The sequence below is a fragment of the Homo sapiens genome, chromosome 2 (assembly GCF_000001405.40).
Source record: "Homo sapiens chromosome 2, GRCh38.p14 Primary Assembly".
NCBI classification, from domain to species: domain Eukaryota; kingdom Metazoa; phylum Chordata; class Mammalia; order Primates; family Hominidae; genus Homo; species Homo sapiens.
The window spans coordinates 185,974,080-186,118,258 of record NC_000002.12 but is presented as its reverse complement, the minus strand read 5'-3'; the positions used below and the strand labels follow the sequence as shown (position 1 = coordinate 186,118,258).

The following is a 144,179-nucleotide window of genomic DNA, read 5'->3' as shown; positions in this document are numbered from 1 at the left end:
TTTAACACAGTTGCCTCTTTTAAAATCCTGTCCCCAAATACAGTCATATTCCGAAGAGCTGGGTGTTAGAAATTCAATTTCTGAATTTTGGAGGGGCTAAATTCAGCTCTTCTAATATCTCTTTTAATGTCTGTCTTCCCTTACTTCCTTCTTTCCCTCTCTTCCTTCCTTTCTTTCTTTTTTTCCTTTCCTTTCTTTGAATATAAGACCACAAAATATTTCTATCCCAAATACATGAGAAAGGGGAAGGCAGGCAAAGCCTACAATATTGCATATTTTATAATTATTAAAGTGATATAGCATCACTGTATTAAAGTTAGCAGACAACACTAATGAATGCTGCAGCCACATGATGTTGATATTACAGCAGGAGTCCCCCACCACCATGGTCATGTACAGGTACCCGTCTATGGCCTATTAGGAACTGGGCAGCACAGCAGGAGGTGAGTGACAGGCAAACAAGCATAACCGCCTGAGCGCTGCCTCCTGTCAGATCAGCAGCGACCTTAGATTCTCATAGGAACATGAACTTTATTGTGAACTGCGCATGTGAGGGATCTAGGTTGCACAGTCCTTATGAGAATCTAACTAATGCCTGATGATCTGAGGTGGAACAGTCTCATCCTGAAACCATCCCCCCTCTCCCACCTCCGGTCTGTGGAAAAATTGCCTTCCATGGCAATTAGGGACTGCTGTGTTACGGGACTGCCAGTTTTCTATGCCTGCTGCACAGCAACAGACCAATACACTACATGGGGTTGCAGCAGAGAAAGAGTTTATTAATAGCAAAATGCTGAGTGAAGAAATGGGAGGAATTCTCAAGCCTCAAATCTGTTTATTTGAAGGACTCTGGGCAAGGATTTTTAAGGGGATTTGTGGAGGGTGAGGGGCTAAAAAATTTGAGATTGTCAATTGGCCAGTGTTTCTCCATGAGTCAGTTTCTTACTGGGCCCTCCAGACTAGCTGTCATCTGTCTGTAATTTTGTTAGTATGCAGAACTTTAATAAGAAGTTGAAACAGAAAGCTTACCATCTCATGATGTCTTAGATTTTATCTATATAACAGAAAAAGAACAAAGGATCTTGTTGAGAGGTGAAGCCAGCTGGACTTCTGAGGTGAGTGGGGACTTGGAGAACTTTTCTGTCTAGCTAAAGGTTTGTAAATGCAACAATCAGTGCTCTGTGTCTAGCTAAAGGTTTGTAAACACACCAGTCAGCGCTCTGTGTCTAGCTAAAGGTTTGTAAATGCACCAATCAGCACTCTGTAAAAACACACCAATCAGCACTCTGTGTCTAGCTAAAGGTTTGTAAACGCATCAATCAGCACTCTGTAAAATGGACCAATCAGCAGGACGTGGGTGGGGCCAAATAAGGGAATAAAAGCTGGCCACCCATGCCAGCAGTGGCAACTGGTTCGGGTCCTCTTCCATGCTGTGGAAGCTTTGTTCTTTCGCTCTTCATAATAAATCTTGATGGTGCACACTCTTTGGGTCTGCACTACCTTTATGAACTGTAAGACTCACCGCGAGGGTCTGCGGCTTCATTCCCGAAGTCAGCAAGAACACGAACCCACCGGGAGGAACAAACAACTCCGGACACACCACCTTTAAGAGCTGTAACACTCACTGCGAAGGTCTGCGGCTTCACTTCTGAAGTCAGCAAGTCCACAAACCCACCGGAAGGAAGAAACTCCGGACACATCTGAACATCTGAGGGAACAAACTCTGGACACACCATCTTTAAGAGCTGTAACACTCATCGTGAGGGTCCACGGCTTCATTCTTGAAGTCAGCAAGACCAAGAACCCACTGGAAGGAACCAATTCTGGACACATTGTGACAAGGGCTCTGCTATCATGGGGTAGTAAGTAGCAACTAACTAGAAGAAAGTGGGCCAAAGGGCAAGCTGGCTTAATGGGTAAGCCTAGTTAGATTTTATCTTATTTTCTTAACCAATTTTATAAAATTTCGTTGGGGGTGGTTTCATTGATATGCTTCTTTTGATGAGCATAGAGACCCTTTTATGCCAAAGCAGCCCTAAGGCATAAAGACTCCCAAACAAAATGCAAATTATCAGGCTAGCATATAGCACAGTTCTAACTGGTGAGTGATAATACTAGAAAACAATCCAAGTCACAATGTGAGAATAATACTACTTAACTATAGGTAACTGAAAAAGTTGAAATAGGCTCCAGTTAAAAACAGAAAAGCACCACTCTTAACTCTGAATGGGTCACATCTGCGGAGGAATTAGATACTTAGAATCTGGGATTTAAAGGTGCTCTGATGTCATTAACTGATCCCTTCTTCCACTCAATAAATAAATGCTGCTCACATGCTGTTCATACGTCCTATTTTGTTGTGCAAATGGTATGGTCATCTGCTTTAAGCTTTAAAAAACATCAAACATTGGTCCTACATGGCTCTTTGAATTTGGTCAAGGTCCATTTGGCATAATTTGAAAATTGATAGGTTTCCACATATTGGCTATAATACTTGTGAAAGCCAACCTGCAGATGACTTTGCAATCTGCAGATGGAAAATCTAATTATTACCACCTGTTCTTGTCTATGGTACAAGTCTTATAAAATATTTCCCTGAAAACATGAGACTTAAAAATATTATTGAATTATTATTTGCTTACTGTGCTATTGTTTTTATTCCAAAAGAAATAGTTTATTAATAACATGCCAAGAATTCTCCCATTTATATTATTAATTAGATACAAATTAAATATTTCTTTTAAAAATAATTTCCAGAGTGATGTCAGCAAGATGGCAGAATAGGAGTTCTCCAGTTTCACTTCCCTTCACTGAAATCCAACTAGCTGCTATCCACAAGCAAAAATAACATCCTGAATATTCCAGAACTTGGGAGTGAGGCTGAGACAGCTTTCTTGGACTGCAGAACTGACAAAAGCTGCAATGCAATGATAAGAGGAATGCCATACCCACAGAATTCCCCTGGACTCACAGTTTCTACAAAGGGAAAAGTGAGTTGGAGGCAAATATTCAGCTTCCGCACCATTCTGGAACACTTTGCAAGAGGTTCACTCTTGTTTTATCCCATGGAAAACATTGGAAATGCCTGCACAGCTGGATTACCTGGGGTCAGTTAGAAACAAAGAATGGGGTGGGACTCACAGCAACTAGTGTGCAGATACTGGTGGTTGCTTTACCTTCTGACCAATGCAGGTGATACTCCAAAGGGGGTAGCCAACAGTATCACACTGTAGGAAACATAGATCATGCCACTTCCAGACCTGAATATCTAGCCAGCATTCTCATGTGGGCTGGGTGCTCTCCTTAAATTGTCCCCTTGCCGACAGTCAATGGAAGGTGAGTGATTAACTGCAGAGGGAGCATCTGACCTCTCCACCCCTAGTGGCAAAGAGGTAATCCAACTAAGTTATAGTCTTTGCATTAAGTCTTCCAGACACAAAAAGGCAACTGCAAGTCAATTACCTACAGAGAAAGTATCTGGCCTAACTCAACCTTAGCTGCTGATCAATTACTCCAACAAACCTTGGTTCTCTACTTAAGCCTACCCAAGGTGTGAGGTGACAAGCTTAAGTCCAAGCATGTCACCTGGAACATAGCCTCTTGCTCAGCTCACTATTATGGCTGAGCAACAACCCTAGAGATCTCCGTCAGCCTCAGAGCCCAGCACATGGCCCTGCCCAACTAGACTCTAAACAACAGTAGCACTCAGCCAGGAAAAACAACCTGCAACCCTACCTCATTAGAGACTAATCATAGAGCCCATCCAGTAGTAGCACCACCTGACAGTTTACTCTGGCTAGTGGTCTCACCATACCATAGAGCACAGCAAGCAGTACCAATCTACTTCAAAGCATGGGAAGTAACCAAGCCAAACTAGAGAACCTGATACCAAGGTCTGCCTGTCTGGTGGTGTTACCAGAACGTTCATCCAGAACCCCAGGCTAAATTAGATAGTAAAGATCTATTAGCACCACAGAACACCTACAAAGGCTGTAACAGGTGTTTGTTTGCCTTTTCAAATTTGAAGCCAGCAGTGTAAGAACACAAAGATTATGAAGAATCAAGGAAATGTGATACCACCAAAAGAAACTAATAAAGCTCCAAAAATGGACCCAGAGAAAATGCAGACCTATGACATGACTGATAGGGAACTCGAAATAATCTCCTTAAAGAAGTTCAGGGAACTCCAAGAAAATACAGATTAAAAAATAATTAAAATTTGGAGAACATTTTATAAACAAAAGTAGAAGTTTAACAAATAAATAGAAACAATAACAATAAAAATCCTAGAGATAAAGAATGCAATACCCGAACTGAAAATTTCAATAGCAAGCTTTAACTACATACTTGGTCAAGCAGAAGAAAGACTCGGTGAGCATAGAAATAGGACATTTAAAATTATTCACCCAGAAGAGAAAAAAAAGAAGAAAGGAAAAGAATAAAAAAGGCCTATGGGAATTATCAGGCACCATCAAGCAAACTAATTTTCACCAAACAGGTTTTCTGAAGGATAAGAGAGAGTAAAAGGCCTAGAAAACATACTTGAGAAACTAATGGCTGGAAGTTAAAGTTTTCTAAGTCTTAGAAAAAAATGACAATAGCCAAGTACAGGAAGCTCAAAAGTCACCAATTTCAATCCAACGATGAGTTCAACAAGAAACATTATAATCAAAGTATCAAAAACCAAAAATAGAGAAAGAATACTGAAAGTAAAACCAGAGATAAGAAATATATCACATTCAACAAAGCCCCAATATAGCTTTCGGTGATTTTCTCAGCAGAAACCCTGCAGGACAGAAGAGAGTGGGATGATATATTCAAAGTGCTGAAGGACAAAAAAAACCCTGCCAACTGTGCCCAACAAAGCTGTTCTTTAGAAATGGGCATAAAAACCTTCCCAAGCAAACAAAAGCTAAAGGAGTTTATCACCACTAGGCCTGTCTTATAGGAGTTGCTAAAAGAAGTTATTTAAGCTGAAAAGAAGCTGCTAATTAACAACGAAACACATATGAAAGTAAAAATACAAACAAACTGTAAATATCGTAAGTAATACCTAGTCATACTCAGTGCTTTTTAGTACTGTAAAGATGGTGTGTAAAGCAATTTTATTCCTACTATGAGAATTTAAAAAAAAACATTAAAAACAACTGTAGCTACAATAAATTGTTATAGAATTACAAATTACAAAAACAAATGTAAATTTTCACATCAAAATCTTAAAAAGGCTAGAAAGTGAAAGTCATGCAATTAAAGGCAAGCTCTTATCAGCTTAAAGAATTCTGTTACAAGGATATTTTATGTAAGCCTCATTGTAACCACAAAGCAAAAATGTATAGTAGTTGTACCAAATATAAAAAGGATTCAAAGCATACCACCACAGAAAATCATCAAGCCACATAAGAAGATAGCAAGAGAGCAAGAAACAAAGGACCTACAAAACAATCAGAAAAATAGTTACAAAATGGAAGTTGCAAGTTCTCACCTATCAATAATTACTTTGAGGGTAAATGGATTAAATTCTAGAATAAAAAGATATAGAGTGGCTGAATAAAAAAATACCACAAAATCTAACCATGTTCTGTGTACAAGAGATTGACTTTACTGGTAAGAACATACATAGACTGAAAGTGAATGATGGAAAAAGATATTCTGTGAAATAACCTGAAAAGGGCAGTTGATGCTATATATGTTGGACAAAATAGACATTAAGCCAAGTAGAGAAAAAAAAAGCCATTACATAATGATACAGGGATTAATTCACCAAGAAAACAAAATAATTGTAAATATATATGCACCCATTATCAGAGCACTTAAATACACAAAGCAATTATTCAGTGATCTCAAGAAAGAGATAGACTGCAATACTGTAATAGTAGGGAACCTCAAGGTACCACTGTCAACAATGGACAGACCATCTTGACCGAAAATTAATAAGGAAACACTGGAGTTAAGTTACACTTTAGACCAAATGGACCTAACAGATACATAGATCCTTCCATCCAATAGCAGTAGAATACACTTTCTTTTCAAGTGCAGAGGGATCATTCTCTAGGATAGATCATGTTAGGCCACAAAACAAATCTTAACAAATTTAAAAGACCTAAAATAATATGAAACCGAGTTTTGAGATAATTTCAGCATGAAACTAGAAATCAATACCAAGAGATATTGAGAAAAATAAACAGATATGTGGGAATTAACATGCTCCTAAACAACTAATGGGTCACAGAATCAATGAAAAAATACCTTGAGACAAACAAAAAGGAAAATGTAACATATCAAAACTTATTAGATGTAGCAAAAGCAGCCCTAAGAGGAAAATTTATAGTGACAAATGCCTATAACCAAAAATATGCTATAATACAAATAGGCAATTTAATGGTACACCTTAAGGAACTAGAAAAAGAAGAATAAGCTAGGCCCCAAGTTATCAGAAGAAAGAAAATAGCAAAGATCAGAGCAAATATAAATGAAACAGACCCTAATAAAGTGAGAAAAAAACTCAACAAAACCAAGAGTCAGATCTTTGAAAAGATCAACAAAATTGATGAACCCTTAGCTGCACTAACAAGGAAAAAAATAAAATACTCAAATAAGATTAGTAATGAATCAAGAGAAATTACAACTGATACCACAGGAATACAAAAGATTATAAGAAGCCACTATGAACAATTATACACCAAAATATTTGATAATGTAGAAGTGGCTAAATTTCTAGTCACATACACCTACCAAGACTGAATAATAAAGAAACAGAAAATCTGAAGACCAGTAATTAGTAAGGAGGATGAATCAGTAATAAAAAGTCTCCCATCAAAAAGCACCCAGGAGTGGATTATGTCAGTGATGAATTCCACCAAACATTTAAAGAACTAATATCAATTCTTCCCAAACTCTTCTAAGAAACTGAAGTGGATTGGGAGGCCGAGGCAGGCAGATCACGAGGTCAGGAGATCGAGACCATCATGGCTAACACGGTGAAACCCCGTCTCTACTAAAAATACAAAAAAATTAGCCGGGCGTGGTGGCGGGCGCCTGTAGTCCCAGCTAATCGGGAGGCTGAGGCAGGAGAATGGCGTGAACCCAGGAGGCGGAGCTTGCAGTGAGCCGAGATCACGCCTCTGCACTCCAGCCTGGGAGAGAGAGCAAGACTCTGTCTCAAAAAAAAAAAAAAGGAAAAATTGAAATGGAGAGAGTACTAACAAACTCATCCAAGGAGACCGCATTACTCTAATGTCAAAACCAGACAGGGACACTATGAGAAAAGAAAATTACAGGCCAATATCCATAATTAATATAGATGCAAAAATTCCCAACAAATATTAGCAAATAAAATTAAAGAACACATTAATTATTAATCATGATCAACTATTTACCCCTGAGATACAAGGATGACTCCATATATGCAAATCAACAAATGTGATACACCACATTAAAAAAAGATGAATAAATATTGTATGATAATCTCAATCGGTATAGAAAAAGCATTTGACAAAATTCAACACCCTTTTGTGATTAAAAAAAATATTAGCAGCAGATTAGGTATACAGGGACTATATCTCAACATGATACAGGCCATATATGAAAAATCTGTAGCTAACTTATCCTCAATGGTGAAAGTTGAAAATGTTTCCACTATAATCAGGGACAAGATAAGTCTACTGACTCTTACCACTTATCTTCAGCATAGTACTGGAAATTCTAGCCAGAGTAATTAGGCGAGAAAGAGAATTAAAAGGCATTTTAATAAGAAAGGAAGAAGTGAAATTGTCTCTGTTTTCTGATGACATGATCTTATATAGACAACCCTACAGACTCCATCTAAAAACTGTTAGAACTAATAAACAAGTTCAGTAAAGTTACAGGATACAAAGTTAACATACAGAAGTTAGTGTTTTTATATGCTAATAACAAACTATCTGAAAAGAAAATTCAGAAATCTCATTATGTTAGGAGTAAATACTCAGGTATAAACTTAACAAGGAGGTAAAAGACTTGTATATTAAAACTATGAAACATTGAAGAAAAAATTGAATAAAATACAAATAAATGGAACATTATTTTGTAATCATGAATTGGAAGAATTCATATTGTAAAACCAAAGTGATTCACAAACTCAATACAAGCGCTATCAAAATTCCGATGTCATTTTTCACAGAAATAGGAAAAATGATCTTTAAATTCATATGGAACCATAAAAGACCCCAATAGTCAAAACAGTCTTAGGCAAAAAGAACAAAGCTGGAGGCATCACACTCCCTTATTTCAAAACATATTATAAAGCAACTGTAAATAAAACTGCTTCATGTTACCGGCATAAAACTAGATATATTAACCAATGAAACAGAATACAAGACCCAGAGGTAAACCCATACATTAACGGTCAATTGATTTTTGACAAAGTTGCCAAGAACACACAATGAGAAAAGGACAATTTCTTTAATAAATGTTATTGGGAAATTGGATATTTACATGCAGAAAAATTAAATTAGACTCTTATCTTACACCATATACAAATATCACTCAAAATGAAATAAAATTTTGAATGTAAGACGTGAAACTGTAAAACAACTAGAATTTAGGGTAAATACTCTGTGACTCCACTGGTCTGGGCAATGATTTTTTTGGATATGACTGTAAAAACATAGCCAACAAAATCAAAAATAGACAAATTGGATGATAAACTACAAAACTTCTGTGCAGTGAAGAAAGCAATTAACAAAGTGAAGAGACCAACCGTGGAGTGGGAGAAAATATTTGCAAAGCATACATCTGATAAGGGGTTAAGTGAGTAATAAAAAAATGCCAACAATTAAATAGCAAGAAAACAAATAACCTGATTTAAAAATGAGCAAAGGACCTGACTAGACACTTCTCAGAGAAGACATACAAATGACCAATAGGTACATGAGAAAATGCTGAGCATCAGTAATCATTAGGGAAATGAAAATCAAAACTATAATGAGATATCACCTTATACCTGTTAGAATGGCTTTTATCAAAACAACAAAAGATAGCAAGTGTTGGAGAGGACGCACAGAAAAGGGAACTTTTATATATTGTTTGAGAGAATGTAAATTTATACAGCCATTATGGAAAATGGTATGGAGGTTCTTCAAAAATTAAAAATAGAACACATGATCCAGTAATTCCACTTCTGGGTATATATGAAGAGGAACTGAAATTGCTATGTCAAAGAGATACCCGTACTTCCATAATTGCAGTAGTCAGGATATGGAACCAATCTAAATGTCCACCAGTGGAGGAATGGATAAATAAAATGTGGTAGATATACACAATGCAATACTATTCAGCCTTATAAAATGGGGAAATCTCATCATTTTTCAACAGCATAGATGAATCTAGAGGACATTATGCCAAATGAAACAGGCCAGGCATTGAAAGACAAATATGACATGATCTCATATGTAGAATCTAATAAAGTTTAACTCACAGAAGCAGAGAATACAATAGTGGTAGGCTGGGGGTGGGAGGTGGGGACAAAGGGAATAGAGAGTTATTGATCAAAAGGCACAAATGACCCCTGGAATCTAAAATATAATTTCAGAAAAAAAAGGTACAAAGTTTCATGTACACAGGAGGAATAGGTTTGACATCTATTGCACAACAGGGCAACTGCAGTCAATAATTCTGTATTGCGTATTTCAACATAAAGTAAATTTCAAATGCCTCCCCATAAAAAAAGATAGAAGGAGATGATAGGTATGTTAATTAACTTGATTCCACATTGTATACATATACCAAAATATCACATGGAACCCATAAATTTATATAATTATAATTTTCAACCAAAAAAATTGATAATTAAAATGTATTTAAAAATTACAGCAGCATATCATCAGTTTATTTAAAACTTAGATAAAAACCTTATCAGAATATAAATTATATCTTCTACTTATAGAATTCTCTTTGTTAATGTGAGCTACGTTAAAAAAATTACTAGAACAACATAATTTATTCTGGATAGCTATAAAGTAGATATTGTAATGACATTTGGATAGTGAATGTGCAATGTATTACCATTAAGTATTATATCAATATAATTCATTTAACATTTTTTTCTTTATATGAGGGGACTTCAGAAAGTTCACGGAAGAATGGAATTACAAGATGAAAATAAAAAAATTAGCTTTGTTTTTCAACATAAGCACTTACAAAAATTGTCTTTGTTTGATGAGAGGAAGGAAGAGGAGCATTGTGGTGGTGAAGAACTCTTTGTTGAAGGTTTCCTGCATGTTTTTCTGCTAAAGTGTTGGCTTTCTCAAAACACTTTCATTATAAGCAGATGTTATTGTTCTTTGGCCCTCCACAAAGTCAACAAGCAAATGCTTCGAGCATCCCAAAACCCTCTGCCAGGACCTTTGCTTTTGACTGGTACTTTTGCTTTGACTGAAACACTTCCACCTCTTCGTAGCCATTGCTTTGATTGTGCTTTGTCTTAAGGATCATACTGGTAAAACCATGTTTTATCTCCTCTTGCAGTTCTTCAAAGAAATGCCTCAGGATCTTTATTCCACTTGTTTAAAACTTGCATTGAAAGCTCTGCTCTTAACTGCAGCTGATCTGGGTGCAATGGTTTTTGGCACTCATCAGGTAGAAAGTTTGCTAAACTTTAATTTTTCAGTCATAATTGTGCTACCTGAACCAATTGAGATGTTGATGATGTTCGCAGTTTCTGCTGTTAATCATAGGTCCTCTTCCATTAGGGCACAGACAAAATTAATTTTTTCTAAGAAATTGGTATAGATGCAATGCTACTGTGGGCTTCATCTTCAACATTATCTGGTCCCTTCTTGAAATGAGTAATCCGTTTGTAAACTGCTTATTTTGGAGAGTGCATTGTCTCCATAAACTTTTTGTAAAGTATCAATGATTTCATTGTTCTTCCTCCCAAGCTTCACGATAAATTTGATGTTTGTTTTTGCTTTGACTTTAGCAGAATTCATGTCGCTCTGAACTCAGGGAGTCTTTTCAAGCTGATGTCTTATCTTTCTTAGTGCCTCAAACTAGATCCTGTTCATATATGTCATAATAAGTTAGTATGAGTTTATTTTGGTGCAAAAATAATTTAAAATTCATGTATTTTGTCAAAATATGCATTTTCACAAGCTTTTTGAAGACATTCATATACTAGAATGGTTTTGCAACTGTTTTTTTAAATGTAGAACACCATATTGAAAATAATACTCAAAAGCTTAGTAGATGAAATAGATAAGAGTGAAAAAGCTTTTTTTTGTTTTGGATCCTCCCCAATCGCATTACCCATTTCATCTCTTATCTCCTTGGTTAACACCACCAAGTTATCCTTAATGTTTGGTCGAGTTGAGTTTACAATCATGGGACAAGCTTAGGGTCAGAAATGGAGATTATTCCACCACTTCATTTAGTGTAAATTAAGTGTAGTATTTTAGAGTATGATATTCTGAAGTTTCCTTTTCAGTATCCTCCTTTTGTATTTGGAATGTTCTGAGATATATAGAGTCCCTAGCAAAGTACATTAGGGATTGGGCTCTATATAGAAACCTACGGTGGTGGAATATGGATGCAATATTACAACCCTATTGGCTATATTCCTCAGTGGGGAAAGCAGGCAGCAAGGTTGAAATCTGAGGGAAATCCTGCCCAAGCTGCTCAATGTTGAATAGAGTGAGCTACTCCAGATATTAAGGTACTTTGTAGAGAGTTGAAATATTTAAACAGACAATACTTAAATCTTTGCTTATCTGGCATGTGAAGAATCAAGCTGCTTTCAACTCAATCTGATTAAATAAAAGAGATGTAATAATCATGCATGTAGTTTATGGAGCAGTTTATACTTAATTGCAACAGAAACTTTCTAAATGTCCTGTAGCAGCAGATGATCTGAAGATTGCTTTAGAATTCCTAAAGATTTAGGAAAATTTTTTCCCTGATAATTCACAGTAACAGAAAAATACCTCAGTTTGTGAGACCACAGATTTAAAGGCTTCAATTTTGCAACATTTACCATTATAGTAGCAAAATAATCAAAAAACCAAAAGCCTTTAGATCAGGGTACAAGTAATTTACTATAAATTTTCCACTATTCAACTCATAGATTTATTTTCTTGAATTCTCTATTAGGATTGTGGCCAGAATTATATCTTTACTCCATGTTTTGCTATTAAATTGTTATTTAGGATAAAGAAACAAGCAAATGTAAACATGCCATTGCCATTTTGATGTAGTTTGCATATTTTAAATTTCTTAGTAAGTTGTTTTGGCGATTTTTTTTTTTTTTTTTTTTTGGAGACGGAGTCTTGATCTGTTGCCTAGGCTGGAGTGCAGTGGCAGGATCTCAGCTCACTGCAACCTCCGCCCTCCGAGTTCAAGTGATTCTCCTGCCTCAGCCTCCCAAGTAGCTGGGATTACAAGTGCCTGCCACCACACCAGCTAATTTTTTTGTATTTTTAGTAGAGATGGGGTTTCACCATCTTGGCCAGGCTGGTCTTGAACTCCTGACCTTATGATCCACTCGCCTCAGCCTCCCAAAGTGCTAGGATTGCAGGCATGAGCCACTGCGCCTGGCCTGTTTTGGAGCTCTTTTAGGTACATAAGGATTCCTTTCCTGCTGTACAGAATGCCTGCTTCCCTTCTTTCTCTGCTGCTGGAGAGAGAGAGAAGAATAGACAAACTCTGAGAACACTAACAGTGGCTTCAATTTCCTACCACTCTTTCCCTCCTATCATTCTTGCCCTGGGAGCCATGGTAACTGTGCCATACAGCCTAGAGGAACAAGGCAGAATTAGAAAGATCTTTATTTTTGTCTAGGTGATATGCAAGCAGCCTCAGACCATTTGGCATCCAACACATTCTTTATATCAGTTATATTACTGCATTGTGAATGTTTAGGCAGCTGAAAACAATGCTTTTGGTGGACTTTAAGAAAACATCATGCTAAGTCACCTGCAGTTCTAGTCAATTAAGTTTCCTGAAATCTTTCTGTATTGTGTCCTACATTGTGAATCATATATTACACTGACACAAAGTTATGTAGTGCAATTTCAGATCTCTGAATAATCACTAGATGAAACTGCAGGGTTACTTGTTATGAATCACAAAAATGATTTCTTTTCCTCCTTATTAAGTGAGACATTGTTACATAATATTGAAAATGTAAGGTGATTAATAATGAGGAAACTATTTGATGTTTTCATGCAGAATTTCTTTTTGTTCATATGTGAAGATTATAGGTTTAATATTGTTCTAGATTTGAATATTTTCATATAATGAAAAATGTAAAAGATTATTTATATGGAAACCATAACACTTAAGAATGGTACATCATCAAAAATTTAGATCATAGTTGTATTTATAAAAATCTTCCATGTCTGTAGCCATTTAAAAATATGCAAGGTACATACTTACTAAGAATATCAGATATTTATATTGGAATATATCACTACAGAAAGATATGCCATGTGAGAAAACAATTACAAAATTTCTCATTCATTTATTCTTTAATTCAGTCATTCACATTAATTCAGTAAATATTTACAATCTATAATGATAGCAGTGCTAAAATTTGAGACAAAGCATCAGTTAAAGTCACAGCAGTAAATCTTGAAGGAAAGAAACACAGTTGATGATATGGCAGTCAATTATATTTTTCCTTAACTAAAGAAAAATTGTGTTTTCAGGAATATAGAAGTAGCTTATTGACTACAACCTCACTACATTCTTAAGATGTGAGCTACATATTTATATGAATTTAAATTGCTTATATCTGATCATTCTAATGATTCTGAAATAGTAAGATAGAAGAAAAAAAGTGGTGCCAATGCTGGTAGCAAAACTTTGACTTTCATCTTGAAAGGATGTTGAAGTGTTATAGAATGCTAGAGTAGTTTTAGAAAACTGTTAGGTCAGTGGAGGAGATTAGTCTGCTGAATGAGTACTAGTAAATGCATGAAGACAAATAACTTATAATTCTGCTAAATTTGAAACCACATTAGATTTTTTTATATCCCATAAAATAGGTATTACTTTCTTTGCATTCAACTCAAGCAAAAGGCCCTTTTTCTAGAAACATAAAGTTCCAAAGTTGGAAAAAGTCTATTTGAGACTATCTAGGCTACCCTATGAAAGCAAAAACTTCACTGAACAATGTCAAACAGGCAAGGAAAATTTTATTTAAAGCTACTGCAATAGAGGAGAGTGCCCAGAAGGTAGTATGAACTCAATTCCATTGATACAAAAGACAGAAGAGTTTTTAGTGTTTGCTAATTGACTTTACCCAAAGGAAGAGTAAACTTTCTCATATCTTTGTGACAGGCAAGAGTTTTAAAACTTGGAGCAAGTCCTCCACCTAAGTTAGGCTCTTATTTTCTATATTCGTGATGATTACATTTCAAAGGGATGGCTTCCAGGTACTTGAGAAAGATATTCTTGGGTTGCAAAACTGGCAAGAAGCCTTTAAGAAGATTTACATTTCAAGGGAGCAGAGAAAGTATTAACAATTACAAGTTTTCTAAAGTACGTGTTCTAAGACAAGGAAATGGTCAGGACCCGTGTGGTCAGGACACCTGGATTTCCTAAGAGCTAGGGTGAGAGTGTCCTCATAAGTGAATGGAACATACTATATATTCAGCACAGAATTAGTGAAAAATTGTATAAATAAATTGATAAGTAAAATAATATGTGTATGAAAAAGTAGGCTCAAACTAAAACCCCTAGTTTGGTACTGCTGGGGACAAAGTTGACTTTAAAATATAGTACTCCAAAGTTCAAGAAAGAAATCAAATTATTTGCTAGAGTTATGAAATCAGATTGGAAAAGTACCTTTAATAGTCCCCGAACTTTAGCAAGATCATATGTAAACAATTCTAGAACAGGAGTTTCCGCTCTTTCAAAAATAATTCAAGAAAAGGATTTTCAAAATATCCTTCATAATCTACTTCTCAATTCATAGATACTATTTCCTAGTAAATTTAACTTTAATTTTTTCATGCCAGAGATTAAAACCCTTTCCTTTATGCTCCTAACATACATTGACCTAACAATAGCTAATAATCTATAGTTAGAAAAATTTAGATTTGAAACAAATCTTTTTATCCCCAAGGTAACTGAAAAGATAGAATAGGTGAGTTTTCTCTAAGATTGCACAGCAAATTATGAAGAGATATGGTTGAATGCAGGTGTACTAGTCCACTAACATAATTTTTTACTCTCTCCCAGAGCCTTTCCCAGAGTTCAGTCAGACAATATGAAGCAGATGAAATGCAAGGTCAAAGACTAATAATTCTGACTGTTCCCTATCCTGGGAGTCAACTAGAAGAACTAAAAGAAACAAAATCCATTATTATTTGAAACAAAACTACCCAGCATGTATAACATATCAGCTCCCTTAGCTACCATAATCCTTTAATCAGCAGAGAAGCTTATGTTAAGTTGTCCCTGGGTACTTTAGTAGGTATTTAAATATTAGGTGACTCCTAATTTTATTTTAGCTGAAAATTAATATAAGTAATATTAATATATTAAAATTTATATTTTCAAAGTATGATTATGAAACCATACAATGATTAAAATCATATTCTCAAGTATTGTCTAATACCTGCATATAATATTAGATACATTACATTATATATATTTTAAATCTTGAAAACTTCTAATAATTATATATTAATGGTTTCATAGTCATACTTTTAGAAATGCCTTTGAAAATTATTTACATGGCAATGCCACTGTTCCATATGTAGTGTGGATTCCGTAGGATGAAGGTCCTATGACTCTACTTTGGTAGAAATAAAAAATAACTAACCTGAAATAATTCCATAGTTCTTGAATAGGACTAAGCTTGTGATAAAAATGAACAAATAATATTTACAAGTATAAATAAAAATGATTTAGGCAGGCATTGAGGTGCACATCCATTCTTAAGCTGTGATTCTTTTGTGTGTTTCTATGGAGGAATAATTTGAAGAACTGGAAAATTCCTTAGGTAATTTCGTCAAAAAGCCCATCTCATAGCATTTTTTGACAACTAATAAGCATTACTCTTTCATCATGTGGCCATTTTTTTTGAAAGGGGTTAGGTAAACCCTAAAGGCAAAAATAAGCTTTTTTATACAACTATCTTATTCCTAAGGAGATAAATGGAGAACCATTAGACATGAAAAGCCTGTAAATTCATGAATTACTCATAATTGAAGCCAAAGTATCACAGTTGTAGTAGGGGCTTGAGACAGTATTAAAAAGATTCTACGGCATTTTGAAAAGTTCTTTGAATTATTCAGAATAGGCTTGTCTATGCTGCAGAAAGAAAAAGAAGACCAAGCCCTAATGCTTTCATAAAACAAAGATTTTTTATCCTCACTCCTGTAAAATCAAATGAACTTTGGCTAGCCCTTCTTTATCTTGCAGCCAGGCCATCTGGAGCACATGGACTCCAAGGTCACTGTAGTAGAATAAGAGGAAGTCATAAGACTGCAGAGAATGTTTTTAGTTGCCAGGTCTGGAAGTGGCACTCTTCACTTCTCCTATAATCTCAATGGCTGGAACTCAGTCCCTGGCTCGACCTTCCTGGAAAAGAAGTTAGGAAATATAATCTTTCTATGTGCCCAGGAAGAGATAACAATGTTATCAAACCTATCATCGAATCTACCACAATCTCCCAGTCATATGCTTTCCTAATTTCACCACCCAAATTGTGTTACAAAATCAGTATTCACTAAGTATTTATTGCGTTTATGTAAAGGTGTTCAGTACCTTGACATGAAATATAAGTATTTCCAGTAGTTATAATATTTGAATGTATTCTATTGATTGATTGATTGATTGAGACGGAGTCTCACTCTGTTGCCCAGGCTGGAGGGCAGTGCAGTGGCGTGATCTCTGCTCATTGCAACCTCCGCCTTTGGAGCTTAAGCGATTCTTCTGTCTCAGCTTCCAGAGTAGCTGGGATCACAGGCGTGCGCCACCATGCCTGGCTAATTTTCGTATTTTTAGTAGAGACGGGGTTTCACCATGTTGGCCAGGCTGATCTAGAACTCCTGGCCTCAGGCGATCCACCCACCTTGGCCTCCCAACACACTGGGATTACAGGCATGAGCCACCATGCCCTGTCTATTCTATCTATTTATAGAGTATTAGTTTTTCCAGCACTACTACCAAAGTGTCTTAAATCACACTCTTTCTCATAAATATCAGGTTCTCCAATAAGGTATTGAAAATATTGAGTTGTGTTCAATTCATAGCTAAATTCAAGGATGAATACTGTAAGAATCAATACCCTGGGTTATTATTTAAAGATAAATTAATGTATATCTACCAAATATGCAACTAATAAGAATGGCATGCTCTTATGAGGGTTGTACTAACTCTAACAGCAGCCCATCACATTCTGTCATGCTTCCATTTTCCATATAGGAATCATTTCTAGTTATAAGTTCTAGTGAGTAGCTTCCAAGAATACAATTTCTGGACATATGAAGTACAATCTGTTTAAAAAATAGAATTATTGCCCTCTGGAATAAAAGTATTACTCTTACATTTAAAAGGCATTCTTTAGGGACAAATAACTCATGTAGATAAACTTGTAAATACTTTATTTTCTTCCTTTGTACCTACTTCCAGAAATAACTTACAATAAGGCCTGCATAGGTAGTTCAAGTCCAGAATCTCTTACTAAATACCATTGGGGACAGATGTAATTGGCAATTCCTAATTTTTACTATTTTTTGTTGTTGGGGGGTAGAGAATTTCCAATTCTGTATGTCTATTCTATGAATCTGTCACATACTCTGTTTTGTTTTGCCTTTTACTCACATGTCAAACCCTGAATGTTTGCAGGTATTATTAAGCATAAGTACTTTTATTATATGATAAATAGGCAAAGAGAAATCTTGTGCTGCTTTAGGAGTAAGTTCAAAGATAGCAGGGACCATCGTGTTGCAGACTCTTAGTAAAACAGCCTTCTCTTTTAGTAAAAGTTACATTTTCCATGTTATTTCCATTGTGTCTCATAATGCAGTACAAATACGGCAAGAGGGTCTATTCAATTTTTCTCTTACTTCAAGCTGCATGAAATGCACAGTGACGTTAGAATATTAAAAACTCTCAATGGCATTCTTCTCTTAGAATCTGGATTCAGTAGGTGGATCTAAAATACACCACATGGGCTTAATTATTAGTTTGACTGATGTCCAGTGTGGATGCTGTGGTTTCCTAGATGCCAGATCCAATTGCTCTGAGAATATCTCCCTTTTTATTCTCTGCTTCTTCATGCATGCATGCATGCTTTGACAGGCATCATGGGAATCACCAAGGCAGCAGATGGTCTATGCACAATTCCCTCAAGCATAAAACAACATTTCTGTACTTGTCGTTGGGACCTTAAATTGCACACTGTTCTATCTGATTATTTTCAAATTCTGGATTTGCTGCAGGTACTCAGATGAAAACTACTTGCATGAAAGAATTGAGACAACAAGATGAATTAGAGGAGCAGGTATTTAGGTTGAAACTAATTCTTATGTAAAAGTCACTAACACTGTTTTTTGTTGTTGTTGTTTATCACTGATGTTATTTTTTCATGACCTCTGAAAATATTAGGCAATGCTTGGGGTGTGCATTTTTATTCAACCAAATAAATAAATACTAGAGTTTTTTCCTGAAATAGAATAATATGCCAAAGTGCAAATATTTACTTTCTAATCTTTAATTGCATGTAATTCATAGAGATAACAACAAAGGTAATTAAAATAGATACAAAACCATAATATACTAAATTGATACTTAATATACTTATCACAGCAATTTGTTATGAGTTTTTTAAGACACAAATTTTTTATGAGAGTTATTTCTAACAGATATTGAGATAGTGGAAGGTAAGATTTGTGGATGTTTGAAGAGCTTTATATTCAAAGAAAATAGTCCAGAAAGATTTGAAAGAAAGATATATAAATCTACTGGGCTTAAACAGATTGTTTAATTTGGATTTTCTACTTTGCTCTCAATTTCTAGGCTTTAACATCTCACTCTCTCAAGGTACTTTAAAATGGGGTAATGTGTTAAACGTTTAAATAAATTAGACATTTGGCTCCAACAAAGAAATTGTTTCCAGTGGAAAAGAATGTTGTAAAGAAAATGCTTTAGAAAGGAGGGTAACAGTATGTAATGAGAATGGGAGAAGTGAACACTGAAGTTCTCATTACCACATGAATTTTAATCCTGACCTGAATTGTTCTTATCTAAGCATAAGTTCATACTCCATCAAAGGACTTGGTTTTCTGAGTCATCACCCCCTCACTGTTGCATGTGGGTATCACACAGTAAAACACATGATTTTTTGAGTCTTTATAGAGTTCTTCACAATACTGAGACTAGTTTCAAACTTTACATTTCACAGGGAATGTGATGGAAGCAAAGATTTTCAGTTGAAATGATTATTTAGGTTTCAGTTTGACTACTAATCGGGATAGTTCACATAAAAGTTGGTGAATGGACATTAGGTCAGAGTACAATAAGATTTAGGGGAGTATGAAAATCGTAATTCTTCAAGTCCTGATTATATCTAGTGTTTAACTCTTACCAACTAGTTTTTACATATTCCTCTGTCTTTGTTTATTTTTGACTATATTGTGGATTAGGGTGGTGGTTGCTAAATCTATTGACTCTTCCTCTCAAAATATTTCTCTGTAGCATGCAATGCTGTTTGACAGCATTTTACCTACAGTAGAACTTTCAAAATTGGAGTCAATCCTCTCAAATCCTGCCACTGCTTTATCAACTAAGTTTATGTAATATTCTAAATCTTTTGTAGTTATTTCAATAACGTTCAAAGCATCTTCACCAGGAATAGATTCCATCTCAATAAACAACTTTATGCATCCATAAGAAGCAACTCATCTGTCAAGTTTTATACTTTCTCCTCCGAAGTTTTAAACCACTCTATGTCATCTGTGAGGGTTGGAGTCAACTTCTTCCAAACTCCTTTTAGTGTTGATATTTTGACCTCCTCCCATGAATCAGAAATTTTCTTAATGTCATCTAGAATGGTGAACCATTTTTAGAAGGCTTTCAATTTACTTTCCCCAGATCTATCAGAAAAAATCACTATCTGTGGCAACTATAGCCTTATGAGGGATAGTTCTTACATAATAAGACTTCAGAGTTAAAATTACTTGATCCATAGGCTTAGAATGGATGCTGTGTTAGCAGGCATGAAAACTAGATTTATCTCCTTTCTACATCTCCATCAGAGCTCTTGGGTGACCAGGTGCATTGCCAATGGAAGTAATATTTTGAAAGGATTTTTTTTTTTTTATCTGAGAAGTAGGACTCTATGGCTGGATTAACATATGCAGTAAACTGTGTTGTAAACATATGTTCTGTCATTTAGGATTTGTTGTTCCATTTATAGAGAACAGACAATAGATTCAGCATAAACCTTCAAGGTACTAGGATTTCTAGGATGGTAAATGAGTATTAGTTTAATCTTAAATTCATCAGCTACATTAGCCTCTAACAAGAGAGTCAGCCTGTCTTTTGAAGCTTTAAAGCCACGCATTGTTTTCTCCTCTAGCTATGAAAGTCCTAGATGACATCTTCGTTCCATATAAGGCTGCTTTGTCTACATGGAAAATCTCTTTAGTGTAGCCACCTTCATCAATAATCTTAGTTAGCTCTTCTGGTTAACTTGCTGCAGCTTCTGTATGAGCATTTGCTGCTTCACCTTGCATTTTTATGTAATGGAGAAGGCTTCTTTCCTTCAACACTATGAACCAACTTCTCCTAATTTCAAACATTTCTTCTGCAGCTTCCTCACTTCTCTTAGCATTTATAGAATTGAAGATTTAGGTCCTTGCTTTGGATTGGGCTTTGGCTTAAAGAAATGTGGCTGGTCTGATCTATCTAGGCCACTGAAACTCTCTCCATATTAGAAATAAGGCTATTTCTTTTTCTTATCATTCATGTATTCACTTGAGTAGAACTTTTGATTTCCTTCAGGAATTTTTTTTTGAATTCACAATTTGACTAACTGATGCAAGAGGCTTAGCTTTCAGCCTATCTAGATGTTTGATATGCTTTTCTCACTAAACTTGATTATTTTCTAGCCTTTTATTGAAAGTGAGAAACCTGACACTTTTCACTTGAATGAGTAGAGGCCACTGTAAGGTTATTTATTGGCCTAAATTTAATATTGTTGTGTCTCAGGGAATAGGGTGGCCCAAGGACCGGGAGACAGATGGGGGAATGACTGGTCAGTGTAGGTGTCAGAAGACACACAACATTTACTGATTAAGTTCTCCATCTTATGCGGGTATGCTTCATGGCACCCCAAAGCAGTTACAATATTAACATCAAAGATCACCGATCACAGATCACCATAACAGATATAATAATATAAAAAAGTTTGAAATATTGCCTGAATTACCAAAATGTTACACAGAGACATGAAGTGAGCACATGCTAGTAAAAAGATGATGACATGACAATAGCCTTTCTAGAGGGTTTTCCCAAACCTCAAATTTATAAAAATTGAAATATCTACAAAGCACAATAAAGCAAAGTGCAATAAAATGAGGTATGCCTATATTTAAATTTTAATTATTTTAAATAAAATTTAAAAATATATTTTTTCACTTATACTAGCCACATTTCATGTGCATAATAGCACAAGTGACTAATGGCTACCATATTGGACAGTTTAGAGTGAACATTTTCTCCATCACATAGATTCCTATTAAATGGCCCTAGTCTAGCTGCCAAATACCAAGGATGATTAGCTCTCTTCCTTCACAGAGTAACATCTAAATAAGCATGTATTTCATAGTACTATTCATTATGTAACTCCTTGAGTATAATCTTAGAAGACATGCAATTAAAAAATTTGTTAGATTGCATTGGTTCTTAGGATTTTAAAAATATTCTAATAATGTTCCAAGTTAGTTTAAATGGATAAACTATTTTGCTTAATATTTAATTTTTAACTTTTGCTATAATATTATTTATTTAGAAATAGAACCCTTGCCTTATTTGGAATAAAGCTAACACTTGTGGATGGCAAAATAACAATAACAAATCTTCTAAAGTAACTCACTGGAAGGATAACTTAAAGGCAGAAAAACTAGGAAAACTTTGATCTGTTTCTTTTTCCTTTCATCTTTCGTCCCCCGAATTAATTCCCTGCATAACTAGGAAACACACAGAGATCTCATTGTACATGTTGATTTAAAAATAAATTCATTTTTATCCTTTTATTTCTCCTCCTTTACCTTCAATAAAAAAGTTTCAGTTAGAAGATTAATACAATATAAAAACATCTATCATTTCATCAGTTAACTACTACTTTATTTTCTCATTCTTTTCACAACCGTATGACATATTTCTACAGTTGATATATTTTATAATGATTGTAATAACCTCAGCTTTGCTGTTTAATTATATTATGCTTATATACAATGAACTTAATTTACTAAAATAAAGTATACAAGTCTAAAAATCCTCAAGCTGGAATTCAGAGATCTCCATCCAATGACCCTATCTTACTCCTTTAGCTATTTTCTTCACAGTGCCCACAAATCAAACTCTATTCTAATCTCACTATTTAAGTTACAATTTTTCTATGACTATACTCAAGTCTGACCCATGCTGGAAACTAAAGGACTGCTACCTGAAACCACACGGGAGCATGGGGGTGCTCAGGCTCCTTGCTTGCTCGTTTTATCATTCTTCATTCTCTGATGTCTTGTGGGCTGCAACCTTAATATGCTGTCAATCTTTGGAAACCACTATACAAACTCAAAGTTTGAGAACCCACATTTCTGTCATAAACACATTCTAACATTATGGAGAGTGAGCTAGGGTTGGGATTGGTGGAGGGTTGAGTGAGATGTGTGCTGTTTGATGGGGGAATTAGAGCATAAAAACATTTACCACCTTCTCTACAAATATCATCTATTGACCACTAATATTTCAATAATGTGTGAATAACAACAACTTTTACTTTTATACTTCTTTTTCTACTGTCATTTTTTGTTAGGTTAAGATATTTTTAAAAGTATACAATAAAGTAAACAGAATAATATAACCAACCACCATGTTTTTACCATTCAGTTCTATCAGAGTCTAGTAATGTTTTCATTATTGACCTCTGATTTTGATTTTTAAGGGTTTTTTGTTTGTTTTCTTGTTTTTTTCCTTTGCTTTAAAGAAATAGAACATTATAGACACAGTTGTAGTATCATATAAACCTTTTCTGGTATCTTTCCTCTTCATCTTCAGAAAAAAAATCTAGTCTTAATTTGGTGTTTGGCAGGTTATGTCTCATTTGAGTAGGTGACATTAAGCAAATACCTTAAGGGGGTTTTTGTAGTTATTGGATATGAAAACTTCAATACATTTTCCGAGGTCTCTTGTCTTACAGCAGAATCACATGTTTAAACATTCTTTTATGAAAGTTTGCATCATTATTTTGCTCTTGCTTTAAAATGATATGTTATTTGTGAATAAAATGTTACACTGACTGGTTTTTCCTTTATGAAGAAATATGGAGATATTACTTTATAGATTTATGGGTTCTAATAGCAGGTGAAAAGCTTTCTATCATACTTATTCTTATATTTTTTAGAATAATCTGTCTTTTCTCTCTGGTAGTTTATAACATTTGTTCCAGCTGCAGTTTAGCTAGAATGTGACTAGCTGTAAACTTGTATTTATTTATTCTGATTGATAAAGGAAGTTTATTTTTGATCTTATCACATACACATTTGTGCAAATTTCTCAACCATTCATAATTTCTTCATTATTTTTGGTAACGCTTATTTGATCTACTTCTTTCTTAATTACTTTATGACATTTATATCTGTGTCTCTCTATGCTGTGTTTTAAGTGATTTATTCAGCTCTATTTTTGCTACACATTCTTTATTATCCTGTCCATATTTTATGTTTAAATTGGGCTATTTCAGTGATTATATTTTTCAACTTGAACAATTCTTCCTAGAAACAATGTTTTTTGTTTCATTTCTTCCTATCTTATTTCATAATTTCCTGTTTCTTGTGACTTTTACAGTTTATAAGGTTTTATTATAAACCTTTGCTATAGTTTGGATATGGTTTCTTTTGTCTCCTCCAAACCTCATGTTGAAATTTGAACTCCAGTGTTGAAGATGGGGCTGAATGGGAGGTGTTTGGTCATGAGGCAGATCTCTCATGAATAGATTAATGCCCTTCTATGGTGGTGAGTGGGTTCTCGCTCTGTTAGTTCCCGGAGAGTTGGTTGTTAAAAAGAGCCTGGCACCTCTCCCCTCTGCTCGTGCTTCTTCTCTCACCATGTGATATCTACACATGCCCTCTTGATGAGTGGAAGCAGCCTGAGGCCCTTACCAGAGGCAGATGCCCAATCTTGAACTTTCCAGACACCACATTGTGGACCAAATAAATCTTTTTTCCTTTATAAATTACCCACCCTCAGGTATTTCTTTATAGGATCACAGAACAGACTAAGACAGTATCCAATATAAGTCTTTGATAGATTGTTCTATGAAGTTAAATATCTTCTGGACTGCACTCCTATTTTGATGTTAATGTTTAATTGCTGCCTTTCTTAGCATTGAATTTTTCGTATTTTCTTTTTTTGAATTAGTGAGTTTTGTGGGTTTTTTCGCTCCAACTCTTTAGAGCCAGATCTCCTAGTCTGGGTCTTGGGAGCAAGGTGTGTTCTTAGCTGTTCTGATCATGCAGTTTAGTTTTGTCCTTCTGCCTTTTTGCCTATATTGTTATAACTGTCATAGTTACATTCAGCAGATTGGAAACAGTTTGGATTCATCTTCCTTAAATACTATGCTGGTTCTGTCATGAGTCTTCCCACCTCTTGACATCAGGCCATGTGCCTGTTTCCAGTTAATGTTTCTTTTGGAGCAATACTGATGTCCATTACCTCACCAGAGCCAAACTTGAGATGTTGCCTGTCTCTGGATCCACAGTGCAGCACACGTGCTGATTCAGTCCCATTAGGCAGGAAAGTTGTATTTCTGGACCACAGTAATTTGTCTTATATTTGAGTCCAATCATAGCACTTTAGTTTTATATTTTTATATTTTACCTATTATTACTTTGTTTATATAGTGTAGAAGTAGGTGCCTTAAAGCATAAACATAACACTGTTTTGACTGGAATTTGCCTATTTGACATGGTTTCTTCTCAAAGTATTACATTTAAAATACTGATCTCAAGGTATTGCATTTAAAAGTGCTACACAGTGTGTTACTTAGTGAGAATATGCTCAGGGAGATGAACTCCTCCCTCTTTTTACAGCCAAATTAAGCTACCAACTAAAGCATAATTAAAAAAAGTGATATCCCTTTCGTTCTGTCTTCTGGTTATTTGGGGAGCAATAATAATGAAATTCTCAACTCACATCAATAAATATTATTTCATTCATTATTAATAGAGCCTATTTTAGCAACTTCACAGTTTTGTCATTGGAACATTCTTTTACAAAATAAATAAAAGCCTTTGAATTACAGTTAGTTTTAAACATCTTGAGGGTAAGTCATGGAGTCATTTTTTTTCTGACACCCTCTTATCTAACATATAGGTAAACACACAGATAAACCTTTAAAGTACTGTTTTATTGAGCCTAACTTTTCTGATGTAAGAAAACATTTAAATATCATCTATTTCTACTTTTTATTTATTTGCACTTGGATAAATTAAGTAATTGGCATAGATTCATACAGCTAATGTATAGCAGACAGAAATTATCTTGTTTCCATGACTAGATTTGAAGTTCTTGAATCAGAAAACTCAGACCTACACATCTTTACATGCCATATCACACATAGCAAAATGTCTTAAAAATGTTTGCTGATAAAAGTTACTAAAAATTACTGTTAAGAGGTTACGAGCTTAGAAAATTTTAAAAATAATAAATGACTTTCTTCACAGAATTGGAAAAAACTACTTTAAAGTTCATATGCAACCAAAAAAGAGCCCGCATTGCCAAGTCAATCCTAAGCCAAAAGAACAAAGCTGGAGGCATCACAGTACCTGACTTCAAACTATACTGCAAGCCTACAGTAACCAAAACAGCATGGTACTGGTACCAAAACAGAGATATAGATCAATGGAACAGAACAGAGCCCTCAGAAATAACACTGTATATCTACAACTATCTGATCTTTGACAAACCTGAGAAAAACAAGCAATGGGGAAAGGATTCCCTATTTAATACATGGTGCTGGGAAAACTGGCTAGCCATATGTAGAAAGCTGAAACTGGATCCCTTCCTTACACCTTATACAAAAATCAATTCAAGATGGATTAAAGACTTAAACATAAGACCTAAAACCATAAAAACCCTAGAAGAAAACCTAGACATTACCATTCAGGACATAGGCATGGGCAAGGACTTCATGTCTAAAACACCAAAAGCAATGGCAACAAAAGCCAAAATTGACAAATGGGATCTAATTAAACTCAAGAGCTTCTGCACAGCAAAAGAAACTACCATCAGAGTGAACAGGCAACCCACAAAATGGGAGAAAATTTTTGCAACCTACTCATCTGACAAAGGGCTAATATCCAGAATCTACAATGAACTGAAACAAATTTACAAGAAAAAAACAAACAACCCCATCAAAAAGTGGGCGAAGGACGTGAACAAACACTTCTTACAAAAAGACATTTATGCAGCCAAAAAAAAACATGAAAAAATGCTCACCATCACTGGCCATCAGAGAAATGCAAATCAAAACCACAATGAGATACCATCTCACCCCAGTTAGAATGGCAATCATTAAAAAGTCAGGAAACAACAGGTGCTGGAGAGGATGTGGAGAAATAGGAACACTTTTACACTGTTGGTGGGACTGTAAACTAGTTCAACCATTGTGGAAGTCAGTGTGGCAATTCCTCAGGGATCTAGAACTAGAAATACCATTTGACCCAGCCATCCCATTACTGGGTATCTACCCAAAGGACTATAAATCATGCTGCTATAAAGACACATGCACACGTATGTTTATTGAGGCACTATTCACAATAGCAAAGACTTGGAACCAACCCAAATGTCCAACAATGATAGACTGGATTAAGAAAATGTGGCACATAAAAAAAAAAAAAAAAAAAAAAAGAAAATGTGGCACATATACACCATGGAATACTATGCAGCCATAAAAAATGATGAGTTCATGTCCTTTGTAGGGACATGGATGAAATTGGAAATCATCATTCTCAGTAAACTATCGCAAGAACAAAAAACCAAACACCACATATTCTCACTCATAGGTGGGAATCGAACAATGAGAACACGTGGACACAGGAAGGGGAACATCACACTCTGGGGACTGTTGTGGGGTGGCGGGGGGAGAGATAGCATTGGGAGATATACCTAATGCTAGATGATGAGTTAGTGGGTGCAGCCCACCAGCATGGCACATGTATACATATGTAACTAACCTGCACATTGTGCACATGTACCCTAAAACTTAAAGTATAATAATAAAAAAAATAAAAAAATAAAAAAATAATAATAATAATAGAAGAATGTTACTTTGTTATGATTACTTGTATTATTTACACTGTTGTGATCACTGAGTCTATTTATCCACAAAGCACCTACCATTTTAATGGCAATTAAAAATTAGAAAAAAACCCACATAGAATTGTGTTTTTTTCCTTATCCTGTCTTCCATTCTTTATTTTTTGGAAATAATTCAATTTTCTATATCTAAAGCTATTTCTATAGTAACAAAATTGTTTTTTAAACTCTAAAAATGCAAGTATACTTCCACTGTTGGTAATGATAGTGTAATGGAGACTCAATTTACTCTTCTGCTGTATATAACTAAAAAACTGAGCAAAATATACAAAACAATGGATTTTAAACATTGGACAACCAGAAGCACAGGGATCATAATCCCTGACAGAAAAGAAACAAAAGAAATGAGCCTTGTTATTCTCCCCATTTTGTATTGCCTGGAAGAAGTTTGTGGGTCACAGAGTGAGGAGGGGAGCCTAAACATAGGCTGGTGGTCTCTCTGAGTTGAAGAAACAGAACACTCAGGTGGTATCCCTGAGTGAAAACGACTAGAATTCATGGGTAAGGGACTAGAAAGATGGTAGCTGCCCAGAGAGATTCTGGAGATATGTAGAGGAATCCTTTTTAGTCTTTTCCTGAGTACTAATATTCACATACTTCAGCGGAAACCACTGAACTCAAGTGAAAAATTTAATAGTAAGAGGTAGATTACACAACTTCCAGAGCTCACACAGGGCTAGACATAAAGTTGCCATCAACCAGAGAAGAGTTTGTAATCTGTATTCTATAGAGTCTTCTGAAGGGCATCACCTTGATGGATGTACAAATACAACACATTCCAAGAAATTTAACTGGAAAACTTCACAAACAAAAATTATTTAAAGGAAATACTTTAATATAGCACTGAACAATGTATTACTTAATTTAGGATTTAATACAAAATTACCAGGCATTAAAGAAAGACTATAATCTGCCTATGTCAAAAAAATGATTTTCAGATTTTACCCTGCTTTCAAACTAATGAATTAGCGTTTTACAGTTTCATAGATGCTAGTAGAAGACATGACATTCCTGGGTTAAAGACAAAGAACTTTATTACTTATGTAACAGTGGCCTGCAAAGAGCTTTATGTTCACTGCACTTCCTTTGCTTCCTCTCCTGACAAGTCCCATAGGGGGCAATGCAGAAGTGAACTCAAGTGGACACACAATAGATTTGTGGGACAGCTGTGGAATCCAGGGCTTAGGAAACTCAAAATCATGTAAGGTACTGCTAGAAAATCTGTCCTATCTTTGTTCCAGAGGAAGACATTATCTTTACTATCATAGGCAGGAAACAAATGTGCCCTCGTATTGTAAGGAGAACACTCTAAAATTATGACAAAAAGTACAGTATAGTAAATACATTTTTAAAAAGTTAACTGTAAAACAGTCTCAGGCAGGTCTTTCAGGAGGTAATCCTGAAGAAAGTATTATTATCCTAGGAGATGACAACTTCATGAGTGTTATTGCCCCTAAAGACCTTCCAGTGGAACAAGAGGTGGAGGTGGAAGAGAGTGATATCGATGATCCTGACTCTGTGCAAGCCTAGGCTAGTGTGTGTGTCTTAGTTTAAAATAAGGTTTAAAAATTAAAAATATTTTTTAAATAGAAAAGAGCTTATAGAATAAAAATATAAAGAAAATTTTTTGTACAGCTGTACAATGTGTTTGTCTTCTAAGTGTTATGAAAAACAGTAGAAAAGCTAAGAAAGTTAAAAAGTTTGTAAAGTAAAGAAAATTACTGAAAGCTAAGGTTAATTTATTTTTGTGAAGACATTTAAAAAATTAATTTAGTGTAGCCTAAGTGTACAATGTTTATAAAGTCTACGATAGTGTGCAGTAATGTCCTAGGCCTTCACATTTACTCACTCACAGACCCACCCAGAGCAACTTCTAGTCCTGCAAATTCCATTCATAGTAAACCCTCTATACAGTTGTATCATTTTAAAACCTTTTATACTGTATTTTTTCTGTATCTTTTCTATGTTTAGAAACATAAATACTTACCTTTTTATTATAATTACCTACAGTTTTGGTATAGTAACATGCTGTATAGGTTTGTAGCCTAGGAGCAACAGGCTATACATACAGTAGTAGCCTCTCCCATCTAGGTTTGTGTGAGTACACTCTATGATGTTCTCACAATAACAAAATTGCCTAATGATGCATTTCTCAGAATATATCCTCATTGTTAAGCAATGCATGAATGTGTATAGATTTTCCTGTTGTGATGTCTGTCTTTTATGCATGCATACAATTACTTTGAGTTGTTGTTGTTTATCTGAAAAAAATTCAGCGAATGTAAGTTACATATGTTTATGTAAAACATAATGTAAGCAACTTTTATTAATGTTCTCATTTTGCTTAGCTGTTAAGATACAGGCTAAATAGATTTTATTAATGATTGCTTCTATTACTGTTCTTATTTTTAAATTTTTTTATTACACGTTAAGTTCTGGGATACATATGTAGAACTTGCAGGTTTGTTACATAGTGCCGTGGTGGTTTGCTGCACCTATCAACCTGTCATCTGCATTAGACATTTCTCCTAATGCAATCCCTCCCCTAACCCCCCACTCCCCAACAGACCCCAGTGTGTGATGTTCCACTCCTTCTGCCCATATGTTCTCGTTGTTCAACTCCCAGTTATGAGTGAGAACATGCAGTGTTTGGTTTTCTGTTCCTGTGTTACTTTGTTGAGAATTATGGTTTCCAACTTCATTCATGTCCCTGCAAAGGACATGAACTCATTCTTTTTTATGGCCGCATAGTATTCCATGGTGTATATGTGCCACATTTTCTTTATCCAGTCTATCATTGATAGGCATTTGGGTTGGTTCCAAGTCTTTGCTATTGTGAATAGTGCTGCAATAAACATATGTGTGCATATGCCTTTATAGTAGAATGATTTATAATCCTTTGTATATATACCCAGTAATGGGATTGCTGGGTCAAATGGTATTTCTGGTTGTAGATCCTTGAGGAATTGCCACACTGTGATCCACAATGGTTGAATTAATTTACACTCCCACCAACAGTGTAAAAGCATTCCTATTTCTCCACATCCTCTCCAGCATCTGTTGTTTCCTGACTTTTAAATGATCGCCATTCTGTCTGGCGTGAGATGGTATCTCACTGTGATTTTGATTTGCATTTCTCTAAAAACCAATGATGATGAACTTTTTTTCATGTTTGTTGGCCGCATAAATGTATTCTTTTGAAAAGTGTCTGTTCATATTCTTTGCCCACTTTTTGATGGTGTTTTTTTTTCCTTGTAAATTTGTTTAAGTTCCTTGTAGATTCTGGATATTAGCCCTTTGTCAGATAAATAGATTGCAAAAATTTTCTCCCATTCTATAGGTTGCCTGTTCCCTCTGATGATAGTTTCTTTTGCTGTACAGAAGCTCTTGAGTTTAATTAGATCCCATTTGTCAATTTTGGCTTTTGTTGCAATTGCTTTTGATGTTTTAGTCATGAAGTCTTTGCCCATGCCAATGTCCTAAATGGTATTGTCTAGGTTTTCTTCTAGGGTTTTTATGGTTTTAAGTTTTACATTTAAATCTTTAATCCATCTTGAGTTAAATTTTGTATAAGGTGTAAGGAAGGCGTCCAGTTTCAGCTTTCGGTATATGGCTAGACAGTTTTCCCTACACCATTTATTAAATAGAGAATCCTTTCCCCATTGCTTGTTTTTGTCAGGTTTGTCAAAGATCAGATGGCTGTAGATGTGTGGTGTTATTTCTGGGGCCTCCGTTCTCTTCCAGTGGTCTATATATCTGCTTTGTTACTAGTACTGTGCTGTTTTGGTTACTGTAGCCTTGTAGTATAGTTTGAAGTCAGGCAGTGTGATGCCTCCAGCTTTGTTCTTTTTGCTTAGGATTGTCTTGGCTATATGGGCTCATTTTTGGTTCCCTATAAAATTTAAAGTAGGAAATTTGAAAAAGTTAACATGATAAAACTGTGATAAAACCGTGACATTAGTATGTAGTCAGAATAACCAAATGCACGTTTGAAGACTGTTACAAATATTGTAAACCAAACTAATTTTGTAAATAATTTAAATATGTTCACTATGAAGATTATCTCAATGACTAATTATATTATTGAAATCTAGCAAAATTATATTGGATGTCAACTATATTACTAATTAAGATGGGGTTTCAAGATTAAAATGATAATAACCTGTGAGTCTAGATTTGAAGAATAAAAAGTATAATAGATTTTTAAATGAAACTTTTTTGTCATGCCCAAGTTACAGATTGACAATTACTGCTCAAATAGTTAACTAAAATCATGTGTTTCTTGCATTTCACTTACTAGCACAGTTTTTAAAGTATCTAGTGTATATAAGGACAAGCCATTCTCAGTCAAGCATGAAACTGAATCTGAGGTAAGTTTCATAGAATTTGAAATAATGGTTATTATTCACATAAATAGCAATGTTATTTTTATGTCCATTGTTGTAAAAATTTCTGTTAAAACTTTTTATAAACATTTTTTCTCATCTAATATTCATAGAACGTGTGTGGGATGGGAGATACAATTTCCTTTAACAGATGACAAAGAAGATTTAAATAGGTCTTATCATTTATCCCAAATTATATAAATTGCTGGAGCCGGGATATGAATACATGTTGGCTTGACTTCAATAACCGTGTTTTTTCATTTATGCCAGTATGCTCCCTACATGTTAATAGTTAGTTTTGAAGAGGGGTCAGGAAACTATGGCCTATGGGTCAAACCTGGCACACCATTTGTTTTGTAAATGGAGTTTATTGTTACACAGTCACACTCATCCTTTTATGAATTGTTTATGGCTGTTCTTGAGCTACAGTGGTAGAGTTGAATAGTTGTGAAAGGGATCATATGGCTCACAATGCCAACAATGTTTACTATTTGGCTCTTTATGGAAAAAGTTTGCTAACTCCTGGTTTAGAATAATTAGTTACTTAAGTTTATGAATTCATTACAAAGTTAATATATGTCATTAAGTGGAAATGGAACTGAATCACATTTTCTTCATTATTCCCTGGGGCATGAAATTCTCAAGAAGTTATTTTGGGGAGAGAAAAATCCATGTGTACCTTACTAGAGATTTATGCATAGAGAGCTGTGCCCTAGATAATTGGGCAGCAGTTCCCCTTTTAAAAGGGGAGGTGTTCTGGAATAATCCAGAGGAGGGGAAGGACTAAAGAAACTTGCAACTGTGCTGGCCTGAAGAATTAAACTTGGAGAATTTGTGTGCCAAATGATGTCAAACAAAGTCACTGTGCACTTGGCCAGCTGAGGAGGAAGTGTTGACAAACAGCAGGCAGATATAAGTTTAGCCACTTGATAATCTTGGATATAAACAGTAATGATTTTGAGTTTGATATTGAGTCAGAGTGCATCTGCTTGTTTTGAATAGAGAAATGTTTCAGTAAAAAATACGTACTGATGGTTTTTAAAATATTCTCATCATGAAGCTAACTTAAAAAATAGTCTTTCAGTGGTTTCCTAGAAACTGTATTATTTTGTCAGAGAAAAAAAAAACTCTGAGACAGTTCTAAAAATATATTTGATCGCCTAAATATTCCTCAGATAGTGTGTGTCTTACTTGAACCACACAAAATCTGTGCTAACCTTGAATTTTTATCAGCTTAGAAACTTTAATATGAAAAGCTTAAGTACTCTCCCTTCTCCTCCCCAGAGTAATGGGAAAATTAAAGAGATAACATGAACCCCACCATTTTATCCTATAGTATGGGAACTTAACCCCAAATTAATTAAAATGGCACATCAAATCAGGAAGTAATTATATGACATGTCTCAATTATGTTCTTCCTAGATCTCTACCATATAAAAATTAAATAAAGATATTGGGATCTAATGACTTAGACCTCTAAAAGAAAGGGCAGAGTTTCAAAACCTTAAAATAACACAAATATTTAATTCTAACAGTTTTCATTCTTCTTTCTTGGCATATTGTCAGTGAATCACGATGTCATTACCAATTTCTTTTTCAAATATTTATTCACTCATTCACTCCCTCAATTATAGGTAAGAGATCTAAGAAAGATAGGGACTAAGTAAGTAGTAAGGTTATAAATTAAACATTACTGAAGAGTTTATAACCCTTTCCCATTTATAGAAGGATACAAGGTCTCTATCCTTCTTAGAAGACATTTTTTTAATGCTGCTGAAAAAGACTAGATTTCTATATATAGTAAAGAGGTAGCGAGATAATTGAGTAAGAAATGAAGAGGATAGTTGATTAGGTGGAGGTACAATTCAGATTGTTTTAGGCAGAGAAAAGTGAAAAAGGGATTAGAGCCATCACACTGTTGAATGAATCTTTAGGGGAGGAGTTGCAATAAGCAGATTTCTTTTGATAAGTTTTGCTATGTATTGATAGTGTTACTCTCAGTACTCAGTAATGCTTCTTGGTCAGAATTTTTATTTAATTGTACCACCATAGAGTGATGTGCCTTTGAGCAACAACAAGTATTGAATTATAATCTATGTAGATATATGCTAAGAAGAATAAATACAGAGTACTATGACAGCATAATTTAATTAATTATTAAGGTATCATTGAGGAAACAAAATATGAGACTTGAATAGGAATTATCCAATTATTCAAGAAAGGTTGGGGTGGGCAGAACATATTTTTGGTGTCTTTGGTAGGAGCAGTTTTGATATAATGGCAAAGGTAGAAGCCAGATGGAGAGTCAGTTCAGATTCAACATGGGCTTAGGAGATAAAGTAGCATATATAAAGATTCTTCCCAATAAATTTGACTTGAAATGAAAAAGAAAATATTATAGCATATGGAAAGTAATTTGGGATTCAAGGAGAGATTTATTTTTCTTTAATATGGGAGATGCCAGAGAATGTTTGAATACTCACGTACAACAATGTGTAGAAAGGGAAGATATAGTCAATGGATGTGACTAAAAAATGAGTAAGATAGGATCCCAAATACAATAAGAGTGCTAGGATTATAGAAGAAGGGAAACCAAACTCTGACATCCATTATAACAAGAGTGAATAAAGAGAGTATTGGTGACTGTTCAGGTTAAGTTTACAGTTTGGTGATGAGATGAGTTGAGTTCTTATCTGATGGCTTCAAGATTTTACAAAATAGTAATTGAGGTCATCAGCTAAAAAGTGTGATGAAAAGATGAAGGGAGTGAGAGGTTTGATTAGTGTGGAAAATGCATTAAAAAGTCATTGATATAAATATTTTAGCACCATATGAAAATAGAGTAAGATTGATGGACATTGTTGACTACTCAATTAATACTGTTAGGAATATATAATGCCAATCTATGTGATTTTATCTAACAACCCTCAATTGGCAGGATGTAAGCTCAAAGGAAATTAGTAGGGTCTTGACCAACATGCGAGAAGGGATGGAGAGAGGGACATAGAAATTAAAGACATTGATAACAAAATGATTTTAATGATTGTCTCTGGAACTTAAGCAGGAAAAGAAGAAAGCTGAAAACACACTGAGGATTATGGGAGAGGGGCAAGTGCATGAAGCTTCTCAATGGTAAGTGTTATAATTGAGAAGTTTGATTAAGTGTGCTGGAAAAATAGAAAAGAGTGAGTCAGAGAAGGGGATGTGGAATCGATGATTTGTTAATGATGGTGCAGTTTTTGGTCACATTGTGAAAAATGGAGAAAGAAATAAACATCATTAAAGCTGAGGTTCTGAGCACTAAAAACATTTTATAATAAAAGCTGAAGAGGAGCATAGGTAACTGACTTTCTGCTGTGAAGACATCTAGGCTCTTTTATTTTTAATTTCCCCCACTGATTCGTTCTCTGTAACAGTCTCATAAAATACACATCTCACTTTGTAATTATTCATAACAATGACTGTGACATTACAGTGCATTGCAAACATGTAATGATACAAATCTTAAGAAAGGCAATGTGGAATGAAAGAAGCTTTGCTCACAGTGACCATTTCTTCACTAGAAAATAGACCAGTCTTCTCTTCTACTCATAAAGTAGATATTAAATGCATTTGTTTATTATTTTGTCTTTTTCTTTAAAACATATAATTTCCTTCCATATTTTAACCCCTCTAGTCTTTAAGTTTTGTTGTTGTTGTTGTTGTTTGTTTTTTGTTTTTTTGAGATGGAGTCTCGCTCTGTTGCCCAGGCTAGAGTGCAGTGGCATGATCGCGACTCACTGCAACCTACACCTCTTGGGTTCAAGCGATTCTCCTGCCTCAGCCTCCTGAGTAGCTGGGATTATAGGCACACCCCACCACACCTGGCTAATTTTTGTATTTTTAGTAGCGATGGGGTTTTGCCATGTTGATCAGGCTGGTCTCGAACTCCTGACCTCATGATCTGCCCTCCTTGGCTTCCCAAAGTGCTGGGATTACAGGTGTGAACCATCACGCCCAGCCATCTTTAAGTTGTTGAATATGACATGCCATATCTGAAATATGATGCCAGCCCAAGAAAGGTAAGCCTCATCTTTGATGAACGTAGAAAACTGAAAATGCTTCCTGCATTATTTGAAACATAAGTATTTTGAAACTAGTTTATATTTTAAATTATTTATTAGGAAATTAATAGAATTAGAAGATTATAAAACCACAGAATTTTAGACCTTGAGCATATGTAGATGTCCTCTTTTCTGTTTTACAGATAAAAACAGAATAAATGGTTTGCATTTACAATTTATCACTGTAATGACTGAAACAGAATTCAACTATTTCTATGCCTCAACTTAGTAATGGTTTTCTATTAGGTAATATTATGGTTATATGAAACATGACTTTCATTTTAGGGCCAACTTTTAACTTCGGATTTTTAAATATTGAAGTAGAAAGTAGATTGATATAGATATTATGTGTTGATATAGATTGCATGTATTATGAATCAAGTGACAGAACTGAAATTAGAATTTATGGCAGATCTCACACCTCCAAGTATTCATAGCCATTTAAATATGAGAAAGGTCTTTTTTGCTGGCCATAGTTTTTTATCTAGTATGTCTGGTATTCTTGATGAATGTGAAGTATTTATTATGTTTCAGAATTAAAATGGGTAAAATATAGTGGCAGACTCAAATGATTGCAATTATGCTAAAGACAAAAATGTCAAAGTATCATTATTCTTTAGTTACCTGCTAATATTACAAGAATTATTCTAAACATCTTTATTTCCATTATATAATTATATATGTAATTATACAATATATTATATTTAACATATGCATATACTTGGCATGTCTTATATATAATTCTCATGATATCTTTCTTTTGCAGACATACAGACACTCTAAAAGCTCAAGAGATCAATTATTCAACTTCAAGAACTGAAATTTGAACACAGATTTTGAGCTTCCAAATCAGGTGCATTTTCTACTATTTTACAAGGATCTCTCTGTCTCTGTCTCTGTCTCTCTCTCTCTCTCTCTCTCTATATATATATATGTGTGTGTGTGTGTGTGTGTGTGTGTGTGTATAAAATGTTGTGTTTATTTTGGTAAAATGGGCAGGACAATGTATTTATTAGGTATAGCCCCATATATATATATCTCCACACATATATATATTTACAAAATATATCTTCATATTTTTTACTAAATATACATACCAAATATTATATCCAAATATATGTTCACATAGTTGGATATGTATAATATTATATATTTTTATATATTTTAACCAAATTATTGTGAGGATAAAGCATATATAAAAACCACAAAAATGAATTTTTTATAGAGAGGCAATAGTAAGTTAAATGTAAAATTTTGATTACAACTTGGAAAGTTACATTTGTGGACATCTGCATCTCACATTTAAAGTCAATTTGGTGGTTATATCTCTAATAATGAAGTTCAAGAATGCAGTCTCTCCATTAGGTATCAGTATGGTTTCTCTCTGTCTCTCTTTTTTTTAAAGCAGCTACACAGGGATATTCATCCAAGCAGAAAGATAATACCAGAGTTCCGAACTGGAGGCTGAATAGCAAAAGGAAGAAAAGCACTTCACATAAAATAGACAGGCATGCTTTCAGGACTAACTAAGCATGGTGAGGAAACAAGAATGATAATAGTATCTGAAAATGTGTTGCCTGTTATCATAATTAGTTTTGAGGTATTACGAAGTAAAAAGATACACAGATTCCAAGATGACTATATGAAAAACCCCATGTCTAAATTAATGGTCACAGTGATACAGTAGGTATTACAAAGAATGTAGACAAAACTACATAATTTTGTATAGCGTTTGTTAAAGCCTGGCTTAAATAAGACAAACTTCTAAATTAACTTTTTTATACTCCTCCATTGTCTATCAAATTAAGCACACTGTTTTGTTAAGGCCTTTCATAACATGTTTCAAACCTATCTCTCTGAATTTTCTCTTTAAACTTTATGAAATCTATCTTGTTAAACTTGTAATTCCTCAAACATATTTAGTGCTTTGTGATTTGTCATTTCCTTTTACCCAAACCACCGTTTCAGCTTTTTGCTTGCTTTGCTCATCATTCAAGGTCCATTTTAAAGTCCAAATCTATCTTATGTATTGAATCTTTCTTGAAGAAAGAAATATTTGGTTTTTAAAAGGAAGAGTATACTCAGCATCTCTAACTGAATATGCTCTCCCTTTTCTTAACCTCTCCAGGACCTGTCTTTTTCATCAGATTGTCAGTGAATATGTAGATTTACAGCAGGAAACTTCACTAAGAAATATAAGTAAATTAGTCCTTTGAGAGTTCATCTTTAAAATCAATGCTAATGGAGCAGTGCAGAGATAGAAGGGCATCCAAAGGAGGAGAAAGAGTTCTCAGTTCTAAAAGATTGGATCATAGTCCTATTGTGTATACTAACATATTGAAACAATAAATGAGACACTCATGCTAAATTAGACTTGAGTACAATAATGAAGAGAAGTTTCAGGCAAACTTCAGCAGTGGCATCCAAAGGGGCTTTAAAGGAAAGGAAGCCTTAGGCTCATCATTTGGGTATTTTAGCAAGCAAGCATATCTTTAGGGTGTTTAGGCATTCTGTGAAGCTAAAGGACATTAGGTAGTATAAAGATTCTAGTGGAAAGTCATCTCAATAGTGAAAATCTTGCTACCAAATGCATACATATGCTTGCATTTTCATCCATTCTCTCTTTCTTCCTCCTGCTGTCCTGCTTTAAGGGAGGAAGTATCCCTTCTCTTATATAAACCTAATCTTAGCACCGTGTTCTGGATCCCATCCTCTTTCCAGGTTCTCATATTGTATTCTACCCACTATTCATTCAATCTCTATATCTCTAAGTGTTTAATTGCAGAAGTCAAAAGATTAAAGGTTATTTTTGAGATCTCAGGTTAGCATCATTCAAATGCCAATTCTGAGATAAGGATTCAGGAGCAAGGAGTTTATTTGAGGGTTTCAAAGTACATTAATAGAAGAGTACAGAAGTGATGCTGGGTAGGGAAAGCAGCTAACAGAAGGTGGCAGTTAAAGTGTACTAACCCTGTGGTCAGTTGGACCTGTATCAGAAATTGGTATGGAACACATGCCTCAGAAGTATACCACTTGGAGGGTGTACTTCCAGTATGACAATGTGAGTTTTGTGGACCCGTTCCCAAGTGAAACTGGTAAAAATTATTTATTAAAAACCCACTCTTTTAAGTCTTTGGGAAATGATCCCAAAGGTATAGAGAAAATAAATATTTACTAATTAAAATCTACTAAAAATTGGTAAGAATGGTGAGAATCTGGTATTTGCATAGAGACTCACTCTCTTCCTCCCTTCTCCCAAATCATCAAGAAAGAAACTACTCCAGACTATTTCAGCCAAAAACACAGGTCTCCTTCTCCTCTCAGCTCCCAGTAAGAGGGCTTTCTTTCTTTTTATATATATATATATATATATATATTTTTTTTTTTTTTTAATTATACTTTAAGTTCTAGGGTACCTGTGCACCACGTGCAGGTTTGTTACATATGTATACATGTGCCATGTTGCTGTCCTGCACCCATTAACTCGTCATTTACATTAGGTATATCTCCTAATGCTATCCCTCCCCACTCCCCCCACCCACAACAGGCCCTGGTGTGTGATGTTCCTCTTCCTTTGTCCAAGTGTTCTCATTGTTCAATTCCCACCTATGAGTGAGAACATGCAGTGTTTGGTTTTTTCTCCTTGCGATAGTTTGCTGAGGATGATGGTTTCCAACTTTATCCATGTCCCTACAAAGGACATGAACTCATCCTTTTTTATGGCTGCATAGTGTTCCATGGCGTATATGTGCCACATTTTCTTAATCCAGTCTATCATTGTTGGACATTTGGGTTGGTTCCAAGTCTTTGCTATTGTGAATAGTGCCACAGTAAACATATGTGTGCATGTGTCTTTATAGCATCATGACTTATAATCCTTTGGGTATATACCCAGTAATGGGATTGCTGGGTCAAGTGGTATTTCTAGTTCTAGAGCCCTGAGGAATCACCACACTGTCTTCCACAATGGTTGAACTAGTGTTGGTGGGACTGTAAGAGGGCTTTCATCTCTGGGGAAGCAGGATGGTTCATCCTTCCCCCAGTTACCTACCCTTGAGCCTAAGTTCTTGATGAGAGTTCCTGAGAGGCAGGAAATCCCTTCTCCTGCCCACCTCCACTCATGGTATAAAGGTTATGCTTTAGGCAGGGAGCTACTGAAAATACTGAAGACTCAGTCTCCATGACTCAGATTCATAAAGTGGTGGCCCCACCATGGAAGAGGCAATCTGACAAGATATGAGGCTGCTGCTGAGTGCCTTCTCAACCCTAATGAAGCACTTAGCTCCTAAAGTGGCGGCTGTCACTCATAGAGAAGTGCACCATTGTCCCTACTCCCAGATCCAGAGACATAGCTCAGATATTTTGCCTGGAGAGAAGCAAAGCATAAAACTAATAACTACTAATCTCTTCCCCAAGGAACTCATTTTATGTGTAACCCAGGCTGAAGAAATTCAAGCCTAAAAGTGCTCTCAGAAACAGTGGAGGTAATTGTGAAAGGCAATTGGAAGGAGTTGGTAGATTCATCAGACATATGTGTTAGACTGCAGGCCAGTTAGTTTGCCTGACAGAACCTAGGAAATAGCAGCTGGAATCCACCTGAGTCACAAAAAATCTTAACCACTGGCCTCCGGAACTACCTCTCAAAGGAGCCCAGATTTGAATATCTTTATCTGTGGAACAGTTTATGTTCCAGGATACTTCACAAAAATAATCTAGACAGTCATTAAACAAATTAATAAGCAAATAGCAGTAATAAGTTCTGAAGAGGGATGGCCAGTACCTAGTGTTGTTATAATTTATTTAAAATGCCCAGTTTTCAACAAAAAAATTTGAGACATAAAAAGAGACAGAAAAGTATGACTCAAACACCAAAAAAAGCAGGCATTTAAAACTACCTGCGAGAGTAACCAGATATCAGATTTTAACACACAAAGATTTCAAAATAATCATTATGAATATGTTCAAAGAAATTTAAAAAATGATAAATAGAAGAAGCTATGAAGACAATGTGGTATAAAATAGAGAATAAAAATAAAGAGATAAAAATGATTTATAGAAAGAACCAAATGGAAATAAAATGCTGGAGCTGAGAGTACAATAACTGAAATGAAAAATTAACTAGTGGTGCTTAATATTTATAACATTGTATCATTGAATTTGGTGACGTAAATTGACAGAAGAAAGAATTGAGCTTGAAGATAGATTGATAGAGATTATGCAAGTTCAAAACACAGAGGAAAGAAATGAAGAAAAATAAACAGATCCTCAGAGAAGGGTTGAATACTATTAAACATACCAATATATGCATATTAAGAATATCAGGAGACAAGGAAAAAATATTCAAAAAAATAATAGCTTAAAACTTCCAAAATTTACTGAACAACAAGAATCCACACATCTAGGAAGTTCAGTGAACTCTGAGCAGGATAAACACAGAGAGCTACAAACAGATATATGACAGTAAAAATGCTAGAAGCCAAAGGCAAGGAGGAAATCTTGAAGGCAGCAAGAGAAAAACAATTTGTCGCTTACAAAGATAGACCATTAAAATTAATAGCTAACTTCTCATCAGAAAAAAATGAAGACCAGCCGAAAGTGGGATAACATATTCAAAGCACTTGGATGAAAAAGACTATCAACCAGGAAGCCTATACTTAGCACAGCTATCTTCCAAAAATTAAGAAAAAATAGACATTTGGAGATAAACCAAAATGGAGAGAATTTGTTGTTATCAGACTCATCTTACAAGAAGTACTAAAGGAAGTTCTTTAGCTTGAAAGTAAGTGACCTCAGATGGTCACTTGAAAAAACAAAAGCATTAGTGAAGATAATTATGCACTTACAAAAGACAGTATAAATGCATATTTTTCTTTTTCATTACTTAGAAAGCAATTGTATAAAACAATATGTATGTATCTATTATTGCGCCTATAATGTACGGAAATGCAATACATTTGATAAAAACAGCAGAAAAATGGTGAATGGGAACGGATTCATTTTGGAGTAATAAATGCTAACAGATGGTAACTGGAATCTACCAGAACAAATGGAGAAATGATAAATAGAAAGGTTGATATAACAAAAGCTATAAATATATACTTGGTCTCCTTTTAGTTTCTTTTAAAGACATAAAGTTATGTAAATTAATATTTATAACATTCTATCATTGGGTTTGTAATATTTATAGATGTAAGATATACAACAAATAATACTATAAGACAGGAGAAGGGAATAGAGCTATGTAGGTGTAACATTTGTATATCTCACTGGAATTAAGTTAGTACACATCTGAAGCTGGTTCAGACACATTAACATGTACTGCTGACCCTTGAACAATGTAGGGGTTAGGGGTGCTGACTCCACATGCAGTAAAAAAATCCCCTATAATTTTTACTCCCTGAAAACTTAACTAATAGCCTACTGTTGACTGGAAGCCTTATTAATAACATAAACAGTACTATATTTTTACAATTAAGTAAACTAGATAAAAGAAAATGTTATTAAGAAAATTATAAGGAAGAAAAATATTACTATTCATTAAGTTGAAGTGGATCATCATAAATGTCTTCATCTTTGACATTTTGACATTGAGTAGGCTAAGGAGAAGGAGGAAGAGGAGGGGTTGTTCTTGCTGTCTCAGGGATGGTAGAGAAGGAAGAGGTGAAAGGGGAGGTAGAAGAGGCAGTCATAAATACTTGTATAAGTGGACTTGTGTAGTTCAAACCCATGTTCAAAATTCAACTGTATATAATAAGCTGTAGAACAATCACTAAAGAAATAAGTCAAAAGTTGTCCTAAAGATGTTATTAAAGAAATTTAATGATCGCACTAGAAAATATTAACAATCAAAATAAAACAATGAAAGCAGCATCGAACAAAAAGACGTGAGATAAATAGAAACAAAAAGTAAAATGAAAGACAAATATTATCCAACCATAATAAGGAATGAAGTGCTGATACATGCTACAACATGGACGAATCTTGAGACATTAATGCTAAGTGAAAGAAGTAAATCACAAAAATGACATATTATATGATTCAATTTATAGGAAATGTCCAGAATAGGCAAATATATAGAGACAGAAAGTAAATTAGTGATTTCTTAGAGCTGGCATGTAGATTGGGAGATTGGAGAATGGCAGCTAACTAGTAGAGAGTTTATTTTTGAGTTGATGAAAATGTCCTAAAATTGACTATAGCGATGGTAACACATCTGTGATTATAACAAAAAATTTCAAATTATAAACTTTAAACTGCATACTTTAAATAGATGATTTATATCTTTCTATATAAAATAGTTGTGTAAATTACACCTCAGTAAAGCTTATAAAAAATAAAAGAATATCTCACCTGAGTGGTGAGGATAATTAGACATTTATAACCACCTCCCAAGAATCATTTATTGAGTTTGCTTCTGGTGGTGGTGATTCCTTTGCATTTCCAGAAAGTGGCCTTCCCCAGTTTCAGAAACATGCCTTAATCACAGAGATGCAGACATTTTAAACTAGAATTTGTCCAGATCACACTGATTGTGGTAAGGTTTGAGATAAGTGGACCCCTGAGAATATCGACTATAGTCTAGCCTTTCTACTGCTCAGATCTATTTACATCTTTTGTTTTTTTCAAATTTTACTTTAAGTTCTGGGATACATGTGCAGAACGTGCAGGTTTGTTACATAGGTATACATGTGCCATGGTGGTTTGCTGCACCTATCAACCCGTCATCTAGGTTTTAAGCCCCACATGCATTATGTATTTGTCCTAATGCTCTCCCTCTCCTTGACCCCCACCCACTGACAGGCCCTGGTGTGTGATGTTCCCCTCCCTGTGTCCATATGTTCTCATTGTTCAGCTCCCACTTATGAGTGAGAACATGCAGTGTTTGGTTTTCTGTTCCTGTGTTAGTTTGCTGAAAATGATGGCTTCCAGCTTCATCCACATCCCTGCAAAGGACATGAACTCATCCTTTTTTATGGATGCATAGTATTCCATGGTGTATATGTGCCACATATTTTTTTATCCAGTCTATCATTGATGGGCATTTGAGTTGGTTCCAAGTCTTTGCTATTGTAAATAGTGCTGCAGTAAACATACGTGTGCATGTGTCTTTATAGTAGAATGATTTATAATCCTTTGGGTATATACCCAGTAATGAGATTGCTGGGTCAAATGGTATTTCTGGTTCTAGATCCTTGAGGAATCACCACACTGTTTTCCACAATGGTTGAACTAATTTACACTCCCACCAACAGTGTAAAAGCATTCTTATTTCTCCATACCCTCGCCAGCATCTATCGTTCCCTGATTTTTTAATGATCACCATTCTAACTGGTGTGAGATGGTATCTCATTATGGTTTTGACTTGCAGTTCTCTAATGATCAGTGATGATGAGCTTTTATTCATATGTTTGTCAGCCACATCAGTATCTTCTTTTGAGAAGTGTCTATTCATATCCTTTTCCCACTTTTTGATGGTTTTTTTTTCTTGTAAATTTGTTTAAGTTCCTTGTAGACTCTAGATATTAGACCTTTGTCGGATGGGTAGCTTGTGAAAATTTTCTACCATGCTGTAGGTTGCCTGTTCAACTCTGATGATAGTTTATTTTGCTATGCAGAAGCTCTTTAGTTTGATTAAATCCCATTTGTCAATTTTGGCTTTTGTTGCAATTGCTTTTGGTGTTTTAGTCATGAAGTTTTTGCCCATGCCTATGTCCTGAATGGTATTACCTAGGTTTTCTTCTAGGGTTATTATGGTTTTAAGTTTTACATTTAAATCTTTAATCCATCTTGAATTAATTTTTGTGTAAGGTGTAAGGAAGGGGTCCAGTTTCTGTTTTCTGCATATTTACATCTTATATTAACTACATCTAATTACTGTTTCTTAAAAGTGGTACCTGGTTACTTTTTTTAAAAAAACAAACATTTAAAATCACAGGGTTGGTGAGAAAAACTACAGTCACCCTGCTGTAATTGGTACTAAGGCTGCAATGGAAATTCATCTTCTTTCTCTAGCACCTGATCTAGAATCCTCTCATGCTTAGATGGCTCGGCTGCTCTAGATTCCCTTCTTTGGTTGGATAACAGAATCCTCATCAGTGAATGTCTAAGCTTGTCATTACCATACTTCTCAGATTGGAGTGTCTGCAAGTAATTGTTTAGAGTTAATACTGGATAAAGAAACAATTTTTTAAAAACCCAAGTCTTATCCACTCTTTTATTAAGCCAGTCTATCACTCCTAAGCTCTAATCCTTAGCTGTTTTCACTGGGGCTTTTTGGCAAATAATTTATTTTTTCTCAAAGCTGGGGCAGCCCTTTCTTTCTCAGCTGGAAAAGACCTAGTTAGATGCTTAGAAGCCATGAAGGATACTTCTTAAGCAGGACAAATATATTCTTGCAAAATGTATTCTAACTAACGCTTCTATATTATTTCCAGGCGAGGGAGGGTGCTATCTTCTAGCAAGAGTATAGTTGGCTAGAACCCCTGGATCAGAGGGTTCCAGGGAATCAGAGAATCAAAGCTCTTAAGTGCATCAACCAGATGTTATAGTAGTTCTTATTAGTGCTTTGATGTCAGCAGAGGAAAGTTGATAGGGTTATTAATTTAAAATTTCTCTGCAATTCTGCTATAGTTACAACCAAATCTTGGCCTAGTTTTCAGACTAATCTACTGTTTCCTTGCTGAAGATGAAGCTTTTTTAAAAAAACACCACCATAGAGGACTTTTGGCTTCCAAACCTGACCCTAGATGGTGGTTGGCTAATTTCAGGCTGTCTGTTTCTTTGTTCAGTGAATCAATTGCACTTAACAGTTACACATTTCTGATAGTATCATTGCCACTATATCCGTCACACAATACGGATATTGGATAAGCTATCACATTTCCACCTGTGTGCCATCCCAATTCATCAAAAACAAGAATCTTATTTACTCTAAAGCTACTATATTCCAGGAATGATTGCAACTCCACTTAAAACAAAACAAAACAAAAAATGGTTCCTTATTGCTATATGGCAGGTGTGATGCTTTTTATGTGTCAATTTTACCAAGCCATGAGGTGCCCAAATATTTGGTTAAACATTATTCTAAGTGTTTCTGTGGAGGTGTTTTTAGATGGTATATAAACATTTAAATTTGTAAACTGAGTAGAATAGATTATCCTCTGTAGTGTGCTTAGGCCTTTTCCAATTAGTTGAGGGCCCGGATAGAACAAAAAGGATAATACTTTCCCAATTAAGACAGAATTCTTCCTGCCTGACTGCCCTTAGAACTGGAATTTTTTTTTTTCTGCCTTTGGACTCTAACTAAAATATCAACTCTCCTTGGGTCTCAAGCCTGCCAGCCTTCAGATGGAAACTACAAAATTGGCTCTCCGGTTTTCAGGTCTTCAGATTCAGACTAGAACTAAATCATTGGCTATCCTGGTTCTCTAACTTACTGACTTATTCTGCATATCCTTGGAACTAGCCTGTTTCCATAATCACATGAACCAATTCCTTATAATAAATCTGTCTCTCTGCCCCATATGTAAAACTTAGGTTGGTCTCTCTCTCTCTGTCTCTCTCTCTCTCTCTCTTCTTTAATTTATATATATATGTGGTTCTGTTTTTCTGGAAACTAATACAGTGGGTGAGTAATCCAATCTCAGAATCTTACCCAGAGGATAAGCTTTCTATGGTCACCTCTGGTATGTTGGATTCCTCCAAAAGTATCTGTAAAATAAAGAGGTCATTTCAGATGATGTCCAACTTATTTTATTGTTTTCATTTTACCATTTATGACTTTTTAGGATATCTAGAATATACCATTCCATCTGGAACAAGTCTGGTTTGACATAATAGGATTGCTCTGTTAATAAAGGAAGAAGCAGTTAATCCACGAAAGAAAATCTAAGGTTTATTGGTAACTGACAATTTGAACCAAGCTGGTTTAAGGTCCAAAGTTGAGCTAAGCTTGAGGAGAGATTCAGGGTCTGAGGAATGTTACCTAGAAATTAGGGAACAGCAACAGGAGATAATTTCTAATAATGTAATTTTGTTTGTATTCCCAAGAGACATTTCTTTAATATGAGCACATGCTTTGTTCATATGTTTTAAAGTTATTGTTTATTTTGCCAGTACATTTGATTACCCATATTACATATGGGTTGATGTAAAAGTAGTATTCTTTGTTAAATTCAGAAAACATAAAACAAAAGTAACTCCACTTTAAAAAAATGCCTGCAATATTTTCTTGTTATTAAAAATATACTTATAGTTCTATACCCTAAACTCCTGCTCAGTGTAGCAATCTTGTCTACAAATAATCTTTCCACTTTTTAAAAAATTCTCAGTGATGGAAGATTGACTACCATATAAGCAGCTTGCTTTATTAGTAACTCTTTTGAGTTGAAGTTTTTATTTTATACAGCTTCAAAATCTTCCTATTTTTAACTTTTACTTGGTGGTTAGAGTTATATCCTTTGGAGCTACTGCCCCTATCTCTAGTTGTCTATTAAAATGTTTCCAACTCATAAGATAAGTGGATTGTTGAGCATCACCTTCACTATCTACATCACTCCTCTCTTTGCACTTTAGCACTCTACCCTATGTGATCTGATAAAAACAGAACAAGGGTAATGTTATTTTTCTTTCTCTAGATTCCATGTTTATATTGTTGTGGTTGTGTAAACTTTAGAATAGATTCTAAAGGTTATTTGTATCCTTATTTCCACATACCTAAATTTGGGGTAATGTTTTGTACTTAGGATTAACTTTCAATTATCTCTGTAGCAAATTTTAGATGGAAGTTGCTAGCCTCCTGCCAAGGAAGAGGTGGTGCCTGTACTACTTTCCCCTCCGTCAGTTGTTATGTGCTTTGAAACAGAAAATTATGCTTATAGTAGCCTTCACAGTGGATATGAATGTTCACTTAATACATGTGGCTATTTGATAGATATATTTCATGAAATTCAAAGTAAAATATGATTGATATTGAAATGTTTTGCTAATTTAAGACATCAGTGAATGTGTTCTTTTATTTCTCCATTGGAACATGTAAATCAACTATTAAATTTACAATGCAGGTCTCTTTTTTCAGTGCTTAAATTGTAATTTGTAAGATATGTGCAGAAGAAATAATAACATCCTCCAGCATCATATGTTTTAAAAGAAATGCTGTAACTGGCAACAAATCTCTCCGGACACATGATGTATAGCATATCCATCCGTATGTGTCCTTAGTTTGTCTTGGTCAACTGGTTCCTCACATGTGGCTAACTTGTAGATCAGCAGGCAATGTGCAATGTCAGGCTATTGTGCTGAGGTTCCTTTCTGTTTAGAAAGAAGTAACCTGCTTGTGTTCCTTCAAAGTCCTGAACAGTCTGATTTCAGCATTTTGGCTTTCTTTTTATGTGAGGTGAAATAGCAAGCTGTGTTTAAGTCACAGATGTGAATGCTGAATAGTTAAGGGCACTGTTGTTAGGAAAAAAACAACTCAAAAAAATAAAAAAGAAACAATTTCTTCTTCAGTTGAATGGGAGTATCGATTTTAGAGGACTTAAAAGCTATATTTTATGGTCTGTTACCAAAATAGCATTTGCTAAACTTAGGGATAAAACCACCCTTTTGTGTTTTTTAGGGATAAAACATTAAAAGAGTAATACAAATTTAAGTTGTAGAAACCCATTCAGACTTCTAAAGTGAGATCTCTTAAGAGAAATTATTTATAATGAAGAATGGGATCATTCTTTAAAATCTATATATAACTATCAAATCTCTAGTAATTTAACATATGATGCTGAAAAGCCAGTTGTTAGTTTTCTCACATTAAATGAAAAATGAAAACTTAAAAGTACCAATATAGTTTCAAAGAAATATCTATGTTATTCCAGGTTAAAAGCACAAAAAAAGGCAAAATGAAAACAATTCTTTATAGCTTAAAGATTTAAATACTTAACTTGACCATCTTATTCATTACATAAAAATAAAGTTAAAATAGGGTATCAAGTTGCAGATAAAAATATGAAATTTCAACTATAGATGTGCTGACATTTATGATGAAGTTCAGATATTTCTGCAAATGCATGAGGATTTTAAAAGAGCTGAATGTTCTGGTTAATTAGCTTAGTGATCTGTTCAAATTTGCGGTGGTCTTGACTGGTGTTAAATAAACTTCCCATAAAATGAAATATGATGCATGTGAAAAATCAAAGATTTACTCAGATTTACCCATTTACCCACTTTCATCTTTACCCTTCATCTTACCGACTAGCACAATAAAGCAGAAAAGGGAATGACTTTATAAAAAACTGTCTTTTAATCAACTGTCTTTTAAAAGGTTAATAGATCCAATTCACACATGAATTCCTGTGTCTTTGTTCTGCTATATTACCCCTTAATATGGGACTCTGAGCTTGACCACATGACTTACTTTGGCAAATGGGACACCAGTAAATGTGATACAAGCACAGGCTTTACAAATGCTTACACATTGAAGCTTAATCTCTTGAAAAGCTGCCACTTTGTGAGAAAGTCCAGGCCAGTCTGCCAGAGACACATGGCCCACCTGACAGCCAGCTGCAGCCTCCAGACATGAGGGTATCTCAGGCCATCCATGTGCAGTTGATCCACCATATCATTGCAGTTACATAAGTGACCCTGACACAGACAGCAGAAAACCACACAGTTGACCACAAAATAAATTGCTAACCCAGAGTTATATATTACTAAAATGTAGTTGTTTACACCGCTACATTTTTGGGATAGCAATAGAAAACTGACAAAAACAGCTGCCTAAACTCACCTTTTGGGCCAAATTAGTAAAAGGGCGAACCACAGAATTTGTGCCTACATTGCACAGAGTGGATACCAGAGGTAGATGAGTTAACCTCAGGAAGCAAAGACAGTCTCAAACATCAATTATCCAGGGGTGAGCAGAGAAAACAAGCCAGGCATAAAACCAAACACGTAAATTCACTCAAGGAAAAAGGAGAAAAAGAGTTTGTGCAGAAAAAGGTTAATGATGCCCCTGAGGTGAGGAATAAAGTAAGAGAGGAGTCTTTTCTGGAACACCAGGGTTTTAACTATGGCTTGTTGCTTTTTTTTTTTTTTTTTTGCCTTGGTAATCCGATTACAGGGTTAAAACCTAGAAACATGTATTAATTTTTGATAGGTAATATGTAATTCTCATTTATTTTTAAATCTTTTTAACTAAATGGATTTCAAATGTACAAAAACATAATAAATGTGAACCTACCATGTTAATATTTTGACATTATCTTTATAACAATCTCTATTGTTTTTTGACATAATAAAATATCATACATGCAGTTACCTTTAGTATCTCCTCTCTCTATTAGTCACATGAGTGACTGATAAATATATTTATTCACAATATTCAAAATAGCTAACACTATTTTGCTAAGGGTGATTTGGTGTCCTCTGCTGCATCGTGGGGAAGTCAGGGAGCTCCTGAAAGGGATGGGAAGACTAGGAAGAAAAATTTTAAGGGGGGTTAAGAGTCATTATTATTAATTATAACTGGTACTGAATTATTTTTAAATATGACTATGACTTTCCTAGTATATACTAATTTGGGATCATATAAATATCTTTTCCCAGTTTGTGGATGCCTTTTTACTGTGTTAGTGATGTATTTGATACATTTATTTTGATGTTGGTGTATAGAAGCTTTTGTATTTAATGCCATCACATGAATCCATCTTTTTCTTAATGATCAGTGCCTTTTGTATCTTGGTAAAGAAATCTTTTGTGAACAAAATATTTTCTTTTTTTTAAATTTTGTTAAATTTTTTTATTTTATTATTATTATACTTTAAGTTTTAGGGTACATGTGCACAATGTGCAAGTTTGTTACATATGTATACATGTGCCATGTTGGTGTACTGCACCCATTAACTCGTCATTTAGCATTAGGTATATCTCATAATGCTATCCCTCCCCCCTCCCCCCACCCCACAACAGTCCCCGGAGTGTGATATTCCCCTTCCTGTGTCCATGTGTTCTCATTGTTCAATTCCCACCTATGAGTGAGAACATGCGGTGTTTGGTTTTTTTGTCCTTGAGTTCATGTCCTATGTAGGGACATGGATGAAACAAAATATTTTCTTAAAAATTGTTCACAGCTGGGTGCGGTGGCTCACGCCTGTAATCCCAGCACTTTGGGAGGCCGAGGCGGGCAGATCACGAGGTCAGGAGATCGAGACCATCCTGGTTAACACAGTGAAACCCCGTCTCTACTAGAAATATAAAATATTAGCCGGGCATGGTGGTGGGCGCCTGAAGTCTCAGCTACTCGGGAGGCTGAGGCAGGAGAATGGTGTGAACCCGGGAGGCGGAGCTTGCAGTGAGCTGAGATCACGCCACTGCACTCCAGCCTGGGCAACAGAGTGAGACTCTATCTCTAAAAAAAAAAAAAAAAAAAAAATCACCAAAATATTTTCTAATATTTTCTTCTAAAATGGGCTTTTCATTTTTGCATCTTTAATTGACATAAAATTTATTTTTCTTTATGGCATTAGGTAGAGATTTAATTTTATCCTGTATCATAGAGATATGCTGATTCTGCCACTTATTAGCAGTGTGTCCTTGTCCAAGTTACCTACCTTCTGTGTACAATAGTTTCTTCATCGATGAGATGGGATTAATAATAGTCTTTACCTCGTATATCATTTAGAAGATTAAATAAAATAATAGTGTAAACTACAATGCCTGCTACATAATGATCACCCTATACTTATTCGTTAATAGACCTAACGACTTATTCAGCACCATTTATTGAATAGCCCCTACTTCACCTGTTGAGTGCCTCATGTACACATATATGGATTAATTTCTAGGTTCTCTATTCTGTTTCTTGATATATTAATTCTTTGCAACAATACTCAAATTTCAATTATTGTAATTTAACAGCAATTCTTATCTGATGGAGTGAGTCCCTCCTAAGGGTTACTTAAAAACGTTTGGGCTTTTTACTCATATGTATGAAATTTATGTGAAAGTTAATTTCTGTTAAATCAGTGTTGGAATTTTGATCAGAGTTGCATTGAATTTATAAGTTATTTGGGCTAAAACTGTCGTCTTGATGATATTGATTATTCTGCTCAATAAAATAGTATATCACTTCATTGATTTAGGTTGTATTTTATTTATTATTATAAAACCTATCTATATTAATTACAAGGAGGACATGGTTTCTTTGAATCCTGGTGTAGGCTGCTCATTTCCCACACTCCAGAAACCAAGGAGCTTGGAGACAAAATTGCTACAGTTAAGAGTTGTTGGCATATCTCCTCCCTGACTGAAATTCTTGCATAGTGTACCCATTACCCACAAGATAAAATTTTCAAACTCTTGAATGTGATACAACACCTTCCATGACTTCCTAGTTTATTTCTCTAGTCCAGGTGTCTTCACTAAATGTCCAGACTTGTATATCCATCTAATTGTTTACCATTTCCACTGAATGTCTAACAGATATTGAAAGCTGACTCATTTCTTGACACATAGTCTCCCCACTGACCCTGGAATCTCATTAAATGGCATCATCATTCACTCAGTAGTTCAAGCTTGAAAACTTCAAGTTATTCTAGACTCCTATCTTCCTCTTGCTTTCACATTTCAGATCAGTTCATCAGCCTGATATTACTTTCTTCAAAATATATCTGAATTCTAACCTTTTCTGCCTACCCCTATACCCCCAACTGGCTACCATGTTAAACCAAGCCATCATTGTTTTTTGCCTGGGTTAATGAAGAAACTTTGAAACATATGTTCATTCTCCTCATTTTTTTTCTCCCTTCTGATCAACTATCCACATAACAGGCTAGGCACTCTTAAAATACAAATCAGATCATGCCATTTACACGCTCAGAACCCTCCCATATCTTCCTATCGTACTTGGGTGAAAAAAACTCTGGTCATGTCGAAGGAAGCCTTCAAGTTCTGGCCTGTCCTCCTCTCAGGTTTCATCTCCTATCACTCTCTCTTTAACAGTCTTCCCTGGATATGCTTGTCCCCTTGCTGTTTCCTAATCAGACAAACAGATTCCTCCCTCAGGACCTTTGCACTGCCTATTCTCTCTGCCTAGAATGCTTTCAGAAACAGTTATTAGACAATGTGGACAAAGTAATAAATATTAGCAACCTTTGGAAAATGCTATGTAACAACTATGAGATCATTGACAGGGAAAGGACAATCTAACTTTAACAATTAAGATAAAATCTTTAAATGAAAGATTATTAGGTGTGAATTTATGAAATATATTTATGTTTCAAACATTTTAAAAACTATAAATTTTGAAGAACTGGGAAATTTATTTCTCACTGTATTAGTCAATTCTCACATTGCTAGTGGTTTAATTGGCTCACCATTCTATAGACTGTATAGGAAACATAGCTAGGGAGGCCTCAGGAAACTTACAATCATGGCAGGAGGTGAAAGTGAAGCCAGTACATCCTACATGGCTGGAGCAGGAGGAAGTGAGAGTGATGGGGGAAGTGCTACACACTTCCAAACAACAAGGTCTCGTGAGAACTGTATCACGAGACAGCACTAGGGGCATGGTGCTAAACCATTAGAAACCACCCCCATGATCCAATCACCTCCCACCAGGCCCGACCTCCAACACTGGGGATCACAGTTCAACATGAGATTTGGGTGGGGATGTGGAGCCAAACCATATCAGTAACACTTTGGTCACATCACATCAATGAGTAAATAGGTCCTGGGCTAATCTCAATTGGCCTTTTAAAATTCATCTCATCTATATTTGTGAAACAATCAGATAAAATATTTAAAAACCTTAAAAAGAAAAAATATCTTTGGAAGTACAGTTATTTCATAAAATGTGAAAACACAGAAGTATAAAAGATCATCTAATTGTTATTTTCTTCCTCCACAGAAGTATAAAAGATCATCTAATTCTTATTTTCTTCCTCATTGTTTAAATATTGTTTTTCCTGGGAACCTTACTGCCTATGATAGTGTTAATTGGTTGTCCTGGACTGTGTCTTAGCTTCCCATCTTCCCAATTTTCATATACTTAGTAGAATGTGGATCGTTCTCAAAGCGTTATCCATTTGAGTAATGAATATAAAACAACTTCCGTAGAAAGAGGCTGTATTTAGGCTTAAGATATTTTATAACATGACACCCTACCCCCAGCCCACCTCCATAGCACTTTGTTACTAGAGCATGATTAGGACTTCCCTGCTTCTTTCTTCACTGTCAATGTTTGGGGTGTGTGTGTATGTGCATGTGTGTGAATAGTGTGAGTGTATGCATGCACATGTGTGTCTCTATTGAGGAATACAGGGATGCTGGTAGCAGGGGAAGAGGATCTAATTTTCTTTGGTTTATTATTTTTTTCTTAACAGCCAGTTAGAGCAGTGGAGTAGTAATTACAGTTGCCACAACTTTTAACAAATTTTTAGGAAGTGATATTTAATAAATAAGAATCTTCTGGCTGGTTAATGTTTACGCGTACAAAGATATCTTTGCTTCATGATATGTTTTGGGTCTAAAAACACAGTTATTTTATGACACCTATGTATTTGTATTGCGTTTGCTTCTCTTTTCTGATGGAAGAAATCAATAATAATCAATAGAGAGAAAGGGCTCTCTAGACCAAAAGTCTGCCAAAATTGAAAACTGAAGTGTTGTCAGTTGACCTGGGGAAGGACTGAATCCTCTTTGTAGAAAAATACCAGAAACACAAGTGAATGTGCATTGTTCTTAGTCCAACCTAAGAATGCATTCATCTGGGTTGGTTGTATTAACTAACACAACTTTATTATTAGTTGTTAATGTTAGTTAATACAACTAACCCAGATGAATGCATTCTTAGGTTGGTTTTACGACATTCACATAAGAAAAGGTACATGAAAAACTATAATCTTCAAAATGCATTGAGGTCACTGAGCTTTGTAGCTCCCGCTTCTTGGTCATTCCAGTTAAAAATGTTATGTTTGAGATGTAAACTTTAACAGGATGATCTATGCTAACTCCATTCCCCTCCTCCTATGTACTTACTTGCCATGGGTAGCATTTCGTCTCAGAATGGATGCAGAAAACGTAGAAAAAAGTAATTATAGAGGAAGTAGGTAACCCATTCCCAAGTTGCTTGAAAGAAATAAGAGATGGCCAGTTTTAATGTTTACAGATTTTTCATTTATCTGTCCAGGAAAAGCTGGAGTACTCAATAAAATATATTTCTAATGTTAATTTTGGCTAACAATTTTACTCATTTTCTGGCAAAAATAATGATTAATTCTCTGTCCGATTTATCATATTATGGTGTAAATTTCTCTCAAATGATTGTCAGAAGTTGACCATCAGTCCTAGTTTTTGAGGTTGCAGGAGTGTTTTTTGAGGTTGTGGGAGTTTTTGTTTATTTGTTTGTTTTCTTTTTTAAGGTCCAGTGTATTTTCAATTGGAATGTTCAAAGATTCTACATTAGGAATTACTTCTGGGGAGCTCATATTTTAAAACCAAACTAGTTCTTGTTACTTTCAGCAATACTTTTTTTTTTTTTTGAAAACAGGCTTTCCTTTCTACTGCCTCAACTTTATACTTATTTCTTGTGTTTCCCCCAAGGGCTTAATTATGAATCCCTTCTAGGCCTTTTCTGAGCACTAATAATGTTTAGAGGTTGGTGAGCTCTTTGTTAATGCTTTTCCCACTGTCAGGAAAGAAGCTATTTATTTCCTCATTTGTGTCTTCCTACTTTACCTGTGTGGAATAAACCATATTTGTTTTTTACTTTCTCCAATAAGATATACAAAATTTGGGCTTGTACTGAAACTATTTATGTGGCTAATTTTAAAATGTTTTTAGATTTAACATACTCTTTATTTTTGTCCATATTCCCCATGTAAAATTTATAAATATTAATATAGAACTAGAGATATATTTTTGATAGATACCTACCTGCTAGAAGCTAAGGCACACATTGTAATGACAGAAAATTTCGATAGCAATACATAGAATTCTTATTCTTTTTTCTATTTTTTTTTGTGGTCAGCCTCATTGTACTCTACACAGGAAAGATGATACTTTGAAACAAAAGTGTTAAAACATCTGGAAAATTCCAATGTTATTTGGTACTCCATAAATAAGAGAAGTGTTGGAAATTGAAAAGTTTCTAAATATAAGAGTTCTGTATTGTTGGTGTGCATATACTGTTTTCTTCTTGGGAATGTGCACTGGAAGGAGAAAGAACTAATTCTATACAATGGCTGGCTGTGCTGAGCATGGACATCATACTGAGGGAAGACTAAGAATAGCAACAACTAGTCTAGAAAGCTTCCACTGTCCCAAACAGTTCTTAGTTGCCGAGAACCACTTTTGTCTGCTACTTTCTCACAAAGACCCACACTTTGGCTGCTACACTGCACATCTTGCTCAGAAGTGTAGTAAGTTTATTATCCCATTGTACTTTTTCATATACTTGACTTGCCTGTCAAACTGCTTTGGAAATGAGAAATAGCTTGTGCACATTCAACCCCTCATCACACTGCCCAACAGTGAGGGGGCCTCCTTCTCTGTAGTCGTGGCTAATATGCTCTGTCTTATAAATAATAGATGAATTGTCTACCCTCATTCCTAAACTTCTGGTATTGCACAAAGCAAACTGAAGTAATAATGTAACCCCTTATTTTAAAATTTAATATCTTTTATAGCCTGCTGTCTAAGGCAGTTCCTCTATGAATCTGCTGACACTTTAAATTCTACTTTAGAAACTTCCTCTCTATTTCAAATATCCACTCCACTCAAAATTTTATATAAACTTATCCCCTCTACACACTATCAATAGGAAAGTTCTTCTTTATTTCCTAAGGCATTCTAAATCACTTTTGTAACCAGCTCCCTTAAGAGAAAACCACTAAATCTTACTGCTTACACAGCAGCCCCAAATCTTACCATAGTGCTTGTCAAAGACAGAGAAATATCTTCCATGTAAGCTCCTGCAAGGTTCACAGGCTTACTAGATTGTGCTTTCTAGCTAATAGGAAAGAAAAGAAAACTGCAGAAGCCTCTAGAAAACCTTCTGGGAGAAAGTAGATAACACAAAATAAAATCACTGTTTTATTTTATTAAGGACCTTTGTGAAGGTTCATTTGAAACAATTTAGTCTGTCTAACATAATTAAGTCACTAAGCAGCATCAGATAGTAGCCAGTTACCATCTTGGATTAATAATGTTTAATTCATCTATAATCACTCTAATACATCTCTAGGAAGCATACACAGCATTTTATAAAGTACAATTTGATGAGTAAGGACAGTTGAATGATGAATCATAAAATAAATTAAATTGTAGTCATTTGAACTGCTATTTGAAATTTATGGCTGCCAGCTGGCAACCAGAGGATTTTTAAAATATAAATTAAATAAGTTCAATAAAGTTATCCAGATAGAAAATCTGCAGCTGGAATATGAGAATTATTTCTTTTTAGCCTTCACCAGAAATGAGTTTTTTGAGACAGGCACAATAAAGAATATTTAGGCAGGGTCACAGTGGAAGCAATACTGTGTCCAATGAGATCCACTCTGGTAGATTCCCAATCCATCAGCTCTTAATAATTCATGTTTCTCGGCTGGATTGAACAGATCCTGATCAATTGGAGTAGAAGAGAGAGAAGGATAGAAGTCAGATTTAGATAGAAGATTTTTTTTTTTTGGCTACAGTATAGAAATAAAATGAGTAGGGTTTGAAATGAGATTGTTAAAAGGATTTAAATATATTATGGATGAATATGTGACATAAACCTTAATTGCAGCCCAATTTCTATATTTACACAGGAAATTTAAAGATTATTTTCTCTGTTATTTGAATGGGAAAGCCCTACTTGAGCACAGCAGAAATCTTGCAGCTTTTGTGATTGTAGAGAAGGCAAATTAGGTCATTGAAACTTTTAATTAACTGGGTTCAGGGTTAAATCTCAAGGTAATTCTATCATCTGGAAATGGTAATCTCTGAATTTCAGAAGCTATAGCAACTTCTGTATTGCTGAACTCATACTGATACTCAGCAAGATTGAAGCTGTTAAGAAATTATAGCTACTTGCCTAGAATCTGCATTAGAGTTTATTGGTTTAAAATTGTTTAAATGTGCTTTTAGTCAATTGTTAAAAAGATAGTATCAATTTTACAAAATCGTTAAAGATGATATATATTTAAATTTGTTTTGGTAGCTTATATATACTTTCTTTTGTCCCTGGAACCCTGAGGCCTAAAATCTGACAATACAAGGGCCTGCCATTTTGCAGCATGTTGGAAGACAAGGAAATACAAAATAAAACAAAGCACTGAATATAATTTCCTGGTTATGAGTAACAGAAATCACATTTTATTTGGCACCGAAAGATAATGGTAGAATTTTAAAATATATTGACTTTCATTTACCCACTTAAGAGAATCTTTCCCTTAGGATTTTGTAATCTACCCAACGTCAGCACAAACTATATATACTATATATATATATATATATATAGAGAGAGAGAGAGAGAGAGAGAGAGAATATTTTATATATTCATCATTCACTATGTCTGAGTTTTAACAAAGAAAATTATTTCCTACAAAACTAATTTGGTCCCAATCATTTAAAAAATTACTTTAAATAATTCAATGATCACTGCAGTTATTGATGTCTCTACAACCACCATTGGCTGAAACCTGTACTTCCTCAGGTTCAGTACATACTCTGCACTTAAGTGCAGAGTAATAATAAGTGGTTGCTCTAGTTATGTTACCTATAGGGTGGAAACTGACAAAAGTAGCCACCAGTTGGTGGCTAAGGTGGTGATTTTGTACTGCCACCTCTCTCCTTTGCCATCAGCCGGGGTGGAAGGCAGAAATCCAAAGAGCTATTTTTATTCTCTGGCAATTTGCCAGCATTATATAAGCAATCCCTTGGCCAGCTTTGAGCTTTGTTTACTGCTAGCTAACATAAGATTTAGAATGAGTGTAATCTTCAGCTTTTGTAAAGAGTATCAAATGATAAATTGAGTAATCAGATCTTTGCCTGAATTGCTTACTGCAGTGAAACATTTATTAAATGTGTAGTAAAAATATCAGTTAATCTGTCCAAAAAGCTGGATACATTCATTTGCTTTCTTTCATCCAGCTTAGTTGTCTCATTGGAGAAAGAAGGGAAAAGAAAAATGATGTCCTAATTATTTATGTGTTTACAAGTTTGTTTTCTTTTTTGCTTAGACTGCTGTTAAACTGGCTCACTCCATATACTCTGTGCTACAGCAATTTAATATTTCATTAAAAAGCATTAATGATGGCTCCAGTGAATTTCTCCTATTCAAGCTCCATAATGACAGCAGTTCAAGCGAGTGTTGATCTCTGAGTGATGCAACACAAAAACATCGCCTAACAAAGGAACACTTGGAGTACTACTCATATTCTCTGCAACTTGAGGTAAAGTTGGAGAGCTAGCTGCTGAGTGGTACCTTGTAATTTAATTGAATAAGAAAAGACCTTCTAATTTATACTCAATAAATGAATTGCTGTAGTAGGTACGTCACATTTATATTATATATCAATAATAGATTAAACAATTGCTATAAAGCTTGCTCTTTCAAAAGAGTTTCTAAAGGCAACACATCTCTGTTTATGCTTTTAACTTTAAAAGAAAGTCAAAAGTTACTCCGTGAGAAAATATCTTGTTGCTTTAGAAACATATGATTACCTATCTGATGAAACAATAAATATTTATTAAATGACTACTGTGTGTTTTCAAGCTACTGTGGCCTCTGCTTCAAAGGAGAGAGTCTTGTTTTTAAGGATTTTTTTGTTTCAATTTGAGGAGAAAAGAAAAATAAAATAAAATCGTAAATGCTAATGAAAAGCCTAAATGATGTGGGTTAAGTGATTCGTTCTCATAAGAAGTTAGGGTTGTTATATGGAAAAGGGAATTATTTCCAGCGAATATAATCAGGAGATTTATAAAATAGTGGAATTTAAGTTTAAAATAATTCAAGGATGTAATTTTCATAGTTTGAAAATAGAGAGGATATAGAGATAGCAGAAATTTTATTTAATGGAACAGTGGAATAAGAAGTGCAAAAACAATGTTGAAAGCATATTATAGAGATCACTTGAATTTTAACTTCTGGATAATTAATTTTATTATACTAATTACACAAAGCAACATTATAAAAATAATGTAGAATTTAAAATGAAATATAATTTTTATAAAACTTGTCCTCAAATTCTCCTCCCAAGAAAACCACCTATTTCTGTTTTTCCATCTTCCTTCTCACTAAAGATTTCTGAACAGTGAAATGATATGATGGAAAACGTGTTGTAGAACTTTTAGGAAGATTAATCTATCAATAGTAAGCAAGATGGAGAGTAAAGAGAAGTATCTGAGACGAATGATAATTCAATTGAAGTAATTCAGATGAGAAGTGACAAGAGCCTGAACAGAAATGGAAAGAAATGGGAAGTTGTAAGAGGCACTGAAATGGAAAAATCACTGATTGGATATGGAACATTAAGAAAGGTAATCATTAGAGATGAATGGAGCCTGAATTAACAGCAACGGTTCCAGAGATAGAAAGCAGAAGTAGGATGATTAGAATAGGTATCTAGCAATGGAAAATAATTTATATATATCTTCCATGGCATGTAATGTTGAAAAAATATAGTTACACATAAAAATCAAGAATATGTTTAAAGATGGAAAATTGAAATATATATTATATGCATGTTTCTAATCGAGATCTTTATCAAATTTCTAATAAAAAGAGAAAGTACCTAGAATCATAGGTGTAAATTAAGTCTGGTTAAGAAAGTAGAGGACATTATTAATAACTTTTTTGAGAAGAACAGTATTTAGTGAGGAAAGGGTGGCCAGTAAGTAGAGAACAGACATATTTCAAGAAAAAGAAAATATTTATATATATGAATATATACACACATATGTATATACGTATATACACATATATACATATGTCTGAGTGATGGTACACAAAAACATTGCCATGTATATGCACACATATATATACCCACATATACGGATATACATATGTGTGTATATTCATATACATATACATATATGTGTGTATATATGTAGATACATATATCTGTGTATATGTGTATATATATACATGTGTGTATATGCATGCACACATATACATATATGTATAGACATGTGTACATTGTGTATGTACATGTGTACATGTGTATATATGCATATACATACATATGCATATATACACACATATGTGTGTATGTATGTATTTATATATAGAGAGAGAGAGCAGTATAGGGAGGACAAGGCGAATGTGAACTGGGAAAAAAGCATTATATATCATAACTAAGAGGTAATTGATGATACTTGAGAAATCGGTGAACAATTAATATTTGTTAAACCATTGACTAGGATGTTAATTTTTCATTTGAGGTATTTTTTAGTGAAAGGAGAGAAGGAAATGAAATGGTAGCTAGTAGATGGTGAATTTAAGCAAGATTTGTTCCCTTTCTTCCACTATACGCCTCTAAGGAAATTAAAAAAAAAAAAGGCTTGTTTACTTTGGAATGTGGAGTAAAGAGAGCAACAAGAGATTGAAGTCAAAGAATAGGTAAGTGAGCACTGTAAGGATCTGCAGAGACAGACAGAAAAAGTCTGCATGGAGAGTAAATTGGGAAGCCAATTAAAAAATTTTGGTAGTCCTTGCGTGAGATGTTGGTAGCTTAAACTAGGATAGTAGTTGTGGAAGGGATGATTATTGGTTGGATACAGTCTATATTTTGAAGATAGAGTTGACTGCACTTAATGACGAATAAGAAATGAGGGGTAAGAGCAAGAAAGAAATGTTAAAATGGTGTGTGTGTGTGTGTGTGTGTGTGTGTGTTTCTGGCTTAAACAACTGGAAGAATGGTAGTATCATTTACTGAGATAAGTAAGCCTGAGGATGATGCTGGACTTGTTTTTTGGAGGGGCAAATCAAGAGTTCTCTTTTATATATGCTAAGCCTATTAGATTATGAGAAATCCAATTGCTGATGTTGTCTGGAAAGTTAGATACATAAGTTTGAAATTAAAGGTAAAGTTTGGGGCATGTAAACTTGATATTCATCAGTATATTAATAATATCATGGGCATGTAAACTTGATATTCATCAATATATTAATAATATCATTTATAAAATGTAAGAATAAATGAGGTTAGCTAGGGAAAGACAATATAGAGAGCAAAGAGTGCTAATAACTGAGAACTGAGTCACTCCAAAGTCTCAAGATCTAAAAATAAGGAGGAACCAGCTATGAAGAATAAGAGTAGCCAGTGAGAAATGAGAATCTTAAGATTGTGATGTCTGCAAAAAAGAAAAGAAATTTCAAGGAGGGCATGGTCAGTTGTGTCAAAGCTTGATGGGTGTAGAGTAAGATTTGTACACAGAATTAGATGGGGGCTTGGGGAGATTTTCACTTTTGGGAGTATCTGAAATAAACAAGGAAGTCAGGATTGGTATTGCTGGTCTTCCAGGGGAAATGGTAATCAGCTCTAATTATATCTTTTTCCTAGAATTGATCTTTTAGTCAGTTGTCAGAGGTGAGGCTAACGGTGTTGTAGTATGGAGGAATGATAGTCTCATATGGAGTGCATCCTTATGTTATGTTGAGGGCAGAGTCACAAATGATGGAGGGGTGGCTTTAGAACAGGCATCTCTGGGTGTCCTAGCCTTAATTATAGGTCTCTGAGGGGCTTCTAGATTTGATTTAAAGAGAGCATTAGGTGGTATCACGGCTGGGTGATGAAAACACCAACAAGGGCACATGGAATTCTGGGGCCTGCCATAAATCTTGCTGGGGAGGATCAGGGCCAGTAGAGTGGGATTGGGTTTCTCAGAAGCACTTGGAGATCTGGAAGGTGATTTGAATAAAGGGCACCATTTTCTTTATACCACTTTTAGTAGAAGCACATGATACACAATATAGCATTTTAGATCTGCGCAAAATAAATATATTATAGCCAACAGAAAAGAGGCATGTGGAATTCTCTTAAAACTCAGTAATTTGCTTCTTTTGGTGTCCCTTAAACCTGAGCAGTTTATAAGAGACAAGATGAGGGTTTTCTTTGAGGATGAAAGAAACTTGTACATCTTTACTTACAATCTTTTTCATATCCTTTTTGCCTATGCTTATATAAATGTTTTCCTTATTTTAATTGACATAACCTTCAAAGTCAGAAAATTAACCACAAAATATTTACCTATAACCCAATAACTGTCATGTAAAAAAAACTAAAATGTATCTATGTTTGTCTTTTTAATGATTACAGCCTATTGCCAAGAATAGTCATTCTGTTTCATCTTCAGCACACATTTATAGAGGAAAGGGAAAAGTTATTTAAAAAATATTTTAAAAGTTCTATTTCATTAATTTCAACCATTATACCTTGTATTTACCTCCTGTGTTTCATTTTTTTTGCTTCCTCAGTAATGACAAAACCCATTAAGTCTGAGAATTATCTGCGCAAGTATTATTTATTGAGTCTTACAACTTATTTTTGTCCTTTAATTTTACTGTCTTGCTAAATAAAAATATAAGCAAACACAATGAATTCTACTTTAAAAGCTATCCATTACTATATACTTTTATTATGATAATGCTGCCATTATTATTTTGCTGCAAACCAGAAAAACCAAAGTGAATAGAATAGTGAATACTTTTGCTTGAGTGTAAGCAAATATGGTATTATCTAAACATTTTTTACAGGGATTACATGTTGTTATAGAACTATACTGATTAACAAACTCATTGACATTTCCTTATATTATCTTTGGGGCTCATTTGCCATTGCCATTACTGCTGTATTTCATACATCACCAATAACCTGGACTATTTGTACTGATTACACAATATGCTCTCCTTTCCTACACCTCGATGTTTGTTTCATTACATTTCTTAGAGGTTTCTTCCTGTTGTCTACTTATGGACATTCTATTAATATTTCAGGTTCTACCTCAAATCCTTCCTTATAAAAATTTACTGGCCAGACGTGGTGGCTTATGACTGTAATCTCAACACTTTGGGTGGCCTAGGTGGGAGGATCACTTCAGCCCAGGAGTTTGATACTAGCCTGGGCAATATACTGAGAATTTGTCTCTACAAAAAAAAAAAAAAAAATTAGCTGGGCATGGTGGTATACAACTGTATTTCCAGCTACTCGGGAGGCTGAGGCAGGAGGATCTCTTGATCCCAGAAGTTTGAGGTTGCAGTCAGCTATGATCACACCACTGAACTTCAGCCTGGGTGACAGAGTGACAGCCTGTCTCAAAATAAAAATAAAAATAAAATAAAAGTTGGCTGATGAAAATAACCAAGTTATTTCACCAACTCTTATTGATACACATCCTCTGACAAGTATTCTATGTGGGCTTGATATTTATATAAATGCTTTATCTCCTGTATTCCTTGAGGGATGCCATATTTTATACATTTTCTCTTCCACAATTTTGTGTACATGCAGCAGTTCAATAAAGAATAAATTTAATTGAGTCTTTGTGTTTGAATTGTTTTCTGTTTCCATGGTAAGGTGGTTATTATTTCCCCTTCCATGTACCTCACACCTGTCTATGTTTATAGTCTTTTCTGATAAAAATAATGGCCATTGTTTGGAGGGTTTACTACATGCTGAGCATTGTTCTTTAGTACTTTACGCAAATGAATTCATTTAATTTTCATAAGAAAATGAAGGAGTTATTATTATGATAATTGTTACAGATGAAAAAATTGGGGTGCAGGGAATTTAGGTATTCATCCAGGATCATGAAATTGGTGGAGGAGCCAGTTTTCATGCCTAGGTAGTTTTTGACTCCAGAGCACAGAGCCTTTGCATTGAAACACTCCTCTGTATTGGGGTAATGTTGAGGTGCTGAGCTGCTGCTTTGGGAGTATTGCTGGTAGGGCAACAACACTTGACAAAAAACGCACTTAAAAAAAACAATGTTTTAGAATAAAACAAAACAAAACTATCATTGCTGTTGTACTGCTTAGTTCCCTGTAGATTTATTTTCATGGCTCCTGCATTCTACATCATGACTCAGCTTAATTTGTAGAATTACAATACTTTTTGAAATATTAAAGATAATTGTTGTGTATGATGTACCTTTAGTATGTTTTTTAGTTTTTTTTTTGGTTAGCATAAATATATAGTAGTGTTAAGACTATAGGATATCACTAGAGTAAATTTTGGAGATGGTATTTGAAAGTTGTCATTCTTATCAACTGCCTGAAAACACCGAAAAAGATTTTAAAATTGTAACTTCTCTAAAACCTCCAAATTTGGAACAAATTAACCATCATGTGTATGTATTTTCTGGTTTTAACAGCATCTAACATGGTGCATTAGGCATAGTAACTTTCAAAAAAAATTTCATTAAGTTTTAAAGTTAACCTTTATATAAAACTATTAATAACCTTGACATTCTTACATGTGTTTTTCTTGAAATAAAAGCAAGATTTTTTTAATACACTCACATATAACTCTTAAAGGCACTATAAAAATGATTCCTCTATAAAAAAAGTCTTGAGGTCCTATCAGTTAAATATAATTCTCATGTTTAAAACTAAGCACAATGTATTTCAACTCAATACAGAGTAAATCGATTTTTTTTTTTTTTTGAGATGGATTTTTGCTGTTGTTGCCCAGGCTGGAGTGCAATGGCACGATCTCGGCTCACTGCAACCTCTGCCTCCTGGGTTCAAGCGATTCTCCTCCCTCAGCATCCCAAGTAACTGAGATTACAGGAACCCACCACCATGCCCGGCTAATTTTTTGTATTTTTTAGTAGAGACAGGGTTTCATCATGTTGGCCAGGCTGGTCTTGAACTCCTGACCTCAGGTGATCCACCTGCTCAGCCAAGTAAATGGAATTTTTAAAAAATTAATATAACATTTACATATGAAATTTCAGACTCACTCTGACTTTAGATTTTTCAACCTAATTTTTATATTGCTGTTTTCTTTTTTTATATTACGTTAATATTATTTAAGTAATATTAAATAATATTTAAGTTTATTTTTCCAGTCATTCAACAACTATTTTAAAAATGTTCTCAACATTCTACTAAGTACTGGGATTACAATTGCAAACAAGAAAGATAGGGTGCTTGATCTAATGGAGAAAAGAGATAAAAGATGTAACATAACTTTAAACTGTGGTATTTTCTAGAAATGCTCTGGGTAGGGAATACTAGAGGGTGGAGGATAGGATAATCTGGAAAGTTTTTCTGAGAATATAATATTAAAGATGAAGGATGAGAAGAAGGCTGCTCTGCACAGTTCAGAAGGAGAAAGAAGGAAAAGAGAAAAGAATTCCAGGGACAGAAAATTGCAGGTGCAAGAGGCCCTGGGTGAGCAAAGGAATATTTTCTTCAGTTTTTGTTATTAGAATGTGTTTTATAATTTATTCATGGTGTCATGAGCTTATTGTGATTAAACTACAATAAAATTAAGGAAAGGACCACATGGCCTCATTAATATTCCATAATTGATATGTGTTTATGATAATGATTATTTTTTAAACAATTTAAAAGCACGCTGAATATTTTTCTTAATATAATTTGCACCGGAGAATTGAAATCTTTAGTTCCATTTCTCTGTTTCAAGCTTACTGATTTTACCAAAAGGTAAAAATAAAACAAACAAACATTAAATTGGCATATTTTTCAGCTTATGCAAAAAAACATTTAGCTAAAATTTTATCATTACTTTTGACATGAAAGTATCTAATAAAATGGGAGCCACACAGTTGTGTACTTCCCCCCTGAGGTTTATGTATAGATATCATCATATATCCTAAAACGTGAATGCTATTTTAAAAATATTTTATTCCTTTTAGACAAAGCAAGATGAAATTATATTAAACTATATACTTCTTGCATTTTGGCCTTGCATTGGCCTTTGAAAGGGAATAAAAATAGAGGCACTCACGAATAAGAATAAACTTCTTGCTTGAAGTTGAGGAAAAATAAAAGACCTGACAAGCCTGACAGGGAGTCAAAGTTCTCATCTTTGGAGTGAAAATGATCCACACATCCAAGGGCAAAAAATGCCAGAAATGTCAGGAGCAGAAGGCTTCCTGTAGAGAGCCTCACTAGACCCACCGAGGTCACTTCATTTACTTCATCATGTGCTCTCAGTCTATCTCTTTCACTTAGTACTTTAGGGCTGTAGATGCTCTTAATTTTAAGCAGTTGAATTTGTCACCTCTCAATTGGCCCTAAATGAAAGTGTTTCCTGCGGGGAAGAATTGTATTGAGCTGTGTTTGAACACTAAACTTGAAAGGAAAAGCAGTTGTATCCTTAGTTTATTTATGTTCAATCTCTTTGTTTCTTCTCCTTGCCCAAGTTAAAAAAAACACATATAAGTGAGAATAATACATTAAAATATTTTTTCCTTCTAATTCTATGCTTTGATGGCAGGTAGAATTGTCTTCTTTTGATTTGACAAAAGTATTTATTAGAACCCCTCATTCTCCCACTTATATGGTTTGGCTGTGTCCCCACCCAAATCTCATCTTGAACTGTAGCTCCCATAATCCCCACATGTTAGTGGGAGGGACAAGGTGGGAGGTAATTGAATCATGGGGGCAGGTTTCCCCATGCTGTTCTCATGATAGTGAATAAGTCTCATGAGATCTGATGGTTTTATAAAGGGCAGCTTCCCTGCGCACGCTGTCCTGCTTGCTACATGTAAGACATGCCTTTGTTCCTCCTTCATATTCTGCCATGATTGTGAGGTCTCTCCAGCCATGCTGAGCTATGAGTCAACTAAACGTCTTTCCTTTATAAATTACCCAGTCTCAGACATGTCTTTATTAGCAGCATGAGAATGGGCTAATACATCCATAATTTAGTTCACCTCTCAGAAGTCTTCTCAGTTCTTCAGCTGTTAGTAACATTTCTCCTTTGTATTTCTGTGGTATATATTATCTATAGAGTGATTTCACAAATACATTTTTTACACTGTGTATTTCTTCCCTAAAAGTAACACTCCTTTCAATTTGATTATAATCTGAAGATTAGAGAACACACTGCACTTATATTGATGTCTCTACAGAACCTAGCACAATGCCTTGCACATAGTGGCACTTTGTGACTACTTCTTGAAATATTTTTGTCATGCTGTACCTAACAGAGTATTTTTTATTATGCTCATCAATCTTAGCAAACTAAATATGTAATAAATATTAGATTTGTTTGTACTAATAAAGATTGGTTTTATATATTTTTTCTTTTTCTTTATGAGTTATTAACCTGCTAATCAGATAACTATCTTATCAGAATCACTTGGCCCTTTAGTAGTATAATTTTTTTAGTATTTAATATTAGTTATTTTCTCTTTCAGAGTCATAAGTCATGGAATCATTATTTATTAATTAAATAATATTTATTAAATGCCTTTTAGGTGTCTTTCATATATACTGATGGCACAGCTATGAATAAGAAGATACTCACAGTATCTGTGGAGGATGTTCATGCCACAGACTGAATGTTTGTGTCCCACCAAAACTGAAATGTTGAAATCCTAACTCTCCATGTGATGGCATTTGGAGGCAGGGCCCTTTGGGAAGCGATTAGGTCATGAGGGCAGAGCTCTTATTATTGGGTTAGTGCCCTAATCAAAGAGACGGTGGAGAGCTCCCTTACCTCTTCCACCATGTGAGGGCACATTGAGAAGATAGCTGTCTATGAACCAGAAAGTGGGTCCTCCCCAGACACCAAATCTGCTGACACTTAGATCTTCCCTGCCCCAGAACTGTAAGAAATAAACTCCTGTCATTCCTAAGTCACCCAGTCTATGACATTCTGCTACAGCAGCCTGAATGGACTAAGGCTGTACATAGGATAAATGGAGCTGATACGCAGAACAATAACTGTAGGTGCAAGCTACTGTGAGAGCATTTGGCAGTGGACAATATCAATTTTAGGAGTTTAGGAATCTAAATCATAAGTAGGAATTAGCTTGGGGGAGATAGTAAAAGAAGCTCTAGATTTAAAAAAAAAAATGTCCTTGCTTTGTTTTTATTTGCTTGTTTTTGATGTCTTGCTCTTATCAGCCTTCTCTGCTTTGATTATTATGAATGCTTTTAGATCACTTGATCACATTTTCTGAGTGCAGCTTCTCATCATTTCTTCTTCATCCAACATTCCTTCCTTTTGGGTAAAATTTAAATGGGGAGAATTAGTTCCCTTTGGAGTTGATCCCTTGTGACCTCTCAAGAGCGATACATCTTTTTTCCTAAAAGACTTAAGAATATAATGCATACGTCACATATTTCCCCAGGACAGGAGGATTTTTAAAATACAGTAGTCCTCCCTTGTCTATGGTTTTTCTTTCTGTGGTTTCATTTATCTGTGGTCATCTGTGGTCCAAAAATATTAAATAGAAAATTTTAGAAATAAACAATTCATACATTTTAAATTGCACACTATTCTGAGTAGTGTATATCATCCCTTTATCTAGCATATTCACATTGTATATGATATCCCCCATTAGTCACTTAGCAGCCATCTGATTATCAGATTGACTGTTGATGTATTTCAGTGCTCGTGTTCAAGTCACCCTTATTTGACTTAGTAATAGCCCCAAAGCACAAGAGTAGTGAAGCTGGCATGTTGTTATAATTGTTCTATTTTATTATTATTTATTGTTTTTAATCACATTTAATTTATAAATTAAACTTTATCATAGGAATGTATGTTTAAGGAAAAACAGTATTATGGGTTTAGTACTATCACTGGTTTCAGGCACCCAAGAGGGTTTTGGAATATGTGTCCCTCAGATAAGAAGGACTACTGTACTTCTGATCTCATTTCATTCTTGTTGTAAGAGATCACATAATACAGGTATAAAAACTTGTACTTCTTTAGAAACTGCCTTTCCTTCTCTGTGAATAGCACTACTACCAGATACTTTGACTGAAAGTAAACTACTGGAAAATATATTGGTAGAAATCTGAGAGATATCACTGATATAGTTTGGATATGTGTCCCTGCCTAAATCTCATGTCGAACTGTAATCCTCGATGTTGGAAGTGGGGCACGGTGAGAGGTGATTGGATGATGGGGATGGATTTCTCATGAATGGTTTAACACCATTCCCTTTGTGCTCTTCTTGGGTTACTGAGTAAGTTCTTGTGAAGATCTGATTTTTTACAAGTGTGTAGCAGCTTCCCATCTTGCTTTCTTGCTCCTTCCATGTAAGATCCCTGCTTCGCCTTTGCTCTCTGTCATGGTTGGAAGCTTCCTGAGGCCTTCCCAAAAGCAGAAGCCACTATGCTTCTTGTACAGTCCTCAGAATAAAGGAGAGCCAATAAAACCTCTTTTCTTTATAAATGACTCAGCCTCAGGTATTTCTTTATAGCAAGGCAAGAACAGAATAATACAATCACAGATTCTTCACTTTCCTTAATCTCTGACATGTCATTTCCACCTTCACCCCATCATCATTTTTTGATGGGCTTTTAAAAATAGCCTTATGTTTCCTAGACTGTAACTTCATTCTTTAACAATCATCATCCCATTAGCATCTTGAAAGAGGGTTACAAAACATATATATGATCATTTCACTCTTTAATTAAAAATCCTCCAATAGATTCTGTTTACAATATGGATGCATGGGATGCAAAAATTACTGTCTGCCTTTCCAAATTCATTTTCAGGCAAAGTCAGGGAGTAGAATACAGAGAGCTTTGACATTCCATCATCACTTCTTCAATAAAGCCTGAGTTGATCAAAAAACTCAATTAGTGGCCTTAATCAAAGTAAATAATGAACAGATAAGAGAGTAATCTTGTTAAGGGAGTATCTCATACCTACATTAGCAATTTTGAGAAGGCATTTCCATCTGAAGGCAACCAACATGCCTTGAAGCCCTAGAGAATTGCCCTATCAACCAGGAGTGTTCAGGTTGCCATGGTTATCAGTTATCATTTGGAAAGTCAGTAGACGTCTGTTAGAAGAATATATCTTGTATTACTTAAGAAGAAATATACCTATTAACATAAAATTTAGGCATCACCTTTAAGGTGATGGTAGAATTTCTTCCTTTTCAAACATAAGCCATCGTGCCATATATTAAATTGACTTCAGTTGAACAAATGATTATTGATTACTTGTTATATTTCAGCCCATTTTAGAATTCAGGAATGAGTAAGGCAGCCATCCATTCCTGTTTGAGCAGAGTTTGTAGTCAAGTTGGAGAGACCTAAAGTATAATTTTGATACGATGTGATAAATACAATAACAGAAGTATATGTAGGGTGCTATGGTCATATTGCTAGGAAGACAAATGTAAACAATGAAGACTTTCTCTCTAAATCCCTTGGTGTTTAAAAATAATAATAGTTGGCCAGGCGCAGTGGCTCACGCCTGTAATCCCAGCACTTTGGGAGGCCGAGGCGGGTGGAGCACGAGGTCAGGAAATCGAGACCATCCTGGCTAACACGGTGAAACCCCGTCTCTATGAAAAATACAAAAAATTAGCCAGGCATGGTGGCGGGTGCCTGTAGTCCCAGCTACTCGGGAGGCTGAGAGGCAGGAGAATGGCGTGAACCCGGGAGGTGGAGCTTGCAGTGAGCCGAGATCGCGCCACTGCACTCCAGCCTGGGCAACAGAGCGAGACTCCGTCTCAAAAAAAAAAAAAAAAAAAAAAAAAAAGATAATAGTTTAGAAAATGAAATTAAAAATTACTCAAATTCTTTATGTTGAAAGAACCTAATAACAGCGAAAAGGTGATTATAAAAGACCTCATATCTGGACACATTGGGTAAGATTTCAGAATTCTGGATCTAAAAGTAAATGATTTAAGGTTATGCATAAAAAAATGCAGCCAAATGAATGAAACTCAGAATGACTTCAGATTACTTGTCAATAATGCCAGATTGAAAATTCAGTGCTAAGGGAAATTGAATTTTGTTCTGTAATTCTGTTTATAGCCAAAAGTAGCTAAACATCAGATATAACAATGAAAAGCAGCTAAGTATGATCTGAAATAAATAAATAGAATCAAAAAACAATTCAGGAAATCCACTGAACCTTGATGCCTGAGGCACTTTTCTTTAAGCAGAAACACTTTAGAGTTAAATTAAACACAACTAAGTTTCCCTTCCTATGGGTCTGATCACACTATTTGCTTCTGTAGTGCATAATAATTGCAATATTGTAATAAGTATTTTATCAGCTTCAAAATGATGAGGATTTTCTATTGACAATACACAGAAAACATAATTACTAAATTAAAATTAATAGTATAACCAACAGAAATCTGAAAGATGAAAGAGTTAGAAAGAGTAGGTACTCTCATTTTCTCATTTGACCTACAGAGAACCAATAGTTGAGCTTCATGGTGATGGAGTAAGAGGCAGAGGTTTAAGTAGATTATTTAATATTATAAATACAGCCATGAGGAGAAGTACAAATTATAACTAATACATCTTCAGCAAGGTTAGGAAAAAGAAGGTTTATCAGGAAACTTATAAGCTATTCTTTTTATAGAAGTGCCCTAGAGGAAATGGAAAATAGAAACTGAAATATGATTATATTCATTTACAGTGAACTTTTCTTTATGGTTTTGCTTTTTTTCTAAGTGAAGGCATAACTTTTTAAAACAAGGATACTTAATACATAGAAAAAATGGGAATACCAAAATACTAGCAGTGTCCATGTCTCACTGAGTATTTTAGGAATGACTCTATTTTTCCCTTTAGAGATTATTTTCCCCCCACATTTTCTCTATATATTTTTACAATATAAATGTATTTTTTACAGTGTAAAAGTACATTTTATATATTTTTACATTCTAAAAATTTATGAAATAAATTTTGTGTTTAAAATAGTGGTAACATCTGGTATAACAATGTAACAGTGGATTTCAAATAGACTTGCAAGTTACTGAAAAAGCTCAGATATACTCTTTACAAGGCCCAGTTGCTGGTGTATGTTATGAATACTTATAATATAGCTGCAGTACAATTGTTAAAGATAGTTTTTCATCTTGTAGGTACTGACTTGAGTTCTGTGCAGCAGCTATGCCAATTCCAAAAATTAAGCTGTAAAGAAAAATGCCCTATTACTACGCAGAAAATCACTTGATAGAATTAAATGAGTCATTCAACCATGCTGCACTAATTTATAGCCATTATTTGTGGAGAAATAGAGTTAGCACTGACATTAAATGTACCATATGATTCCTTTATTATAAATTTTATGTTCTGCTCAAGCTCTTTAACCACTACCATATGGTTTTCATTATGTTTGTTGCCATTTGTTATGCCTGATAAGTTAAAAACTTTATTATATATCGATTTCCTGCTGGAATGCCTGAAAACCTTTGTGCTCTCAACACTGTCATTGATCAGATATCAATTATGTTTTGCTTTCAGACCAGAGAACATATTAAACTAATTCTGGATTTATCTGGTACATACTAAAGGGCCTGACCCCAATTTTTCTGTTAAAGGAGCTTCAGTTTTAAGAGCAGTTTTGTTTCTTGCAATATTCTGATACTTACGCTGTATCAAAATCAGGAATGTTAAAAGTATTTTGGCAGTCTAAAATCTCAATTTAGGCAAAACTGAGTTTTAAATGAATTTCCTATCTATTGAAGAACTTTACTTTCATCATCTGTATTGAAGATTAAATGAGACTACGACTGTATATAATACAACTTTCCTGGAACATAATACATAATAAAGGGAAAAAAAACTGTCAATAGTTTTGTGAGATTGTTTTACATTACTGAGTGTCTAAACATCTCAATTTGTATTGATATTCTCTAATAAACTGACAGATAAAAATAATCTGATATACCAAGAAAATAATTGAAGTTTCTTTGTTTGGAAATGATAAACCAGGAATTGCCATACGCTATTTTGAAGTTAATAAACTTGATTCCTTTTAGCTATTTCTTGTCTTGTGGATTTCAGTTGCTTTTAAGGCAGTTCTCAAATTTTAGTGAGCATATATACTTTCTTGCAAAAGTACAGATTTTGGATCACAGGTCTGAGATAGGGCCTGAGATCCTGCATTTTTAAAAACACCAGTAATGGCAATACTGTTTGCTATGGTTTGAAAATTTCTCCCTTCCAAAATTCATTTGAAATTTAATCCTTAATATGGCAGTGTTGAGAGCTGGGGTCTTTAAGATACAATTGGGTCATGAAGGTTCTACCCTCATGGGTGAATTAATCCATTCATAAATTAATGGGTTAATGGATTAATGGGTTATCATGAGAGTAGGACTGGTGGCTATAAGAACTGCAAGAGAGACTTAAGCTAGCATGCTCAGCCCTCTCTCTATGTGATGCCCTGTACTACCTTCGGACTCTGCAGAGAGTTCTTATCAGCAACAAAGCCCTCAATAGATGCAGCCCCTCAACCTCAGGTGTCTCAGCCTCCATAACTATAAGAAATAAGTTCCTTTAAAAAATAAAATACCCAATTTGGGGTATTCTGTTATAAGCAACATAAAATAGACTAATATAGTAAATTGGCACCAAGAAGTTGGGGATTGCTGATGAAGTTGTTTCAGGTGATACCTGAAAATGTGGAAGCAGCATTGAGAATGGGCAGAAGGTGGAAGAATTTGGAGGAGCCACTAAAAAAAGCCTAGATTCTGGTGAGGGCTTAGAAGACAAGAGGACTAGGGAAAGTTTGAAACTCCTTAGAGATTGCTCAAGTGGTTTTGACTGGAATGCTGGCAGAAATGTGGACAGTAAAGGCCATTCTGATGAGGCTTCAGATGGTATTGAGGAACAGGGTCTTGAAAATTGGAGTAAAGCTCATCCTTGTTATAAATTTGCAAATAACTTGTCTGAACTGTATCCATGCCTGAGGGCTTTGTGGAACTTGATAGTGAAGAACTAGGGTATCTGGCAGAAGAAATAGCTAAACAAAATATAAAAGGAGCTGCATAGTTACTTTTGGTTACTTTCACTGAGATTTGGGAGTAAAGTAAAAATTTAAAGACGGAGTTTATAATTAAAAGTGGAGCAGTATAGAAAGATTTAGAAAAATTTCCTCCTGGCATCTTAAAGAGTGAAAAAAAAAAAAAACATGATTAAGAGAGGAAAAACCAAAGATGTAGCCCAGGAACTCTTTGCTAAAGGGACTAACATGGATAGAAGGTTGCTGGGTGCTATTCCTCAAGACAATGAAAGTAAGACATCAAATGAATCTTGGAGATCTTTGAAGCTGCTCCTCCCATACTGGCCCAGAGGGCTAGGAAGGAAGATGATTTTAGGAGACAGGCCCAGGGCACTCTCTGTAGGCTCACTCCCCAGGGCTGCCTCGGGACTCTGGTCCCTGCACCCCCAGCACAGTGCTTTTCAGCTGTCCCAGCAATGGCACAAGCAGCCCCAGGTGTGGCTCATGTTGCAGTTTCAGAAGGTGCAGATCATAAATCTTAGCAGCATCCACGTGGTGCTAATTCCACAGTCTTGGAGAAAATAGTAGCTGTGGAGGCTTGGCAGCATCCACCCAGATTTCAAAGGATGATGTCAAAAGCCTGGAGGCCCAAACAGAGACTTGTCACAGGGAAGGAGCCAACGGAGCCCCTATTAGAGCAGGACAAGTGGAAATGTGGGGTTGCAGCTGCTGCAGATAGTTCCCAGCAGGGCTTTGCTTAGTAGATTTATAGATGCATGGCCACAACAGTGAGTCCCCACTAGGGCAATGCCTAGTGGAGTCGTGGGAACAAGGCTGCCCTGGGGACCCCAGAACTGTGTAGTCCCTGGTAGCATGCTATGCCTACATGGGAAATCTTCAGGCACTGGATTCCACCCTGCACGAGCAGCCACCTGGTCTGTACCCACCAAAGCAGTAAGGGTGGGGCTACCTGAGGCCTCAGGGGTCCAACCCCTATTCCAGTGTGTCTAATAGGTGGCACATGGAGTACAAAATAATTATTCTTCAGCTTTATGACTAATATCTGCCTTGCTGGGTTTCAGATTTGTTTGGGGCCTGTTACCCCTTTCTTTTGGAGTGGGAATATCTGTCTTATGCCTGTACCACCATTTTATCTTGAAAGGAGATAATATTTTGTGATTGCACAGTCTCACAGATGAGACTCTGGACTTTGAACTTTTGAATTCATTCTGAACAAGTTAATACTTTAAGCTTATTGGGTTAGAATTAATGATTTGTATGTGAGAAAGACATGAGTTTTGGGGGGCCAGGGGTAAAATGCTCTAGTTTGAATATTCGTCCCTTCCAGAAGTCATGTTGAAATTTAGTCTCCCATGTGACAGTATTAAGAAGTGAGGCCTTTAACAGGTGATTGGGTTATGAGGGCCCTGCCCTCATGAATGGATTAATCTACTTGTGGTTTCATGTATTGGTGGATTAATGGGTTAATGGATCCATGGGTTATGGAGTGGGACTGGTGGCCTTATAGGAAGAGGAAGAGAGACCTGAGCTAGCACACTCAGCTCCCTTGCCATGTGATGCCTTGCATCATCCCAGGACTCTGCAGAGTCTTCCTACTAGCAAGGCCCTCAGCTGTTGCAGCTTCTTGATCTTGGACTTCTCAGCCTCTATACTGTAAGAAATGAATTATTTTTTTTCATAAAATACCAGTTTCAGATATTCTGCTATAAGCAACAGAAAAGGCACTAAGACAGTTTTGAACCATGGAGGCAGAGGCAGTACTTTAGCAGCAAGGTGGTACATGATAGATGCTGCATAATACATCCTCCTGTTCTCTCCCATTGTATGTTCCCCTGCACGCTGAATGTACACCTTTAATATTATTTGTTTCCATTGTTACAATATTTTTCATATTGTACTTTCTTCAATCTATTGTAAGCTTTATGAAAACATGCCTTCTCTTATTCACTGCTGTCCCCAGTACTCAGGGTGCCAGAACCTTGGCAATGAATTTCATGGCTAAAAAAATATCAGAAAGCCAGAGATTGAAAGCCTCTACGTGAATGTAATTATGAATACAGCTGTTATAAAGATTCATATGCAGGTATTTGGGTAGACATAGTTTTCGTGTCATTGGGGTAAATACCTAAGAACACAAGCAACAGATTATATGGTAAATTTACGTTCAGCTTTGTGGCTATAGGATTTCGCACTCCCACTATCAATAAATTAAAGCTCCTATTGCTCCACATCCTTACTAACAGGCAATCTGATTGCACAGCTGTCCTGCTTAGTCACCTTGCTACACAGTATAGCAGAATAAAATGCCTGTTGGCAAATTTGTCTAAAATGCTCCTGGCTAAAAATCTTGTTTTGATTATATCAATTTTTTAGTAAACTTTAAAGTTTTAAAAGAACTCTATTTTAATATAAAAATTAAAGTTAATAAAAAGATAATTATGCATTTGAGAGAGTATCAAGATTAATAAAATTTCTTTAGTAAATAGCGAGCAAGAATTAAAGAAGCTGCTGGAGAGCATATTAAGGGTGAACTACAACTTGAAATAATTTATCAGTAGAGATATACCAGGAAGAGCCTCCACATAAATGTTGTATTAGTAGTACTGATTATTTTAACAACAATAAGTGTCTGATAAGGAATGACACAGGATTTTGGACTGTGCCAGTGGAAGGGTCTCTTTCAGATAAATTATCACTCCAGTGTCAACTGTCTTCTCTAATGAAAATAAATTTGTTAAAAGATACAAAATAAGGGATAGATAGGAGTAATAAGTTCTAGTGTTCTATAGCAGTGGGATGACTATAGTGAACAATAATATATGTTTTCAAATAGCTACAAGGGAGATATTGAATGTTTCCAACACAAAGAAATAATAAATATTTGAGATGATAAATATGCTGATTACCCTGATTTGCTCACTATATATTACATGCCTTGAAACATCACTATTTACCCGTACATATATACAATGATTATATATAAAGTAAAAAAGAAAAAGCTATTTTTAAAAGTTTTATAAGATTATATACATTTTTAAAAAGATTATATAGAATATTTTATTAGATTTTATAAGAATAAAAGATTATATGTATAATCTTTTTAAAAAGGACACATACCACATATGTATTCTAAATATATATACAGAGAAGGTATTCAAGAAAATCTAATAAATATTATTCGAAGAATATATTCACATTTTTTGAAACAAGTCAAATTTAAAGATGATGCCATTATATATCTTTATAACAGTTCTAAATGTTTATGTTTTGAATAATATACTTCAAAATATCTCCTTGTGGTTTTAGTCTGCTTTTTTCTGATGACTGGTGATGTTGAACATATTATCATGTGTTTATTGGTTATTCATATATCTTATTTTGTGAAATATTTCTTCAAAAATGTTTACCATTTTATTGGGTTGTCTTATTAAATTATAAATGTTCTTTATAAATTGGTTACAAACCCTTTATCGGATATATGTTTCGCAAAAGCATATCTAGTCTGTGGCTTTAAAAAATGCTTTGCATCTCAAAGAATACTTTTAATTGGATAGAGAAACAACAAAGAAAAATTTTATAGAGAAATAACTAAGTATCTAGTTTATTTGTCATTGTAGCATGCACATACATTTTTAGAATAAACATATAGTTGAGTTATTTAAAACTTAAAACCAATCCTTAGCATTATTTTGTAATTATTTTACCTGTTTTTATGTAGGAGAAAAAGAAGTGTTCTATAAGAAGTTTGGACAAGACTCTGCAAGAAGTTAAGAGGTACTCATATCATCCTTCATTATGCTTAAGGGGTATGCCATTCAAAGAAAAATTGTAGAATATCAGACTTTAAGAAAGTAAAATAGAATTTAGAACCCTGTAAAAAGTAAGCATTCTGGTGCTGTAAAGATAAATTTATAAGCATACAGATATATTTGTGAAGTTTGTATATAATAATTTAAAATTCTTTTACAACTTTAATGGTTTGTATATAGGGATTTTGAAAAATATGTGTGTATATACTTTGAAAATTGTGTAATTTAAAAGTGCAAAGTAAAATATGACTGTTTTATGAGACCACTATTAGTGCCAGTAGTGTAGTCTTTGATATAATCAATTGTAGTAGTAATTTAAAAAATAAAGATGAATTCCCTTTAACATTTGAGCTATGTTAAGGATTCAGAAATGCTTTTCTTTGCTTTTAATTTAACAGCTTTATTGAAGGAAAATTGATATGCAAAACATTGTGCATGTTTAAAGCATACAATTTCATAAGCTTGGCTTATGTACACAGCAGTAAAACCATAACAATAATCAAAATAATGACTATTCCAAAAGTTTTGTAGGGTCAATCTGTTATCCCTGTCTCCATTAAACTACAGATCTGATTTGTCGTAATAGTCTTGTTAGCATTTTTCTGAAATTTTGTATCACTAAAATCATACACAATGTGTTCTTTTATTTTCCGGCATTTTTCACTCAGCAAAGTTATTTTGAGATTCATCTATATTATGTATATTAGTGGTTCATTCTTTCTTCAATGGCTTAGAATTCCCTTTGATGAAGAGGAAGTTTACATTTTGAAGTTGAGGCTTTCCAAGCATTCATTTCTCTATGGGATATACACAGAAATTAAATTATAAAATGTAAGTTCTTATGTGTTGTTATGTAGGGCATAGAAGTTGGTAATAAATATAAAATTTTACCTTTTTAATACTTTACAAGCTGTTATCACTTTATATATGGCTGTTAAAGTATGCATACATTTTATTATAAATAATTTATACAGTATTTCTATGAGCTAAAATTAATCTATCAAGTCTAGTTAACACTCATTTGCTTAGCAGGTCCTTAAAGGCAACTGTGAATTAACGGAGACTAGTTTTGAGAAAATCAGTCCTGATTTGTTTCTCCTGGAGTTTTCTTCTTTATGTGATCCTTCATAAAAGGTTAGTTTTTATAGTATGTACGAAATACATGGAAAGACAGGTAGGAAGCCCAAATTGTTCTAGTCTACTATGTCAGTCTCTTGTTCTGAACCACTTCTTTTTTTTGTTTGTTTTTTTTTTTTTTTTGGTCCTCAGTGTCTCTAGGATGGCTGGTCACTTTTCTAGCATCAGTCCATACTATAGAAACTGAATATGTGGGACTCTGGTCAGCTTCAGGCAAACACACATCCACATTCAGCACTTCCTGCCTTCTGCGGGTTGGGATTAATTTTTGAACCAAGATTGCTGGAGCAGGGAGATAAAAATATACAGAATCATAATGGTACTGCTTCCAGTAAAAATCTCAAATATTGTAAATATTAACATGGAATTAAATGACAGAAAAATGAAAGGAACAAAATATGAATTTTTTTCTTAGTAGGCATTTCTTAAAATCACTGTCATGAAAATTATTAATTACAGTAGTTTACAAATCAGCATGTAAGGTAAAATAGAAATACTCTTACATTTATACAAAAATGTGAAAACTTTTCAAATTATCTCCTGTTTATTCAATAATAAATTTATGAAGCAAAAAATGTGTGCAAATATATCTATATATACACACAAACACACATACTTGTGCATATATACGTATATATTAATAAAATATATTAATAAAATGTTTAGGTTATTTGAAACTTCTACCCAAAAGCTGAAGCACTCTTGAGTTTGGGAAGTTAGGATTCTGCTGCTGTCCTTTTTGTTGATTTGGTTCTTATCTCAGATGTCTTAACAGAATGACAGATTTAGGGAGTTGATTTTGTTTCACATATTAAAGATGAAGAAATCCCAGAAACTCAGAAATTTCTACTATTAGTTTTATTGCTTTTAGATAGATAGGGAGTATAAGAAGTTAGATATCCTTAGTTAATCTTAGAGAATTAAATCTATTGGAGTAAAACCATTTGGAAAGGATTTTTTATCTCCAGCTTTGGACCTTTGTTCTGCAATAACTGCAGCCATTTAAAGTAAATTGCCCATTAAAGTACCACTCAGGCTTTTGACAAATTGCATCAAACTGTTTTCTTCCTTTGGGGAAACACAAACCTGAGAACGGTGGCTTTATTTTTTCTGCTTGACATATAGGTTGCTTGAACCAGCAGGCTAAAATGCTTTTAGGTGCTCTATAAGACAACCCAAAGAGGTTATATATGGTCTAGTAGAGCCCAAGTGAAGATACTGAATACAATCAGCTTATCTTGTGTGATGACAAATAATTGGTCATGCTCTCATATCATTTATCATTTTGAAAAGAGTTCTCACTTTAAACCATGTTATAGAAGAGGACTGTAATGGAACTGACAAAGACTATAAATTCTATGTTTGTTTAAAAAGTTATTGAACCATATGAAAATAATTCAAATGTCTGGCAACATACAGATTTAAAGCACCGCAGTTGTTAGCAGTTACTATCTTACTTTTCAGTTGATGAAAGTTCAAGTTGCTAGTAATAATAGAGGTAAAAAAAATCAATTTTGATGAAAATACTTTTCAAAATCAAATTAGCAATAATCAAATATTCAAAGATAAGTATACATCTATAGTTTAGATGTTAACAGAATAAAATATTTTATTTTTTAACTTAGATTATTTTAGCTATATGAAAACCATATTTGAATTGTTATTAGTAGTAAATAGCTGTTATTCTATCTTCCCAGTGTATACTAGGAAAAAAAAAATAAACACAGCCTCCTTTTCTAACAGAAAGCTATTCACTTTAGCCTTGATTATTGATAGATTGTGGTCATGTTATTTACTAGTAGTAAAAAATGCTTTAGGTCATCAACAAAAAATTCTGATTTACAAATATGAGTAGATGAACATTAAACTAAAAATAACTTTTAAATTGCTTAAATGCTTTGATTTTAGAAAGCATTTTATGATCTATAACATTTGGCAGAGAGTATAAAATGTATTATTTCATACTGAATCAATAGTCTGGAAAGTTCTGGGTAGTGTCACTTTCCTTAACTTTCATAACTTTGATGCTTCTGAATAAACAGGCCTGTTATTTTATAGACTATTCCTGAATTTGAGTTTGTCTGATATTTCGTATTGATTAAATTCTAGTTATGCACATTTGGAAGGAATATCACAGAAGTGAGGCTATGTTTCTATGAGCAAGCATATGATTTTGATTTGTCACATTATTATGATCTTAGTTTTGATTATGTTAAAGGCATATCTGTCAGAATTCACTGTAAAACTAACTATTCATTTTACATTTGTAATAAATAAGAATTTTGTGGAGAGATACTTTGAGACTGTGTAAACATTCTATTCTTTACTAAACTTTTAATATATTCATTTATTTGTTTAGATCAGTAAATTTATTTATTATAATGCCAACATTGTTCCCTATTTGGCCAAAGGAACACTTGTCAAGCAAGCTTTTCTGTCTTTTTGATATATCTCCATCATTCTTCAAGTGCTTTATTATTTTTCTGGCACAATAATATTTTCCAGACCTACTTCCTACTTTCTCTGCCCCAGTCAGCTATTTCTCCAAGGAGGTCCAATTACTTTAGTAAAGAGTTATATTAAATCAAAATCTGGTAGTGAAGAATTATATTAAATCAAAATCTGGTAGATAGATGCACTTATTTCTCTGCGCCATGTGGGCAAATGCATCATGTGTCTAGCACATACAAGTGTTACATGTAAATTATTTTTACCCTTCGAGTAGTAAATAGTTGACCACACTAATAAATTTTTGTTTGCAGTCATGTATCACTTAACAATAGGGATATGCTCTAAGAAATGTCGTTAGGCAATTTTGTTAGTGTGAACATCACAGAGTGTGCTTACACAAAACTAGATGGTGTAGCCTACTACACACCTAGACTATAGGGTATAGTCTTGCTCCTAAGCTACAAACCTGTACAGCATATTGCTGTACTAAATACTGCAGGCCATTTTAACACAATTGTATTTGTGTATCTAAACATAGAAAAGGTACAGAAAAATATGGTATTATAGTCTTATGACACCATTGTATATGCAGTTCATTGTTGACCAAAACATCATTATGTGTGCATGATTGTATTGTGAAAGTTGTCAGAATCAAAATGGAGTAACTTGTGAAAAAAAAAAAAACTTGACAAATAGAGTTAGAGAAAACCATAAGATGTGTAAATGCCTGATAACAAAAACTATGACAAAAGACTGCAAAAACTATAACCTTGCCCAAAGGCCATTAAAACATTACACTAAAAGTCCGTCTGTGAGGATATTTACCTGGCAATTGCCTGTTAAACCTCAGAATTGTGTCACCCTTATTATTGGTCCTTGTAGTAAAGGGTAATTATCTCAAAACAATTTTGTAATTCTCCTCATTTTTTCCTTTAAAAATGTTTGTTTTCCTTTACTTCCCTGAGTACTCACATAGTTTACTATGGCATGCATGTTCCCCTTTGCAATGCCCTATTCCCGAACAAATGTCATTTTCTTTTAGAGAGCCTCTCTCTGTTTGTTATTTAGGTTGAGAGTGTGCATGCATTTATAGGTTTTAAAGGACTGAAAAAATAGATCAATCCTGGCTGAAGTACAGGACATATCGTCTCAATTTTGTTCTCAATTTTGGCTCCATATTTTATGTACCTGAGGGAGCTTAAGAAAGTGAATGTCTCAGTCTACCCCCAGAGATTTTGATTTAGTTGGTTTGGGGGATGGTCTGGGCATTAAGACTTTATGGAAACTTCCCAGGTGATTCTAATGTGCAGCCAAGGTTGAGAGTTTGAGAACAGTTCTAGTAATACGCCACTATTTCATGTATGTTCATGGAGTCTCCTAATATGAGTAAGATTTCACCAGGACCTCTATTTCCTGGCTCATTTAGGCAGCTTCTGATTCAAAAAGTTCACAAGGGCTATGGGCAAAGAAGACATTTCTAGAAAATGAATTATTTTACATTAGTTAGCTACCTTGGAGAAATTATGAGTTTAAACTCTTTTTTTTTGCTCCATTGGCTTAAGTGGAGTTTGAAAGCAAGTCGTGGCCTCTTTGGACGCCTTTTCCCTCGGTTCATACCACCACTTTGGCTTTGTGGACATTGCCACTATGAACATGAAGGATGTGTGGAAAAAGCAAGTTAGCAAGGGTTCTTTTTTCCCCAAAACCTTATAGTAGAGCTGACCTTTAAAACATTTTCTCTGAGGTTCTGTGAGCAACCATCCTTGTCAGGATTAGTTCAAAGTTTCCCAATTTCATATACTTGACAGAATTATCTGGTAATTATATAATAATAACAACAACAACATAAAGCAGATCCTTCACCTCACCCCAGCTAGTCTCAGAAACACAACTGGTCAGCATAAGATTAAAGGGGCTGAGGAGAGCACCCATAGTAAAGCTTGCTAATGCAGCAGCCTTTCGAGATGCACCATGATACCTCAGCAATGACGTCTTAATAAGTTTTATAAATTTATTGAGTCTAATGAATTTTTGTTAGCTCTGCTAACTCTCTCTCACTTTGCTCCTTTTGCAGCTGCTAATATGGGAAAGATTGAAATCAGCAAGTTTCTGGCTGTAAGCTAAAAGAGGCTCTTGAATCATATTTCCGCCTGCTTAGCAAATTTCTCTTGCGACAATTGGATGTTATTTGGGGTTCCATACTAGCAGGAAGAAGTACAAGCAAAGCTAAGTCATTTTGAGAATAAATATTATCTCTCTATATATTTGTAAATGTTATTTTCTTTTTTTTTGAGGTTTATGATTGATCCTTGGCATGTGTCCCCTTGTGTATTGCTCTACTAAAAATAGCCTAAAAAAGAATTTTCCCCTCGATGTGGAGCTTCTCTTTAGTTACAATTCTACTTTCTCCTTCACTTGAGTATCAGTCTTCAGAGAACTACCATAACAAAGGAGTGGATACAGATATACGCAAAAAAGTCTATGAGAAAATTAGTACATTAAATTTGTGAAAGCTCATTTAAAGTAATTTTCTACTAACAATTTTAATCAAATGTATTAATCATATTTCTATGCTTAGTGATGTTAAATAAAAATTTAAAAGGTGGCAATCAATAAACAGAGATAAAAGCTTCTCAAGAATAAATGAAAGGAAGTAATAAAAAGACTCACTAAGCTGAATTGCCTCCTATCAACAGCAGCTGATAAAATATTAAAAGATTTGCCTTGTGTAATGTCTCTGGAGAGCTGTCTTACTGATGTACGAGGCCATGATTGACAACTTTGAGACTTTGCTGGAAGCGACAAAAGTATATCTATAATATTATGCTGAATTGCATAGGTCTTTCTTCTTAAATGAGGCTAGAAATAACATACCACCAAGTGTTTGGCTTTTAGGAAATTGAGCATTTTCTTTAGTTCTAGCTGCAGTTTAATTTCCTCAGAATTAGACATTATGCGGTATCTGGAACGTTAAAAAAAAAAAAAAGCAAAAACAGAGTATTGTACCTAATGATATGTCAAATAATTTTGGAGGAATTAAGAAATCACTGGAAGAAATTACATGGGTGGGTAATGGTTTTTATGTCACAATAAATAATTAGTAATATTTACTGACACATTTCATGTGCCTGGTACTGAGCTAAATGATTTATGTGCATTGTTTGTATTAAGCCCCCAAAATTCTGTGGTATATGTAATGATATTTCCATTTTTCTTGAGATAAGGAACTGAAACTCAGAAAAGTTAAGGAACTTGTCCAAGATTATAGTAAGTGGCTTAGTTCAATTTTGAATCTAGATCAATCTGACTCCAACCAGCATGATGAACTGAAACTGACTATGAGGCTGGTGACACTCTAGGCATTTATTCACAAGAGGTATTGTGATGACATGTGAGAGAATGTTGGATGAAGGAAGCACATACTAGAAAGATAGGAAAGACCAGAAAACACAGGGAAGTGCTATTTATTTGCTTTCCTAGTTCCAGTAACTTGGTCTAATGGGGAGGATGAAAGTAGACAGATACCTGAAAACACTTTGAGATTTATGTATAAGCAGCATGACTTCAGTGACCAAGCCACACAGAATCTGGGAGTGGAACATTTTCTTTGGTCATTATGCCACTGCGGCATGGTTTGTTAGTGCAGTGAGAACTAAAGTATAGTGTGGTAACCTGAAACTGTTATGGTTATGGGTACACCTGGGTGGGTAGCTGTTCACCCCTTCACAGAGGGTAGGAGTGGTGATAGCAAAGTAGCTCTTCGCAGTAACTTTCAGAACATAGACATTATGTAAGATCTGAAGTTTGAAAACCTGAAACAAAAGCAGAGCATTATATCCAAGCACATTGGAGACAACTGTGGAGGAATCAAGGAACATCTAGCAGAGATTTAATGTTTTAGGGACTGTTTTTTATTTCAGAAGGTAATAAGTGTAAAACAGTCAAACTCTAGGCATAGGGATGAACATTATTTTGTGTCATAAATTTGTCTAATATAGTTGCTGCTTCAGCATCCAGTTTTGGCTTGTCATGGTCAAGGTGACCAGTCATGCCCTGTCACCTTTGGTTTTATTAAAATTTTCCCTCCTTTAGTGGTTATTTGTGATATAGCCCTGTTGTTCCCCATCTCACTGACCCCAAATTCAACACATGCCACAGCTGCTGGCCACAGTGAAAACTAATGATCAACACCAGTCATGTGAATAAGACGTCCCTTCATGTGTTTTCTTTAAGCTAGCCTATCCACAGCCCCATGGGAAAGCCTAAAGAATAGTACCTGTGGATTATAATAAAGACGTCTTACTGGTTCTTGCTCTCTATCCCTCTCTCTACACACTGGTCAAGTACACTCTTGTCTCCAGACTTCCCATTGGCCTCCTGTCAACACCTGTACCCACTCTGGACCTGGGAATAATAAACTTCTTTTTTTTTTTAATGTATTTTGGTTTCACTTCCTCATTGTATCTCACCTGACACACACATACTATAGTGTTCTCAATATTATTTAATGTGTTTAACAAATCATAACAGATAATATATGATTGACACTGTGCCTCCTGATTTGATGCAATATGGACTATTCCACATCACTGATGAAGTAGTCATACAAAAAATATTTATCTTGAATCAAAGCAAGATTTTATACCAAAATTCTAGTTCAAGTTACCTGATAGAGGAACATATTAAACAATACTATGTGTAAACAATACTATGTGTAAACAATCAGAAAAATAATAGATTGTAGCCTTCAAAAAACGATGGCCTTACAAAACAAATAAACAAAAAGTTTGTGTGGGTGTGTACATGCAAGGGCTAATCTCAAATGCAGAAAGACCAGAATACAATAACAAATATAATTCTTGAAAGTGGATTTCATCTTGGTTTACCAAAAATAGCTATGAGGGAAATTTGGGTAAGAATTAGAGAATTCTGAATATAGAATGAATTAAAACATATTATGAATTAAGTTAATATTTTTGATGTTTTCTTTTGATATGTTCTTTTAGAATATGTAATATCCCTATTTATTGGAGATGTGTGCTAAATTATTTACAAATATTTGGGTATCTGAAATTTACTTTCAAATGCACCAAAAATAATAGCTATACAAAAAGAAATACATTAAATTTACTCTATAGTAGTAGTTATTCTTTCTGAGAGGTTTACACAGTATTTTCCTGTTCTTTTGTATGTATGTATTTTTAAAAGAACGTAGGCCTGGCGCAGTGGCTCACGCCTATAATCCCAGCACTTTGGGAGGCCGAGGTGGGCGGATCACGTGGTCAGGAGATCGAGACCATCCTGGCTAACACGGTAAAACCCCGTCTCTACTAAAAACACAAAAACAAAATTAGCCAGGCGTGGTGGCGGGCGCCTGTAGTCCCAGCTAATCAGGAGGCTGAGGCAGGAGAATGGCGTGAACCCGGGAGGCGAAGCTTGCAGTGAGCCGAGATCATGCCACTGCACTCCAGCCTGGGCGACAGAGCGAGACTCCGTCTCAAAAAAAACAAAAACGAAAACAAAAACAACATAAATAAATTGATAATATATCTATTTTGATACAGTCATGGTTAACATAAATAATCCTGGTTATATCCATATAAAACCATGAATATACAGTAATAAATATTATAATTACAAGTAAATCACCATAAATAAATTCTGTTTTCAATGTTTCTACTCCCAGTTTTTAAATTTGTTTTGAAGTAATTGTACATTTTTATGGTATTCAGGTATACATACTATACTTTATTGTCAATTATATATTGTGGAAACAAGTTTATTCTTTCAGAATAAGGTTATTCAGCCCTGAGAAAATTGATTTATATTATTTCTTATTTTTTGCTATAAATAATTTTATATTTAAATTTAATGTTTACAATTTACATTAGTATGCATATTAGTTGAAGTATTCCATTAAATGTCTCATGGATTGTTTTTAATTTAATGTCACATTTTAAAATGTTATATAAATACATACTTAAATATTCAGAAATATTACTCAAGTGTGAAACCCAGAATCATCACTATAAACATATAAAATGCATTTTGATACATCAGAATAAAAATGGAAAATAAATATAATTTCTGTTGAGCTTTTGAGGAGAAACAAATTTACTTAGTAAAAATAATAGGAAAAGATGTAGCAAAGAATGATAAATAATATTACAAGCAAAATAATTTGACTAGATGTGATGGAAAATACAGCAATAAAAATAATTTCACAAAGATTAAAGAAAAGATTTCTTAAGACTATAACAAAAATAAGCTTACTAAGTCCCAGTTTTGGTCAAAGGCCAATTTGTAATTTTTATGCATGGCTACAACATATTAGCTAGCAAGGATCACAGAAATTGCAAGGTATCTCTCCACATTGGTTATGAATATCCTTTATTGGTTTTCTCTAGTTCCAGGTGATGAAAAATCCTAAGTATCACTGAGGGTTTGCTGTAATTTAATGACTAGCCTTGATTTATATATTTACATCCAAATAGTTTTAACCATGATGATATAAATAGTAATCTAAATACATAACCCTTTATCTACCAAAGTTGTATAAACAATTACTGATTTTGTCTTTTATTATCCTTTTGAAATTGTTCCCTTTCCCCTTTTGCTTCCCTTTATTACATATCTGCAGACAAAAAGCAATACTTGTCATGTGGTCAAAAACAGATGAAAAATATAAAGCCCCTCCTACCTTTTTTTTCTAAATTGTTAGTGGCTAAAGAACAGGCACAGTGTTGTTAGTAAATTTTCTAAATGTTATTTCCTTATATGTGCGGTTTCCTGATGCTTACACCTTTTCTTCATCTTACATTGTCAAACGGCCCCTAGTACAGTGCCCTGTCCTCCAAGACGTCAGATAAATGTCTCACTAACTAAATATGTTGTATGTATTCAACTTCATGGAATTAAGTTATTAGTCATTTTTCTTAATTTTTAAATCTAGAATTATTTGGTATAATCATATATCATTGTTCATTAATTATCTCTTTATGAGAAAAATCTGATATGGTGAAATAATGAAGTGTTATGCATCATGCAAAGAAAAGGGCACACTCTTCAGAATCTGCAGGTTTCAACAATAGGTTCATTGAGAGTCAATACAAAAGGAATTAGCTTTCCAAATTTTACAAAACCAATTTATATAAAGACTTCAAGCCTCTTAGGAACAAGAGAAAAAGAAAGATCAAATCTATTGGAACCAGTGTTGATGAACTTACTATGATGCCTATATTTTTAAAAAGCAGAAAACATCTACTGATAATTCGACTTGGAAAATAATTTTTTTAATCAGCATTTTAAGGTCTCACTTTCTGTATCAATTTTAAATGATGATTTTGACTTATTTACCCAAAGTATTACATGATCGGACTTCCTCTTTATGATTTGAAATTGTAGTTCTCTGTCTGTAGAGTTTATTTTTAAAATATCTCTGTGCAACTTGCTTTTTAAAACAACAGTACATTCTTTAGGGCAGTTTTAGGTTCACAGCAAAACTGAACAGAAAGTACAAAAGATCCTGTATACCCATTAACCTCAGACATGCACAGCTCCCCTCCCTCACTATCAATATCCTGCGCCAGAGTGGTACATTTGTTGCAATCAATGAACCTATATTGACACATTATTATTACCCAAAGACCATAGTTTAAGGTTCACTCCTTGGTGTTGTCCTTCCTGTGGATTTTGATGAATGTGTAATGACATGTATTATAGTATCCTACAGAGTAGTTTCACTACCCTAAAAATCCTCTAAACTCTGCCTACTCACTTCTCCTTCCCTTGACCCCTGGCAACCATTGATCTTTTTACCTTGTCCCTAGCATCTTTATCAGACTGTCTTGTGCAGTATGTATGAAAGAGGCCCTTTTCAGATAGGCCTCTTTCACTTAATAATACGTCATTAAGATTTCTCCCTGTATTTTTTATGGCTAAATTGTTCTTTTCTTGGTAGTGATGAATAATGTTCAGTTGTCTGGATGTACCCCCATTTAACTATACATTCAACTATTGAAAGACATAGTATGACCCCATACTTAATGTAAATATAACCTGATTCCCTTTGCCAAGAATTGTATTTTGAATAGGCATATGACACTTCTCTGAACAAGATATGAGGTGATGTGCAATGACTGGTTTCCAAGCATTATTTCCTAACTCTTAGTAAGGGACATAAAGGAATATATAGAACTGTCTTATTTTCTGTATGCTGTCTAATCTACTTGGGGATGTGGAAGCTTTTCTATGGCCATGAAGAAAACTAGCAGAGAAAACACTGTGAGAGTGGCTAAGGAGAACAATAGAAAAAACATGGATTTTTGAAATCTTTAACAAAATCTTGAGTTGCTGGTATCATATTTCACTATGCAGAGTATCAGATCTTTCTTATTGCCAACGAGTTGAGTTAGAATTCTAGCTTCTGGCTGCCCAATCACAATATATGTATTTACATTGAAACATTTAGAAAAGATAGGCACTAATCTAATTTAAAATAAATTTTAAGTTTAGTTGTTATATTAATATTCATATTAATTAACTCAATAATTTTTAATAAAAACTAGTCATATTCTGAGACAATTATTTAAAGTGTAATCTGAATCAATTTCTAATATAAGACTAGGCTAAGTGCCGGATCTTTGGTTCTCTTTGTAATTGTTTTTTTCTTGTATTACTTGTGTTCTTTTTTTAATTAAAAATGTATTTTCATTTTATTTAAATATTTTTACCTGCCTGAAGAGAGATCCTGAGGGTACATATGTATAGTTTTTAAGAACATCTTTTGGGCCTACTTTCAGAGACAATTAAGATTTTGGAAGACCCTTGGAAGTTTGAGGATTTTTCTGTCTTCAGATGCATTTTGAAGGCTTAGTACTGACTTGTGGTTAATATATGCTTGGAACTGACTATATTTTTTTGCTCATTGCCACTCCAAAGCTATCATAGTCTATAGTCAATCTGTTTTATACCTAGAGACTTTTACATTCCCAGAATAAACTTATTTTAATGTTATCATTATCATTGAATAGCTCCCACAAAATGACTTACAGACTAAATTTTTGTCCCAGGAACTCTTCTATGCCAATTTATATTACCTCAAATCCTCTAAAATAGCCATCTCTTTTTTTTAAATTAATTTATTATTATTATACCTTAAGTTTTAGGGTACATGTGCACAATGTGCAAGTTAGTTACATATGTATATATGTGCCATGCTGGTGCGCTGCACCCACTAACTCGTCATCTAGCATTAGGTATATCTCCCAATGCTATCCCTCCCCCCTCCCCCCACCCCACAACAGTCCCCTGATTGTGATGTTCCCCTTCCTGTGTCCATGTGTTCTCATTGTTCAATTCCCACCTGTGAGTGAGAATATGCGGTGTTTGGTTTCTTGTTCTTGCGATAGTTTACTGAGAATGATGATTTCCAATTTCATCCATGTCCCTACAAAGGACATGAACTCATCATTTTTTATGGCTGCATAGTATTCCATGGTGTATATGTGCCACATTTTCTTAATCCAGTCTATCATTGTTGGACATTTGGGTTGGTTCCAAGTCTTTGCTATTGTGAATAATGCCACAATAAACATACGTGTGCATGTGTCTTTATAGCAGCGTGATTTATAGTCCTTTGGGTATATGCCCAGTAATGGGATGGCTGGGTCAAATGGTATTTCTAGTTCTAGATCCCTGAGGAATCGCCACACTGACTTTCACAATGGTTGAACTAGTTTACATTCCCACCAACAGTGTAAAAGTGTTCCTATTTCTCCACATCCTCTCCAGCACCTGTTGTTTCCTGACTTTTGAATGATTGCCATTCTAACTGGTGTGAGATGGTGTCTCATTGTGGTTTTGATTTGCATTTCTCTGATGGCCAGCGATGGTGAGCATTTTTTCATGTGTTTTTTGGCTGCATAAATGTCTTCTTTTGAGAAATGTCTGTTCATGTTCTTCGCCCACTTTTTGATGGGGTTGTTTTTTTCTTATAAATTTGTTTGAGTTCATTGTAGATTCTGGATATTAGCCCTTTGTCAGATGAGTAGGTTGTGAAAATTTTCTCCCATTCTGTAGGTTGCCTGTTGACTCTGATGGTAGTTTCTTTTGCTGTGCAGAAGCTCTTTAGTTTAATGAGATCCCATTTGTCAATTTTGGCTTTTGTTGCCATTGCTTTTGGTGTTTTAGACATGAAGTCCTTGCCCATGCCTATGTCCTGAATGGTAATGCCCAGGTTTTCTTCTAGGGTTTTTATGGTTTTAGGTCTAACATTTAAGTCTTTAATCCATCTTGAATTGATTTTTGTATAAGGTGTAAGGAAGGGATCCAGTTTCAGCTTTCTACATATGGCTAGCCAGTTTTCCCAGCACCATTTATTAAACAGGGAATCCTTTCCCCAATGCTTGTTTTTCTCAGGTTTGTCAAAGATCAGATAGTTGTAGATATGTGGCGTTATTTCTGAGGGCTCTGTTCTGTTCCATCTCAAATTAACCAAAATATATGTTTCCAAGAATAGGAGATGAAAAATAAAGTCATTATAAGTTTTAGAATAAGAGCATCCATAATTAACCCAGCATGCCATTTTATCCTATAATTTAAATTACTCTATTTTTATTCCATGATTTGTACTTGTTAAATTCAACAGACATTATGACCACCTATTTCTCTGTTACAACAAAAAGTTCTAAGAAAAAGAAATCAGTCATTGATTCACAAAATCACTCCCACAGGATTAGATAAAACATCTGTTTGTTTTCTTGGAAAGTAGAATGAAATGATATATAATAACTGACTTACCAACTTTACTAAAATTAGACATGGAAAGAATGGGAAGGAATAGACAAATAAACTAGCCTTAGAGGAATGTCCTTTGGTTCAATAGGACTTCATGCAACTGGAATGAGAGGTTACTTTTAGAGGCTTTTATAAGTAACTCTTTGGAGCAAAGTAGGGGAATAAAGACGTTTAAGAGTCCAAGTATAAAGTTTATTAATTCATTTATTTAACAAACACTTGCTGAGTGCCTACTGTGTGGCAAATATTATTCCCAAGTCTGCATAATATAGGCAATTGTTTTTGCATTCATCATTCAGAACTTACACTGTAATGAAGGAAGGAGAAAAGAAAAATGAAATGTAGAAAAATGGATGCATGCTAATAAGTGCTATGGAATAAAAAAGCAAAGCAAAGCAAAGTACATTGTGAGTGTGAGGTATGGGATACATTTATTGAGTTGCTGTTTAAAATAGAATGATCAGAATAGACCCACCTTGAAGGTGATATTCAGCTTGTATCAGATACTTCAATATTTTAGAACAAGTCAGTAGTAAAAGGTTGACTGGTTCATCTTGCAGGCAAATTTACCATGGAAAGGTGAGCATTATAATAACTTTTAAGTATATGAGAACGTTTACATTTGTGCACACACACTAGTGTATAATTATCTCATAGATATTATCTTAGAAGGTTGTCGTTGTTAGCTCATTTACATGTGAAATATCAGACTCAGAGAGGTTAAGTGACTTGTCTGAGGTCAATTGATTAGTGCTTTTGGCTCTAAGTTCTTTCTTTAAATTTTGTTAAGTTGTCTATCTCTCGTATTGAATTTTTTACTAGCCTTTTAGATGGCTGTTGTGAGATATCACATTTTATCACTTCCAGACTTAGTCCGATTTCATCTAATTACTTTGAACAATGAATTATTATTTTTAATTGGAAAAGTCTAGTTGTCATTATTATTACTCTGACCATAGAGAGTTATTTCATATAATCATTCATATTTTTACCATTTAATGTTATGATAATATTCATAAGCTTTAGCATAGGCAGCCCATTTAATTGGCACTATTGAATGTCAGCACAGGCATAAAAATGCAGGTGAGTTTCTTTTATTAAAAGTGCCCCAAACAGAGTCACATGTCAAATGTAATAACAATCTCATATTTCTGACTTACTTGCTTATGATTGTCCATAAGCCAGTAATAGGTTATTCAAAGTCATTAAAATAAATTGATTTGAAAAATTACATTCAGTAAAAATGCATGTAGAAAGCAACATTTAATTCAGAGTAATAAGTATTTTTGTTTTGTTACACATAATGAATGCATCTAAGTAAATTCCTACAGGGTCTTATTAAATATTTTCAGTGATGATTGCTAGATGCTTAGCATGATTTTCTGAAGTATATGAAATAGAGTTAGAAACTGTCTTGGAGATTATAATTATGTGGCATCGCACAATTATCACATAGGAGCTGACAACCAGAAAATATATATTTTCTAAGTAAGTTGTGATGCAAGAAAGCAAAGTTATGAAATCCATTTTCCATTAATAGTTTATAAGAGAGTTATCTCTAACCTTTTTCTAACACATACTTAGTAATCATCTCAAATATGTGATACAGTGCATAAAAATTAAGAATTAATTATATTGGTAAGAAGTACTGATTAAAAATTATTGATGAGAGAAATACATTGATCATGAAATAAAATGTCCATCATGATGATGTTAAGATGAGAACAGAGAAAGGTAGTAATCTAACTCTAAAAAGACTTGTAGATATATACAGAATATTCAATCCAACAACAGAATGCACATTTTTCTCAATTGCATATGGAATATTCTCCAGGATAGATCATATGTTAGAAAACAAAACAAGCCTCAGTAAAATTAAGAAAGATAGAAATTATATCAAATATATTTTCAGTTTGAAACTAGAAATCAATCAGGAGGAATTTCAGAAAATTCATAAATATCCAGAAATTAAACAACGTGCTCCTGAACAACCAGTTGGTCAGTGAACAAATTAAAAGAAAAATTAAAATATTTGCAACAATTGAAAATGGAAACACAGCATACCAAACCTATGAAATACAGCAAAAGCAGCTCTAAGAGAAAAGTCTTTAGGAATACATGGACCCATCGAAAAAGAAGATCTCAAATAAATAACGTAATGTTACACCTCAAGGAACTGGAAAAAGAACAAACCAAACGTACATAAGCAGAAGGAAAGAAATAATAAAGATCAGAGCAGAAATATGTGAAATAGACACTAGAAAAAAATACAAAAGATTCTCAAAATGATTGATTGGTTTTTGAAAAGATAAACAAAATTGAAAACCTTTAGCTAAACTAAAGTGGGCACAAAATCAGAAATGGAAAAGGAAACATTATAATTGATACCACAGAAATACAAAAAAATATAGTGGACTACTATGAACAATTATGCACTAAAAAATTAAATAACCCAGAAGAAATAAATTTCTAGACACATATAACCTACTAAGACTAAATCATGAAGAAGTAGGTCTCAATAGAGATTTCCCATAACAAGCAAGGAAATTAAATCAGTGATAAAATGTCTACCTTCAAAGAAAAGCCCAGGACCTGATGCCTTCACAGCAGAATTCTATCAAACATTTAAAAAAGAACGAATACCAATCCTCAAATTTTTCTGACATATCAAAGAGGAGGAATGCTTGCAACCTTTTTTAATGAAGCCAGCATTACCCTGATACCAAAGCCAGACAAGGACATTACAAAAAAAGAAAACTGTAGGCCAATCTTCGTGATAAATATAGATACAAAAATCCTTAACAAAATACTAGCAAACCAAATTCAACAACACATGGTGGAAGGATCTTCCACCATGATCGAGTAGGATTTATCCCTGTGATGCAACGATTGTTGAAATATATGCAAATCAGTAATTGTGATACATCACAATAACAAAATGAAGAACAAAAATCATACGATCATCTAATTAGATGCATAAAAAGCTTTGACAAAATTCAACATCCTTGCGTGATAAAAGCTCTCACCAAATTAGGTATAGAAGGAATATACAGTGATACAATAAAGACCATATAGGAGAAGCCAACAGCTAACATTATACTCAATGTTCAAAAGTTGAAGTTCTTTTTAGATTTCTCTAAAATCTGAAACAAGGAAAGCTTACTCTTGCCACTTCTATTCAACATAGTATTAAAAGTTCTTGCCAGAGCAATTTTATGTAAGAGAAAGAAATAAGGCACTCAAATAGGAAAAGAAGTGAAACTGCCTTTGCTGAGGACATTATCTTATGTATAGAAAATGTAGAACACCCTACAGGTTTCACCTCAAATCTGTTAGAACTAAATTAATACTGTAAAATTGCAGAATACAAAATCAACATACAAAAGTCAGCAGTGTTTCTAAAAACTAATGGCAAATTTTCTGAAAAAAATCAAAGGTCAATTTCATTTATAAAATAGCTACAAAGAAATAAAATAGTTAAGAATAAATGTAACCAAAAATGTGAAAGACTAGTACATTGAACCATAAAATATCAATAAAGGAAATTCAATAAGAAGCAAATAAACAGAAAAGTATCTCATGCTCATGGACTGGAAGAATTGCATATTTTTATAATAAAATGTCTGTACAATCCAAAGAGATCTACAGATTCAGTGCAGTGCTTATCCAAATTCCAGTGTAATTTTTCATAGCTATAGAAAAAAACAACCGTAAAATTCACATGGAACTAAAAATCCGTGAATAAAGAAGGCAACCATGAGCAAGAAGAACAAAGCTGGAGGCATTACACTATCTAATTTCAAACTATACTACAAAGCTGAAGCAATTAAAACAGCATGGTACTGGCAAAAAAAAAAAATAGATATATTAACCAATTGAACAAAATAGTGACCCCAGAAATAAACCCATGTATGTACAGTCAATTAATTTTTAACAAAGATGCCAAGAATATGCAAAGGGAAAAAGACAGTCTCTTCAATAAATGGTCTTGGGAACACTAAATATCCACATGCAGGAGAATAAAATTGGATCCTCATCTCACACCATATACAAAAAACAAACCAAAATGGATTAAACACTTAAACATGGCACCGGAACCTTTAAAGCTAATAGAGGAAAACATCAGTGAAAATTCACACAACTTTGGGCCATGAAATTATTTTTGGATATCACCCAAAACACGCATGCAACAAAAGGATAAATAGACAAATAGGATTACATCAAACTAAAATTTCTGCACACCAAAGGAAACAACAACATTCAAAGACAGCCTGTGGATTGTCAGAAAATATGTGTAAGCCATTCATATGATAAGGGGTTAATGTGCAAAAAAATGCAAGTAACTCAACTCAACAGCAAAAAACAAAAAACCCAATTAAGAAAGGGGCAAAAGACTCGAACAGACATTTCTCAAAGGAAGACATACAAATGGCCAACAAATATATACAAAAATGTTCAACATCACTAATCACTACGCAAATGCAAATTTAAACCACAATGAGATATCATCTCACATTTGTCAGAATGGTTATTAACAAAAGATGAAAAATAAGTGTTAGCAAGATGTGGAGAAAAGGGAAGCCTCATACGCTTGGTGAAATGTAAATTGGTGTGGGCCTTATGGAGAACTGTGTATGGAGGTTTTTCAAAAAAACTAAAAATAGAATTGGCATATAATCCAGCAATCCCACTTCTGGGTATTTACTCACAAGTTTTAAAATCAGTTTGTCAAAGAGATGGAGATGTCTGCACTCTATGTTCTCTATAGCATTATTCACTACAGCCAAGAAAGGGAATCAATCTACGTGTCCATCAACAGATGAATGAAGAAAGAAAATGTATATATACACAATAAAATGCTATTCAGGCTTAAAAAGAATATTCTGTTATACGTAGCAACATGAACAGAATTGGAGAGCATTATACTAAATGAAATAAGCCAGGCAAAAAGAAAATACCACATAATCTCACTTATATGTAGAATCTAAAACAATTAAACTCATAGAAGCAGAAAGTAGAATGGTGATTACACAAAGCAGGGGCATGGGAGAATGAAGAAATAGTAGTCAAAGGGCACAGAATCTCAGAGACAGAAAGGATATGTTTTTCTTCTTGAGTTCTATTGCACAGCATGGTGAATATAGTTAATAACACATTGCAGTACATTTCAAAACTGCTAAAAGAATAAATTTTTAATGTTCTCATCCCAGAAAATTTTAACTGTTTGAAGTGATGAATATGTTAACTAGCTTGATTTAATTATTTCTCAATATATTTGTAAATCATGACATCACTTTTTGCCCCATAAATCCATATAATTATAAATTGTCAATTTACAACAGCAAGGGAAATAGGTGAACCCAAGAGGTAGAATCATACCACTTGGGTTTGTTATGCACCACTTCATAATGCATTGGATATAGACATAAAGGAAAGTGTGATGTCAAATATGGCTTCTAAATTTCAGAATTGCATGATATATTGATAGTTATCATTGTATTAGTTAATATTAGAAGAGCATCACGCAGGAAGAGAGGGAATAAGGCACTTAGTTTTGCACATGTTGAGTTTCAGGTACCTTAGTGGTTTACAAGTACATGTGTCAAGTAGGCAGTTGAACATACACAGAGATCAGAGGAGTGATCCAAGTTGGGGATATAAAAATGTGAGCAACCAATGGACTATAGAGAGCAGTTAAATTTATTAGCATGAATGAGGTATCCAAGGTTGAGAGTAAAAAATAAAATCAGAAGAGGTATTATCACTAAATCTTGAAGAATTGCAACAAATATGCAAGTAATGCATGATGGGCCTATGAAGCAGATAGAAAAAGAGGGGCAAAAGAGGAAACAAGAAATCCGGAAGATATTATCCTGGAAGCTAAAGAGAGAACTTCATGAATGAAGGTACATGTACATGCTGTCAAGAGCTAAGAAAGGTGACCGATCCTATTGCCATTGGACATAGCCAGCTTTGCTATGCTCTGGTTTTTTTTTGATACATATTTATTTCTGTTACCTAAAAAAAAATCGTAGTATGTCTAAATGAGAAGTCAATTTTAATAACCTGATAGCTTTGATGATACAAATATTAAAAACTTCTGACAACTAAAAATTAAATACCAAATCAAAGGTTAGTGAAAAATTAGAAAAAACTTTGGAAGCACATATTATGAAGATTTATGATACAATATTATTATACATCAATAAAAATGATGACCACTGCAATAGAAAAATGGGACAAGAAAATAAAACTGAATAGGCAGTTCAGAAAAATAGTAATGCATCTGTCTGGTAAACTTAAAAAAATACTCATCAAATGAACATCTAATTTCTGTACTGTAAAGGTGAGGACCAAGTCCTGAAAACCAGTAACTCCTCCTCAATTTGGAAGGTATACGTCTACCTTCTGTTTCCCAGCTAATAGTAGTTAATTAGGTTTACATTCAGGTTTTATAGCTTGATTGAAATGTATAAACTGTTATAACATCTTTCTGAAGGAGAAATTTTTTGAGTGATCATAGTTTATTTAAAACACTATAATTCAGAGCTATAAAGCAGAATTAAAGAAAAGCAAAAGAATGACTCTTTTTCTTATCAACTAGAAGGAATGTGTGTGTTTTCCACTATGGAAAATAAAGATGAATGTTTAAATAAAGGCTTAAGTGAAAATGAGTGGCCTAGAGTTGAGAGCCCTCTATAGTTCTAGGCTTGTCAATAATATTTTTATGCATGTTTTCTCATAAACAAGATCTGTTATGAGGAATACATAAGTTACTCTAATGGAAAAATAATCTGTATTTTTGTCTCTGAGATCAAATGTACGTTGGCCAACGTATTATTCACATATTCAGAACTTTTCACATATTCAGATGAATATTCTGAATATTCACCTATTCAGAACTATGTACATCTCTTCTGATGTACATAGAAATATGAAGAGAATATCAGCAATGACATTTAAATGCAGTATCTTTATCAATAGAAGTTTATGCTATTTTAGTAATGTCAGGATGATGAATAGCATATAATTCATAGAAAAATGGCCCAGAGCAGATACACGGAATTAACATAGGATGAATTCATCTGGTAATAAGTCAAATGAAATTTTCAGTTTTATAATCTTAACGTTTCAAGAAGCTAATCTTAATTTACAATTTATTTTCATGATTTGAATGTTTTGAACCATTCTTTTAACCTAATTAAATTGTGTCATTTAACCTAAATTGACATTATTTTTACATTTTTAAGAGGTTAAAGTTTTCTAATATATTGTACTGAAAGATCCATTTGAAATGGAAATAAACACACTTTTCCAAGGGAAGCAGTTTGGTCTAATTCCAATATCATGTTTCTTCCCTATTTATTCAATACTTCTAAACAAAACTTGTTCAAAAATTTGATGCATTCTTTCAAAACTTACTTAAGTGTTATTTACACGTGCATGTCCAATACAATTAATGAAATCCAAAATCTCTGGAGCACCAAGCCACTGTCTTCCTTTTCTTTGTATTTTCCTACATACGTAATACAGGTCAGTGGTTTTCAACCCTGGTTAAGCATCTCAGTGATCTATGAAGCTTTAAAACGTATGGTGAGAGAGGCCAGCATCCTTACCCATTCATACTGAGTTTCAAACTGAGTCTGAATCTCCTGGGGTGGCCTCTCATTTTCATTTTGAAAAATCTTCACAGACGATAGTGGGACTGAATTAATTAACACTCTTTAGGTTATAAATAAAAAACTTATCATGCACTACCTTGTAAAAGATGAAATTATTTTAAGCATAAAAAGGTCTCTTATAGAAACAGAGTAGGGATGTGGCCAGAGTCCATTGAAGGTGCTCCATAGAGGGCTTCTCTTGCAGTCTCCTTTCTGGTCCCCTTTCTGTCTTTGCAAGCCAGCTTCAGTCTTCTCTACCTTTAAATGTAAGCATCCTATCTTTCTCAGCTTCCGGGTTTACGTGGTCTCATCACAATAAAGCAGTCAGACTTACTCTTGAATCCTTTACTGTCTCCCAGGCTAGAGTGTAATGGCGCAATCTCGGCTCACTGCAACCTCTGCCTCCTGAGTTCAGGCGATTCTCCTGCCTCAGCTTGCTGAGTACCTGGGATTACAGGTGCCCACGACCACGCCCAGCTAATTTTTGTATTTTTAGTAGACACAGGGTTTCACTTTGTTGGCCAGGCTTGTCTCAAACTCTTGACCTCAAGTAATCCACCCACCTCAGCCTCCCAGAGTGCTGGGATTACACCGTGCCTGGCCTGAATCCCTTAGTTCTGACTGTAAGTTACTTAGGGGAAGAGCTCATTTGCTGAGTTTGGATCAGGTATCAAATCTTAGCATATAACCATATTTTACAATTATTACTGCTCCTACCATGGGTGGTATGAGGGCAAAGGGGCTGGATTGGTGTGAAGAAGCTGGGAAGACAAATCTACAATGTCCTTTATAAAGGCATGGCTATGATTCAGAATCACTGGATAATTTGGTTAAACAACAAACATTTACTGAGCTCATAGCAGGTGTCCTACTCGGCAGGGAATAAAAATTAAGCAGGATAAATGTGGTCCCTGGTTGCAAGATGCTTAAAATATTCTGTTTGATTCTTGATGACTTTTCAGAAAATCATGTTCACTTATAGATTGAGTGACGGAAGAACTAGTGAAACCAGATGTTGAGAAGGGATATTTTCAAAGGCTGGGTTCTCTGTAAGAATCCAGTAATTTTATCCTCTTTATTTTACTGCCAGTGAGGAGCAGATGATGATAACAGAAAGACTGCACACTGTGTGTGTATGGTGGCGGTGGGGGGTGGGGGGCAGAAAAAGGCGGGTAGAGAAGGAGATAAAAGTGGGTGAGGGTGGGAGAGAAAAGCTGAAAGGGAAAACAAAGGATGAGGTTTTATATACATTGCTAAATTCTTCAACGTTCCTAATACCTCCTTATTTTCATACTTGTTCTTATGGTGATGCAGGATTCTTTTCTACATTTTGGTTGCTCACTTCCCAAAGCTGTTTAGAGACATAAACTCTAAGAATCCACAAAGATAATAACTCTTGTCAATACCACTAGGGATTTTGAAAATTGTTGGTTTCACATTGTCATTATCTGTACCTCATTTTGCTAAGTACACACATGAATTCCCTGTTGTCAAGACTGTGTAGTCGAAGACAAACCACGTTATTTTATGTCATTAAAACAATTGAATACATTTATTAAATCAAGGTAAAGTGACAATTTCCACGTTTAATTTTACCTGTGGCTACAAAGGTTTTTCCAGATATAGACATAAAGAAATACAATGTGTAATGACTGAAGAGTTAGTGAAAAAGCAACATTTCTAAATTGAAAAATTGATTTTTGGTGCATTCCAAAGTTATCTTTCAGAAGAATCTTGTTTCTAAGATTACAATTTCAGATGTCATTTCTATTGGATTTGAACTAATTACTGATTAGGCTGAAAGTGTGTGACTTCTTTACTGGCCCTCTCTAACTACCTAAAAGGTAAACCTCTATTTGTAAACTTGTGTGTGTGTGTGTGTGTGTGTGTGTGTGTGTGTGTGTGTGCATGCCTGCAATATCCTTCACACCGTCCCTTAGATATTGTCCTAGAGTGAATAGAGGTTGCCTGTTTAGACTGTGTGTTGTGACAAGTGTGAGGATTATGATGCTCTTTCATAAAATTTCTATGAAAGACTCTGTCTAATAGATGTGAATGTAGCTGTAAAAATACACTTGATTTATTTTATTTTGTTCTCTACTATTTATTTGGTGGAAATATCTAGAGGTTCTATGGTAGTAAATGGTTGAAGAAATCCACTCACCACACTCATTCCATATTCAAAACAGCAACAGCAACATTAGAGGCAGCAGAATAAGCTACACAGGCTCATGGTACTCAGATAATTCAGAGATATTATCAACTAAATAAGATCCCAGACCTCAGAAATAAAGTGAAGTACTTTAAACAGATCATAAATTTTAAAACTAGAATTTCAAAATTAATAATATGTATCCTGTGACTATTTTATATCAAATTATATAAATGTGAATATTAGGATGTTCATTCTAACTGATTTCATAAGACATATACAAGCTTATCATTACAAAGTATTTTATATTGGCATGGGACACTTGCAAATATATTTTGAATTTTTTCAATGCATTTTTTTTTAAAATATTTTATTTTAAGTTCTGGGATACATGTGCAGGATATGCAGGTTTGTTACATAAGTAAATGTGTACCATGATGGTTTGCTGCACGTATCAATCCATTACCTAGGTATTAAGTCCCACATGCATTAGCTATTTATCCTGATGCTCTCTCTCCCCCCACACCCCTAACAGGGCCCAGTGTGTGTTGTTCCCCTCTCTGTGCCCATGTGTTCTCATTGTTCAGCTCCCAGTTATAAGTGAGAACACGTGGTGTTTGATTTTCTGTTTCTGTTTTAGTTTACTGAGGATAATGGCTTCCAGCTCCATCCATGTCCCTGCAAAGAACATGATCTTGTTGTTTTTTATGGCTGCATAGTATTCCATGGTGTATATGTACCACATTTTCTTTATCCAGTCTATCATTGATGGGCACTTGTGTTGAATCCATGCCTTTGCTATTGTAAATAGTGCCGCAATAAACATACACATGCATGTGTCTTTATAATAGAATGATTTATATTCCCTTGGGCATATACTCAATAATGGGATTGCTGGGTCAAATGGTATTTCTGGTTCTAGGTCTTTCAGGAATCATCACACTGTCTTCCACAATGGTTGAACTAATTTACATTCCTACCAACAGTGTAAAAGTGTTTCTATCTCTCCATAGCCTCACCGGTATCTGTTGTTTCTTTACTTTTTAATAATCACTATTCTGACTGGTGTGAGATGGTATCTCATTGTGGTTTTGATTTGCATTTTTCTAATGACCAGTTATGTTGAACTTTTTTTCATATGTTTGTTGGCCACATGAATGTCTTCTTTTGAGAAGTGTCTGTTCATGTCCTTTGTCCACTTTTTAATGAGGTTGTATTTTTCTTGTAAATTGGTTTAAGTTCCCTGTAGATTCTGGATATTAGACTTTTATCAGATGGATAGATTGCAAAAATTATCTCTCATTCTGTAGATTGTCTGTTTACTCTGATGATAGTTTTGTTTTTCTGTCCAGAAGCTCTTTAGTTTAATGAGATCCCATTTGTAAATTTTTGCTTTTTTTGCAATCACTTTGGGTGTTTTCGTCATGAAATATTTGCCTGTGCCTATTCCTAAATCATATTCCCTAGATTTTCTTCTAGGGTTTTTATAGTTTAGAGTTTTACATTTAAGTCTTTAATCTATCTTGAGTTAATTTTTGTATAAGGTGTAAGGAAGGGATCCAGTTTCAATTTTCCAGTTTTGAGAATCCTTTCCCCATTGCTTGCTTTTTTCGGGTTTGTTGAAGATCAAATGCTTGTAGATGCACAGTCTTATTTCTGAGATCTCTATTCTGTTTCATTGGTCTATGTATCTGTTTTTTTTTTACTGGTACCATGCTGTTTGGTTACTGTAGCTTTGTAGTATAGTTTGAAGTCAGGTAGTGTGATGCCTGCAGCTTTATTCTTTTTGCTTAGAATTGTTTTGGCTATAAAGGGTCTTTTTTGGTTCTACATGAATTTAAAAGTATTTTTTTTCTAATTCTGTGAAGAATGTCAATGGTATTTTAATGGGAATAGCAATGAATCTATAAATTACCTTGGGCACTATGGCCATTTTCACGATATTTATTCTTCTTATCCATGAGACGAAATGTTTTACCATTTGTTTGTGTCCTCTCTTATTTCTGTGAGCAGTGATTTATAGTTCTTCTTGATGAGATCCTTGACTTCCTTTGTTAGCTATATTTCTAGGTATTTTATTCTCTTTGTAGCAATTGCGAATGGTAGTTCATTCATGATTTGGCTCTCTGCTTGTCTATCATTGGTGTATGGGAATGTTTATAATTTTTGCACATTGATTTTGTATCCTGAGACTTTGCTGAAGTTGCTTATCAGCTTAAGAAGCTTTTGGGCTGAGATTATGGGGTTTTCTAGATACAGGATCATGTCACCTGTGAACAGAGCTGGTTTGACTTCCTCTCTTCCTATTTGAATATCCTTTATTTCTTTTTCTTGCCTGATTGTTTTGGCCAGAAATTCCCATACTATGTTGAATAGGAGTAGTGAGAGAGGGCATCATTTTCTTGTGCTGGTTTTCAAGATGAATGCTTCCAACTTTTGTCCATTCAGTATAATATTGGCTGTGGGTTTGCCATAAATGGCACTAATTATTTTGAGGTATGTTCCATTAATATTTAATTTATTGAGAGTTTTTACCATGAAGGTATGTTGAATTTTATCAAAGGCCTTTTCTGCTTCTATTGAGATAATCATGTGGTTTTTCTTTAGTTCTGTTTATGTGATGATTTACATTTATTGATTTGTGTATGTTGAACCAGGCTTGCATCCTGAGATGAAGCCAATTTGATCATCATAGATAAGCTTTTTGATATGCTGCTGAATTCACATTGCCAGTATTTTATTGAATATTTTCACATTGATGTTCATCAGGGATATTGGTTTGAAGTTTTCTTTTTTCATTGTATCTCTGCCAGTTTTTGGTATTAGGATGTTGCTGGCCTCATAAAATTAGTTAGGGTGGAGTCTCTCCTTTTAGTTGCTTGGAATAGTTTCAGAAGAAATGGTACCAGCTCTCTTTGTACCTCTGGTAGAATTCAGCTCTCAATCCATCTGGTCCTGGGCTTTTGTTTTGGTTGGTAGGTTATTTATTACTGCCTCAATTTCAGAACTCGTTGTTGTTCTATTGAGGAATTCAACTGCTTCCAGGTTCAGTCTTGAGAGGGTGTATGTGCCCAGGAATTTATCCATTTCTTCTCAGTTTTCTAGTTTATTTGCATAGACGTGTTTATAGTATTCTCTGATGGTTGTTTATATTTCTGTGGAGTCAGTGGTTATATCCCCTATATCATTTGTTGTGTCTATTTTATTCTTCTTTCTTTTTTCTTTATTCTATCTGTTTTAGCAGACTATATATTTTATTATATTTTTTAAAAAAAATCAGCTCTTGGATTCATTAATTTTTTGAAAGGTTCTTCGTGTCTCTATCTCTTTCAATTACGCTCTGATCTTGGGTATTTCTTGTCTTCTGCTAACCTTGGGGTTTGTTTGCTCTTGGTTCTCTAGTTCTTTTAGTTGTGATGTTAGGGTGTTAATTGGAGATCTGTCTAGCTTTTTGATGTTGGTATCCAGTGCAATAAATTTTCCTGTGAACACTGCTTTAGCTGTGTCCCAGAGATTCTGGTATGTTGTCTCTTTGTTCTCACTGGTATCAAAAAACTTGATTTCTGCCTTAATTTCATTATTTACCCAGGAGGCACTCAAGAGAAGATTGTTCAATTTATGTGTAGTTGTGTGGTATTGGGTGAGTTTTAAAATTTTGAGTTCTAATTTGATTGTGTTGTGGTCTGAGAGACTGTTTGCTATGATGTCAGCTATTTTACATACCTGATAAGTGTTTTACTTCCAATTACGTGGTTGATTTTAGAGTAAGTGCCATGTGGCACTGAGCTGTCTGTTTGTTCTGTTGTTTTGGGATGGAGAGTTCTGTAGCTATCTGTCATGTCCACTTGATTCAGAGCTGAGTTAAAGTCCTGAATATCCTTGTTAATTTTCTGTCTCAATGATCTGTCTAATATTGACAGTGGGGTGTTAAAGTCTCCCACTATTATTGTGTGGAAGTCTAAGTCTCCTCGTAGGTCTCTAAGAACTTATTTTATGAATCTAGATGCTCCTATATTGGGTGCATATGTAAGACAGTTAGCTCTTCTTGTTGAATTGATCCCTTTGCCATCATGTAATGCATTTATTTGTCTTTTTAAATCTTTGTTGGTTTAAAGCCTGTTTTTTCAGAAACTAGGATTGCAACCCCTGCTTTTTTCTGCTTTCCATTATCTTGGTAAATTTTTCTTCATCCCTTTATTTTGAGCCTGTGTGTGTCTTTGCATTTGAGATGGGTCTCTTGAATACAGCACACTGATGGATTTTGACTCTTTATCCAACTTGCCACTCTGTGCCTTTCAATTCAGGCATTTAACTCATTTACATTTAAGGTTAATATTGTTATGTGTGAATTTGATCCTGTCATCATGATGCTAGCTATTTATTTTGCAAACTTGTTGATGTAGTTGCTTCATAGTGTCATTGATCTGTGTACTTCAGTGTGTTTTTGCAGTGGCTGGTAATGGTTTCTTTTTTTTTTTTTTTTCTTTCCATATTAAGTGCTTCCTTCAGAAGCTCTTGCAAGGCAGGATTGCTGGTGATGAATTTCCTCAGCATGTGCTTGTCTGAAAAAGATTTTATTTCTCCTTCACTTATGAAGTTTAGTTTGGCCAGATATGAAATTCTGGGCTGGAAATTCTTTTGTTTAAGAATGTTGAATATTAGCCTCCAATCTCTTCTGGCTTATCGAGTTTCTGCTGAGTGCTTCACTGTTAGTCTTATGGGCTTCCCTTTGTAGGTGACCTGGCCTTTCTTTCTGGCTGCCCTTAACATTTTTTCCTTCATTTCAACCTTGGAGAATCTGATAGATTATGTGTCTTTGGGTTGATCTTCTCATGGAGTATCTTATTGGGGTCCTCTGGGTTTCCTGAATTTGAATGTCTGCCTGTCTTGTTAGGTTGGGGAAGTTCTCCTGGATGATACCCTGAAGTATGTTTTCCAGCTTGGTTCCATTCACCCCATCTCTTTCAGGTACTGCAATCAGTCATAGGTTTGGTCTTTTTACATAATCCCATAGTTCTTGGAGATTTCGTTCTTTTCTTTTCATTCTTGTTTCTCTAATCTTGTCTGCCTGTCTTATTTCAGCAAGATAATCTTCAAGCTATAAAATTCTTTACTCTGCTTAGTAGATTTGGTTATTAATACTTGTGGTTGCATTGTGAAGTTCTCATGTTGTGTTTTTCAGCTCCATCAGGTTATTTGTGTTCCTCTCTAAACTGGTTATTCTGGTTAAAATCTCCTGTAATGTTTTATAAAGTTCTTAACTTCTTTGCATTGGGTTAGAACATGCTCCTGTAGCTCAGCAAAATTTGTTATTATCCACCTTCTGTAACTTACTTCTGTCAATTCATCCATCTCAGCCTCCACCCACTTCTGTGCTCTTGCTGGAGAGGTGTTGTGAATATTTGGAGGAAAAGAGGCACTCTGTTCTTTTGAGTTTTCAGCATTTTTTTCATTGATTCGTTCTCATCTTAATGAGTTTATCTAGCTTCATCTTCGAGGTTGCTAACCTTTGGATGGGGTTTTTGTGGGGACTTTTTTGTTGATGCTGTTGTTGTTGTTGCTTTCTGTTTGATTGTTTTTCTTTTAACAATCAGGCCCCTCTTCCATAGGGCTGCTGAAGTTTGCTGGGGGTCCACTCCAGAACCTATTCACCTGGGTTCATCCTGCACCTGAGGGTGCAATGCATTGTTATTCAATCTTTGTGTCGAGGAATTCCTTCTTTTCTTTTTGTCTTCATTTCCTGCTTCTCCCTTCCCCCTCTTCCCCACCATCTCTGTAGCCAATGGAAGACTGTATTAGTCAGCTTGGGCTTCATAGCAAAATGCCACAGTCTGGGTGGGTTATACAACAGATATTTGTTTCTCACAATTTGGGATGCTGGGAAGATCAAGGTCAATGTGCCAGCCAGGTCGGTTTCATTCTGAGGCCTCTTCTTTTGTGTTATAGACTGCTGCCATATTGCTGTGTGCTTGCAAAACTTCTTTTAGTGCTTACTGAGAGCAAGCATGCCCTTTGATGTCTCTTCCTATAAGGACATTAATCCTATTGGATCAGAGCCTCAACCTTATGATCTCATTTAACTTCAATTACTCCTATAGAGGCCTCATCTCCAAATACAGTCAACTGGAGTTTAGAGTTTAAACATTTGAATCTAGGGGAACACAAACATTCAGTCTGTGATGGAAACCAGGTCTAGGAATATTGGTAAAGATAATATTGCTATTGCTACCATCTTATTTAAGATTATTTCTGTCTCTTGCTTGAATAATGTGAAAGTTTATAAAGTGATCTACAATCTTTATTTCTTCCATTCTGTCCTCATAAGTGCCTTGGATTGATCATAATATTTAAACTTGATAATTTACTTCCATGCCAAACATTTCAATGGTTCTTCTCAATGAGGTACAAATTGCATAGTGTGGTACATAAAGGCCTTCATCATCAGTCTGTTTTTTTTGCTTAACTGTATGGCCTAACACATAGAATGCCCCTCATGCAACATATGACAAAATTCTATTGATAAAAGAATAATTCCTCAAAGTACCTTGGTTTTATTTCTTTGTGTTTTGTCTTTGGAAAACCTCTTTATTTAAAGATGTCTACATGTCATTATGTTCTTAGGTCATGTGTCACATCTATGAAGTCTCATCTCTTGTTCCTATAGAGCTTGATAGTTTTTTTTCTTTCTCTAACTTTTTAATTTCTTAATTTTTAATATTTTAAAATATGTATAGCATCTCATTCCATCACCTAGACTGGGGTGCAGTGGTACAATCATAGCTTGCTCTGGTCTTGAACATCTGGGCTCAAGTGATCTGCCGAGATCGACTTGGTCGGGGAGACCCTAACCCAGTGGTGCTAGAGGAATTAAAGACACACACACAGAAATATAGAGGTGTGAAGTGGGAAATCAGGGCTCTCACAGCCTTCAGAGCTGACAGCCCCGAACAGAGATTTAGCCACGTATTTATTAACAGCAAGCCAGTCATTAGCATTGCTTCTATAGATATTAAATTAACTAAAAGTATCCCTTATGGGAAATGAAGGGATGGGCCGAATTAAAGGAATAGGTTGGGCTAGTTAACTGCAGCAGGAGCGTGTCCTTAAGGCACAAATTGCTCATGCAATTGTCTGTGGCTTAAGAATGCCTTTAAGCAGTTTTCCACCCTGGGCAGGCCAGGTGTTCCTTGCCCTCATTCCGGTAAACCCACAACCTTCCAGCATGGGCGTTATGGCCATCATGAACATGTCACAGTGCTGCAGAGATTTTGTTTATGGCCAGTTTTGGGGCCAGTTTATGGCCAGATTTTGGGGGGCTTGTTCCCAACAGTGATCCTCCTGCCTCAGCCTCCTAAGTAGCTAAGACCACAGGCATGCTCCACCTCTCCTGACTACATTTTGTTTTTTGGAGAGACAGGGTCTCACTATGTTGCCCTAGCTGGTATAGAACTCTTGAGCTCAAGTAATCCTCCTGCCTTGGACTCCAAAAATGCTGGGATTATAGGCATGAGTCACCACACCTGTCCCACCTGTTTGCCACTTTTCTTTGAAGACCTATTTCATATATGCATCTTTCATAGCATCTGAAGTATTGTATCACACTTTTAATATCCTTGTTATTTTATTAGACTATGTTCCTTAAAGACTGAGGCATGTCTACTTCATTTTGTTATTTATAGCATCCTGCACAGTGTCTGACACTTATTAAACATTTGCTGAATTGGTGATGAAATTAATTAATTTAGGGGAGCTTACTTAGTTCCAACTGCTATCCTAAGTGACTATATAGATAGATATGGAGTGAATATTATATAAATATTAAACAAAAGTTCTCTGCCTTCAAGGTGGTTATTGTTTAGTGGAGAAGAGGGCATGTATATGAGTAAATAGAGTAACAGTAAAAAGTAGTTTGCTATATAGAACATGTTACGGTATTTGAAAGGAAAGAGAAATTACTCAAGATGTTTCTTAGGACTGTCAGGTTTTACATGGTGTTATAAAGATGAAGTTACACACTTCACTATTAAAAAATTCCTGTTCAAAAGAAAACAAAATAATAAAGTACAGAAATCAAACTAACTCTTCCACAAGACTAATAAGTACCTGTAACTGTGAAAACAGAGAGAGGGAGGGAGGGAGAGAGAGAGAGAGAGAGAGAGAGAGAAAGAGAGAAACAGAGAGAAACAGAGACAGTTACAGAAATGATCAAAGAATTATAGATACAGTGAAAACATAGTAAAGATGCAACAACTACCAAATATAGTCATGTAGTCTAACAAAGTTCTTCTTGTTAATCATTGTAGCAAGGCAGTGTATGCACACAACTGGAAAGACTGGAGCAACTCAGAATGGAATGAGGTGTGTGTGGGGGTACTTGTTATAGAATTTGGGCTCATGTTCAGTGATTTTAGAGAGGGTTCCTGGAGGCTCAATTGTTCTGGGTTTTGGTACTATAGGATAATAATGTATCTTAATTTTTTATTTAGGGGGTGGAAGAAAGGAAGGTGAGGCCACAGTTATCATTAGTAGTGAAGCAGTTGTCACTCAATTTACCCAGGAGAGAGAGCTTTTTGGCTTTTTTGTCTTGTTTTGGGAAGGATCAGCATTCATTTCTTGTGGTTGCTGCAACAGATTTGTTAGTTCAAACCAACAGAAATTTATTTTCCTACAGTTCTGGTAGCCACAAATCCAAAATCAGTTTCACTCAGCTAAAATCTAGATGTCAGTAGAATTGTGCTTCCTCTCTCCAGAGGCTCTGCCTCTTCTAATTTATGGTGGCTACTGGCAGTCCTTGGCTTGTGGCCACAACACTCAAATATCTACCAAATATCATCTTCACACTGCCTTCTCCTCTGTGTTCCTGTGTCAAATCTCCTCTATCTCTCTTATACAAATACACGAGATGACATTTTAGACTCATCTGGATAGTCCATGATAATTTTCTCATCTCAAGATCCTTATCTTAATCTCATCTGCAAAGACCTTTTTTCTTTTCCAAATAAAGTAACATTTACAGGTTATAGGGATTAGAATAAGAAGGTACTATTTAGTCCACTAGAGTGTCCTTTTGTTTTCTTGGCATTCAGATATAATTATGAAATAGTATTGTTTTTATCTTTCTCTATCACAGTCATTGTCATGGCCATTTTTTATGTTGCATGGGGAAGACCATATTTAGTTCTCTGTTACTAGCTGTCAGTTATAGAACCAGTTTTTTTCATTCTCAGGACAGAACACAGGACTGATAAATTCAAGCACAATGAAATAAAAGAGAACATATATTTAAGACAATAAAAGAGATTAAGATCAAAGGAAAATATACAATGACCATCTAATAGGAAAAATCGGTATCTCTGAACAAGTAACAAAATAAGAAAAAAAAGTATTGGAAGTTATAACTCAAGACAAATATGCAAGAATAAAATAAGACTTGAATCAAAAAATACTAAGAAAATAATTGGCATCCAGTGGTCAATGCCAAAATTTTATTGGACACTACAGATAAAAAATGAGGTATACATAAAAAATATGCAAAGTCACTTATAAATGAAAATGTCAAGCTGAACTTATACTTTCTAAGAATAATTTTCAAAGATAGAGAAAAGTGGACAAATACTTATATAGTCCTGTAGGAACTACAGTGCAATTCAAGAATGTTTAAATGCAGCAAAAATAAAATTTGAACAGGAAAACATTCAGATAATATAGTATTATGATGGTTTATTTTATATGTCACTTGACTGGGCCACAGGATGCCCCAATATTTAGACTAACATAATTCTGGGTGTTTCTGTTTGGGTAATTTTGAATGAGATTAATATTTATTTTATTAAAAGAGCTATTTTTAAAAAATTTGGAAAATAGAGCTTTATTTCCCTTAAAGGGTTACAGCCTGCAGCGTGGCCATTCTGACAGGCTGGAAAGCATAGCCTCCAGTCAGAAAACAGAAACAGACACTTCAATAAAGGGGCAAAGGGATTGGGAATTTATCTCAGAATGGGGTGCCCAAATATACATATGTAATAAGCTACAGGAGAAGTCGTGAATATTTATGAAAAAGGAAAGGTTCATATGCAATTGAGCTTCATGCCCCTTCATGGGTCCCATGTACAAAAAATGGTAGTTAGCATGATCCCAGCATGGAGTTTTGGACTCTCTGATGTCAAAAGATTAAGCAGAGGCATGAAAATCCTTATTGTGCATTCTCCATAGACTGGCCAGAACCACTCTGTGTCTAGTAGTCTTTTATCAGGCAAAAATGCTGTGCAGTTGTAACAAAAGAGAGGAGCAGCATCAGGTAGTTGGTTGAAATCAGCAGTGCAGAAAGTCTTTTGAAAGGGCTGGTTTCTGTTTAGTCCTTAGAGAAGAAAGTCTAATGGCAGTTAGTGAGGGAGAGGGTATAATGAGGCATGCCTGACCTCCTATCTTATCATGGCTGAGAACTTAGTTTTCAAAATTTCTCTGGGGTCCCTTTGGCCAAGGGAAGGCTTTTTCAGTCAGTTGGAGGGCTTAATTTTATTAATATTTTCATTTGTCATTTTCCTCCTATTGGCCTGGATTTGTTAGAGGCAGCATCAATGACCAAACTTGTATTTTGTCCCATATTTTGGTTGAGGTAGTGTGGCTACCTTCCCTGGGTCCATCCTGTTCCTCAGTGGGACCCATATGGCCACGAGATTTAGAGTCAAAAGACTTACAACCAATTAAATGTTCCAGACCCAGCAGGAAGGAAGTGAGCAGGCACCAATCAACCCTTAAAATCTGTTAAGCAACATAGCAGCCAAAACCCAAAGTCAAAAAGCAAGGTTACAAGATTGAGTTACCTATAAATTCTATGCAGTAACCTACTGTAGTCTTGGTCTTAGGTATATACTTGAAGCAATTAACTATATAAAACATAAGAATTTTGCTAAAACTATTTAAGCTGAGGAATTTTAGAGACTTCTGTTATGCCTCAATGCTTTCTGCAATCTCTTTATTAATTTGACCTAAGGTAGAAAATAAATTTTTTCATCCTAGCCCTATTTGCATAAGAGATTAACATTTAAATTAATCGACTGAATGAGGCAAATTGTCCTCTACAATGTGGGTGTGTCTCTTCGTATCAAAGGCCTAAGTAGAATAAAAATTTGACCCACCTCCTAGTAAGAGAGAATTCTCCTGTCTGAACGCCTTTGCACCAGAATGTCAGCTTCTCCTGGTTCTACAGCAACCTTCATACTTAAATGGGACATGAGCTCTACAGATCTTAGACTTGCCATCTACCATAATCATGTGAGCCAATTTCCTGTACTTACTTACTTTCTTTCTTTTCTTTTCTTTTTTCTTTCTTTCTTTCTTTCTTTCTTTCTTTCTTTCTTTCTTTCTTTCTTTCTTTCTTTCTTTCTTTCTTTCTCTTTCCTTCTTTCTTTCTTTCCTCTTTCCTTCTTTCTTTCTTTCCTCTTTCTTTCTTTCTTTCTTTCTTTCCTCTTTCTTTCTCTTTCTTTCTTTCTTTCATTCATTCTTTTGTCTATTTTTCTAGGGAATCCTAACGAATACATAAAGATTCCATAATCCTGTCTTAAATTAGCAGGAGAGGTTCAGGCAGGAAATGGCTTGAGAAACTACACTGAAGGGTCTGAGGGTGATAATCTAACTCACTTAACTATAGGACAAGGCTAAAACTTAATATAAGTATTATGGTTATAATATAGTTGCATATTTTAACGTGTGTGCTGAGTAAAAAAGATAAAAAGGACAAAAATCAACAGGAGGAGAAAGAGAACCAGGGAGACAGTGTAAATATGCTAATTTCTCCATGTTTTAGAAGGAGAAACTAGAAGATATGTATTAAAACTCACACAACAAATTATAGAAATTTATCTGTATTTATAGTATAACCACTAAAATAAAAAATAAACTAAAACTGAGTGGTAGAGAGAATGAGAATATGTAGATGTGGAAATATATGAATTTTATCTTTGTTCTTAGTAAATTAATATATATTACTAAAATAACAAAATAATATATTCTAAAAGTTATACTTAAATGTAGCCACTGGAACAAAAATATAAATATATCAACAGAAACACAGAATATGTCAAACATTTAGTGGAAGATTTTTAAAAAATCAATAAAAAATGAAGTATAACATAAAATATGATGACAGAACTGAAACCGAATATATGTTATACTTATAAATAGAAATTGGTGAAATAAATCTATTTAAAACATACTATTATAATGAAACACAAAGCAAAACCCAATTAATATGCTAAAAGAAGATAAATACCTAAAACAAAATTATCTACAATGTTAATTTTAAAAAATTGTCTCAGAGCAAGACCGACTCTCTGCATGCCATTATTTGCAGAATTCAAAAGAAGGCCCTGTTTTAGGAGTAAGGACCCCCTATTTGATACCTGCAGGACCACAAATCTCAACTAGCATCATTAACCCCAGAAGGCTTGACATACCTGCCAAACTCTTGTTACATTTCCTAGCTTCCATCCTCATAGCCATGTCACCTCTATCTAGCTTTGAATCACCAGGACTATTTTGTTGTACCATTAGTCACCCCTATTTATGTTAGCTCCAGGCAGTGGTATGCTGGTAAATGCTTCATAATAAGCCCTCTGAAATAGTGTGTGTGTATGTGTGTGTGTGTGTGTGTGTGTGTGTATATATATATATATATATATATATACATCTATATATACATATACATATATACATACTTATATATATACACATATGTGTGTATATATATCTGATATATAATCTCTCTGAAATAGTGTATATACTTTATTATATATACACATATGTGTGTGTATATATATCTGATATATAGATATCAGAGTTTATAAAAATTTTACTAATAAGAAAGAGATGCAATACACAATTTAAAAATAATTATAAAAACACAATACTTTTTAAGTTCCACATACTTAATTGATTTTCATAGAATGCTTTTGTCAATTATTGCCAAATGCTTTCATATAGCCTATCTCTGTTTGACATTCAAACATGATTTCACAAATGGAATTGCTTCCCAATCCTTTAACTCATTATCCAATAAATTTATTTTCTTTGTATTTCATATGTGTTCTACTGTTAAACTAATTCTCACCCTCAAAAATATTATGTTGATTAAACTGAAACCTCTTTCACTTCAGCACTATACAAGACACCTGTATTAAATTTTACTCCATATTTTTATAAGTCTAGAAAATCAACAAAACAATGAATAAAGCCTTATCTGTTGCATTTATCAATTTCTTGCTATTGTCTGTTTTAATCAACCAAACCGACATCACTGAACACAGAGTTTGGAAGAAGTGTGCAGTAGCTCACCACTGTATAATATTCCTATCATACAGATCAAATAGATGTAAATAACCCTCAAGAGTATAGATAACAGTAAAATGTAGTAACATTATTGGAAAGTAATTACTTTTGAATATTCTTTCTCCTCTTAACATGGTTTATTTAATTATAAGTTTACATAAGTTAACATTGAATAATGACCACATTTAGTAACTGGTTCATGAGATTCCTGAAAATTTCACACTTGGCTCTTGTGAGCTGCTAGAGTATGAGTCTTTTATGAGCTGACTCCAGCTCGCCACTGAACTCCAAAGTTGCTCCTCAAACTTAGGCACTCATTCCCATATGGCTCTTGTATGTAATCTTTTCTGATCCATCCTGTATCCTGACCCATTGCTTAACTCTCATTCTGCCATCTGAAACTCAAGATAAGTCATCAGCAAAATTTCCTGTATCACCAATCACTTTGGGATAGTATTTTAAAAAATTCATTCTCTGACACCCAGCATTTTCATGATGCCATTGTTTGTCCTGCAGCTCTCAAGTGGTGAATCATTTTCTCCTATAGTCCTTCTGTTACTGGGTCTAAACATATGGTAGGTAACTGCTCTTTATTGTGACTTCCATAACATATTTTCATCTTCCTGAAATGTTCAGCTTTAAATCTCATATCATCAAACTACACCTAAACAATCTCACTTGTAAATCCCAAGGCACTCCCAATAATTTCTTGAAAATAATAGTTCCCAATTCACTGTCCTTCTTCAACGTGGAAGGAACACACAAATATGCTGTCTAGTTGTATGATTCATGACCATAAATTTCAAGTGAAGTTGTAATGTTACTTGGAAATCAGACTATAATTTCCCAGATTATTAATTCTACCATTCTCCAAGAGGCCTGCTTCTCACCTTTACCTCCTCAAACTTCCAACACTATCTCCCCCATGTTTACTCTCTGCTAATGACCATGCTTCCTACCTAGAAGGCAGAGGAAAAGGAGGAGAATAAGGAGGAGGAAAAGAAGAAGAAAGTAAAAGAATCAGAAAGTATCTCCTATAAGCTGCCAGCACCAAAACTGCCCGTCTACCTGTGTCTGTATTCCTGCTCTTACCAGAGACGAATTTTTCCTGTTCCTATCTACGGTTTAAAGTTAAACACTCCACTTGTGTACTGGATCTCATCCTGTCTTGCCTACTCAAGATCATTACCCCAAGAATTTTCTTCTCTTTCTGTCCTACATCATTAATTTTTCCTTTCATTTTGAGTCATTCCAATAAACATATAAACGTAATGATATTTCTTCCTTCTGAAAAACTTTATAAATTATTTTACTTTGCCTCCAATTATGGTTCAATTTCCCTCTTGTCCATTACAGAAAAAATTTTTGAAAGAATTTTGTCTGTTTACAGAGTTTTATTTCCTCCTTACTCTCACTAATCTCTTGAACACACTTAAGTCAGGAAATGACCTTCATATCTCTATAAATTACTCTTATTAGGGATACCAATGGCTCCTATATTGACAATTCCTATGGAAAATTCACAGTCCTCCTTTTACTTGACCTTTCAGTAGCTCTTGACACAATTGGTAATTCTTTCTTGGCTTTGATAATACTGACCTCATTTCCCTGCTATTTTTTTTTTTTTTTTTTTTTTTTGGTCAACTATTCTGTGTCTCCTTTGCTTGTTATGCTTGCTTTCATCTTCCTCATTTATTACTTCTGGAGTGTTCAGGGCTTTGTTGCAAACTTAGTCTTTCGATCTATTCTCACTCTCTATGTGATCTTATCCAGTCTTAAGATTTTAAATATTATCTATGCTGATCCTAACCAAAATTTTGTTACTAGCTCAGGGTTAATACCTTGAACCTTAAATGTGGCTTATGATCTTTGGGTATCAAAAGGCAAATAAGGTTTATCATCTTTTACACTAAGCTGCTGATATTGATCCTCCCTCACCCAAACTTATATCTCCCATATCCTTTCCCTATTCAGGTGACAGTTGCTCATACCCTAAAGCTTGGTCATTTTTTACTCCTCTTTTCTTCTCATACTTCAACTCCATTGGCCAAATTCACCTTTAGCTCTACTTTCACAATATTGCTAAAATAAAATTTCTTCTCATTACTTCCAGTGCTACCACTTTGGTCTAAAGGCATCATCCTGAACTATTGTAGAAGACTCTCCTTAACTATTCTATATTCTCTACCCTTGATCCATTTCCTTCTATTCTGAACATAGCTACTATTAAAGATAAATTATTCACCAGATACATGTTGAAAACACCAAGACAGATCTTATTCTGAAATAATAAGAGTTGAAATTTGAAATTACTCCATCTATGCAGAATAAAGTTTGAATAAACTTCAAACTTTCTTCTGAAGTTTCCTCAGCCTTCATAGAATTGAAGAGTTAGGGCCTTGCTCTAGATTAGGCTTTGGCTTAAGAGAATATTGTGACTGGTTTGATAATCTGTTCATACCACTAAAACTTTCTCCATATCAACAATAAGACTGTTCTACTTTTTTCATTCACGTGTTCACTGGAGTAACTCTCTTATTTTCCTTCAAGAACTTTTCCTTTGCCTTCATAACTTGCCTAACTCTTCAGCACAAAAGGCCTAGCTTTCAGCCTATCTTGGCTTTGATATGTCTCTCTAGAGCTAGAAAAGCTAGCTTTGAAAAGCTAGAAATTATTAAGCTTAATCTATTTCTAGCTTTTGATTTAAAGTGAAAGATGTGAGATGCTTCCTTTTACTTGACCATTTAGAGGATATTATAGGGTTATTAATTGCCTTAATTTAAATATGGTTGTGTTACAGGGAATAGGGAGGGCCAAAAAGAGAAAGAGAAACATGGGAATGACTGGCTGATAGAGCAGTCAGAACACACAAAATGTTTATCAATTAAGTTTGCTATCTTACATGAACAGTGTGTGGCATTCCAAAACAACTACAATAGTAACATCAAATATCATTTATCACAGATCTCCATAACAGATACAACAATAGTGAAAATGTATGAAAAAATTGCGAGAATTTCCATCATGTGACACAGAGACATGAAATGAGCACATACTATTGGAAAAATGATGCAATAGACTTGCTCAATGCATTGTTGCTACAACCTGTCAATTTGTAACAACCACAATATCTGTGAAATACAATAAAGTAAAGCACTATAACATGAGGTATTCCTGTATAAACATGTGCCATTTAATAGAGAGAGAAAAAAAAGCCACGTGAGGCTCATGCTCATTCCACTGTGTGTAAATTGGTTATCTTAGTCCTGCTATTGAAATCAGAGTTTACAAGGAACCACAGGATATGCCATGTATTTGTGTAATTTCTAGAGTATATTATAGAGGCACATTGTAGTACAATTACACTGTAGGTGTGAATGTCTTGGTTTTGCATATTCGAACAATATTTTAGATTATTACCCTTTTTATTTCCTTTACAATATTTCAACCTACAGTCCTTTTGATTTGGGATAATTTTCCTATATTAAATGTCTTTAATTCAGTTAGTATATTATAATTTATGAATCCAGAGACTAGAATTTTAAAAGAAGATCATTGGAAATTTCACAAAGTAGATACATTGTAGGTAGAAAATTGAGTTATTTTTGTTACTACTTTCTGTAAACCATGAGATACAATAAAACAAAGGTTAGATAATGGTATAAGATTTATAATTGTGTATCCAATCAAGCCCAGATTTCAATGGAGGAATTATAAGCAGGAGATTTGAACACATTACGTTGCCAGAACTTTCTCCTTGGTACATTAGTCATAGAGTTCTTTAGCTAGATATAAGAGAATACCTGTAGTTTAGCAATATTCTGTCATAGCATATATTAATACTTCATTACATTTTCAAATTGTCATTTTAAACAGTATTTTCACAGGACATAATTTATACTTCGTATTACTTTATGAGATTATGCACTCATATCAGCTTTTCAGAAACAGAACATTTCTACCTACAAGAATATGAAGTACTTTTGATTTTTTTTCAAAGTTCAGAGAACATTTTTTCTCATTAGATGTTCTCCAATTTAACTTTGACATGCTTTCAATTTTCTTTGCATGCTGAGAAGGATCAAAGCCAATCTTTTTATCACTCTGGTATGTGTCCTGAGTTTCTGTTCCTAAAAAAGTAAAATTCCCTTAAAATAAAATGTCACAATGAAGTTGGTTAAAATTATTGAGTTTTAATTTTAAGGCAACTAATTTTCAATAAAGCCTTCTACAATTTTTTTTCTTACTTTTTCTAGGTTTCTCTCTGCTGAAACATAATAGAAACCTTGCCATTTGTATGTACATATTTTAAATTAACCTATATTGTATTTCTGTAAAAAAATGACCTTTTAGTCTTTTTATACTATTCAAATTCTTAATTTTTAAAAAAGTTTACAAAGTACCTTTACTTTAGTTTTAATAGAGCAAATATTTTCTCCGATTCGTGGTTGTCTATACCCTTTCATGATGATGTACTTTGAAGTCCAAAGCATTTTAATTTTGATAAAGTTCAATTTACCTCTCTTTTTATTTTGTAGCTTGTCTTTTTTGTGTTGTTTCTAACAACACATCATTGTTGAATCCAAAGTTATGAAATTTACTCTTCTGCTTCCTTTTATGAGTTTTTATAGTTTTAGCACTTAAGTTTAGCCTCTGATCCATTTTGATTTAGTTTTATGTATCAAGTGTGCTTGGAGACCATCTTCATTCTTTTGCATGTGGATATGCAATTGTGTCAGAACCGTTTGTTCTGAACTGAATGGTGTTGGTACATTAAAAATGAAAAAAAAAATCCCTGCACTTTCTCTTTCTAGTCTTTCAATTGTAAACATTGACTTATTCTGAATATATCTCAATGAAACTGAAATATGTGATTCATATGCTGCTTCAAAACCACTTTACTCCTTAACATATTATTTTGTCTTTGCAATATAATAGCAATTTTATATAATACATATAGATAGGATTGTTTTGATAGTGACAAATTCAGAATCAGTAAGTCATATTTATAAAGGAAAGATAAGTGAATAGTGATGGAATAGACTGAAGTGCATTTATTTTTTGTGTTGTAATTGCTTTGCTAAGTAATCAGTTACAAAGTTTTTGAATTAACTATAGAAATATTAAAAAAAACTGTTCTTTTGGGGATCATCTTTTGGGGATTAATCACAAGTTGCATCATTTATCAGTTTGATTTTTAAAAAGTTGCTGCTAAGCGGAGACAATAAAATAATTTATCTTAGTAGATATGAGAAATATTATAAACTTACCTGAATTTAGAAATAGTTTCTAAGGTAGAAAGAAAAAATACCTACCCCTGAATTTCATTTTGTTATTTATTCATCCAGTTTTATGACTATATCAGTTGATAAACTAGAGAAATTAACAATCTCTAGTTTTCTTTGTGAGAAGCAGAACCAGATGAGTCCCCCTTTGACTGTCACTATATGCTCACAACTGCCAAATAGAGTGGTGTTTTCTCAGACTTTATTTCAGGCTGGGTTCCTGAGATAAGAGACTCCAAAATGGAAATTTGTTTGTATGACTTTACTGAGTAGTTCTCCAGGGAATGATCTCTATTAGGAAGTAAGGAAGGTAAGATTAGGCAGAGGAATAAGTTTAACTGCTATACTGTTACTACAAAGGCCTCAGCCAATTTCATAGCAAGCTCTGAAGCAGGAGCCAGGGTTTGTACTCACTTATTAGCAAGTCCTCGGATGTGAGATGCCTTTGCAGAAGGGGCATAACCTTGGGCAAGGCAGCAATCTTTGGGCAAGGACAATTCTTTGGGGATGCTGTTAGGTATGAGCCATTGGAAAGCAATCCTTCTAGCAGCTAGGTGAATTAGGACCTTGCTTCTAAGGGATACCAAGCAGCATACCATCTCAGCAACATACATTTCCAATCCCCCTTTGCGCTACTCAGATCTATATATTAACTTCATTCTTTCTGGAAATATCTCCTTTATCATTCTGGTTTCTTACAGAAACATACAGAAATAATATTAGTGGGAGTAACTATAGCCCTGTCACTGCCAAGTGATTTCTGGGCCATGATGACACATATTATCGTCTTCCACTACTACTTTCCGTATGTGAACAGCTCTGCTGGTGTATTTGTCTTACTTAGTGGGGTAATACATAGCCTCATCCTTAAAAGCTTTGAGCTACCATGCATTTGTGTTGTGTTATAGGCTATAGCAAGATCCGTAATTCTAGAAAGAATCTGCAATTGAGAATGCTTCTTGGATGAATTTGTGATAATCCATTGTTATCCTTCAGGATCTCTCTGGGCTTTTGTTGTAGACAAATTCATGAATTTATTGGGAATAAAAATGGGGGCTACTACCACTGCACCCTTTTAGATCTTTAAGAGTTGCATTAATTTCTGCTATTTTCTCCAGGAAGTGATATTGTTTTTGGCTTACTGACTTGACAGGTGAGCAGTTTCAAAGCTGCAGATTGGCCTTCTGTACTATGAGAGAACTTACCCCATAATCCAGGTAACAATATGGGGATTCTGCCAAGCACTAAGTATGTCTATTTCAATTACACATTTGTAAATTGATTAAAAGTCTATTGGGTGAGTCCTAAGACCTGGTGGTTCCACTCTGTACTGATCCTGGCTCAGGATTACCTTTAGTACTTGCCCACCAAAAGTTTCCGTTGTAACTGAAATTTGTGTTCTAGATATTAATGTTGACTTGGACTCCAACAGTCCTTAGGATCTTTAAATACTCTTAGTACATTTCTTCTTAGTAAATTTACCCTTTGAAGAAGACTGGGGAAATATTTATCAAATACTCTTTTTTACAGTTTTGTAAGATTCTTCCTACTTTGGGACTTGAAAGCTAGCTCAGATGCAGAAATTAGGCAAGGAATAGTGACTTCTTTTGTGGTGGCTACACTAAGCCTTTGATCTTTCATCCTGCATTTATTTTGGTTGTACACAGTGAAAATTACATCTGTTGATTTTCATCTACATTTTCTCTAGAGATGCTATGTTCTATTAACTGTCTCCATGATGCCGTACCAATAAGGTCCCCTTGTTGCTATTCAAAACTTTGGTGCTATTATGGTAATTATGCCCAACTTGTTTATGAATTTTAGGTACTGTCACCTGATTTCTGTTATTTCAGGAGTTTATTCCTTCCACTGCTTTCAGATAGGCTAGTCTGGTAACAGCATCTTTCATAGTCATCCCTTGTCCAAAGAGTACACAACTGACTTTCTTGACAGTACTGATGACTTTCTCACCAGCACATTCTTTATTACTTTGATAAACAAGTTTTTTCTTGAATTTCTAATTCTCTTGAACAACATAACCATCTGATCAGGTTTCCAGTCTTATGTAGTTTATCCTCTTCTCTGAGTCTTTTCATGCATTCTTCTACCATCTCCTATGACTACACTGGCATTTCCAATTCACCTGTGGACCATTACTTTGTCCAACCTTCCAAGATCCATCCTAGCTGCATGCTAGCACTTTTCAGGATGTTTACATTTGTATCATGGAAGAGTGCTTTGACATCAGTAGACTCTCCCTAATCAGGTTTTTAGAGCCTTATGTTGTATTCTCCTTGATCCAGCACTCTCAGGATCCAGTCCCACACATGCTCTGCCAGCTTCTTCTGGTACATTTTGGCTGGATCCTTCAGTTCCTCTGATATATAATTCCTTACCTCCTTCAGAAAGTCTAGCACTCCCATGGATTGGTTAATTTGTGACTTCATTCTCTTATTTCTGTGGTGGCCAGGAGAGTAGGGATGGGGGGAGAGTCTAAGAACGTGCAGCATTGAATATCAGATCTTTTTCTATGACACTAAAGAGGTATGCTAGCTTTCACACTCTGTCCTACATAGGTAAGTAATTACCCTCTGCCACTCACTGACTTCCTTTGGAGCCTCCATGACATTTAGCAATCATCATATTCTGACTCTATTAAATAGTGTATACAAGAAATATGAATAGGTCAGGTATTTAAATTGTAGCCAGTCTTATACAGCTAAGGCATAAGCAGATAACAAAAGCTCTGTTACAGTTGAGGATTAAACCCAAAATTTGACTACTACTTATAGAATTTAAATGTCATTGAAATCATCTTAATTTGAAAAGAGTGGTTGTTTATTTCAATGAAATAGACTCTTGATCTAGATAAGGTATTACTTCTTTGGGTTACCATGCTTCTTCCAGCTACTTGATAACTTATAAAATATTTATTCACTATCATGTTGCCTCATACAGCTTTGCTTCTGAACATGGTTGTTATAGCAAAGTACACCAAATAATGAGCTTATGCTAACAGAATTCACTGGTCCTGCCTTATACTCTATCACTTAAAAGCAGCTGGCATTGCATAACATAAGAGTGGCCAACTGAAGATATTTATTATGCCATTCAGAGACAGCATCCTGCAAAGTTGGGCTTCTGTCCTACGGGTTGTAGTATTTGTATTCGACTAGATAAATTTGACTGGATAAATCTAGTCAGAATATATGGGTCTGGAATCAAGGGTTGGAAGTGGGAGAGATTCATTTTACTGTTTCACTTATTAAACCACTTGAACAATTTTATTCCCTTTCTTGAAGCTTGATTAATAGTGATATTTTGCAAGGGATGAATGCTTTTATCAGGGAACACGACAATGGTTGGCATGAACTTGAAGGTATATGGCTCTCTGGCTATTTGGGGTTCTCATGTCACTGAATCCACAAAGTAAGGAGTGATTAAATGAACTGAAGTGGAAGTTAGGTCTCTGCTACATAATGCAAGCAGGGAAAGCCATGACTAGAACTCAAGGCATTCTTTTATGTACCACTTAATGTTTCCATATTCAGTAGTAAAATTAGTGAAAGACAAAATGATTTGGCAGTATCTACCAATACAAAACGTGTGCATTTCCTAGAATCCAGCAATTCTACTTCTTATTCTGTGTTGAAGTCAGTCAAGAAATTTCCATCATTATGAAGACAAGGGAAAAAGTCTCTTCCTCATTCACACATGAAATATGGTAATATAAAAATCTATGTTTTCTCAGAGATATTCTCAAGCTTGGTTAGACTACTTAATTTACTAAGTGATGAAAGTATAATGTTATTATACCAAAATTTATAACCTTAGTGTGGCATAATTTTTCATTCCCAATCGACATTCATTTGTCAATGTCAAGGATAAATTTATAGGAAATTAAGTAAGGTATGTCTTTTGAATTTGTGATGTACATATTAACAGTAGATTAAGTTGAAATAATAAAATCTGTATTGTTTATGATTTATCAGTTATATGATGAGTAGAATATAGTCTATTGTGGCCAGTGTGTATATATAACATAAACAATACATTAACCCAATTTTGTGTGAAAATTATTTTGGGACCTAGTAGCTTTCTTGGTCACAACCTTTCAAACAAACAAATTTTTTTTAAATTAATTTTTTCCCTTAATAAAGAAAACAATTCCTCAATGTGTAATAGCAAATACCTTTTAACAGGTCATATATCATCAATGCTTTCTTTGAAAAAGTACTGATGCTTACAAGTTGCTTTACGAGTAAAGATGCTTACAAATCTTTTCTTTCAAGTAGCTCATCCTCTGATCATTATTCTGTTGTTTGATATCTACTCCCTAGCATTTATCCATGACACATATTATTTGATTGTATTTAATAGTTTATTGGCAAATACTGTTGGTTTCCTTATAACTTTTTTTCCCATTGCATTTTCATTGCAAAACCTGTACCTTGTTTAAATTCAGTAGTTCACTTTTACTGAGCCTACCAACAAGCAACAAAACATGGTTGGAGAAAAACACATTATGATAACTGGTCATACCTTAATTTATGACCAAGAATGAGTGGTCATATTATGGCAATCCTACCACAGATCTTTATTTTCTTCCCAGTCTCTAAGAAGCTTTACGTTTAAACATTCTTTCCTTGCCACAAAATTCTAATGAGTGTCTTGCCTTCCTCAGTCTCAGCTGATGACTCTGCTTTATAGTGTAGAAAAAAGGTAAACCACTTTTTTGTACAACAATATCTACTCTTCTTTCTTCATGGGAACTCACGTATTTTGCTGAGGTAGTTAGCCTCCAAAGATGACCCTCAATAATTCCACCTATTGGCTTTATACATCGTTGTGTAACCCCTGCTCAAATTGTACCAGGGATGTTCTGTGTGACCCATAGAATACAGGGTAGTGGTATGTCACTTACAAGATCAAATCATGAAAGTTATTACTTTCCTCCCAGTGTCTTTCTCTTTCTCCAGTTTTCTAGAAGAAGCCAGTTCATGGACAGTCTTGCGGGATGACCCATAGTGTGAAGAAAAATAACTTCCTGCTAAGACACATGTGAGGGTGTTTAGATTGGATCCTATAGTCCCAGTCTTATTTTCAGAGACCATATTTATGGCTGACAGCTTAACCACAACCTCATGAGAGACATCCTCTGTAGCCAAGGCCCAGGCTGTACTTTGGCCCACTTTAGCCACAGCTGGAGTGGCTGGGACGCAGGACACCAAATCCTGAAACTGCGCAAAGCAGCAAGTCTTTGCGCCTGGCTCATAAAACCATTTTTTTTTTTCCTCCTACACTTCCTGGCTTGTGATGAAACAGGCTGCTGTGAAGTTTTATGGTCATTAAAGTCTCAGCATTGTAATATTCTAAGCACGTGGTAAGACCATACATTCCAGTGCTCATTTGTTTGCATATTATCAAGTGTTTAAATCTGACCAATGAGTTATAAACAGAAATGATGTATGTCATGTCATTTCTTGTTTTGTGATTTTTATTACTGGTATTAAAACTTTCAGAGTTTCTTTTCCCTCTCATTTTACCATGACAATCAGCAACATTCCAGACAGATTTGCTCAGTCAGCCTGGATTCCAGAGGGAGAAGGATGTAGAGCAGAGTCCACAGCCTAACGCCTAACCATGTTGATAATGTACATAGTATGAAAAAGAAATACATTTTTGTTACCTTAACTTACTGACATTAGGATATTTTTACTGTAGCATAACACTGATTGTTACTGACGTAAGTAACATGTAAGCCAACAGAAAGCAGAAAAAAATCTAAACACCTCAACTGGAGAATAGCTTTTGAGGTGGTGTTGGTCTATTCCATCAAATATTATGACACTAAAAACACTGATTATGAAGACTGTGATAATATTGTGAATATAGGTAAAATATTATATACAATTATAGAACAAAATATTAAGTTGAAACTCAAAAAATGATGTAAAATGGTATATGTTCAACCCTATTTGATTATTATTTACTTCCAGAAACATTGTATATTTATGGTTCCTTTCCCTTCTCACAGTGTTCTGGCCATGACAGGGTTAGTTCTTGCCACAAACTGTAGAAGAAGGTAGCTTTGGACTGCAGTATTTTATAGCTGGTGGAAGACCTTCATATTTATAATAATAATAATAATAATAAATACAATAATAATAAATATTATTATTATTATTATTATACTTTAAGTTTTAGGGTCATTTAACATTAGGTATATCTCCAAATGCTATCCCTCCCCCCTCCCCCCACCCCACAACAGGCCCCGGTGTGTGATGTTCCCCTTCCTGTGTCCATGTGTTCTCATTGTTCAATTCCCACCTATGAGTGAGAACATGCAGTGTTTGGTTTTTTGTCCTTGCGATAGTTTGCTGAGAATGATGGTTTCCACCTTCATCCATGTCCCTACAAAGGACATGAACTCATCATTTTTTATGGCTGCATAGTATTCCATGGTGTATATGTGCCACATTTTCTTAATTCAGTCTATCATTGTTGGACATTTGGCTTGGTTCCAAGTCTTTGCTATTGTAAATAGTGCCACAATAAACATACGTGTGCATGTGTCTTTATAGCAGCATGATTTATAATCCTTTGGGTATATACCCAGTAATGGGATGGCTGGGTCAAATGGTATTTCTAGTTCTAGATCCCTGAGGAATAGCCACACTGACTTCCACAATGGTTGAACCTAGTTTACTGTCCCACCAACAGTGTAAAAGTGTTCCTATTTCTCCACATCCTCTCCAGCACCTGTTGTTTCCTGACTTTTTAATGATCGCCATTCTAACTGGTGTGAGATGGTATCTCATTGTGGTTTTGATTTGCATTTCTCTGATGGCCAGTTATGATGAGCATTTTTTCATGTGTCTTTTGGCTGCATAAATATCTTCTTTTGAGAAGTGTCTGTTCATATCCTTCGCCCACTTTTTGATGGGGTTGTTTGATTTTTTTTCTTGTAAATTTGTTTGAGTTCATTGTAGATTCTGGATATTAGCCCTCTGTCAGATGAGTAGATTGCAAAAATTTTCTCCCATTTTGTAGGTTGCCTGTTGACTCTGATGGTAGTTTCTTTTGCTGTGCAGAAGCTCTTTAGTTTAATGAGATCCCATTTGTCAATTTTGGCTTTTGTTGCCATTGCATTTGGTGTTTTAGACATGAAGTCTTTGCCCATGCCTATGTCCTGAATGGTAATGCCTAGGTTTTCTTCTAGGGTTTTTATGGTTTCAGGTCTAACATTTAAGTCTTTAATCCATGTTGAATTAATTTTTGTATAAGGTGTAAGGAAGGGATCCAGTTTCAGCTTTCTACATATGGCTAGCCAGTTTTCCCAGCACCATTCATTAAATAGGGAATCTTGTTTTTGTCAGGTTTGTCAAAGATCAGATGGTTGTAGATATGCGGCATTATTTCTGAGGGCTCTGTTCTGTTCCACTGGTCTATATCTCTGTTTTGGTACCAGTACCGTGCTGTTTTGGAGGCGGAGGTTGCAGTGAGCTGAGATTGCACCATTGCACTCCAAGCCTGGGTGACAGAGCAAGACTCCATCTCGGGAAAACAAACAAACAGACAAAAAATGGTGTAAAGAGCAGATAAAATTCCAAAAGAAAGAATTCTAACATAATCTTCAAAGGATATACTAATCTTGTATTTGTTCTACAGATTGCCTGTTGCTAAATTATTTGCCCAACAATGTTCCTCTCCCTTTGCTTCACATAATCTCCGCAATATTATTTATGCATATAGCATTATAAAGTTATTTCCAAAGGAATTAATTCATGCCAACATTTCATTTTAATTTGTGAAAAACAGGGGAAATAATTCTACATATATTCTGAATATATTGATTACATACTCCGCTATCTATTAATTTGATGCATATGTATTTTTGGACACCTACTATTTATTAATTTTCATCTGGATTCATGGTAATATTGGATATAGGCTTTCATTGCTATCTTTGCTAAAGGCTTTATCACACTAAATTGTAAGTATTATTATAGCATATCTTAAAGGCAGAGATCTTATAAATTATCTTTTTATAGTAAATTTTTAGAGCAATTCTGGGTATACAGCGAAAGCTAACAAAATATTTATCAAATGACTAAACAGTTGATGTAGGTAATTCAGTTGTTCAGAAGAGGACAGCCCTGAAAAAGTCTGCCTGAGAAGTCAGGAAGGCCAGTGGGAGCATGTTGGAAGTAAAATATGACTGGAATACAACATTGAGAGTTCACATATTCCTCACGCAATTCAGTATTAACCTTCTGTTAATGTTAATTCATTTCAAGAAGAATTTCTAGTTTTTTTTAAATAATCATTCAGAGTTTTCCAGAAGAATAGATTTAAAGTTTGATTTTGATCATCACTGGAAAGATTTAGAGGCTCTGATAACTTATTGGAGAAATGATGTGAAAACTAACACTTTTAGAAAATAAGACTATTTAGAAATTTGAGAGCCCAGATTTAATGCAAAAGCTTAATTATGCCTTCATTGAAGTAGCTTTGAGATTAAAACTCATATTTATATTAAAACACTTGATTCCAGAACCTATCTTTCAGACCAAGAATGTCGATAAATGTCATATTTTTACATAAGTATGGGTAAAATTATTTTGTCTTAATATTAAATTATATTTAAAATTATATATGATTTTTTAGATTGTAGCACAAAGTTGTCAACAGAACTGTGTGTAAACTAGTTATAAAAGTAATGTATGCTTATTTGTAGAAAACATGAAAAATGAAGGCTATAAAATGAAATTATCCTATATTCATGTCATCCAAAGATAATCATATAATTTTAATGTATTTCCTCTCAGGTTTTTTTCTCTTTGTCTCTTGCTGAGTGTCTTTCCTCTCATTTTCCTCTGTCTGCTTCTTTGTTCATGTCTCTGTTCCTCTTTTCCTCTCACAGGTCCTGTCTCCGTATCTTTACTTTTCTCTGTTTCTTTGTCTACTGCTGTCCGTTTCCGCTTTTCAATTAAAACGTCCATGGTGTTTCACATTTGTCACTTAGCTTTATATTGCATCAAATCACTAAAACTGTTGAAGAGTGATATAAAAAACAGCAAGTCACCCATCCACTGGAAATATTCTGGAATGTATCACATAAGTGAAAAATTCTTTGCACTGTATCAGGGATCTGTAAGGGCAGGAAATATTTTTAAGGTCTGTTTCATTTTTAACAGCCTATGACAAATTGATGAGATCTCATGCTCTATTTCAGTCAGTTTTATTGAAGAATTTTGAGCTGGATAAACTGAAAGTGGCTATTGAAGTCATGATTTATGTTATGGACATCGTTGGAGATAAATGGAGGGATGTTATAAGGAATACAGTGGCACTAGGAGAACAAGAACCACGTGTGGAAATAGGAGGATAAAAGAGAGAGACTGAATCTATTAATAAGATAAGATGGGAGTAAAAGTTGAGAATAAAATTCTGAGGGTGGTGAGAGGAAGGTCATATAAAGAAAAGAGTTCAGCATGTAAGAAATAATGGGAAAACAAAGGGAAAAATAAAACCAAGAAAGAAGAAATGAGAAAATAAATTAGATAAAATGGAAAATAAATGAGAATTGCTTGTTGAGTGAGAAATGATGAAAATTTCTAAAAGCTACTTGTATTTGCAGGGACTGCTTTTTTCTTATTCACTTTTGTTTGTGTAATTGTTAATAGTTTTAGTTTCCAAGTTATTACATAAATTAGTTTATATACATATCCATATTATCTTCACTAGACAACTTTGTATAAACTAGTCTGGGTTCCAGGAAAACCATGGAATATTTATTAATGATAAAATTTTAGGCCAAAATTTAGTTCTGTAAAATATAATCTATAGGGAAAATCTACATGTTCAACAAGAAATCCAAATTATGTTTTGTGACCGTGTAACTTGGATATCTAATTAAAATACCCAATCACTAAGTTAAGACAATCATTTAACTAACATATTCTCTCTCTATATGCCCTTATAGGTTGGTGACAGTGGTTTTGGAAAAAGAAAAAAAACACTTTATGGGTTTTTAGTGTTGTTGAATATCAAGGTATCTACTTAAACCTTCTAATTTAGGTATAGGAGAAATTAAACTAGCAAAAGCAAACGACATAGGTTTTGGGTAATATGAATTTGTTTTCACTTTATTCATAGTCTAAGGTTGTTCTGCCCAATAAGATAGCCAACAGACACATGTAATTAAACATGTGATGTTTGGCTGGTCCAAATTGAGATGTACTATAAGTATAAAATTCACACTACATTTTGAAGTTAGTACAAAAGAAAGAAAAACAAATGTAGAGATTTTTAAAAAGACAGTGTTTAAAATATTTTTAAAGCATGTAAAAGATAGTACTCATAGACAAATTACTATAAAATAATTTTATTGACTACAAGTTGAAAAGTTAATATTTTAGATATAGTGGGTTAAAGAAAACAGTCTCAAAATTAATTTTACCTATTTCTGTTTAGTTTTTAAATGAGGCCACTATGAAATATAAAGTTAGATATGCAGGATCACATTATACTGGTAGAGAGGACAGTGCTGTTCTAAGTCAGGGGTCTATAAACTACAGTGTGCAGATCAAATCCAGCCTGCATACGATTTCTGTAAAACAACCCACCAATTTGTTTCCATATTATTCATGGCTGCTTTCATGTTGCAGTGGTAGAGTTACGTAGTTGCAGTGGACCACATTTGGCCCACAGTCTAAAATATTTACTGTCTTTACAGAAAAAGTTTGGCAACCCCTGCTTTAGAGTAACTTAGCAGTCTTATTTAACCTTAATCTTCAGTTTTTTTCTGTATCCTCAATAGGAAAATCAGTGGGTGAGAATGGGAGCTAACAAGTGGAAAGGAAGCATATCTTAGTAAAGAAGGCCTGCCCATCATTTAAAACATACAAATTCCACTGCCTAAAATGTTAGTTATGTCACTTAAAGAAAATGAAACAAGGGATAACAGTATCAACAAAAACTTCAATAATCTATGCTTTGTTAATTCATACTCCCAAACGAGAATGATAACATATAATCCCTTTCTCCTCTAATATGCTCCTGTTACATATCCCTGCTGCTAACTTCACTGCTGCCACTTTTAAGAAAGATGGATTAAAAACTCTTATTGGCTAAAGGACAAGTAGGAGAGTGAACTAGTGTTATACATTGAGAGGAAAAGCCGTTATACATTGAGGGGGAAGGTTTAAGACAAAGTAAAACTCAGTTGAGAGTTTTGGAGAGAAAGGGGAAAGAATAAAGCTGAAATAGGAGATAATGTTTTTCTACATTTAGAGGTGTGCTCTCATCTAGGTTTTGTCATTTTGATTGTATTTAACTACTATTATATTAACAGGGAACGTTTCCTTTTACACTATTTTTAAGCCACAAAAATGGAATAAAACAAAACAAAAAACCCTAGTTTTAAATTTTTTTGAGGAGTCTAATATGGATCTCATGGATGGACGTTGAGCCTGAAGCCATTTCTGGCAAGACTTGTCTTGAGAGGGGAGAATGAGTTTATTCTGCATGTGGTAGGGATGTGAATTATTGAGATCACAGAAAAGACTGTAGTAGTTTTTAAAGATGTTTAAAATGGTTCCTCCCACTATCCTCTGAGTTGTAATTTTCTGTTCCTTCCATTAAGAGCTGAAATTTATTTCCTCACTCCTTGCATATAAGCTGGCATTCTGGCTTGCTTTGACCAATTGGAGGATGTTATTTGACTTCTGAGTCCAGACATTAAGAGATCATGCAGCTTTCACTTTATGCCCTTAGAATGCCTCCCTGAGGTCATGCTGTGGGTAAGATAGTATATTATTTATCTATTGCTACATACCAGTATTACCACAAGCTTAGCAGCTTAAAGCAACATGCATTTGTTTTATCACCATTTTTGAGATTCAGGAGTCCAGGCCCAGCTTATCGCAGTTCTCTGATTAGGATCTCACAGGACTGCAATCAAAGGGTTGGCTGGGGCCACAGTCTCATCTGAGATTTGGATGGGTAAAGGTGTTCTTCACGGCTCATTCAGGTTGTTGGAGAAATTCAATGTTTCACTCTCAGAGGTTGACTGCTATTCCTTGCTATTTTTTGGCTCCTCAATATGGCTCCTTGCTACCTTAAAGGAAGCCAAGAAGAGACTCAAAAGATGAATATTGCAATCTTATGTTATGTATTGTATATGTAATCATGTACTTTTGCCATATTCTATCAGTTTGAAGCAAGTCCAAGTCGAGCCCATACTCAATGGAGTGAAGGGTATTCCACAAGGGTGTGAACAAAAAGAGGCAGCAATAATGCAGGCCACATTAAGTGTCTGTCTGTCACAGCTAGTCTAGTTCATTGGAGGATAAAAATTGTCAAAAATTGTATAAGGTCTGAAAGTTTACCCTACTTGAAATCTGATAAGTAAATTTGCCACAATTTCGTGGTTGCTGAAAGCAGAGACATGATTTCTGGGTCAGAGATAAAGAATTTTAATTTTTACAGAATTAGCAGTAGCCAGAATATCATTTTTTTTCCTACTGATTTTCTGAGCCCCAATCTCCATGCGGAGTGTACCAAGTAATGCCTATGCAAACACTAGTTGTGTGATATGAGCACTCTGAGCTTATGAAACCTGAATCTTTCATAGCGGCCAGTAAGCATGCTTACCTTTTGTTCTGGAGAGAGCAAGGATGTTGGTAACACAATTTCTCATACTGGTCTATAGATAAACAGAAAACAAAAATTGTACTTGGAGAAAATGTTGTTGTAGTACTTAAAAAAGAAAAGGCAACAGAAGCTTCTTGGTTTTGAATTCCATGTGGCAGTTCATTTCCAAACTACTTAAAATATTTCCATGATAAAATATATGTAACATATTTGAATTTTAAAAAGTAAGAAATGACAAAAGTCATTTATAAGTAGATGTGAAATTCTTAACATAGCTAGCCAGACTTTCCCAAGGGCTAAAGTAAAATTTCCTTTTAATTAGAGTCAAGATAATAAAAAGGGTGAAAAGAAGCATCTCCCAAAAGCAAGTATTTTTGTTAAAAAAATTCAAGACTTTTTTCTTCCCAGTTAGAAGTAGAATATAATAAAGAAAAACTTTTCTTGTCACGTTGTTTTAATTTTTTCAAGGCATATAACTTTGAACAATAATTTTAGGGAAGATTAACTTTGGTAATTTCTTTTCAGAATTATGAATATACATATATATGTGTTTGTGTGTATGTGTTATATATTTTGTTCTACTACTTCTGTAAAATATTACTGATAATTTGTGATGTGGATGAGGGCGGGGAATTAGAGAAAAGAGAAGTCCTTCATAAGAGGAGTAAGTTTTTATTACAACACTGAACAAAGATAATGGGAATGAGTAGTAAATTTTACATGTTTATATACAAGTCACAAATTTACATTAAGAAGTAAATTAAGGCATTTTCCCCAATGTATAGAAACAACTACAATGACATCAAAAACTAAAACAAAAGAAAAAAAGGGAGAAGAAACAAAGCAGGTAATCATCAAAGGAAACCTCTATCTTGTGTTCAAAATTACTTTTAAAATGTGTCACAGTGATGAGAATGCTTTGTGCAAATGTCCACAATGTAAACCATGGTGAGTTCCAACTAGAAAACCACTTTATTCTGCCTCCCTCAAAATTGACCTTTTAAAAAAACTGAACACTTTTACACTGTTGGTGGGACTGTAAACTAGTTCAACCATTGTGGAAGTCAGTGTGGCGATTCCTCAGGGATCTAGAACTAGAAATACCATTTGACCCAGCCATCCCATTACTGGGTATATACCCAAAGGACTATAAATCATGCTGCTATAAAGACACATGCACACGTATGTTTATTGCGGCACTATTCACAATAGCAAAGACTTGGAACCAAGCCAAATGTCCAACAATGATAGACTGGATTAAGAAAATGTGGCACATATACACCATGGAATACTATGCAGCCATAAAAAATGATGAGTTCATGTCCTTAGTAGGGACATGGATGAAATTGGAAATCATCATTCTCAGTAAACTATCGCAAGGACAAAAAAACCAAACACCGCATATTCTCACTCATAGGTGGGAATTGAACAATGAGAACACATGGACACAGGAAGGGGAACATCACACTCTGGGGACTGTTGTGGGGTGAGGGGAGGGGGGAGGGATAGCATTAGGATATATACCTAATGGTAAATGATGAGTTAATGGGTGCAGCACACCAGCATGGACATATGTAACTAACCTGCACATTGTGCACATGTACCCTAAAACTTAAAGTATAATAATAATAAAATAAAATAAAATAAACTGTGCTGAAGCTAATGTTTCCTTTTTCTCTGGGTTTAAATTTGAGAAGGCTATAGCTTATCTCTTAACTTTTCACTTGGGTCTTAGTCTACTCAGGTTTCCATAACAAAGTAACATCGACTGAGTGGTCTAAACAACAGAAATATTATTTTCTCACAATTCTGGAGGCTGAAAGTCCAACATCAAACCAATTTGGTTTCTGGAGAGGGGTCATTTCTTGGCTTGCAGTTGGCTTCCTTCTCACTTATCTTTCCTCAGTTCTTACCTCAGTGTGAAACCACCTCACCTCAGGATTTTATAAAATCAATTAAGAAAAAAAAATCCAGCTAATCACAGCAGCAATCATTATGCCAACTTGCCTTCTGGCTCACTTACTTGTAGAGTCACTACTCCAGTATAATGTGGCCCTTGTCACAAGACTCTTTTCATTTTCTATTCTATAAAGTCTAAGACATTGTGAGATGATAAGTCTTCTATTGGAGCTTCTTTCCTAAGTTCTTCATACTAAGAAAACTACAGATGCCAGCTGGTCTGGAGGGCCTAGTAAGAACCTGACTCATAAAGAAATGCAGTTGCTGTTTCTTGATGATTTCATGTCCCTTATCCTAAGCAATCGATGACCTCAAATTTTCCAGCCCCTCACTCTCCACAAATCCCCATGAAAACCCTTGCCCAGAGCCCCTTGACAGAACAGATTTGAGGCTTGAGAATTCCTCCCATTTCCTCATTGGGTGACTTGTGATTATTAAACCCTTTCTCTACTGCAACCCTGCTGTCAGTGTATTGGTCTGTTGCTGTGCAGTGGGCATAGAAAACTGGCAGTCCTGTAACAAGCAGTTGTGCAGCTGAGGGTGGAAGTAGGGGTGGTAGGAGAAGAGAAGAATTTTAAAAAAAGAAAAAGAATGCTTTCTCTGGTGTCTCCTAATCCTACTGGATTAAGGCCACACTCTTGTGACTTCATTTAACAATAATTACTTCCTTAGAGGCCATATCTCCAAATTCAACCACACTGCGGATTAGGGCTTCAACATATGAATTTGTAGAGATTCTCTGCCCATCTAACTTTTCTTACCCCTCCTGTAGCTTACTGGCAATGATGAGGGAAGATAATGAATAAAAAATAGGCAAGGAGCAAGAGTGGCCCAGTTAGTCCCATCAGTCAGGGGTCAGCAAACTTCCTGTAAAGCGCCAATCAGTTTTGCTGACATACAGTCTTTGTTGCAGTTACTCAACTCCAACATAGTAGTACAATAGATGAAAAATAGAAACCATAGTTGTGTTCCGTAAAATTTTTATTTACAAATGCAGGCAGGCCAATCTCTTTTCTAGAGCATAATTAAAACATAAAAGAATCCCATTTTTATCATCCTGATACTTGGTTTGGTATAGCAACAGATGAGAAGCTGCAATCTTTGGGGGATGGAATGGGTAGGAATGTACATTTATTCAAGTGTGTTTTTGTCACTCAGTGAATTTCAACATTTGCTGCATGTTAGAAATCTCTGGGACACTTTTAAAAAATCAGATTTTAAAATGTGATGCCCAGGCTACAAGGAGATAAGTTAAATCAGAAGGTGGTGATTTGATACCCATTACTAATATTTTTTTAAAGATCCAACATGCCATCAGGAGTAGAAATAACTTTTTTAGCTGTAGCTTACTGAAAATGTTCAAACACCATAAACACATTAGCACCTCGAACATATAAATGTTACCAGAAGCACCTTGGCAGAAGTTCTTCAGCAGTATTCATCCAGGTTTTGTATTACCTGTTTTTTTTTGTTTGTTTGTTTTGGGGCCTCTATTGATTCTGCTCCATGAATTCATCTAGGCGACTTCATTAACTTATTTTTTGAATATTTATCTCAGCTTTGACCTGAAACATTTCTTTTGCAACATGTGGAATATTTCTCCTAAGTTCACAGTCTAGTGAAGCTGCTTTTGTGAACTTTCTACTGAGAGATATCTGACATAGTTGACTCCATCTTGCTTCTGACCCCCAAGCTGTCCTTGGTCATTCTTGTGCATAGGCCAAGCTAACTTTGGGAGGAATTTAGTTTACAGTTTAACTTGAAAACAACAACAATAATACCCCCTCCTAAAACTACTCTTCTCTTTGCTCAGAGACCCAAAACCACCCTTGTGAAACTAATGAAAAGTCGCAAGAATAGGATCATGGGAGGGGCCTGGACTCTGCTAAGATGTAGGCATAGTGTCTATAATCCTTTACTGCTCAGGAGTTATGTGGCCAGAGGTCACAAGATTTGTGGCTTGACCAGTTACTCCTATTGATAACATCACTATTGTAGAAGCTAAAAATGGTTTTTTGAGATACCTTTCAGACTGTTCCCACCCAGATTCATGACTCAACTGATCCTGTAGCCCCACCCAGAGGTGTACTCAGCATATGAGTACCACTTTCCACACCCCTATGATTTCATCGTCAGTCAGTAAAGAGCACCCATTCCCTAGCTATGATATGAGTGGTAACTTCAATTCTCTCATGTGGGCCAGCCTCACATCAATTAAACCAGTTCTCTACTGTAATGCTGTAGTCTCAGTGGATTGATTTGTCTGTGCACTGGGCAGGAAGAACCCATCCGATGATTACATGACTGAAATAAGTAAAAGGCACTCTGCACTCATGCCTTGCTGTAGCCAATACTTAATAGAGCCACAGGCTAAAATGTTCTGAAAGCTGTTACTCTTAATTAGCTCTGTGTGTGGGTGTGTATGTGTTGAGCATAGTTTTGTGTTGACTGGAGGGCAGTCATTCTTTGCTGCTAAAAAATTATCATTTTTTAAATCAGCATTAAATTTTTTAATAAAATCAGCATTTAATGATAATTTTTTATGAGCTTTATAATTTTTTGTCAGCATTTCTCAGGGTTTACCTATTTATTGTTGTTATTTTTAGGTGCAGATGTTTGCTGACACAGCCTCAGCCTCATGGGAGGGACTCAGCAAAATGGAATTTGTGGTCTCTTCATTATAGGCAGAGGGTGAAGAAAAATGGGCAGCTTAATATCAGTCTAAGTTTGTTTAGATTACGTGGACTTCTAAATGGCTTGAGCAATTGGTTCTGGAGTATTTAATGCCATATGATTTACAGCAATGTCATATATTCACAGAAGCACTGACAACACTCCAGCTCTTCACTTCTGAAACCAGGAGGTTTCTGGAACACAAGTTAAGATCAGGCTGAGCCCTGTTCTTAGTCATAGAGTGGTGTTTTCTATCCTTTTAATTTTTAAATGAAATAAAGCTGTTTTTTCCTATTCAAGGCAATTATAAATTCAAGACATACGACAGCTTCCAGGACTGAGCCTATCTAGATAAAGTGTGAGGAGGTTAGTGCTGCCCATAATTAAGTTCATTGTTTCCTTGATATATCCCAGCTGAATCACATGACTCTTACACATTTAGGAAAATTAATACTTTTTTACTTTAGCATTATCTGACCCACACTTTATTACATTTCCTGAGACTCTCTCTGTAGTCTCAACTTTATATATTGCCTTAAGCCATGAATACAAGTAAACACTGCAGAACGTGAGGCATTTGATGTAACTGAGTTTAAGAAGATATCTTATTTGATGTTCTGGATAATTATAGAATATTGTGTTTCTTTTCAGTAGACTATCATCTCATATTCACCCTGAATGAAGAATAAGTACATTTAAGAATGTTCTTTTCCTATCAAATTAAAATGTTGCTTCTTTTCATTTTGCATATTTTTGCTTTTTGTGTTTTTTTGATTAGGTGAACTAATGGTTTTTTTTTAATCTTATGGTTTGCTTTTATTGCCAACAGTCAACATTTGGTTTTATTTATTATTTGTAAACTTTTTATTATTTTCTAATTTTTAATGTTTGTATTTCTCTTTAGTAATTAGTTTCATCAAATTTTCTTAGGTTCATTTGGTTGTTTTTTTAAAACTATCTTCTTGAATTAAGTATGTAATTAATTTGCGTTCATTTTTTGTTTTTAGAAATGAAAATATTTAAAACAAATTTCCACTGCAGTGCTGTAGTTGTATCCCATGTTTTCATAACATTCTCTATAACTTCTGTTTTGTCCTTTCTTTGAAGTTATGTAAGTGTAACACTTTAAAAATTATCTCATTTTTAGACACTCCAAAATTCTGATAAATCACAGTATAGACACTATTCTATGACTATAACACACAAAGCTAGAATATAGCAAAAGAAAACTAAAAACAAAGTTAGAGACACTTAGAATCTCTCTTTCTTTCTCTCTCTATTTATCTCTCTCAGATATACACACACATACACACATAAATACTTATGTTAACTCCAAACAAGGACTTAAAAGTATCAAACTAATGAAATGTTACAAATATTTCTTATGAATCAATTAATACTTTAAAAATCCTTTAAAAAGCAAAGCCCACATATTTTAACACAAAAGAGAAAAAGGAACTATATGTCTTGTTCCCAATGTTTTGTAAATGTTAGAATAGTTATAGTTGCATATACAAAAAACACCAATACCTCTTCTCTTAATTGTTAACAAGATAAAGAATGGATAATAGGAGTCAAAGAAATGTAGCACATCTTAATAACTAATATTATGTTTATTAAAACAGAAAAAAGTTTCAAAGGAACAAAGATATCTACATGTAACTATTCAGGGATAAATTCAAGTGAAGAATATTTTCAGAAGTTGAGAAAAACACTATAACATAAAGGAAAGAAAATGAGTAATAAACTACAATTAGACTGAAGCAACCCACTCAGAAAAAATATCCAGAAATAATATAGAAGGATGTTATGTTTTTCTCAAGGGGATTTTTTTTTTATTACACTTTAAGGTTTAGGGTACATGTGCACAATGTGCAGGTTAGTTACATAAGTATACATGTGCCATGCTGGTGTGCTGCACCCACTAACTCGTCATCTAGCATTAGGTATATCTCCTAATGCTATCCCTCCCCCCTCCCCCCACCCCACAACAGTCCCCATGTTCCACTTCCTGTATCCATGTGTTCTCATTGTTCAATTCCCACCTATGAGTGAGAACATGCGGTGTTTGGTTTTTTGTCCTTGCGATAGTTTACTGAGAATGATGGTTTCCAATTTCATCCATGTCCCTACAAAGGACATGAACTTATCATTTTTTATGGCTGCATAGTATTCCATGGTTTATATGTGCCACATATTCTTAATCCAGTCTATCATTGTTGGACATTTGGGTTGGTTCCAAGTCTTTGCTATTGTGAATAATGCCTCAATAAACATACGTGTGCATGTGTCTTTATAGCAGCATGATTTATAGTCCTTTGGGTATATAACCAGTAATGGGATGGCTGGGTCAAATGGTATTTCTAGTTCTAGATCCTTGAGGAATTGCCCCACTGTCTTCCACAATGGTTGAACTAGTTTACATTCCCACCACCAGTGTAAAAGTGTTCCTATTTCTCCACATCCTCTCCAGCACCTGTTGTTTCCTGGCTTTTTAATGATTGCCATTCTAACTGGTGTGAGATGGTATCTCATTGTGGTTTTGATTTGCATTTCTCTGATGGCCAGTGATGGTGAGTATTTTTTCATGTTTTTTTTGGCTGCATAAATGACTTCTTTTGAGAAGTGTCTGTTCATATCCTTCGCCCACTTTTTGATGGGGTTGTTTGTTTTTTTCTTGTGAATTTGTTTGAGTTCATTGTAGATTCTGGATATTAGCCCTTTGTCAGATGAGTAGGTTGCAAAAATTTTCTCCCATTTTGTAGGTTGCCTGTTGACTCTGATGGTAGTTTCTTTTGCTGTGCAGAAGCTCTTTAGTTTAATGAGATCCCATTTGTCAATTTTGTCTTTTGTTGCCATTGCATTTGGTGTTTTAGACATGAAGTCCTTGCCCATGCCTATGTCCTGAATGGTATTGCCTAGGTTTTCTTCTAGGGTTTTTATGGTTTTAGGTCTAACGTTTAAGTCTTTAATCCATCTTGAATTAATTTTTGAACCAAAAAGAGTCCAGGACCAGATGGATTCACAGCCAAATTCTACCAGAGGTACAAGGAGGAACTGGTACCATTCCTTCTGAAACTATTCCAATCAATAGAAAAAGAGGGAATCCTCCCTAACTCTTTTTATGAGGCCAGCATCATCCTGATACCAAAGCCGGGCAGAGACACAACCAAAAAAGAGAATTTTAGACCAATATCCTTGATGAAGATCGATGCAGAAATCCTCAGTAAAATACTGGCAAACCGAATCCAGCAGCACATCAAAAAGCTTATCCACCATGATCAAGTGGGCTTCATCCCTGGTTTGCAAGGCTGGTTCAATATATGCAAATCAATAAATGTAATCCAGCATATAAACAGAACCAAAGACAAAAACCACATGATTATCTCAATAGATGCAGAAAAGGCCTTTGACAAAATTCAACAACCCTTCATGCTAAAAACTCTCAATAAATTAGGTATTGATGGGACGTATCTCAAAATAATAAGAGCTATCTATGACAAACCCACAGCCAATCTCAAGGGGATTATATAGAGATATTAATAGAAAATAATATAAAATATTAGAAAACAATGGATCTAGAAACCCAAGTGGGAATTATAAATAAATATTTTAAGATATTCTGGCAGTATTGAGCTATGTGAGTTAATGAGTTTTACAGAATAACTTAAAAATGATGAATTAACCTCCAGGCTGATTTAAGCTGATCCATTACACAAAGGAAAATATGAGGTAACCTCAGGTGCCTGTTTACCAAAGGCTTTTAGAAAACAATGTAATAAAGATCATCTTAGTCATTCTAAAGTAAGAATAAATGTCATAAAAAAGAGAAAGTGAGAAATGTGAATTATGAGAAGAAATTATACTTTTATTTATGAAATTCTAATTTAGCTTGGAATTAATACTTCTTTTACTTAGATAAAGAACACTACATAATGCTTATGATGTGTAAGAGAAAACAAGGTAGGAATGTATTTAAAATTTTTATTATTTTATCCTTATGCTACAAAAAATTAGAAGGCTTTAAATAATACATCTTGTCTGGAAAAGCATTTATATTTTGGATAAACTTAGTGTTCTGGAAACCATGTAAAATGTCTAGGTACTTAATGTTTATAAAATCTTAGAGAAGTCAAACTTGTGTATATAATAATAATATACACCAATATATTTATACATCTATATCCGTCTACTTACCTGTCTCTGTGCCTCTATATCTGTATCTATGCCCTCAAAGAGACAAGATAGGATGTAAACATTATTTGAATAAAATTTATAATGCACAGAAGCATTTATTTAAAATTGTCATATTTCAATAATAGGCAGAATTATTTTCAAAATATTAACTGGACAAAGGATTTCTTAATATTCTCACTGAGTTTGTCATGGTTCTCCAGAGAAAAAGAACCAACAGGATATCTATCTATCTATCATCTGTCTATCTATTGAGAGATAAAAATATATTTATTATGAAGAATTGGCTCACATGATTATGCAGGCCAAAAAGTCCCTTCATCTGTTGTCTATAACCTGGAAGCCCAGAGAAATCAGTGGTTTAATTCCAGTTCATGCTCAAAGGCTTGAGAATCAAGGAAGCCAATGGTGTATGTCCTAGTTCAAGTCTGTGGGCAGAAGATGGATGCCCTTACTCAAATAGAGTAAGTGAATTCAACCTTCTTCCATCATTTTATTCTATTTTATGCCCTCAACAGATTGACTGATGCCTGTTCACACTAATCAAGGGTATCTTTTTTACTCAAAGTACAGATTCAAATGTTAATATCTTCTAAAATCACCCCCATGGATACACTTGGAAATGGTGTTTTACCAGTTTGGCTCTGTGTTCACACCCAAATCTGATGTTGTATTGTAATCCTGAAGTTTGAAGGAGGGCCTGGTGGAAATGATTGAATCATGGGTACAGGCTTCTCCTTTGTTGTGCTCATGATGGAGTTCTCATGAGATCTGATTGTTCGAAAGTATGTAGCACTTCTCCCTTGTCTCTCTCTCTCTCTCTCTGTCTCTCTCCTGCTTCATCATGGTAAGATGTGCTTGCTTTCCCTTTGCGCTCTGCCATGACTGTAAGTTTCCTAAGGCCTTCCACACATACTTCCTGTATAGCCTGTGGAACCGTGAGTCAATTAAACCACTTTTCTTCATAAATTGTCCAGTCTCAACTAGTTCTTTATAGCAGTGTTGGAATGGACAAATACACCGGCTATCTGGGCATCCCTTAGTTCAGTCAAATTGATACATAATGTTAGCAATCACATTATCACATTCA

General features: G+C 34.7%; 1 long non-coding RNA gene across 1 annotated transcript; it reads left to right on the top strand.

The window, feature by feature from the left end:
* The first annotated feature begins 31,941 nt into the window (after positions 1 to 31,941).
* Positions 31,942 to 84,728, top strand: LINC01473 (long intergenic non-protein coding RNA 1473). Its single transcript, NR_110218.1, has 6 exons — positions 31,942 to 31,958; positions 35,038 to 35,105; positions 36,843 to 36,929; positions 78,704 to 78,759; positions 79,824 to 79,928; positions 84,457 to 84,728. It is a non-coding gene; the product is annotated as a long intergenic non-protein coding RNA 1473 (long non-coding RNA).
* The last annotated feature ends 59,451 nt before the right edge of the window (positions 84,729 to 144,179 follow it).